This window comes from Microchirus variegatus (assembly GCF_963457635.1).
Source record: "Microchirus variegatus genome assembly, chromosome: 8".
Lineage (NCBI taxonomy): Eukaryota > Metazoa > Chordata > Actinopteri > Pleuronectiformes > Soleidae > Microchirus > Microchirus variegatus.
Genome location: NC_139809.1, coordinates 24,866,431 through 24,970,754, shown reverse-complemented (window position 1 = coordinate 24,970,754; position 104,324 = coordinate 24,866,431). Strand labels below are relative to the sequence as shown.

At 40.9% G+C, this 104,324-nt stretch overlaps 1 protein-coding gene across 1 annotated transcript; it reads left to right on the top strand.

The window, feature by feature from the left end:
• Positions 1-1,968: 1,968 nt before the first annotated feature.
• On the top strand, positions 1,969-103,683 carry LOC310930307 (neural-cadherin-like; the record flags this gene model as incomplete). Its single annotated transcript, XM_083893240.1, has 33 exons — positions 1,969-2,968; positions 33,743-33,940; positions 37,798-38,023; positions 40,438-40,642; positions 41,759-41,870; positions 43,818-44,067; positions 52,945-53,087; positions 54,646-54,818; positions 56,656-56,824; positions 57,294-57,464; positions 57,789-57,961; positions 61,236-61,403; positions 64,043-64,292; positions 64,484-64,611; positions 64,944-65,130; positions 67,062-67,205; positions 69,587-69,870; positions 70,347-71,955; positions 72,686-72,779; positions 74,602-74,786; positions 75,718-75,947; positions 76,362-76,639; positions 78,429-78,643; positions 81,650-81,777; positions 81,897-82,024; positions 85,586-85,709; positions 88,596-88,779; positions 89,005-89,171; positions 91,773-92,037; positions 92,661-92,844; positions 97,214-97,464; positions 102,372-102,526; positions 103,117-103,683. 33 exons carry the CDS (start codon positions 1,969-1,971, stop codon positions 103,681-103,683), a joined length of 8,745 nt encoding a protein of 2,914 aa, XP_083749366.1.
• Positions 103,684-104,324: the final 641 nt, after the last annotated feature.

Here is a 104,324-nt window from a genome sequence, read left to right as displayed (position 1 = left end):
ATATATGGCTTTGTTGTTCTTTTGTTGTGTTTTTTTTTTTTTTTTTTTTTTTTTGGTTGTTTCAACTCAGTAGATAACTGCAATCGTCAAGTAAACCGTCCCCCAAAGTCTTAGCCTTTGCTACTGCTATCTCCCATGCTGGCAGTCACTGTGAATTTCACCATGTGGGACAACATGATAAAAGACAGGGTTTGATTTGCATTCACGAGGCACTTAGGAAGTTCAAAGGGATGTTGAGTACACCATGCAGGGACAGTTTAGACACGGCCAATCTTAGATTTCACCTCAAAATGACAATAGCCAGTGATGTTACATGAGGTCATCTGCTCTCGCCAACTGGGTCTCTGTCATGTTTTGGTCCGGGGCTATTTCTGTGCACATATTATGAAATGCCTCTCCCTCCTCAGGTTGGGGATTGTAAAAACACCAGCGAGTGTGGGATGGCTCATGTGTCCTGGTAACAGCCCACAGCTTGTGCCCGCTGTAAAAGAATACATCGTTCCACCAATATGAGCTTTGTGCTCCAGCTGCAGGCAGGCAGGGATTCAAAATTGTCTGGGGGCTCACTGCCAGTTACCAGAGTTATTGCCTGAAAAGAACAGTTTACTGCAGAGAGTGGATTGGGCTAAAATTGCAGTGATGGATTGTGGTTTCACATTGATAAGGATCTCTCAGAGACAGCTTTGATGAATTTTCAGGCTGAATACAGATGTAGGCTACACTGTGTATGAGCAGTGGAACATCACATGGCAGCTGATTGCGTATCATCATACCCCCAGTGCATATGAATATTGATCCATGCACATCTAAAGTGAAGGCTGACATGACACGGGAGACAAACTTAGCTGAGTGAACAGCCATGCTCTGTAGCCCATTATTCCCTTATCTTTTTGACAATTCAGAGCCTCGCAGTCCGTGTAATAGTTACTCTCCTGACTTGTCACACACAGAGTGGAGTGAGTGGGGTCTGTGGGAATTAGCAGTAGCCACCCACAGATTAGGTTTAGAGTACTCTGTGTTTGGCAGACATGCAGAGTGGTAAGGGAAAGGAAGAGCAAAATCAGGGCGACAATGTTAATTTGATCTCTGGCGTGCAGAGAACAGAGACTGCTAAGACATTATGGGGCTCTGCTGAGTGTAGGCTGTCTTAAATAATCATGTTTGCACAGTTTAACAGCCCAGATCGCAGCATTTGCATTTATATTGATGCATTCAACGTTTTTTTTTTTGTTTCACGTCAGAATGACAAATGATTGGTTGAATCATAGAAATGCAGTGTATAATAGGAAGTGTAAAGTTCACAGTGCAGAGTTCAGCTCGTCTGGGCAGACAGGGAGAAAGTGAGTGCAGCGCATGAGTAATTCATCTGTACAGCAGCAACTGGGGAATTGTTCCTGCGTTGTAGGCAGCTCTAACTGCCTCACTGGAGCCAGTGTTGGGAGACGAGAGTGGTTGGTTTCCAGACTGAGCGTCGCTTAGGGGGGAAAAAACACACTGGACCTGCTGGACAGGAGCGAGAAGAGATTTTTGTTCCATCAACACTTCTTCACGCTGAGCGCGGATTTATCGCAGCTGGGGGAGAGCTCGCTCTGCGTGTGCGCACTCACGCTGGTTCACAGCCGGCGTGGAGCAGCTTTGAGGCGGAGACCTTCCTCCTCTTGACCAAAACACTACTGTCAGTCGGGGTGGGGTTCACCGTGGAGTTCCGTCCCCGCGCGCCGCCGCCACGCCCCCGCGCCTGGCGCTGTCCGGTGTTTTGGTGCTGAACGCTGGGCACGGATTCAGCTCCACACTGAACCATCCTGCAGCGCTGTGGAGAAGCAAAGAGGCGCATCACTCGGAATGAAAAAGCCTCAAGTTCTTCATGAAGAATGGTGTCGTGGATAACTATGAGGGGAAGGTTTTTCAAGTGTTTCTTTTTTCCTTTCTAAGGATTATTTTTTCCCAGGTACATAACTTGCCACCAGCATGATTTTGGGTGTCTTGTTATGCTGCCTTCTGATGGTGGCTCTTGGATATCAAACGCAGGAGAGACTGCCTTTCTTTCACGGGCATGTTTTTGAGAACTCGCCGGTGGCGTCTAAAGTGAACGGACTGAGCATCCCGGTGAGGCGCATCGACGCGCAAAAATGGTGCCCAGCCTCCGTTATGCGCTTCAAACTCTACGGAAACGGCAGCGAAGATTTCCGCGCCTTCACCCACCACAAGCGGGGGAACGTATTAATGAAAACTTCCAGGGTTTTGGACAGAGAGGCTCGGTCACAATACCTACTAACCGTGGCACTATGCTGCCACGGCTGCGCGTCAGAGTCTGTCATGTTCCAGGTCGCTTCGGTAAAAGTGGATGTTTTGGACACGAACGACCACGCGCCGACTTTTCGCAGTGCAGACAGCCTTCACATAACTTTAGACGACACCACCGCTCTCCGGAGTGTGGTGTGCAGGCTGGAGGCTGTTGACGCAGACAGCGGCAAGAACGCAGAGTTGACATACATTTCTGTGCCTAAAAACAGCAGTTTCTATGTTGTCCCCAAAACAGGCGAAGTTTTGCTGGTCGACTCCATCCTGGGGTTTCCCTCTCACGTCTCATTCAGTATTTATGCCAGAGACCACGGGTGGCCCCCTCTGACCAGTAAAGGTGTAGTGGTCACTGTCGCGCCACAGCGGTGGGCAACGCGTCCCAATCAAATACTGCGGTCAGAGAGAGCAGGTCGCTCCACGAGGGCTTTACTTGACCCCGACGCCGTGGTTTTCTTCAACGTGTCTGAAGACGCCAGCGTAGGCTCCACCATAACGAGCCTGAGTCCAACCAGGTTTCAGTCAGCTGCCTTTGAGCTGATTCACCCGGAGTCACAAAGCTCTCCTGTCACCGTGGGGCGCGACAGTGGAGACATCACGATCACCCGGAGGCTGGACAGGGAGACACAGCCTCTCGTGGAGCTTACTGTTAAGATTCAGGACAAACGAGGTGTGTAGATTTCCAATTTTAATTATTCTTTTTATAATAATCCGCACTTCCCTTCCTTTCCTTGTGAATTATTTGCATCGTGGTCTCATTTTAATGGGAAGCTGCACTTTATGTACACATGGTGGAACTGTTTTGCCATCTGGACACCTCAGCCTTCATCAGTGGAGTCTCCCTCCCCTGCTCACTCCCCCAACAGGCCTGACACATAACATACAGTGTAATAACATCATGCCACAGGTGTGCTTCATGATAATGTATCATCCACATAACTGAAATGTTTCTGATGAAGGGTTAGGCTTTGTGTGCTCTGATTTGTCCACTTTATGGACAATTATCGTTGATGAGTATAAAAGGAGCACATGAGTTTTTGACTTTAAGTTGAAGGCTCGTTGTGTCGTGCTTGAATTATGTCCTTGATTGACATAGTTTTCAACTGTGAAGTTGTTTTCAGAACTAATCCTTGCAGAGTGGCAATCCACTGTGACTCTACTCTCTTATCTACTGGCATTACCCCTCTAATCCTCTTCTCATTCACTCTTTAGTCCCAGGGATTTCAAGTATTGCACTGCCACATTCAGGCATCCTCCCAAATTCTTGGAGGAAAAGGTGAATCCCATCAGTTGTTGAAGTTTTGTTTTGCTCCACCGTATCTTAGATTTCAAGCTTGGGGAACAACAAAAACAAAAACAAGGAATCGGAATGATGTTCTGTGTAATTGAGCTACACGGCGTGCAGGAAACGGCGCGCACTGTTTTCATCTGAATTGCCTTGCTGCTGTTTCATTGCACAGCGTGTCCTAGATTGTAATTGCATGCCTGATTGGGACGCCATCACTGGAGGTTTTTTCATAAAGAGCAAAAATAATCAGAATTCTGATGCCATTTTCCTCCACAGATGCATAACAAAAATAAGCCACTCTAGCCTGACAGATATTCAGATACCATCCTCCATGTTTCCTTTCTCACCTGTAAAAGTCTTCTCTCCTGATCAAAGGCACGGTATGTTCCATATCCTGTGACTGTTTCCCAGACCAACCCTGACAAGAGTGTGGGAGGACAGGCCCTTCTTCCGTTTGTTTCATTCCCAAACCGTTTTTATTCAGGGTTGGGAATTTAATCTGTTATCTCTCATGCAAAGTTGCTGCCTGCCTTTTTTCTGTGGGTTCTCATCGGTATTGCAGTTCATTCGTGTCAAAGATAAGCTTGTTGACACATGAGAGAGAGCCTGATATGTTTTGTGCGTGTGCAGTTGTCCTTGTATGTGTTTGTTTGTATGCAAGTGGTCATACGGAAATTGACCCCAGGTGCCATAACAGCAGTGTTAATAAGGCCCCTTGCACTGCATCGTCTTAGCTTCATTTTTACCACAGTGAACTCAAAGTAGCACAGCGCTGTCCATGGTGCTGACAGTCACCTGCTGAATATCAAACAGAAAGCAGGCAACAGTTGAGCAGCAGTTCAAAGAATAGTCGTGTCAGTCACAGTCACAGTCACCGTTCACCTTAGAGGTATTAATTGCATACATGGATGAACAAAATAATTGGTTCATTCATTTCCTAACCTTTGTAATATCGCTAGTATCTCCATGACTGAGGAAAATCTAGGTTCCAATCTAGCTAGCTCGTTTTTTGTTTTGTTTTACAAAATCAATATGACCATACTATAGCACCTCTACTACAATGGCTATTCACAATAGAGCTGTGTAGCCATTTCCTCTTATTGTGTTAATGTTTAGATGTCAGTGATTGTTTTGTTTTTTTAAACTGCGTAATGTTTGCTCTTATGGACAATTGCAAGAATACACACTTTCATTACAGTGTAAGTGTAAAAGACGTACATTGTGTATTAACTGGTGAGTGCATATTTACTGAATGTGTAGTGAACGTGTTCAATTACTGGTTAATGTGGGCATAAAATGCTAATCACACTGGTGCAAGGCTTTCTTATGTAAATAAGTTTGCTGTGGGCAGAGTGTTATGATTAGCGCTGTTGTGTGCGTTCTTCAAATTGAGATTAAAACGTCTCGTTTGACACTTAGATATTGTAGATAAAGTATTCTGGCATGCTGCCGCCACTAAGACAGAGGTAGACGAGCAGTCCTGAATTACTCAGTGTGGGGGACGTTCTCATTGACATTCTTACCTAAAAAGAATTTGCTTTCCAAACACTCATCCTCTGCCCCCCCTCCCTCCCCTTGACTCTCATATATGGTATGTTTGAACACTGATATGTCTTTGCAGGCTGTTGTATTAATTCAAAACAATGCTTAAATGATTAGTTTGGAATTAATGTGGAATAATAAATCCATTACGATGAGAGCCAAGTATGTGCCATCAAACCACTCTCTTTTTATGACAGATTGGTGTGCCACTGTAGTTACTGAGGATGTGCAAAATTGTGTCCTCCATGCATAAATAGATGTAAGCCTACATAGACCACACTGCGGTCGCCTCTCATAATCATGAATATGATTAAAATAATTTACCTAAGCTCTCATATCAGATCATGCTGATATCCACATCTGACATAATCTTGCAGAGACAGACAGGGTGTGTTCAATCTCAAAAACAGTGTGCTCCATTTTGCTGCAGTTTCCAAACACAGAATAGTGAGTAATGATGCTAAACTGGTGTTGTTTCCCCCACATTTGGTGGGTGTTCCAGTGTCATCCAGTTAGTATTCACATTAACAGTATTTACTGGAAATCAGGGTTCAACGATTCGGATAAAATTGTGATTTTTCTGGCAGTCATCTTCTTTAAGTCAAGCTTCAGTTTAACTGTATAGATTTAAAACATGATATAGCGCTTTTCCACATGACACCATCCATCCATTTTCAACCACTTTATCAACAACCATTCTCTCTCACTGTCAATTTAGAGTGTCTTAATCCCAATATTGCATGTTTTCGGACTGTGAGAGGAAGCCAGAGACACACACGAGGAGAACATGCAAGAAAGACCGTTGCTCCAACATGGGCTCGAACCCGAGTCTTCTCGCTGCAAAGGCAAGAGTGCTAACCACTACACCAGGGTTTCTCACTCCTGGGGAGCCACTGTCCTGCATATTTTAGATGTTTCCCTGCTCAGACACACCTGATTCAAATGGTCAGCTCGTCAGTAAGCTTTGCTGAAGCCTGATAATGACCCATTTATTTGAATCAGGTGTGTTGGAGCAGGAAAACACCTAAAAACATGCACAGTGGCTCCCCAGGACCAGGCGTGAGAAACCCTGGTCTACACCAACCGTGTAGCCCCACATGACACCATCAACATCTTAAAGATGAGGTATGTAACTTTCACACAAAACAAATGAATCCTATCAACTCCACATGACTCTGTTGATGAGCCAAGGTGGGAAAGGAAGGTTTCTGAAATTAATGTTGAAAGATGTTTCAGAGACCTGGGGGTTAATTCTTAAATCTGAAGTTCTGAGTGAGGTAATGAGATAAAGCTGGACTCCACACTTTGAATGGGTCGATGTCAAGCGTTGCCAAACTACCTATGGGTCCATTGTTTCGTTTTGTTTACATTGCGTGCGGCAGACGATGAGTCATTTTCAACTTTCCAAGTATTTTCAGCCATTTAAAACACATTATGCAAATATACCAACAGCAAAGTGCTGGCTAATCAGATCCCATTTAACCTCAAGCCCTATATCACTCAAACAGAGCTCTTGGACATCACATTTTAGCCATAACAGACACGCCTCAGTGAAGTTGTGAATCTAGTGTGACGCATTGAAAAGACAACAATTAAATGGCAGCCTCTGTGATTTGCTAATTGTGTCGCGTGGAATTGTGTATTAAAAAGATTATCATAGCGGTATACATAATGTAACACAGTGTACAATGCAAAGCATAAATGTTTTGTTGGGGCTGAATGTGCCCCATATATAATAAGACTTCATTGCGAGTGACATTTTTCAGCATAAATTGATCCGTTAATGAATATAATCATGCAACATATTATATCACTTTTCTGCTCAGCCTGAACACTTGCATTGTTTGTGCTTATTCTATACTTTTGCTGATTCCCAGCACTCTAAAAAGAAATGTTTAGACTCAACAAAAAAAATCAACGCAACAGTTTCCATTAGTCTTTCTTAGTTGTGACAACTTAATTTGAAATTACATTGAACCAACAAACTATATTACTTTGGGCGAATTAGCTTTTCCTTTTCAGTCAAAGCTTATATTAACTACTGCTTACTTAATAACGGTTAGCCTAAAGACATGTTTTTAAGTTGATAACTCATAAAAATTAAGTTACTCCAACTGGCTTTACCATATTATTATAAAGTACTTTTATTTGTTGTCTAGGTAATTACAGTAATAATCCGCACAACTTTTTAAGTAGCAACAATATAAAAAAATCTGTTGGTCCAATTAGATTTTCTTCAGGTTTTTTTCTTCTTTTTTGTAGGTTTTTTTTTTTGTAATGTAGTAGCTTTCAAGAAAGACATTTCAACCACTGCTTTTGCAAGTAACTTATTTTTATTTTTTATTTTGAACAAGTAGGCCTAAAATTGTCACAAGTAAGCCCACATCATTAATTTCGAAAACACACAAAAACAGTCTTGGTGAATACATGGCAGACGTTCCCCACCGTGACCATGACGTAACCTGTAGTGCCGTAGCAACCCAGTTTGTGTGGAGGTTTCAAATTTACACAGTTTGCACTCAAAACCCATCTTTGACAACAATGGGAAATTTTACAAAATGTAAATCTGATTAGATTGTCCAAAGTCTTTTAAGATTATATCATTACAGTCACGTTTGCTTACCTCTTTGCTACACTTTGCCCTCAGTGGAAGAACACAGCTATACAACAAAAACAAAACAAAAAATTAATTCTGGTTCTGACAGTGGGGTAACATTAGAATGTAGCTGGTGGTTACACGGTTAAACCGCAATCACATGACTAAAATATCTTTCTCCATATTTTAAACAGGCAGACAAATTAAAAGAAATAGTTTGCTTACTTTCCACTCACAGAAACTTCAAACCACAATTTGGAACAACACAGCTATACATGTGAATGAACAATTTTTATTTATTTATTTTTTTTAAAATTGTGGCTGTGACCGTGGGTAACATTAGCATGTAGCTGGTGGCTGCATGCAATTAGCTAAATGTGAATAATCCTTTTCCCAACAGCTCTCTCTAGCTGGGCACACAGGCTATTATCGAATGAAAGTCACTGAAACAAATGTAAATACAATACTTCACTAGAACTATTATAATTAAATTTTACTCACCATGAAATGTTGCTTTTATGAAGGTTCAGCCTCCTAAGACACCGTCTCTTGAACGGTCAACTTGAATTTTGTTTTAAACCCACCAACAATGAAATGTGAGTATAAATTATATACAAAATTAATTTGATCTAATTGCCAACATTATTATTTGATCACAACTTAAAAAATAAAGTTTGCAACTTAAAAAAAAAAAGAAGGTTTATTTAAATTAACTAATTACAATTTTTAACTTGCGTCCATGTATTAAAGGGACAATGTGTAGTATTTATGGGTTTATATGACCCAAAATCCACTTTTTTTATACATATTATGTGCTCCTGCATTGTCTAGTCGCTGTATAATAGTTTTTGTTTCATTTTTCGTAGTGTTTCGAAAAGTCATGTAAAATAACATGGTCGTGGGCCGCGGTTGCATAGCCACTGTTAGCAGTGAGACGCCTCTACCGGAGCCTGTAAGGACAAACGCGAGAGAACAAATCAAGCGTCTCTTTACTTGTAGCGGAAGTCCCGCCTCCATTCTCTCCGCTTCGTCTGCTACGGCCGCGGTAGCTCGCCCTCTCCCATGCCTCACGAACCTCATCTGCTGACACGGAGAAAGACAACGAGGACGACATTTGACCAGCTGCAGATACCGTAGCGCTCAGGGAAGGGAGGGGTGTGCAGAGCAGCAGTTCTTTGTTGTAAATTTCAGCCTCTCCTCTAGGTGGCACTATAAACTACTTACTTCACCTTTAAATCAAGTGGTGTTAAAAGGCCCTCTGAGTTGCTTTTTAGAGTGAGGGTAATGTTCTTATATAACATCACCCTGCTGTGATCCATCACAACTCTTACTGTTTAATTACAGCCCCAACGTTAGGAAGCACTTCCTCGGATGCAAAGGAGACATTTCCCTTAATTTCTTTTCTTTTAATTATCCTTTACAGAAAATCTTCTTGAGCTTGACAAGAAAATTAGGTTGTGTAACTCATCATCTGAGCATATGTACAGTATAGAGCATTATTTTTAGATAGCTGTACTTATTCAGGGATAAAAAGGAGACTGTTTTGGGGGGTTGGGATTTAATTAGGTTCGTACTGGATGTACACAGAGAGGATTTTCAGAAAACTTGACAAGCTTTGACACTATTCCTCCCACTCTGATGCATCAGATTTAGTACACAGTCATTCCACCTTGTTTGTCTATGGAGTGTGTTTGTGCTCAGGGGGCCATAAGAAGCATTCCTCCTTTCTAGATCCCCTGCTAATGCTGGAGAAAATATTTACCTTCAAAACTAAACTCAGTTCACCAACAAAACATCCCCAGAGAAAACAATGAAGTGATATTTTTCTGACATAGCCTCTCTGTATCAAACCAGCAGTGTAAAAAAGGCGATAAGGAAGAAAAGCAATGGAACTAGGCCACGACTCCTGACTTAAACAGTTATGTGGTGTTGTTTTGAGTAGAGGGAGTGAGGGACCTCTACAGCTCTTCCTGTAAAGGATTCTTGCCGGCCCACAGAGACTGTCAGTTTAGATTTGTGTTGGTGGGGAATTTTTACTTTTGGTTGTCCTACCTGAAGAATCCCTTTCTTTGGACCTGAATAGAAATGAGTTAATGCTATTTGACGTGCTAGGAGCAGTATTGAACTAGTGGTGAAGCCCTTTGTGAGTTGCAGTGTGTACTTCGGAGCTTGTGGTTATCACCTCTTCTCAAACTGTTGTGTTGGGGAAACTTCTCTCTCTCCCTCTCTCTTTCTCTCTTTCTTTCCACCCTCAGCTCCCTCCCTCTCATAGTCAGCATCTCGCCCCATGCTGTCTTTAATCCAATTTTTCTTTTTCTTACTTGAATTTGCATATTCCCCTTGTGATGTGAAATGAATTGAGAAGAGACCTAATCTCATTTTTATTTGTAATTTGTGACTGTAGGGGATGTTTGTTTAAGTAGGAAAAAAGCTGTTTGCATTTATTCAGTGTTGTAAAAAAAAAAAATGCCCATGGTGATTATGTTTTTTGTGTGATTGCGTGTCTTTATGTGCATGTACACGAGGGTTGTGCACATTTTGCTTGTGTATCACTCTGTGCATGTGTTAAATGTTATGATTGTCCTTTCAGGATCCAGGCACTCTTGAGATTTGTCACTTGTGATGACATGCTGAGAAGCTGTAACGCGCCTGCAGCATGTGATTTCTGCTCTGTGGTCTCTCAGATATCAAGCAGATGTGTAAATGCAACACCCCTGCAGTCCTTTCTTCTCCCACTGCTTGCATGTATCTGATGCCATGTAGGAGCGAGCGGGTGTGCATTGTGAGTGCCACAGCCTTTTAAAGATGGGACTGAATGCTGAGAACAAGAGCAGGAAAATTAAGTAAAGTGGCTCTCCTCTGTACGTGTAGATATATTTAAAGTGGATAACAGGCACTACTATTGGGGTCAGAGAAAGGGCAGGACTAGATGTAGTGCTGGGGGCATGGTTAAAGAGCACAGATTTAAAATGAAGAAGGTTAAGCCAGTAAAAGGTGAAAACCTGAAGAGCAGGAAGGATAGATGTGTAAAACATGGCACCTCCTGAGATTGTTTTTCTTTTGAAAGGCAGCCTCATCCGTTCCAGCGAGATGTGTGCCACTGATGAGTGGTCAGCCTGATGAAATATAATTGAAAGTGGTTAAATGTTTAGAGGGCAGACGTGAGAAACTATTATGGTGGCAGGAAGGGAATGAGGTGTGCATGTACCCTAGCCTGTAGTGTCGAATGGATGACTACAGGGCAGAGGGTGGAAGAGAATATAGCACTGCAAAGCTGTGGAAAAAGGTCAGTGTGCACTAATATTTGTTGAAAGATTGTTGCAGGGCAAATAAAGGGACAACGGGGAGAATAAAAGTGTGACCTGCCCTTTTGAAGGGCGAAAACAAAAACACAGGTAAAGAGACAAAATGTAGTTAAAAACAAAATGTTTTGCAGATATTGACATAGCAGGCTGACTTTTCTCAAATTCTGATACCATATTCAGAGCATGTCCAATCTAGTATCGATCCTATACCCGAATTGCTTTGCGAATGCTTTGTTATGATTAAGGAAAGGCATGCTTTGTAATTAGGTTAAGGGATGTCTGTTGGCCTGTTTTAAACCATGATGTGGCTTTATGTAGGTTAGAAGAATCCGCCGCTCACTCTTCATAGCAGGAAATGCCAGCCGTCTGACTTTAAGTATGTCTGAGTTTGACATTTTGGCAACTTGTTCGCCAGCTTTACCTCCTCCCTCTGCACACTGTGACTCCTTAACAATGTCGTACTACTGCTGACTGACAAGGGTCATAATTACTGCAGCTGCTAGAAGTCGCTTTCACCATAAACATGTCATTGGTGGGACGCCTGCTGACGAGAATGATGCTGCACTCTCTGCGAACTGTTGTGGCTCTAATGACACATAATGAAGAGCAGAAACGCCAAAGTTCATAATGGCGTTGCAAAGACTGAACAGAAACCCTGTTTAATGTGCATCATTAATGTATGGCCTGTATCCGATCTGTTAAATAAGGTCAGCGTATACTCATACCATTCATACGATCAATAATGTGTCTTTGTGTGTGTACTCAATTTGTTGACTCTTTAAGACATTTCCTGGCATAAACACTGACCTTGTCAGGACCAGTAGTCCTCATTGAGACCAAAGACTGGTCCTAAAGAGGCAGAACCTTATTTCTGAGGAACTAATTAAGAATTATGGTTAGGTTAAAGTTCGGGCGAGGCATTAATGGGCTATGCTTCTCTTCTCTTCTAAACAACAGTCCCTTCTCGGAGAATATCTACTTTTCGTCCAAATGAATGAAAGTCAATGAGGGTCCTATGAACCTGCATGAGAGTGTTTGTGCAGAGTCGTCCCAATCCCCTGTGGCCCTAAAGGAGCCCCCACGAGCACTTGGCATCACCATGTAACCACACATGGGCAGTTAATCAGACAAAAGATGCAATATTATGCCGATAGCTTGAAATAAACAGCCATTTTGACACGTTTGAAGTTCGGCATGTGAACCAAAATGCATCCTGAAGCATTTTAAGTTAAATGGTACTCGGTCAGCATTAATTTGATCATTTACACCTGTGATTTTACTACTGTGACCTGTCAAAATGGCTGCTGTGCAAAGGGCCCATAGCCAAGTGTTGTTGTTGTTGTTGGTGGGAAGGAGAATCAAATCAAAATCTCTCCATGGAGGCTTGGACCAGCTCTCTCTCTCTCTCTCTCTCTCTCTGTGTGTGTGTGTGTGTGTGTGTGTGTGTGTGTGTGTGTGAAGAGGGAGTTGACTGAAGCTGCAGGGAAAACATCCTGTAATAATTTGGGCTAAAGATGTGGAATGATTAGGTTTTGATGTGTGGATCTGGTTAAGTGAGGAATGTATATCTCATTATGGCAGACACCTGACCACTCAACCCACATATTCCAAATGATGCGAGTTTGTTGTGAGAAGACTATTGGGAGCTATGTGTGGTGCATATGCTGCAGTGCTGTGGGGACAGGCAAGAGTGTCAGGGAGTTTTTATCTGGCCAAGGGTCTGCATTATTGATGCCCATTACCACAGACATTGTCAACTCCAGACATTGCGTGGAGGCAGCCACTGTCAGGTAAATGTCTTGCTGACCTCCAATGGCACAGATTCCCAGAAATGCCTCCATGCAGCTTAGAGTCTACCTGTGTGATAAATGAGCACGGCTCACGGATCGTACAAGGAGCTTATCACCAACAGAGATTGTTTTGCTTTATTGAATCTAATCCATGATGTGCTGACATCAGCAGAGTGGGAGACAAAAGTTTGAGTTGAGGTTTTTTTTTTTTTTTTGAATAAAATTAGATTTTCTGCTGTTGTGTGTTTGCTGCAATTGTCTAAATTAGGAATGATCTGTCGTGAATATATTAACAATTTATTTCACGCCCTCACTATTTTCCACACCTGACCATGTATCTAAAACTTTTGTTTCTTTGGCTCCACCTTTGCATGCTGGATAGCCTCTCAGTGGCACTTCCCCAGAGAGAGAGCTGAATTGATTTTGTGTTATTGATTAACCGGGAGCTGTTTTGCTCCCAGTCACAAAACATCACTTTAAACAACAATTTATATGTTGCTGAATAGACTGGGACAGACTGTTGCTGATATTTTGCAAACTCTCAGAGTGGTACGAGTGTGATTGAGTCGAAGGGCTGATAGATCTGTCCTAAGCACTCTAATGAAGCAGCCTTTCACACAAGTCCTCCTATAGGCAAGAATGGGCAAGGGAAAATTGGAGCTACTGCTTGGACATGCCTTGGGATTTCAGTGCGTGTGCTTATTTAATTATTTGGTCTTGAATTTCTCAACCTTTTGTACCCAAAGGTCCAATTAAATGAGCATAACAATGGTTGCAGCTCCACTTTTTGTGGCCAAGAGAGTCACTGATAAACACACAAGACACAGACAACTGTGAACAAGGAGATTTTTAATGTAGCAGAAAAGATCACATGGCCGGCCAAGTTGCCTAGTGAGAAGTTTTGACATGCCACGAACTTTGCTTCGGAGTAAAATGCATAAATTGCAGTAATCGCATGGCTATTGTTAAAAAGATGATGAACGCAGAGCAGAAGGAGAGGGTCGATTGAGGAAAAAAGGCTGCCGCTATTCTTTTTCCCCCTGACAAGTGATCAAAAAAGATGTGGAAGGAAGTTGAGAGATTTGTGGCTAATTTTTTAAAACGTGTCAGTAGGTGATGTCCATCTCATGCTTCACTTATTTAATCAAATCCGAGAAAGAGAAATGGAGTTCAATTCCATCCCAGGCTCTGTATGGCTGATTACAATAGCAGGTGTCTTTGATGCAGAGAAAATATCGTGTATCTCAAGGCTGATGAGCATCTAGCTATTATCTCGGACTTGTCTCGTGTGCTGGTGTGCGTGTGTCTGAACTACTGAAAATGTTAGTTTTTCTCTCTCTTTCTCTCTCTGCCTCGGAAGTGCAGGGTTTAATTCTCTGGACTAATCAGACCATATGGTCTCTACAGTCTTATGATGTGCTGAGAAGGATGGGATAGAGATGCTGCTGTTGCTGCTGTGTAGAAAGTAGCTCCAGCCTTACCACGAAAAACACAGTGACACACGCCACTGCTACACATTAGAGATTAGGACCTGGAACTGAGTGCACATAGAGCCATCACAGGCTCAATCATACCCGCTTTTTTACTCACAATGAAACAAAGAAAATTTAAGAAAGGAAATGAGACCGCATATCTGCTGTTCAGACTCAGTCCACAGATTTGCATGTCATATTTTTTTTTACAAGCTATCTACTTATAATTACTGCTGCCCTTTCCGCCCTGACACCACAGCTGCTATTTGATTGAGCAATTTCAATTATTAATCATGTGGTTGTGCATTCGCTTGGTTTTGATAGATATCTCTCGCTGACAAATGGGGGTGTCTGTCAAGTGCTAAATTGAAGATCTGTCGACAAATGTTGGGTTAGTCACACTCATGGTTGTAAATGAGTCATTCAGTTTGTCCCAATAGTCGGATTAAGTGCAAAACTCACTCTATATTTACACTAAGTCCTACTTATAGAGTATGGCCTTTGTGAAATATTAATATTTCTAAAATATCAACATTATCACAGACTTTAAAGTTGATAAATATTGCACTTTACCTCATATGTCATAATCACAGATTTATGTTGTTAATGTTAATGCACCAACAACAGATGTTGTGAAAAATCGCGACGGGGTGGGGGGAGTTTAACACTTGGTTTCTCCCGCACACAGTTGGTGATAAACATTGATCTTGTTTAATCTTGCCGGCCTGCTGCTAATGACGGGAGATGATGGGCCACACAGGACAGACTGCCCACTGGATTAGATATCTAAATGAGGATTTTATCCTCATCCTCTATTCCTCTTCCCTATTACCAGTAAGCCAGACCACAGTCACATGCTCAGTTACATTTTAATGACTGTAGGGTGTGACCTGATTTGCATGTTGTCAACAGACAGCCATTGTCCATGGGAATTTGGTCGGTGTGGATTCATGAAAGTGTGCAGCATTATCTGAGGATACTTGTTAGAGCTCGTACCGCTGTTCCATACTAATCTGCTGTATGACTACAGGATACATTTTCCAATGTACAGCTCATTTGTACCTCTGTGCAACAACAGACAGTGATTGGATGTTCCTAGAATGCCTCCATCTCTGGTGTGCTAAATAAACACGACCCGGGTTCTGGTTTCAGTGATAGATTATTGCTGTCTCACCCATACACTGTGGCTTGTTTTCCCATTAAACCTGTGTGGCTCCCTCTGTCTCTTCTGGCCCTTGTCTTGCAGTGTGTGTGTGTGTGTGTGTGTGTGTGTGTGTGTGTGTGTGTGTGTGTGTGTGCACGCGTCTTTGACGGTGCATGAGCACCGAGGTGTGTGTTTTTGTTTGTTGCCTGTATATGCGTTTCAATGGAAAGATATCGAAAGGGCTCTGAGGACAACCCCCATCAATCACCAACTCACAGGGAAATGGAGAGAGGGATGGAGGATGGAAAGAGAAATGGAGTTCACCACAGGAAGCAGAATCTGGAGAAAAAGAGAGGGGGAGAAGTGGATGAGTGAATGGAGCAGTCCGTGCTGGCTCTGATTGAACTGGGTAGTGTAGTTTATATCCTTTAGAGATAAGGCCAGAGAGCACTGCTCTGCAGCTTCCTCCCACTGTAGCTTGAACTGAGCATGATAATAAGAAAGCGTGAATGGGGCAAATTGAATTAATGCCGCAGCACACCATAAAAGCCCTAACTATAATGCATTTTAAAATCCTATAATGAGCAGAGAGCTAAAATAATTTCACACCCCAGTGAAGAAAATGGCCCTCTAACAGATTTTAGGCCTGTCAGACAGTGCCAGGGCTTTTGTCATTTAATGTGACTAGGTGCGGTGCTCTGTCAAAATGACACTTACTCTGACTTCCTGGGGTATAGTAGCACGAGGCAAACTTAGCAAACAAGCCATTGGAATACCCACAACACATACTGGGTTTAATTGGAGCAGGAGGTGTGTGTGCTTATGTATCACACGGGTCAGTTTTACTGTCTCAAAATAAAGCAGAGAGGTAGAGAGTGCACATCCGCCATGAGAATACTCTCTCATTACTCTCCATTAACAGCCCATTCAGTGAGGGGGGACAGCAGTAGGAGTTGGACTCCATCCTGCTTGTGCCCACACATACACACACATACGTTCACACAAATGTGTGTACACACAGAGGAACGGCACAGATGTGTGCTTCTGTGTACGCAGGCAGAGAGGGAGACACACAACGTGCGTTCATGGTGTCAGCTCTCATATCTTCATCATTCGAGCCGTACCATCATAACGCTGAAATTACCTCTCTATCATCAAACCTGATAGAGAAAGAGCTTGTGCTCTGAGAAACCACACCGCACAACAAACGAAGGAGCGAACAGAGGAGAGCATCAACATAACAACTTCTCTTCTCTTCCAAAACATCAGTCCCATCTCGGAGAATATAGTTATTTTTCGTATAATTGCATTATAGGCTCTTGGAACTCCACACTTTCCACTTAACCTGAGGCAAATGTGAGCTGAGGGGAGCATCTCACTATTCTGCTTTCTGCTGCACACCCACTGCTCCACAACAGCAAACACACACTTCACATCTAAAGTGCACCACGCTGACTTCACATCCATACATGCACATGGAATTTAACACACATGAAAGCCCCAAAACACACATGATTGCACAAACAAGACGCAGTTCGATAAAGCTTCAGTATTCTACATTGTCAAATAAAGAGATGCGGTATATCCAAGTTGTGGAAACAAACACACCCCATGTTGCTTCCTCCAAGCAGCTATAAAAGCCTGGTGTGTGGCACAAAGCAGCATGTCAGGACAAGGCCAAACACAGCTTTCTATACATCTGAATATACCTTACATTTTTGATTCCATGTTTGCTCTTGTGTATTCTGTTTTGGTGTCAGTTAGATTAACTGTCTTAGCCACCTCTGTAAATGACTCGTCTCTGCTGTGATCTGGACGACAGAGCATGCATATGTGCCACTGCGCGTCCGTGTGATTTGTAGTGTAGTGGGTTAGTGGGTGGAAGGATGGGTGAGTGCACCCATAGACTCCACTGTACGGGTGTTTGAGTGCTTATTATTTTTCAGTGTCTGTTTGGATAGCAGCGGCATTGTTACAGCACAATTTTGTGTCTAGAGAGCCTACTTCACATCCAGATCTAATTATGTACTATATCACACATAGTAGTGAAGATACAGTACTTGACTATTAATGTAGTACTTATGCAAATGTAGCCTAATACCTGTCTAGTGTTATTTCTCCCACATTTTCATTTGTGATGAAGCAGTGAATCCCACACACCATCAAAGATCCGGACCAGTCTAATGTCAATTTAGAAGTACAGTTCATCCGCCTGTCTTTCCTTCAACTGGCCACCGCTGAGAAGAACAAGCTGCTGAGGGCAGATGTTCATTTTCTACCTCTAATAGGTTTTGTGCATCCATCAATTTTCAGGCCTCAGAGTCTTGACATTGTCAAGAAATTGTCTACAGCCTCAGCTTTTACCTCACAATCTTCAGTAATCTCACAGAATACCTGCAGATAATTGATTTTTAACCAAGGCCTCAACACTTTAAAGGCAATTTGCCTTGTGATAAACAGCAACATTGGCTCTTTTAAGACAAACCTGAATTCCTAATCATGATGCATTCACTCAACCTTTCGCTTTGCAGAGGCTCAGTAACAGCTTTATGTCCAACCTGTTCAAGAGCAAACCATTTTATTTTTTGACAGTGGCTAAGTGTTTTGTTTGCTTTAAACCAGATTGGTCAATGACCCAGACTATTATGTAGAGGCAGAGTGAGATGTTTCTGTCTCTGAATGTCTACTATACAACAAACATCTCCAAAATGTCAGCAGCTAAAGAATCACCTATATCTCTCAGTTGCTATAAAACAAAATAGTATTAAGAGGACAATGTGTATGGCCATGTAACAAGAAACACTAGTGTGTCTAAAAGTTTCTTTCATTCCAAAAGCTGGAGTTGAATAGAATCGGATAGAAGTCACACAGTGAGGCAGTGGTTAGCATCAGGTCACTGGTTTTAATCCATGTAAGGAGTTTGCATGTTCTCCCCCATGTCATGGATTATGCCCAGCCCCCCTGTTTCCCTCATGTGGAGTTTTAAACTGTAGACAATGAGTGCAAAAACAAACATTACATTTGTTGTTTTTCCAGCAATGGAACAATCAAACAGGTATTAATAAAGAATACAAGTTAAAATGCATAACCAGGAAATCAACTCATACATGATGGCAAAGCAGTGTTCACATCTTTCTGCTTCACCGTGGCCATAAAATAAGCATATTTAACTCTTGACCTATATAAAGTGCCACCTGAGTATTACAACCCCCTGACTTTTTAAAGCTCTTTTATTCATTTAAACTTTCAGTTTTTTATTTTTACTTTGATCTTCCTGTGCTGGGGTTTTGCTTTATTCTTCAATTTTTTTCCCTGCATATTTTGTTTATTTCCTGTTTTATCCTCACATCCTTGTGCTTGTGTTTTATCTCAGTAACACTGGATTCATTATGTACGCTTCTCATATCACTTTGAATGGAGCAACTGCCCAGCTGCATTGTGGGTCCATTGCTTCAATTTGCTTTCATTGCGTGTATAAGAAGGTGAAAAACAATTTCCAAGCACCAACGCAATCATCGGCCGATCAAAACATGTCATTCAAATATACCAACACAGGTGCTAGCCAATCAAATCACGTTTGTGTATTTAGCGCAAATACTTTTCGGCTCAAATTGAACTCCTGGACAATGTCGTTGTGCCTGTTACCACCCAACATCATCATACCACCATGACTTCAACATTAGCAACTCTGGGTAGTGAGACAGACACTGCTCTGCAAACTGTTTATACTTCCAGCACCAAGTATTAAGGTGACACTTAAAGGTCCCATATTATGCAAAATCAACTTTTTAATTATTTAAATCCTTATATTTGGGAAACTGGAGGTCCTATCAGTCGCGAAAAAAGATGACTCACTCATGTTTTTGTAGTCCTCCTCAGTCTAAGTACAGGAGATAAAACATGCGATGTTGACTTCCGCTCTCACTGGGCCATCACAAGAAGCAAAATTCCTGGAATTGTTGTCTCGCGGAGCTCGCTTTGTCCAGGAGAGTGCTGCCGAGGGAAACGACATCCGAAAACCGTAAGGGTACTTTCACTTTCAGAAAAATGTTACAATGTAGCAAACAGACGTGGGTACGGTTTGCTTTCACATATGCATAGTTCTGAACAAACCAAAATACCGCGAAGACCATCTGCACCGGAACCGGGCTAACCCCCGATTTCCACTGGGCGCGTCACTGCCACGGAATGTAAGCGCCGTGGTCACTGGAGCTAATCGCTGCCACTCTAATCAATGTGACCATTTCCACCGGGCACGCCGGTGGAAGCCGTATTATGTGAATACGGCTGGCTCGCAAGGCTGCGCTGATGGCAGCGCTGAGCAGCCTTAACGCGCCCGCTGGGTATTGAAGTTGGGCAGAGAACGACACAAAACCACGCCACTGAGCCGCGTCCGGTGGAAATCCAGGGTTATCCCGTATCTCATACCCATAATGCATTAAAATAGACCGTTTCGTCCCATTTGGTTTGGATGCTTTCGAACCAGAGGAACCGTACCAAAGTAGGGCGGATAAAGTGGACCGAGATTACATTCACACCTACGCAAACGAACCGAACCACAGCATTGGTTCAATGCTGTAGGTGTGAAAGCACCGTAAGTCCGCAAAGTCCGCAAAAAGTTCTTGGCTCCACAGTGCAGCACAGAATTCTACACAAATTTCCAGCATCAGAGGATTTATCTGTCCAGTGGATACATGACGGCAATGTGCCTGCTAGAGCCTGCATATGATCACTTTTCCAAATGCTAACTGCTGTTAGCTCCCAGTAGCCTCTGTGGCTGATGTCATTTCCTGTCCCATAAGTTTCGTTTTGCTTTTTTTTTTTTATTTAAGAGATACAACTAAACAGAGTGTTCTGAACAGGGCTGTTTTGGCAGGGTGATTGAACTGCTGTGGTGCTTCATTCTTATGGTATTTTGACCAAAGCATGTCACAGACATGTTCATTAGGACTCCAGGGAACTAGTTTAACTTGGAGAAATAGGGTATAATATGGGACCTTTAAATAAGGATTTTGTTTGTCTATTACCATCACCTGAAACTTGTGTTCAATTAGTGTCACTGCTGGTCCCTCCTTCACTCCTGCCACCATGAGTGTATGCCAATTGTTTCCACCTGTTCTTTATCGTCTCCTCAGCTCACAGTAAGAAGTCTCACCTCATTCACTCTCTGCCAGACTGTCTTGTCAGCAACCTGCAAGCTTTCAGGCATTCTCCTTCATGTATCTCCTGTGTGTATGAGCGTTATTAGATTTTTGACTCTGCCTTTTAGCCTGCTGTTGTGGATACCTTTGCCTCTTGTGACTGCCTTACACAGACTGAACTCTTTTTCAGTAAATACACATTTTTACCTTTACCGTGCCTCTGTTTGGGTCCCATGACTTTGAAACGCGTTAGTGAGAGCTCGCTCCTGCATGTAACTGTGTGTCTGTTTGTTTGGTTTGCTCTTGTCGGAGTGCACACCATTGTTATGAGATAAATGTTTTTTATATGAACTAAAACAAGTCATGTTTTGCAAGGTTTTTCTTTCTTTCTGTTTGTTTTTACTCCTCTTTCCTCTCATGGCTACATTTGCCATTTAAGTATGTGCGTTTGTGTGTTTGTGTGTGTCAGGTCCAGGGGGGGTCCCACGGAAAACTGACACTGCATTATCATTGATATTGAGTCCCGGGTTTCCCTTCATTACATTCCTTTCTTCATTACAGTTTTGTGTGACTTTGCCTATGGGGGACAATTTGTACAAGTCATATATTGGAGGCATACAAAATGCATTTTTAGTGATTTGTCAAATAGACATTTGTAAAATTTATGCTGATGATTCAACTAGCATGATTGATTTGATTTCAGCATTAAATGGGGAGTGCTGAATGCTTGAAATAACTCTTAAAACTTGACTGCTCTATAACCTGGCAGAATGTAACAAGGTACATTTACTCAAGTTTAAAGTCCTCTTATGTAGTGGGACTGTACTGCAAACAATGCCACTATATGTTGCTCTGTGACTGACTCCATTACATCTATAATAATAATCACACGGACCATGCCATTGAAAGCAAACTACAGCTATGCTCCATTCTTGGCAGGAAAAAAAAAACTTCCTTTAGTCATTCACATATTCTGACTTAGACCACTCTGTTGTTCAATACTGCTGACACTTTTCCATTAACTTAAAAATGTAGGTTCTTGAGGGTGTGCTAAGTGCTTGCACAAATGGGTGACTTGTGATGGTATGAAATGCCACGGTTAAGTTGTCCCTTGTGTGACAGAGAGGAGTGCTGTACTAATACTGTAGGTCTGATCAACAGACCTTTGTTTGGCAGATAACATGACGCACTGAGGCAGTTGATTTTGAACAACTATTACTCCCATTGCAGGTACAACCAGGTCCTTTTTCATCAGCATCATATTGATTATTAGGAGTCAAGGCTCAATCCTTTTTTCCCCACAAAGGACACGGAGAGGGAGGGAAAGAAAATGTCTTTAACATAGTAATTCTACAGTTGTGTTTGAGGTCAAGTTGATGTACAGCTCGATGTGAAACCCTTTGCGGATATCTGACAATGAAAAACAAGAACACTTGTTGAACGTTGTCAACACAGAGAATATAGCCGTTCTGTATATTCTCAAGCACCGCTCCAAAGTAAACAAACATGGTAATTAAAAGCAGTTACACAATTAAAAACCAAACAGATCTTGTAGCTGTGTAGCTCTTTGGTGATGGCCTGCAGGCTGTTAAAACAGCTCCACTCAAAACAAGCAGACTTTGTGTAATAGTAACTTCATTAATACGTATGTAGACATCACACATTTCCATGCTATAAAATCCTTGCAGGTCAAGTAAAATGGTGACTCAACGAATCAAATTAATCCAGTATTATATTGTTTACACAAGGTTGCGTAAAGGTAAAGGTTACGTAAGGTTGAGAACAGTTTGGACCAAGCAGACCGTCCCCTCACAGTGGCAGAGAGCAGTGGCAGTTTTCATCCCGAAAGAGCAGAACTCCAAGACCATCGAGCAGTTCAGAAGCATAGCCTTACTGAATGTTGAGGGGAAGATCTTCTTCTCAGTAATGGCGAGAAGAATGACTTCCTACTTGATGGAGAATGGCTACATCGATACCAGCTGCCAGAAAGCCGGGATCCCAGGTTTCCCTGGGTGTGTGGAACATGCCTCCATGATCTGGGAGCAGATTCAGTCTGCCAAAAGGGAAAAGAAAGACCTGCACGTTGTGTGGCTGGATTTAGCAAACGCCTACGGGTCAGTGCCACACAGCCTCATTGCGTTCGCCTTGGACTTCTTTTATATCCCAGAAAGCATCAGGGCCATGGTGAAGAGCTATTTCCAGGACTTGCACATGTGCTTCACAGTGCCAAACTACACCACTGGCTGGCAGCAACTGGAAGTGGGGATCGCGATGGGATGTTCCATCTCCCCCATCCTCTTCATCACAGCCTTTGAAGTCATCCTGATTGGAGCAAGACAGGTGGTGGGAGGAGCCCGCCTACCCACAGGACGGAAACTCCCCCCACTAAGGAGTTACATGGATGACATCACATGCTTGCTCCAAACGGCCCCATGCACATCCAGACTCATGCGGAGGCTGGATGAGTTGATCGCTTGGGCTAGGATGAAGTTCAAAGCAAGGAAGTCAAGGAGCCTGTCCCTGCGGAAAGGGGTGCGGAACGACAGGGTCACTTTTACCATTGGCGGGGAAAACATTCCACTCATCGCAGATCAGCCCATTCGGAGTCTGGGGAGGCAATATACATCCAGCCTTTCAGACAAGGACATGGGAAAGACCATACTGCAGCAGCTTACAGCAGGCCTGGCTAAAATTGATTCAAGCCAGTTACCCGGAAAGTACAAGGTCTGGTGTTTCAACTTCACACTGTATCCAAGGGTGATGTGGCCGCTGAAGCTGTCCGAAGTGACTTCATCGGCTGTGAGCAAGCTGGAAGCAAAGGCCAACTCATTCATCCGCAACACATCCTTTCAGGATGCAAGACCGCGCTCTCTCAGGGCAGGTACAGATGGCGGCACGATCAGGTGTTGAGGAAAGTGGCAGAGGTGGTAGAGAGGAAAAGGCAAGAGGGGAGCAAGGGGAGCCAGCCGGGCATACAACAGTGGACCCAGTTTCTTAGGGAAGGGGTAGTGGGGGAAACTGCAAGTAGGAGACCAGCATCCATCCTCCTGTTGCCAGGCATGGTTTGGAAAATGGAGGTGGACTTGGGCAGGCAGCTCCACTTCCCAGGAGAGATCTGCAGCACAACACTAAGGCCCGATATGGTGCTGTGGACCAAGGCAGAGAGGTCTGCGCTACTGGTAGAGCTGACCGTGCCATGGGAGGAGGGGATGGAGGGAGCCCATGAGAGGAAGAGGGCGAAGTATACCGACCTAGTAGCAGAATGCAGGGAGAATGGTTGGAACACACGACTCTTCCCAGTGGAAGTGGGCACCAGGGGATTTGTGGGAAGCTCAACAACTCGCCTACTTAAAGAGCTAGGGCTGAGGGGCAAGGAGCTACACAAAGCCACCAAGGAGCTGGCTGAGGAGGCAGAGAAGGCAAGTTTCTGGCTTTGGCTAAGGAGGCGGGACAAGGCGTGGGGAGTGAGCAACTCCTGAGAAAGGCTAGCTGCGGGGGGTGACTGGGAGACGTCCCTGTTCACTGCCCCGCCACCAGGAGATGTTCCGGGTTAAGGGGCGAAACATTTGTGAATGGTGGTCCCCGGCTGATGACCCCGCAGCTAGCATAATGGGCACCGGTGGAGGTGCGGCAGGCCTAGAGCCAGCAGGTGACAACATCTACCTGTTCAAACCAAACACCTCAGTACAGGAGATTGTACTTGGACTTCATATAGCATTTCTGTTTTTATCACCACAAAGCCTTCATTCAGTCATTTGCTCAAGGTTACTGGGTAGCTCTAAAGCTACTTGACAAATGCAAGGTTGACTTAAATAAATAAGTCAACCTTGCATAAATAAATACTAATCAATTTTGCCTGTATTTGGTCATTTGTCGTCAGATTTTCAGCTGATACAATTTCATCATGTTGGATTACCACAGCAGCAAAAAAAAAAAAAAAATCCAACCAACTGATCAATCATCTAATCTAACACCTTGTCTAATCCCCCAGAAAGGCATTTCGTAAGGTAGAGACCTTTTTTCTCACATTGTGGGGTCAAAGCTGGGTTTATGCTTGTAATGCTCCTTGTCATATAAGCACTGATTAACTGTCATAAATAACACGGTTTTAACACAATTTTGCCCAAGATATTTTTGGTGTTGATCACTGGAATGATCCTGTTGCCGTGGCAGTTATAATGTATGACACGTAGGTCAAGGTGGATTAAGAGCGTGTCACAACACAACATCAGTAATGTCTTAGCAAATGTAATAGATACGAAGTGGGCTCCAAATCACCACCAACACATTTTGTGACTAGAAAAATCTACAAAAAAAAAACACTTTCAACATGAAAAGCCAACAATCAATTAATCAATATTTCAAACTCAAATTGCACGCAGGGCAGTGAAAGCCAACATGGCTGACACAGCTTGTACTTAATTTGGCACAAAAGAGAAAGAAAAGCATGCATGACAAATAATCTGTTGGATGAAGTAGTTATTTCCTGAAATAATAATTACTGAAAACAAATTATAAACCAACACTTCAACAACTTTTGAATTACATCTTTTTCTCACATGAATGATCCTCTGCTCATCAAAGAGACCATCCACCGCTTCCTCTTTTAAAATCACTTTTGCCAATCTTAGCAAAAAAAGAAAGATGAGCATGCATTGAAGTCTAACAAATGTGATGAGGTGCCAAAGGTAGGTGTGCTTGCAGTTATGCATGTTGATGTGGATGCTGCATAACATACATTGTAATGACCGCTGTATTTAATTCAGTCAGCCTGTGTGGTTCACTGGTAAAATGAGGTGTCAGTATGTTATTAATGTCTGAATGTTACTGTATTTAACACGAGGGTTGACCTACTGTTTATGGAAATTACAAACGTGTGAATGACAACTTCTCAGGAACAGGAAGTCGAATATGTTAACGGATAACACTACCAAAACTTAAGGTGCAACATCTAAACTCATCTGCACACTTGACAGATGTTGCTGTTGCACATGCTGGTGCTTCTATCACTCACAAAGAGAGACTCTTCCCACAGTAAAGCTGCTAAGTTTAACTGAGTCGCATTTACACATGTATGTAAGTGTTTGTTTACCTCCACTGACAGTAGGGGGACAGAGAGAAATGAGTAGAGGAGACAAGAAGGAACAGGAGAGGAAAGTTTGGATTGGACCCTGCAGGCGTCACATAGTGCAGAGTAAAATACATATTAAGATATTTAGCAGTCTCCTCAACCTCCCATGTTCACATTTCACCCGTGACAAACCTCTTGAACCACAGCAAATTTGGACGTTTATGGCCAAATGACACTCACATTATTGCAGTATCTTGCCTGTTATTGGGCTCAATCTAAACATTTTCAACACAGTGGAAGGAATAAGGACTGTTTTTCATGACATGACATGACATTTCTGACCTCATTGTGGCAATTGTGTATCCTCTTTGTTATGGCTTGCAGACTATGATGAGTCACTATTAAAGTGACTAACGTTTCCATCATGGATGTATTTATTTTTTTATTTTTTTTAAAATCTCTCTTCTGTCAGTTCAAATTCATATGATGTCTGGTCAACATGTAACAGCTTACAAGCTTTCTTTTACAAAAACACGAGGCAGAGGCACATTTTATTGCAGACAAAAATTACAGTCTTACAACAATAGACTTTTACAGCAGACATTTTGACTTGTCACAGCAGGGAAAGCACTCAGGGAATCAAAAATGCAACAAAAATTACAGCTCTCATTTACTGTGGTGCAGTTTCAGGATACTGGTGTTGTACTTATTTACTCATTGGTTTTGCTCTGGTACTTTTAGTGTAGAGCCATTAGAAATAGTATTATCCATGTGAAAATGTGAAAGGATTTGGAATTATCACAGCTGTGGTAAAAAAAACTCTGCTTATGCAATTCTGGCTTTTTCATCTTGTCTTGCACTCTGTTGCCATTGGCATTTTCAGTGGTGCACCGAAGTCATTAAATTACTAGCTGCAGGACCTTTCGAGTTCTGGAAGATGTTTTACCTCTCAATCAAGAGGCTTCTTCACTTGTGAAAGTTTGTGTGTCCAGTGCTTCGTAACTCCAGGTTACAGCCCAGGTTTAAGGTAACATTGGCTCTATCCAACACTAAGACACCCCATTCCAACCTCACCATCCAAGAAAATAAGACACTGATCAAGAATGAAGATATTAACATCCTTCCAGACATAGGATGATGCACATTGGTCCTAAACCCAGCTGACAGCCATTCGAAAGTCATTGCTCTACTCAGAAAGGCCAGCACGTATGAGCCTTCCAAGCCCCATAAGCCCTATTCGCATTGGATTAGTATTACCTGGGGATCTCTCGCAATATGTAATAATTGTGGAGGATATCCGTGATCTTAATCCCATGCGGTTCGCTCATGGCTGTAATTTGTAAGTAAAAATTTCACCGCAAATGACACCATTATTCTGTGATAATATTACTCGTGTGTGACGTCTGTGATATGAAAGGAACAGGTTTTTGTTCATTATTATTTTCAGTCTGCCTTGGAAGTTTTTGAAACTGTTTTGGGTGAAGGGTTAACTTGGTACTTGCCTACCAGCATAGAGACCAAGCTGAAATGAAGCTAATCAAAAGACCAAAACAAGGAAAATTATGAGACTCAGAAGCAGCCAACAGTTTTAATTTTTTTGTGGTACGAAGATATTTGGGAAGCAGCCGCGCCATCCCCGTGTCTGGGAGTGCATGGAGTGTGGCCATGCTGTGGTCACCATACCCCTATTAGGGTAGAGGTTGTGAGTGAGTGGGAAAGTCCGGGAGTGGACCCTCCACCATGAGTGCCCTGTCATCGAGTCAATCGTCCCTTGGAACCTCAAGCTTTGATATCATATATGGGGGTAAAGTCAGTAAAATCACAGGCTTCCCTTGCACCATGCCAGTGGTACAACTTAACACAGATGGGGAGAACATCACCAACCATGTTAAAAACTCTATGGACTGGGTTAGGGCTCAGTGGACTAAAACCAGAACTGGATTAAACCATTATATACAATGATGTGACCTTCCATTTCAAATGCGTCCCTATTATGGAAACAGTGGAAACTGAAGGACAAAAGCTGCTACATGACAAAGCCCTCTGCTATAGAACTAACCTGACATGACAGAACATGGACAACGAAATCACAGGAAGCCACTGGTAACACAGACCAGTATTTATAGCACCATCCTTTGGAACATGAGTTAGAGGTGATCAGAAATAGGTGGCACAGAGATGACAACATGTCCATTCATATCCAAGGTCAACAGGAGGAACACCAACACCTAAAACTGCTGAGATCCCAGCTTTTCACCCCATTGTGAAAAATGTCACCATGGCCAGGAGGAATAGCACCAATACAGTGGACGATAAAGAGAAAAAGGACACGCATAAGAACAAGTCAAGCCAAGTCCCCATATTTACAGTATACCTGTGGGAACATTGTTATTCCATGTGTGTCTGGAGTATCTGAAAGGAGGATTTCCACAAAGTATCACATTCCTGTGTTTTTCAAACCCAGCAACACCCTGAGACATGAATGGTTCATCCCCAAAGACTGCACGTATCACACCCAGAAGAGTAACTTGGTTTATGCATCCCACTGCAGTGAGGAATGGACTGACCTATATAGTGGAGAAACTAAACAACCCTTAAAACCTTACATGGGTCAACAGAGGAGAACCAACTCCCCAGAACAGGACTGAGCTGTCTGCATGCATCTGCAGGAAAAGGGAGACTCTTTCGAGGATACAAATGTGCACATTTTGGACAGAGAAGACTGATGATTTGAAACGGGAGTGAAGGAAGCCATCTATGTCAAAAATGAGTAACCATCAGGTCTGCGGCATAACCTAGCCCCCACTCACAGTGCTGCTCTTTCAACTTTTCCCAGGAGACAAAAACAACTTTCATTCAGCCTCATGTGACCTCAGATGAGTTACACTCAAATGACCATTGTTAACAACCTACAGCTTCGCAGTGACTGTTGTTGTGGTTCAAAAGCAGATTCTATCACTTAAGAATGATGAGACGATGGTGTTTTGATTCAGTGAGCCAGACCTTCAGAAAAAAAACACATTTGCACCATGGGAACACATTTAGGGACATGTTTCCTTTTGTTGCCACCAACACAGTGTCAATCCTTTTAGCATCAAAAGGTAAAGGTTACATTTTAATTACCTCTACTTTACAGGAAATGATAAGCCTCATAACAGCGTGATTACTTTGCTTCAAAGTTCATTATGTCTCTCTCTGAATATTCTTTTATGTGATTGAGTTGAAGTGAATAAGGTACATTTTTCTCATTTCGAAGCAAAAAAACAAAAGTGATTGAATGACTACTGTAGTTAGGAAGTACAATAAAAATGTATCCCACTGGAGAAGAAGTTATTGCTCTCTGAGGTCCAATATGAGAGAAGCAGCCGTCCATCCATCAGTGGTTTGACCTGACTCACACATGCATTTGAGTAAGCATAATAATGTATCACTAGAATGCAAACCTCTGCCAAAGCTACCTACATCCCCAGAAAATGTTATCACAAATCCATCCTTTACTTTTTGAGTTATGCTGCTAATAAAACAGACATATGCCGGCAAAAACATTATCTCTTTTGTGGAGGTAATAATAAAATGTTTAATGCTTACAGTAATAAACTGAGCATAGATATATTACCAGAATAATTGCTGCTCTGTGGATCTTTTTTCTGCTTGGCTCCATGTAGCTAATTGTAAGCTTTGCTTGCTAGACACATTTATCTACATGTAGTGTAGCTGTATTTTTCTGTCTTAATTGTATCTTGCTTGTGTAATTGTCCAATATATCTGGCAAGTGGTGTAAGCTGAGTGGGAGCGACTCCTTCATTTAGACTGAAGACAAAATGAATTACACAGTGAATATTTACATGCAACTTTCCTAATGTGACTTGGAGGCACATTAGGAAAGTTATGGGGTCATTTAAAAATATTGAAGCTTAAGTCATGACACAGAGACAAGGGGCGGAGTGAATGGTGAAATGTTATCTGATACTGAGGCTACAGATGCTACATCAGTATTGCACATATACTCTATGGTTTTATGTTTATTTCCACAATCATGTCAACATCAGTCACAGATTGTTTGCAGTCACGAGTGGTAATAGAAAAATAATGGGCTTTTCTGCAGATTCTGAGAGTAAAATACACCTACAGCTACCTCTTTTTAATTACTCTGGGATGAAAATGCCTGCATGTGTGTTCACATACTGACTGTGTCTGCCAGTCTGAGCCACGACAGAGTCCCTGTGCTTGTAGCATGTTGATCTCCTGCTGACCACTTCACATTCAGATTGAAGCGCAGAGATGGACAGGTGGTTGGCTTGGAATAGAACCTCCTTAACACCGTAAACATTTGGTTAATATACCTCATCACTTCCCCATTGAGCTGACTTTCACTTTCCATTCGCACGGCAATGAAAAAAGCACCCCTGAAATTCAATGTCTCGCACGGGTCATTGATATTTATGCTTGCAAACGCAATTTGTTTAATTACACACAGAAATATTTGTATCTTAATTTCTTTCCTCATTGGATGAAGGAGGAACAAGGGATCCATATGAAAAACCCGGTGTTATTAATTATGATGTATATTCTATCTTCATTTTCTCCTCCTGTGGCCTTTTCTCTGTGACTGTATGTTCTCTTTCCAAACATGGACGTACTCAGCAGCCGCTGTTGTTCGCCGTGCTTCCCTTGTGTTCTTTTGTGTTTCCTGTTAAGCATCACACAATACATTTGCCTCCACACTGCCTCTTCTTCCATGCTCTCTTTCTCTCGCTCTCTCTCTCTCACTCTGTGGATATATGTGTTTCTGTCTTTGTGCCTCTCTTCTTCACTTGGTTTCCTCTCATCTCCTTCCCACATACACTCAGTGTCCTTCTACTGTGGGCAGTGTATATGTGCACAGAAGCACTTGAGACCAACTTTTGATTTTTTCATACCAGCAAGCCACTTAGCAGCTTTATATAGCAACTACCCAAAGGAAAGGATTAACATCAGGAAACATCAACAGAATGGCTCACAGTGATACAACACATATGCTTACACGCAACTCACATGCACACACATGCAAACCCAGCAAGCTCCTTTTACTCAATGAGCCTTAGCCTACCACACTGCACTCCTGTCAGCCACCTTTATGATTCATTATTATGTTAGTATCCCAGCAGATGCTCCTATTCTTATGGGATTGTGGTGCAGAGTATAAACCAGCATTTCATCACACAGAGTGGAAAAAGCACATTAGACTTTTAAAAAAACAGTGCAGCCAGCAAGCTAACTGCTCAGTGATTTGATCGCATCCTTTGTCCCAGTCAGGTGAAGCTGATTGTGTCACTTTTGTGCTCATTGGGCATTCCTGTCAGCCACTCGCCACTTAACACCCCAGTTGTTGTACATGTTTGCAGCCTCAGCACATAGGCTACAGTGCATACTCTGACTTGCTCGTCCACAGGGTTGGCTTCTCACCTCACAAACACACTAATACACACACACACATTAAAACATTCTTCATTATCATTCCAGAGCTGATAGGCTCTAATTATCTGCCGTGCCTCTGATTAGTCTCTTTGTAACAAGCTAATTAGATGGAGCCTTGTAAAATCATCACTACCATTACCACAGAGACATGGCTGGGAAAGACACCAACAAGCAGGAGGCAAGGAATGTATCTGGCAAGGCTGCCCGCAAAGATTTGATAGTCAACTAAATGTTAAGTGCTGGAGCTCTGATTTCTTTTTGATTAAGTGCCTTTTAAACCCCTCTGCTTTGCAAAGGAACCTTTATCCTTTCTCATTATTCATCATCGAAGGAATCTTCCGTCTTGTGAGGCAGGATGATCTGGCTTAAATCGCCTAAACTGCCGCTGTTGACATATAAGGAGATAGCATCTAAACATTGATGAGTTTCTCTGGCCCTACGATACTGTGGCCATTTATCCAAAACCAACTATCGTTGGATGCAAGTCAGAACTTTTCTCTCAGCAGAGCAACTTTAAAGCTTAAGCAGAAGCCTAGATTAATTCTCTCCTCTCGCTTCTTCCACCCTCTGTTATTATCTCTCTAACAATCCTTTTAGAAGCTGTCACACACTTTATGGCTATTGTGTTTCAGCTGTGGACACTCCAGAACTAGTCACAGCACATTGTATTTTCCATCAAAATGCAACATACTGTAACTGTAAGCCAGTTAAAAAAGAAATTGGAATTGTGATCTCAGCAGCTGTTTTTCTAAGTTCCAACTCATTTGAGCGAACTCTTGGTACTGTGAAAGATTTATTACAGCAATTGCTACTGTTTTAAGACTTTATATCGTTTGCTGTTTGCTTGAACTGCTTGTTGACAACTCCAGGTTTTTGTCTATAATTGACTTTGAAGAGACACTAAATCTTAGTTCATTTGATCTGCCAGTTTTTAATGAAGATTATTAGCCCGATAGTCCACTCACTGACAGGTTTTACAAGTCACTGGTAATTGCCGCTAATTGGCTCCAGATCGTCAGTCGACAGGTGTCACATTTCCATCATGCAGGAAATTATATTCAAGTCTGCGATGACCAATCAGAGACCAGGATGGGTTGAATGGCTGATGAGAAATTGAAAAACGAGATATTGATCACAGGCAGCTTGATTGTTGATCTGTAGAAAATGAGTTAAATTAACCCTGGTTTCATACATTTTGACACAACAAGACACAAGTTGTTGACCTAAGTCGTTTTTTTTTTTCCACAGTAAAAGCACACCTGTTGACTCAGCCCTCAGTGAAATGATGCATCGCAAACCCCTGCTGCGTTTGTCTTAGATTTAAAAGTCCATTTATAGCCTGTGGTCAAACACAGGAGACCTTTTACATAATAGGATTTGAAATCCATAGTCACTTTTAGCCCTTGGGTAAATTACCTCTGTGCTTAAGTGTGTACTAGTGTGTGTGTAAGATAGAGAGAGTGTGTGAGTGTGTGTGTATGTAGGAGAGAGAGGGAGCAAGAGAGAGACATGTGATGAGACGCGTCAGCTCTCTCAAGTGTGCAAACATGTCTGGGTGTGGCAACACAACTTGCCTGTGTGTCAAATCCTTGTGCTTGTGTTTGAATCTGTGTGTGCATATGTCTGTGCGTTTGTCCTGGCAGCGGGGGTTTCCTCTCTGGGGCGAGGCAGATGGCCTCTGTGGATTGCAGCCTACTGAACTGGTTGGCAGCTCTTCTGACATTCCTTCATGCCACGTTGACACAAGATCACAGTCAATATTTGTGGAAATAGTGTCTAAGCCCACAATGCTCTACTTCTGCAGGAATAGATGCTACACAAAAAGTGCCCTACATCGAGCCTCTGACAGTGTAAGAAGTTTTTTATGCACAGTTTCCAGGTCGTGTCATGGTATTTAATGTGGATAACAATCTCCTCCTATCAGCACGCTGTGCTCTTGTCATATAGACTGCAATGCAGTTGTACACAGGTTCTCCCTCAGAGCTGCTGTGCACTCATGCTGTCTGCTCCAGCTCAGGGTGACTGAGTTGGTAATTGGATTCTTGGAATCTTCTTATTGCCTCCCCAATGAGGCAGTGTGCAGGTGACAAAATGCATGCAGCCACGAGGCATCATCCCTTGGCCCCCGTGGGAAGATCAAGGGAGTTTTGCACAGACTTGGTAGATGAGACTGCGGCTGAGGCTGTATCTCATGGGAACTTGGGTGTCTGGATGTCTCGGGAATGGGTGCATGACGTCATGTCCTACAACCTCTACCACAGGCCCAAATAGCTTTCCTTATATCCACTCACAGCAATCTCCCAAACCCAGCAGCTATGGTGAAGCACAAGGAAGCAGAAAGATAGCGGGTTTATAACTGCCATGATACGGATGGTTACAGTGGTGGTTGACTTTGACCAGAACTTTAAGCTCAAGTGGAACTGTACCAGCGTCAGTTCTGCATTGCAAATATAAGAAACGTGATTTGTTGTAAATCTTGCTGCAGGATATTTGGCTCACCTGTTCCCTCCGCTGACTCGCTGTTTTCTGCTGCTTTGGATTCCCCTGACTGCTTGTCTTGCCTCTACACACACAGTTACATGACAGCTGTCACTTTCAGTAACCACAACTCGCTCACTATCTCTGCAATATCCCCCAGGCCCAGATTGGTACCTGAACAAGGTGAAGCTGAAGATCATTGATGTCAATGACAACGTACCCGAGTGGAATATGAAGCCTTACCCTTACTTGGCTGTGGTGTCCCCCAAGGCCCCCATGGGAACGTTTGTCTACCAGCTCCAGGCTCATGATGGTGACGAGGGTAAAAGCGGACAGGTGGAATACTTCGTGTCGGATGGTAAGCATGCACACAGACACAAACATACACAAATGCACACAATAAAAGAAGGAGATGGTATGAAAATAGTTTGTGCTGTTGTTAAAATAGGTTGACAGGCTATAAAGCCTTCAAAATGAATCCAACTTGTCAGACACCAGCACAGTAGAACAGACCGACAGCCACAGGCGTTCACACATTCATTCATGCATCCATACACTCTTTAGGTATCCATTAGTTTTTGTGTTGTTCTGTCACCCTGTCTCTCTCCCTCTCTGCCTCTGTGTCTCACTCGATCTTGTACACATACACACACACACACACATACACAATCACAGACTCAGCCAGAGGCCAATCGCACATTTGTTTATGCACTTATCATGCACTGCCTTCTATCTGTCTGCTTCTCTCTGTTTCATAGACACGCATGATCAGGGAACACTCGCGCACACAAAGGCGTGCATGCACAGCAGGCCTTTGGAAGTCAGCCAGAGTAGTGTACCCCCTGGTGGTTGAGGGGATGGAGATTTGTTGGCATGTCAAAGATGGGGTTGTGCGCTAATCTTGCCAATGGGGCTTTACAAAACCCTGCTGACTTCCCCAGACTCGCATTAGTCCATCACACACTCCCTGATGTGAGTTAAGCTACAATTACAACAAGGTATGCGTGGTTTATATTTGACTATGCTAAGAACTCGTGTAAGTATGAGACTGGCTTACAAAGGCTTGAACAAGCTAACCCTTCAACTTAATCGGGACCCAATGTGAAGATTTCCCATGTATTAAACAACCCTCTTATCCTTGAGTGCAGACAGCCTGTCTCAACCAATTTTAGTATTTAACAGTACTGGAAAAGTTATTACTTTTTTGTATCACATTCAGCACATTTCTTTGCAAATAACTTTTAAACATATTTTTTTCAAAATCCTGCATTGTTTACATCCACATTTGGTTGTTGATTGATGCATCGCTACACAGCACTGCCAACAACTGTCAGTCAGAAGAACTATCAGTGTATCTCGTTTTAAATCCTGTTTTACACGCATCGTTGCACACAACCCCCCCCCCCCCACACACACACACACACACACACACACACACACTACAAACACAATGAAGACTCACCGTCTGTCTGTGGCTCAGTCTCAGTGTTTTAATATGAAGCCTCTTGTTGATCTGTACAAATGCGCTGTGATTCTCTGTCCTCTTCTCCTGATGCGGTGACGTCTACATATACATTTACACGCGTGTGTGAAAAGTAGTCCAAGCTGAGAGGTTACACTGGTCACACAGTTGAAGCAGATTTTCTCCAGTCTCCCTGCAGCATGTTTTAACTGTATCATGCTGGTTAGACCTTTCTAAAATGACGTCTGCAGCCTTCACAGTGCATGGAGTGGGAAAAAAGTAGTGGCAGTACCATATGAGGCATGTATGTGTGTTGGTATTACTGTTAGTATTACTAAATCATTAAACACTAAATTATGAACATATTCAGTAAACAAAAGATACCAGCAGATGTTAGTGATGTTCACAACATCTATTTATTTAGTTTAATTTTCAAAATTAATGTTCTGACTTATGTTAAACATTTTGCCACCTTTTATTTGGTGCCTTGTTATTATGTTGTCCTCCAGGACAAATAAATGTGGCAAGAAGCCTGTGAATATAACTAAACATTAGTTTTTAAAAAATGAAACACTTTTACTAAATAGTGTTCGTGTTCTCCTTCTACTTCAGGCTCTTCTCCCCTTAGTGGGCACCACAGTGGTTCTTCTGCCTGATAGATATTGTTCTTGTTCTAATACAAACAATGAAAATAAAAACTAGTCTAGACACTAAAAACAAACACTAGACTCTCAGTAGAATGGGTGAACGTCACGTAGTGCACCCTGAGATATTATTATTCTGGGCCATAATAATGAATTGGACAGATAACCTAAACAGAATACCGGCACTTTTATTTGCATAATGGAACTCAAAATAGTAAAACAAAGTTTTGGTACTTTAAGCACTGAGCCGCATGAAAACGATAGTTTGTTGTAAATGTGGTTAAAGTTAAGTACTGTAAACGTATTCTCAAAGAAGAATTTGACTTCATGCAGTCTTTTAATGAGGCATGTGGTTAGTAAATAGATAGAATAATATATCTGCTGGTTTCCACTGTTATGGGTAGCTCATGTGTCCTAATTCTAGTAACTAGTGAATACTACTGTTGCTGAAAGTGTTATAATGTTTGATGCTTCAAATATTATGTCATTGAAAATCCTGCAGTTTTTATCCATGTTTTTTTTTTTTTCTGCTGAATAATTTTCTCCTGCCTCTTGTATCATAAGTTATGTTCATTCTTAATTGTCATTCTCCTTTACAATAATTCACCACCTGTTTGCAATTACTTTGACAAAGATGTTAAAATACAATTTATGATGCAACAGCCACATAAGCATGTATGCCAAGTCCAACAACTTTGGGTTTTTAAACTTTTTGGGCTTCTCCTTTTTTTTCTGTCGCATGGGTTTCATTAAAAACTGGCAGTCAGTCACTTATCATTCAGTCAGGCAGATGGCAGAGAGCCATAGATGGTAAGGAAGAGAGCAGAATTGCTCATTAATTCACAAAGAGGAACTATAATGCAGTCTTTGCCTCGCCATTCACAGGAACACGACTTTGTTTAATTTAAGTTTAATGGCCCCAATGCACTGTTACACATCAATCGCAACCCTTTAAACACAGATAGAAAAAAATCCTAATGTTACTGCTCACACAGTATAACATCAAGTAAAAGTAAAAAATGCATAATAAAGGGTAAAATGCACAATTACAAGTAAAGCCCTGGTGCACAAAATGATCCACAATAGAGCACCACTTTTAATTTATCAAATGGACCATCACCTTGGAAATCGATATGTTCCCCACTCTACTTGTCTGTCACAGACGATATTTGAAAATAAGAAAATATTGACAAACTTAAAAAAAGACCCCCCCAAAAAAGACCAGGCACTCAGACATCGCAAATCTTGGGCCATAACCTATATCCACAGGAAATGCAATCAAAATCAGTTGTTTACTTTTTGAGTTATGCTGCTCAAAGTCAAACGTAACCTCCCTGACAGATGTAATTATTACTTTTCTGGGGATTTATTCTAAAATTATTTGAATGGAAAAATATGGTTATAATTCAAAATATATACGTGTTTGTTTGTTTGTTTGTCTCATGTTTGTGTATATTCATGGGGAAATGACAGATTAAATAGATGGTGTAAATACAAAAATGTGATTTGCTTTGAAAGGGATCTCTGTTGTAGTGATATGTTTAACCTGTCATTTTATGTTTTACCTATCTGTTTTTAGTGTACTACATTTCATTGTGCATATAATAATGTATTATTGGGGATGTTTCCACAAAGACTGTTAAGTGTACCAAATATGCACAATGCTCTGGAAAAAAGTACCTGCACAATGAATTCTTGTTCATTTAAATTGAGCTTAAAGTCAAGGCCAAATGTCTCATACTGCCTGAATATAAAACAGTAATTAAAGATTCATCTTAATAAAGCTGCTTTAAATATTTCAATCCATTGGGTGGCATTTCTTTGTAGACTATGCATATGTTAGAATGATAAGTGAACCAAATCAAGGCCTTTTGAGCAGAATTTCCATGGTACATGCTGGTACAAAACTGGCCATTTGAACATGAAAAACTATATATATAAAAAAGTGTGTGTAAGTGTGTTGTGAGCCTTAAATCGAGCAAAACTAGCAAGGGCAGACTCTTTCAAAATATCATTTTGGGTAACATTTCAGAGTTATTATTCAAGCCAGCAGCATTGGATTGGTTTGAATCCAATTCTAGCAAATAATCTTATTGCATTTGCCTGCAGGTGGTGACGGCTGCTTTGCAGTGGACAAGAACACAGGCCAGGTGGTGACCACAGGGCTGGCTCTTCAGAGGGACAGAGAGTACTTGTTGAGTGTGGTGGCCCTTGATGGCCTCGGCAGCCGCAGTGCCCCTGCTATGCTCTCTGTAATGGCAGGAGCCAGAGCACCACAATTTACCAATATTAGCTATGCCATCTCCATTCCAGAGAACACGCCTGAAGGACAGCCGTGAGTATAACAGCCTTTCACTCATACTAAACAGGGAGAAGTTTGGGCTGTGTGATACAAGTAACTACAGCCACACATTAAATTTTATGTAAGGCTTGGTATTGGAACTTCAATAATTTTGTGATATTGACTGGAATTTGGGCCGGGTATTGAACTTCAAAACCTTTGTGGTATTGAATATCAAAAACTATCTTGACATTGGCTGTCAAATTTTGGTACCTAAGGAGATGATATCATCAGCTTCTGTGAATCAATACAGCTGCAGCATGCTGTTTGACTTGGATCTAACAGTGCCTGTGATTGGCTGTCTCTTGGTATGCAGGACGTTGAACAACTCGACAGTGCAAGGAATAAAAAAAAAGAGAGCAGTAAGTTGCTCCGCATCTGGACTGGCTAAAACAAAAGACTTGTACTTTGTTGTGTAATGCAGTGTTTCTCAATCCTCAATCGTGGAGATCCACTGTCCTGTATGTTTTAGTTTCCTTGTTCCAACACACCTGATTCAAATAGTCAGCTCATCAACAAGCTCTGCAAAAGCCTGGTTACGATCCATTAAGTTGAATCAGAGGTGTTGTGTTGCAGCAGGGAAACCTCTAAAACAGGGGTCTCAAACTCAAATGACCTGGGGGCCAATGCGCATCTATTGTGGTAAAGAGGGGGCCGGCCTAGAGAACAAAAATTGGGAAAAAAACAACTGTTCACAATATTGCATCATGATATCACACGTATAATTAATAATACTATTTATGATGCAAGATGAATGTATTAATATCAAAAACAGACATTTATTTTAAATTACAATAATAATAGTGTGGACAACTGTCATTAAAATTCGTACCACGAGCCATTTCGGCCACTGCCATTCGTGGCTCGGGCCCTAACAAGTGTATTTATATAAATAATTCAATGTTGTATATGATATATTTAATAATGGGATAATTATGACCAAATGTCTTATTATTACTGTAACATTGCTAGCAAACATATATTATATTCTATCACCTCGCTGGCAGCTGTGCCTCAGCTGCACACTGTGTTTAAAAGACGGTGAGGTCGTGGGCCATGTTTTCATTATAACATGATATTAAATGGGGGGCCACATGTAATCGATTGGGGGGTTGCATGTGGCCCCCGGGCCGCCAGTTTGAGACCCCTGCTCTAAAACATGCAAGGCAGTGGATCCTCAGGAACAGGATTGAGAAACACTGTCGTAATGTAATGTTTTTCAAAGTCTGTATATATATATATATATATACACACACACATATATATATATATACATATATATAACAACATAAACAGACTGACTGACTGGAAAAAGACTCACATTTTTTTTGATTACGACATGCTGTCGCTGTGGCATCGATCACAATGTCATTGCTGTTCATTTCAATCCACAGTTGCAATTATTTTGTGTTGATGATGGAGTTGCACTGCTGTGTTAAGTCTTCTCCTGCACATCCCAAATATTCTCAGTGGGGCAGAGGTCTGGATTCTGTGGAGGCCAATCCATGTTGGAATATGCGTGGAAAAAAAATGATGACGTGATTATTCAGTATATTTTGGCAGTAGCCTGTCCTCATTTTTTGGACACATAACTTTGCTGAACCTAGACCTGACCAACTGAAGCAACTCCACAGTGGGAAGCGGGGACTGAAATTAGAAAGAAGCAAAATTCTGTTCAGCTGCTGTAGGTCAAGGTGCCGTTATTATTCATGTTGGCTCACATGGTCACTTTGTGCTGGGACATATTATCCGTGATTTATATCATCCGTGTTTTTCTGCTGTGCAAAAGACACATTGTCTGACTACAGGGTAAGAACACAGGTTCTGTAAAGTGTCAAACACTGGAAGTACATGTGTGAAAGCTATTATTTACTCGTTCATGTACAAGACGAGAGGTGTGCATCTACTACACAGTAAAGGAATTAAAACACATGCATGAACTGTATGCCTCAGCAGTATGAATTAAGATGCACACCTGTCTAAGGTGTGTCCGCACTCTTACTCTTGAGATCTACAGTATTCTGTGTGAATGATTATTAATGTGCTCTCACTCAGACATTTACTTATGTATATAATATATACATATATATATATATCATTTGATATATATCCACTCACATCATTCGAGAAAGCAAACTCTACTCTAGACCAGAAAACAAACATTGATACCTTCATAACAGCATCACACTTTTACACAGAACTGACAAGTATTGATGGACTGTGCTTATGACACGTAGTCAATGGGCCATATAGTAATTGATTTCATTATAGGGCAGTGCTGATGTAGGAAAGAGAGTTTCGATTTTAATTCAGAACGTGTGCAAGTGAAATTGAACGGCAAAAAGCTTTTCTTAAAAAAAAATAAAATAATAATAAATAAAAAAAATCTATTTCTCTTTGTTCCACAGCTTCCTTGTGGTGTTTGCCATTTCCTTCCAGCAGCAGCCAATCAGCTACAGTCTGCTCATCAATCCGAGTAGCCTTTTCAGCATCCGACAGGACACGGGTGAGATCAGCCTGACCAGAACGCTGGATTATGAGAGTGACCAGCGACGCTATCTGCTGATGGTGCGAGCCAGTGAGGAGCCCGGCAGCCTCAGCACTGCCACAGAGGTTAGTTTAGGAAGTGATACAGGCAGGCAGGCAGCAAGGAAAAAAAAAAAGTCACATAAGAGTTAATCTGCCACGCAAGCATTTTCTCCTATTGTGCTAAATTAAACTGAAATTAAAAAAAAAAAATGCTGTATTGCTGAGATTTGCTGTGCTGTGCTTCCCAATGGACTTTTGTAAAACTCTTAGTCAGAGCAGTTTTCAGCCTAAATGTTGTGTGGCTTATATCAGCAAACGGAGGGAGTAACAGCCGTGATCAGTGCTGACCTATTGACTAAACACTGCTTGGCGATAACCACAAGGGAAAGACAGCATATAGTTTGAAGCTGTGAGAAGGAACGGCATGGGCAAATTGTTTTGTAAGGTCAACAAGTGGACTGGGACGCTTAAATATTTTTTTCTTCTGCCCTTTCTTTCACCTTTTGTCCCTGTGTCTCACCAAGTTCTTTGTTGCTGAAGAGATCAACTGTGTAAAATACATGGGGAACGAAAATCCTAAATCTGAGAAATTCATTCACACAGACTCGTATTTGAAGATTAACTATTCATGAATTCAGTATCATTTAAATTATTTATTCAAATATATTTTACACTCAATTATCAAGTCATGCGCTCACTTTGCACCAAATATGTAGCAGGCAAGCTCTCCCTCTGCCCGCCTGGATGTTGTGGAGTGGGAGATGGAGACTGGGAAAACCTATCCCAGCTATTTCAGGACTATTACTCAGCTGTCACTTCACACTTTACACACTGTGGTGACAAGGAGCTGTAGTATGGAGGGCGGCTAAGGGCCAAAAACACACAGCGAGGCACAAGTATGCTCAGAACATTTCTATTTTTGACTCAAGATAATCATGGAGTGGAAGATAAAGGACTTATGAACTGGTAACTGAAGAAACTATTAATGCTATTTTGGGGGTCAGGTTCCTGTACAACGTAACTCACATTGTTGTCTCATGGATTTGTGGGTTATGAAGGAAAGCTAATTTTGTGTTTTTCTGATTTTCTCCTCTCCTGTGAATTTTTGAATCAAGGAATGTCAAAATTCAGTGTGATTATTGAGGATCAGTCAATACTCTTCTCCTCTTTTTTTTCTCCCATTACTCTGGCTCTAATCAGGTGCAGGTGTTGATAACGGATGAGAACGATTGTGTCCCAGAATTCCTCCAGTCCATCTACAGTGTGGATGGAGTCCCTGAGACTGTAACCACGGCAACATCCCTGCTGCAGGGTGAGACTCTTCTGATCCCATTTTTTTTTTTACATCCATCTGTTTCTTTTTGAACTGAGAGCGAAACTATTCAAATGTCACTTTTGCTGCAAGAGCACAACAGATGTATTTGGAGAGAAAAGCTGCTGCTCAGACCTTGAGTCACTGTTTTGGCTCATGCTGAAAGAATGTTTGCTGAAAGATACTAAAAGATCCTTCAGATTGACCACAACACTCGACTAAAGAGCTGCCACAGAGACACCAACATTTGTTATGATTAAACATGTACTTCATGTAAGGATAGATCACTTTTTCCACTATGACATGTGCCTTCCTTATAATTATCATGTCTAGTGCTGTGTTATGCTCACAAATTTGCAGAGGAAAGCTGTCGAGTCGTTTGTTCAATGTGTGATGACCTGCATTATGTTCCTAAAAAAGATCACTGACACTTACTTGCCTGCAAAAAAATTACACATATCATATCACACCTGTGTGCTTCATGTACCTTTGAGATCCAACTGCAACATATGGTATTAGGAACAGTTGTAGAGGAGCACCTCAGAAGGATTTGAGACTTTTTTCTAGCCTGTCACACTTTACTCAGGAAATAGCAGAGGCTCAAGGTAGAAATACCCTTGACAACCCAGGACGTGTACATTAAATACAAAAATGTCCCATTGTTTATGACTGTCCTTTTTACATTTTACCTTTTTCACTGTTGTAGTTGCTGTCAAATGTTCATGTGTCTGTGAGATTTCTGTCCCCCGTGGGCTACCATGGGTGATTTGTGGGAAATCTCTTGCTGGCTATGTTTCTAGTGCATTCTGAGGCTGAGGAAAAATGGAACACATTAAATGTGAAAACAATCAAATACTCAGCCTGGAGTGACAGAGACTGTTGCCGCGGCAGAGTCACTGGTAGAGAGAAAATGGCAGCCACTAAACTGGTGCTTCAACAAAACAGGTCATGGTCTGGATCAATCAGGGGGTGAAGGAGACTTTACTCTGTCAATTAGGAAGTTACAACCTTATGCAATGGACTGAGGCTGATGCACCATGCAAATGTATGACTTTATAGTTCAGTAGTTTCCTCACATAAATGCTCACAATCCCCAACGATCCAGGTGGAGGGGCAAAAAATCTGAATCAAGTGGTCTGTGCTGCACAAAATGTTTCGAGGCATAGAGGCAGTGAAATCCCCATTATCCGCTCATATCTGCTTCTATCAGCTAAAGACATACAGTAGATGACTACTTTACAATGAGGCTATCAATTTTACCTTTACTCTCCAAGGTGGATGGTTAAGAAATTATAAGCAGTGAAGCACGGGTGATCGGGAGTTACAGGGGAAATTAACTTCCCCAGTTCTTGATCATTGATGGAGTCATTCACATTGCACAGACTATGCAAAGATTGTATAGTTAATTGCCAGTCTTGAACTCTATCACAATTATATAGAGCTGGGAAGAAGAATGATGTGTATATGGAGATGCACAGGCTGATGCTCAACGCTGAGCAAATAAACACGTCAAAACAATATGCAAAATGCACGTCTAATGAGTTTGAGGCTAAGAGTGAGTAAAATTTACCAAACAGCTGACTCAGACTTCAAGAGATTTGCAAACAACATTTGGAGCCATAGGCTCACCACACATTAAAGACATATCTACAAATCTTTTTGCTTCAAAATAAAACCATTGTGAGAATTTAATTTGTTATCTTTTTCCTGTCTTTGAGCTCATCTTTGCAAATGATGGCGGTGATCATTCCGGAGGGGTACAGTGCAGTTTGTGTGCAAGTAATTGCAGCTGTCAGACCATATGATCTATTACATGTTTAGCAAGGCCATAAAGGGATAATGATCTACACGGATGTCAACATATTCATCAGATGATGCCGTCTCATCAGCTAATTTTGATTAACTGTGAATTGATGGTCCTTTGTGTAATTTCTTCTCTCTTGTCAGTGTTAGCCACAGACTGCGACTCGGGGTTAAACGCCGAGCTCACCTATTACACCATGAGCCCAGACTTCAGCATTTCACCCCATGGGACTGTTTTCCCTGCGGGCCGACTGGACTATGAGAGGCTGAACCATCTGTATGAATTTGTGGTGATGTCGGTGGACAACGGTGATGAGCCTCATTCTGGTACAACCACGGTCCGTGTGAGGATGGCAAATGTCAATGATGAGGCCCCGGAATTCTCCCAGCCTGTGTAAGCAGCTTAAAACTTTTGTATTATTATATTAATATTGATATTATTATATGTATTTATTTTAATTGTACTGTTCAATGTTTAAATATGAACAAATATCTGTTTGATTCAAACACTGTAAGTTGAGTTCGCACAATGTTGATAATGGACTGTCAGCTTCTCAGTATAGTGGTGTTTAGATCTTCCTTACAATCCTGACATTCATTCCCAGTCAGGTCTGGTAGTTTTGCTTGACAGAGCACATTTTCAGATAAAGAATACAGCATACAAATAATGTTACAAACAAACAACAACAAACAACAAAAATCATCAAAATGTGCAGCTTTGAGTTTCAATTCTTATCTTATCTTCTGTTTTTTTAACCTCCTCCATACAACAATATATGTTTTTAATATTATATAATTAGAACTTTTTTGTGACTATTTATGAAGTTATATATAAAAGAGGACTCCAGACATACTGTATGTTGAATTTAAAAGTTCAAAGCCAAGTGGATTAATAAGCATTGGCAAAAGATGTAGTCACAACAATACAATAATACTCTAATAAGTTGCAAAATGCTAATTTGGACTTGTTCTGTTATAGTTATTGTTACTGTAGCGCATATCACAGAAGCCAAACTGTGGGTGTTAATCATGACCTGATTTCAGCTGCAAAGCAAACTTGTCATCTTTGGCACAAGATGACAAGTTTAGATCATATTCATCTTGTTGGCACTGCTTGATCTCTGCTCATCACACTTCATTATATTGGTGCCTTGCCATCTGACCCCTATGAGGACAGTACATCACGCTCTTCCTCTCGTCAGACTATCAATTGCAATAATATTAGATGTTGGAAGTCCTGCCAAACTTGTGTCAACACTGCATTAGTAAAATCACGACCAAACTCACTGTATAGTGGAAACTCTGGCTTGTGATAACATCAGTCTGGGCCACACTGCTCACAGTAAGCACACAATTAGACTTTGTCTCTGTCATGCAAATCACCACAGAGCCGACATAATTATTACTTGATTATAAAGTAATGAAAGGGAAAGTGTAACTGTTTTTGGATAAATTCCATCCAAGCTCTCTGTCACAGTCTGAAGCAATTTCAGTGTGTGAGTAACAGAGCTCACGGCCCATAGATACACTGTGTTTGAATCCAAAATACAATGGTAACAATATAAAGTAACTCACAGAAAAATAGAAAAGGAAAATAACTTGTGCTCGTTTATGTACAAGTAATTGCTTGGTGCACAAGGCCAGAGAGACAAGTGCACAATTGAATATACATTCCATGCAGCACACACACACATATACACACATTCATTCAAAATCCATAACGTGGTTGGTAACTGCCATCATGTTTACTTTACTATAAGCAGCTTCCACTGTATTTTATTTAGTGTGTTATCACAGTCATCTGGTAGCAAAACAATCTCCTTGTGCCTTAAACACAAATAATGTGTGACATTGTTACCTTTGAAGCTTGTTTGTCGCTCGTTGTACAGTGCTGTAATAAAACCAAGGCTGCACACGGCTACACACAGAGTTTATTTTTGGCCTTCTCTTAAGGTACAGTATGTTATATCCTGACATACAGATCTATAGTGTCCCCAATCACTTTTAAACATATTTCTTTTTGCTACAGCTGTGTGAGTAGGTGGACAGCAACTGTCACAGTAATTCTGCTGCATTTATTCCTCCAAACAAACAAGCTGCTTGTCCTGTCAGTCATGTTTTCAGTGACCTTCACAGAGGACCGTTGCAGACCTCTTGTTACCCACTCTTGTTGCATTGTCAGGTGTCAGTCTCAGTGGGTGGTCAGACAAAGAGCCAAACAAACAGGTGGGCACAGAGGTGGAGATGTAGACAAAAAAATATAACACTGAAAAACAACAAGTGAGGCTTAGTTCCAGGGCAACCGAACAGAGAATACCAAACATTTGTGGTGGGTAGATGGGAGACAGCCGGTCAGATGCTGTATTCAGATAAACAGAGAAGCCTGTCAACAGTCAGACAAATTCTCTTGCTGGACCAGCAGACAGATAGTTGGAAATGCAGGCATTTTTCCAGGCAGGGCGTGTTGGCTGCTTCATCATACCGCGGCTCACTGAGATGTAGATAAAGGCTTCGAGAGCAGAGGAGGACAGCATCCAAAAACACAAAGACAGATGTCGAGGTAGACCGATGCACATTGTGTCAGACTAATGTCAGACTAAATGAGATACTTGGACAGATTATTATTGCCCGGCATGTCCTCTCATCGCATCTGAATGAGCTGCAGAGATGCTCAAAGTGATTGAAGAGAGGGGCCGACAGGCAGAGAACCTATGGAAATGCAAATAGAGAAGAAGAGCAGGACAGGGGACTCATTTATAAAAGAGTAAAAGCATAAATGTGCATGGATGTATGCGCAAAAGCTGAAAGGGACAAAAAATGATCAGATTTATTAAAATGTGCATACAATGCTCCCTTCACAATCTACTCTAAATGTATGCACTGCATGTGGAAGAGCCTTAAATCCCACCCTTAACATCCTCAAACAATGCAATGCAAAGCAGCTGCTGAATGCAGAATGAATTCCGGCTGATTAGTGTTTTTACACGACACCGAGAAGAAGAAGCACTGTGAATGAGGCGAATGAAAGCACACAGAGTGACAGCGTGTTATTGCTGTGGTTAAGAGACGGAGTGTGACAGAAAGGACAGTGACTGAAATTTTAAAAAGTGAGCCAATGTAAAGGTCGAGGGGAAAAATAAGTTTTAGAGTTGGACTGCTGCTGCTGCTGGTGCAGGAGTGGACACACACTGAGCCACCACTGCTGGACACAAGGACTGTCTCTATACTCAGAGAAAACACTGTGTGACACTGTCATCTTATCACAATCTGTGGAAGGGAAAATTCTGGGGCCGATACACAAGCAGTCTCTGTGGACAAATATGAATTTTTCTTTAAAAAAAATAATTGAGCCAACAACTGTACAGATGAATCTGTAATAGTCACTAATTACCATATCTAAACAGGGAATAACAATCCAAGGATTCTGCGACTGTGATATCCCTGACCTGTAGAAATAACAGGAATGTTTTATTCTTAAAGCTGAGCTCATTAAGCCTTTCAGTTCCACACAGCTCTCTTTGCTCCTCAGGATAGCTTCTTCTTTTTTCCCTTTTTCCCCATTTTTGAGTCTGTATTGGCAGACAGAGTGAGGCATTTTACATCTTGACAGCTTCATACAGCAGTACTATGGCTGGAAACATCAAGAGGCATGCATGAAAAGTTAAAAATGAACTTTGTTGTTCAGCAGAACAATTGTTTATTTTAGCATGATTTCGATTTTAATTTCTCATCAATGTTCAGTCTTCCCGTAAAACAACTACCTTGCTTCATCTGCCAATCTAAAGTCAGGAAAAACAACGCTACGACATAAGATAGAAAAACAACACAGAACTTACCCATAACCTTTGGTAATAACTCAAGAAGTCCACAGGGGGTGCTAGAGGTTCTGCACTGGAGCTTTAAAGCTCCCTTAGAGTGGTCCTATCGCATATATATGTGAGTTATGGAGATCTACTTACATACATTAACTTGTTTTTATGGTCAAAAACCTCCTAGTTCGACTATCTCCTCGCTGAAGCTCTCGTCAGCCGTGCTGTTTCAGACTGAAATCTCACACCCAAAAGACAGACTGTGTTGTGATTGGCCAGCCAACGAGAGCTTTCTCAACTGTAGCTATGTCCCAAATGCGAGACCGCAGCCGAGGAAGGGTGGATTCGTCGACCGGATGTTGTCACATTACGTCACAGCGCAGCGCCGTAGGCTGTCCCGAATGAACCGGTCCACCTCGACTGCTCTGTATGCGGCCGAGATATGTGGCCGACGTTAGCTTGTTTTTGAAGGATAGGTCTGGGGTATCCTTCGCCGCCGACCATATCCCACAATTCTTTGCGCGCCAGCAGCAAAACTTTTTCAATCCAACATGGCGGATGTGTTGTGGGAGAAACAAGTTCGTTTTCATACGTAAGTATTACAAATCAGAATGAAATAAACAAAACAACGTTTAACAAATTAAACGTTTCTTCTGTTTTAAATGTTCCGCTATTTATGTAATTAATAAGCACAAGTCACAAGACTGACCGCAGCATTTGCTGTTCGCTGTTGTACTTTCAAACTTTTGTTTTAACTTAAACTTTAATGAACATATATGTGGTGGTTTTATATCATTTATATCATATATCATAACATACACCACACACTGATTGTAGTTGGTGGCAAGTAAGAAACATACGTTAATCATTTTATTTTCTAATAAAATGATGCTCGATGTATTCTCCTCAGAGGTGAGCTCACCTCTTCACTCTGGCAAAGACATAAATGTTGTTGTTGTCTTTCCTAAAAGAGAAGCGTAATGTTATTATGCCTATAATGATCATTTTAACTGTGAGTGGGGGCAGCAACATGTCATTTAAACCCCCGTGCTAAAACTACATCTTCCCTTGTTGTCTTTTGTCTCTGAATAGTACTGTTTTGCAAAGAATGGACCTGCAGGAAATGTAACTCCCTTGCAGGCCAAAAAAACAACTTAAAAAGACAACTTAAAATAAATATTAAGTAAGGATACGGTATGTAGTATGTATATATATTAGTTTGATGTCTGTTCGGTGTTTTACATTACATTTGGTTTATCTTGGGCATTAATAATATACTTTTGAAATGTACTTTCATTGTTGTTTTTGTTGACTTGATGAATCCCCTGTTTCAGGATTGCAAGTGTCAGAATGGGGAAGCCCACTGCTGCAACTTTGTCCTGCGATGTCCTCAGGGATGGAGTGCTTCTGTCCCAGCACCTCATCCATGAGGACAGACAGACCAGGGCAAAGTTGCAGCAGTGGGTGAAGAGGAGGACGATTGGGTGGAGGAGGAGGAGGATGATGATGATGATGATGTGGAGGACCCAAACAGACCAGAACCTCAGAGGAGGAAGAGGGACAGAGACGGTGAACTTATTGACCTCCTCAGGGAAGAGAGGAGAGAAATGAGAGGAGGATGGAGAGACTCCTCCCTATCCTTCAAAGATGTGTCCTCATATTTATTATATTTTTGTTTATATTTTTTGATAATAAATACACTGTTAAATAGTATCTTGGATTTTATTATTTTAACATAAAAAGCTATATATGTATGTGTGTGTACGTGTATATATATATACATATATATATATATATATATATGTATATATATATATATGTGTGTGTGTGTAAATTAACAACATTTACATTAAATAGAATATAAATGTCTTGGTTGAGAAGATCCAGAAGCACAACCAGGGCTTCTCTGCTCAGCCTGAAGTCTGCCCATGTGTCGTCCTGCCTGAAGAATCTTTCCAGCATGAGAACAAACATGTTGATCCTACAATAGTGAAGACAAACTACTTACTACTTTACTTTAACAGCTTAATCATTTCTTAGATTTTTAGATAAAGTTTTTCAGCTGATGACTTAAACTATATATGTGTGTATACACATGTGTATGTATATATAGATATATACACAAGATTATGTTTACTTTCTGTTTCTGTGAAGTAGGTACTACATGACAAGCTCTACAAGGGAAAATGACTCCTGATACAGTGACATTGTATTATATCTGATGAGCTTGGATTAAGATTACTGTTTAATTTACTGCTGTAAATTTTAGTTTGGGCTCAGATTTAAGTACTTAATATACATATGGCTGGTTTAATTTACAGTGACATATCAGATTATACTGTATACAATTATGATAGGATTGTATGGCTGCAAAGTGACATTTATTATGCGTCTATAGGATTTCTATAGGAGTTCACAGCATAACCATGTTTATATTACCTGTTCATGTTTGTCTTTCAACCTGAGACACATCACACGCCGGCATCTGTGGTAAAGGTTCTTCATATGTAATATTAATATTGTTATTATTATTATAATAATCTAAAGGCTCCATCCAAACTAAACTAAATTAAAATGAATGGTAAACGTACCTAAAACAGACTAAACACTATACTACTATAACTAATTTACAACTAAATAATGATTGTAATGATAGAATAATGAATTATTTTGAAATAATGAATCGTTCTTTAAGATAGTTAGCGCAGATTAAGTAGACTATTTTACGAACACTAATACTAATAAAGTAGCTCTAGCTTCGGGAATCGGGAAGAATTAGTGACGGCTTGCCGCTTAGCGACGGCATGCTAACCAGTTAGCGTCGTCTACCGCCTGCCGTAAAGAAGAAGTAGAAGAAGAAGAGGTAGGCTAGACCGTCTCATTTCGCAGCGTTTGACTTCCGAGTCCTCCGGCGGCTGCGGTCCACGGCGACTGCGGTCCACATCGGCCGCGACCGACGTCGACCGCGGTCTCCTATTTGGGACATAGCCTGTATTTTTGCCAGGTACCTGGAAGTGATGTAATCAGCACGTCAGCTCTCAGAAGTGCAGCTCCCCCTCTGGGACGGTGGATGCACTGCTACTCATTATCAAAACATTGCTTTAACAATGTTTAAAAATTGCATTGTCACGACTGCCCGCCGTAAGTCTTTTTATGCCTTTGATCCAGAGTCTGAAGACACTGTCGCAAGTGCAACACCTCCACAACGGACGGTTTTCTTCTTCTGCGATTCAATGTACGCAACCGGACAAGTGCCTGGAGCAGGAGGATCTGCTGTTCAGGAGAAGTGATCCTTACTTGATTCCAGGCTTTTTCAGAGCGCTTGCAGAGCCTAATACAATCAATCCCAGCGTTCTCAGCAGTGGCTGAACTGTTTGTTTTGAAACTTTAGGGCTTCATAAACGAGGTGATGGCGCAGATACACACCACAAAAACAGCGTTAATTGGAACTTCCAGTCTATGGGAGCGTTAAAAAGGCGCTTAAAGCAGAAAGGTGAACATTTTATGCCAGTGGTGAATTGTGGTTGGTTTTGTCAATCAAATATTATAGTCTTCTAATGGTGCCTAGTTTTAGACGATTTGAGAAAAAAAACGTTTTCTCCCCCAAAGAATCGTGATATTTCTAGCTGATAAACAGAAACAACTAAAAGTTGCAGTTGGCAATTTAGCTTAAAATGTTTCAGAAGTGTCAGTGTTATCTGCAATCCAGGTTTTTGAAAAAGGTATTTTTCAGTTTCATTTGTTTATTAAGGCTCACATTTGTGCCTTGTCCTGTTTTGAGAGGCTCTAATTATTTTGGCCAAGCACTTTATTTTCTTACAGTGAACACTGAGGCGAAGCTAAAAAAAAAAATAAAAAAGTTTCTTCTCCACTTTTATTGTTAGCAGGGGCAGCTAAATACAACCAATCCATACAATCAAATCATAATACTTGGAGAATCACAAATTGAATTGGCAATGCAATTATTGTGATACAATTGATTCATGACAAAAGCATTTTGTCCCAGTCGAGTAGTTGTGTTTCCAGCATTACGACTAATTACTTCACACCGCGACTAATTAAATGCGACATTCAGCAGCGCCACATATTGTGTGGAAATACAAGTTTGTCAGGTGAAAACAGTTTATTTTGAGTGCACATGACAGCATCATGTTCTCACCATGCAGCAATTTTACACACAAACCTTAGGAAAACTAACCCGATGGTCAGTGCGTGAGATGATCATTAAATTAACGTCATTTGCTTCCACACATTTTACAGTTGAACACAAATAAAACAACTTGTTTCAGCATCATATGATTCACTAGATCTATAATCTGGTTTCCCCTGTCTAAATAATGTTTGTATGCATTGATCAGAGTTGACACAGGTGCACACAGTTCCAGTTTATCCTTGTTAATGCCAACTTTTGAGAAGTGGTGTATGCACTTTTCAGGCTCCATTTTGTGCATATAAGCAATGGTTATAAATGAGGCTCCCGGAAGAGAGACAGACAGTTAGACAAGCAGGACGACTAACTCTGAGTCTAACTTCACAGTTCAGTGAGAAGCACGGAGATGCTTCAGGAAGAAAAGCAGAGGGAGTGTATACCATATGAGCTGCGGAGAGGTGGCCTCAGAACCCGGTGACAGATTGCAGGTCACTCATGTTGCCACAGAGACTGCTGCGGCTGGCGGAGATGAATCACCCATCAGCGTTCTTCTGTAAACCATCAATCACCTCTGACTTCACACTGCAGACACTGATCCTTAACCCCACCCTTCCCTCACTCCCCCATCCCACAGATAACGCATACTTACACATGCACGCATGTTAGCAGGCGATACAGCAGTAAAAACTCACCGGGGATGAGTTCTGCTGACGAATCAACTTAAACTCTTTAACAACACAACCTCCCTCTTATATTTAGCTGCACTCTCTCCAACTCCCACATAATCACCTAACCTGTCACTTCGGTGACAGTCTTTCTTCTTGTCACCTGCTTCTTCTTTTGCTCCCCTTTTCACTTTGTTCTTCATTTTTCTTCATCTCCACATCTTTCAAATCCTGTAGTTCATCTCCGCCCAGTTGTGCTCTGCACCACCGTGGTAAATCAGTCTCCTGTGTCTCGATGGGCATCCTGCTGCCCATGGCACAGAGCGAGCAAATCACTGTTGACATTTTAAAAGGCACTGGATCAAATGGCCCACAGTGGGCTGGATGTGTGGATGCACCATTTGTTACATGACTCCAACATCCCAGTAGACATTATCATTTGTCTCTGGTCTTGCCAGCTAAGAGGACAGGTTAAATCATAGTGACACGCCAAAGCAACAACCATAAGCCTTCTGATGCTTTAGACTGTGTAAATGATGCATGTCTCCTGTCTCTGTGTGTGTGTGTTGTTTCTGCCATAGACGCGTGACGCCCATGTGTGTGCACTCAATCTCGTTGACTTGTTAAACCTGAGCTCTTCTTTACAGATATCGAACTTTTGTTTCTGAGGATGCCGGCCCCAACACCCTCGTTGCCACTGTGTTGGCCAAAGACCCAGATGGTGATGGTATAATCTACTCCATAACAGCAGGCAACGAGGACGGAAACTTCATCATTGACAGCCAGAAAGGTGATATGTCTTCATTTTCCAGCCAGGCTTTGCATTTGCAGCATTGGCTCTAATTGACAGGCTTTCCGTCAAATTACACATTCAATTTTCTCTAATACATTCCGAGTACAGTGGTGTGCAATAAACGCCGGCTACTTTCCGAGCCAATATGAAAAGATATTGAGAGCTGATATTAAAATCTGTAATTTCAATGCGTGTGATGCTTTTTTCTATTATTGGGGTCATAAATATAAACAATGGTATTCTTTTGGAGAATTCCACCCTTCGGTTCTTGGTTCTGTGGATACAGAGATGAATGTTCCTCACGTTACTGTGCTTTTCCACAATTTAGGACTGCACAGTTTATCTTTTTTATTCACCCTTTGATCCGAAACCAGTGGCAATTGCTGTGACATTTGTCACCCAGCCCTTTCAATTCAATTTCACAACAACTGCTCTATCATAGCTCACAATCTCCAGGCTGCATTCCGCCTCCCTTTCTTTTGTGTCGTCTTTTTATTTTCCTTTCTACCAATTTCTAGTGTTTCCTTGCTGCAAGAAAATGCAAAGGCTGACATCCTGTGGGTGCAGGAAAACCAATATACAGCTTCCCACTTACTGACTGTCCAAAGAGTGCTGGCTCATTGAATAGCTGCTGGAGCTCATGTTGTATTTGTAAACAAGGCTGACATTTTAGCTGGGAGAATTACCATGTACATCCCACAGTTCACTTATTTTAATGTAGTGATGCAGTTTTGTCAGTGTCACGCGTTGTCATTAGGAGCGAAGACCCTTCTTCTGTGGGCAGCCAGGCTCACAAGTAAATTGGGAGAGGGAAGTCAGGCGCTCACATCTGTGTGTATCAGCATGCTGTGTTTTCTTTAATCAAGAGCATTGGAGGAGATGAATAGAAACACAGTGAGAGAATGAAAAAAAAACCTCCCCATGCTCTCACTTCAATGAGTTTCCCCCCACATCACAGGCTGCCTGCTCGTCCTGCAACCTCTGATGTTTTTTTTTTTGTATTACTGTTGACGAGAAAGATGTTGACTCAGATGCTGCATCTTTTTATCCGACGTTTTATCTCGACTGTTACATGAAAGCAGACAAAGGGGGGAGAGAGGAACAGCTAATAGGCATCTGCTGAGCCATGTTAACTTCTAACCTGAGTCACTTACTAGTTTATGTTTTTGTTCAAGTGCTCGAGTTGGATGAGCATCTTTAGGGGAGAGCGTGCAATTATTAGATTAGAAATGTGACAGAGTCACCACTGTGAAATTGGTTTTTGGATTTTGTCTGTATATGAGATTTTTTTTTTTTTTTACCATTCGGTGGCCTTTGAGGTGAATTTCCACCACTTGCTATCTCTTTACCGATTTCAAAAACAACAGCAATTCCAAGAACAACAAGCAGTGTACACTAACTGGTGTTTTTATTGATAGCACAGCCCTTTCCATTCAAGGCCACAGTGGCAACAGCGTCCTGTGTAATGACTAATGGAATGGTTGTACTCGCTCTGTTATGACTGACAATGTTTTATAATGTGTAATTTAATGGATTTAATGGTGTTCTTTTGTAGGGCTGATTCGTCTCCGCTCCACTCCTCTACCCATGCTTCAAGGGCTGGAATATGTTCTGAATGTAACGGCCACAGATGACAATGTTTCGGGTGGGCCGCACCCTCTCTCATCCACCGCTCGGGTAATTGTCGGGGTCGATGATGTCAACAACAACAAACCTGTATTTGAAGAGGTGAGGATCTTTTTTTCAGGGAAAAGTGGTTCTATAGTTAGCTCGCATCTTACGGCGTATCCCTTGGATGACTCCCAGTTTTTTTGTCTCCATCTGGGCAATTGAAAAATTGAAGTCACTTAACAACTAAGGGTGTCCTCATATTATATAACATGTTATTCCTTTGAAGATTTTTAGATATCCCTCCTGCTTGCACACACGCAAACATAACATTATTTATTACACTTACTATTAGTCATGTGAGGTTGAACCTTGGGTGGAGCTAACAGCTAACTTGGTAAGTCTGCAGAAATGTTTGTTACTTTGGGTGGAACCTGAAATATCATTACATGCCACTCTTGCTTTTGTTCAATGATTGTCCACTCAGGAGGACAGTTTATCTTGCTCGTGTCATTGCTGCAAAATATCATCCCCGTCTTATTTTTATAAGTCCAAGCTGTGTGTCACAGCGCCCTCTGTTGGACCACGCAATCACTACAGATGGTCTGCGCACCTCAGGGGCTGTATTTCTAAGAACTTGAACATGTTTTGAGTTCAAACTTTAGCATTAAAGTTCAAACATTTATCGAAAAGCCGTGACACATAGTTCCACATGGCGAACTATTTTCAGAATGAGGCACAGATTGGAAAAAAAAAAAAGTTTTAATTCAAATTCAAGGAATTAGTTTTTTTTTTTTAATACAATCGTTTGCCTTCTTGCAAAGAGTTACATCACGAGATTGATACCCTGTTATGTCAGTCAGTCTAGCTGAAGGACTATGAGCACCACTGACAGCTGGGCCTTCCTTTGTTCAAACTAACAAAATATGCACTATATTGTCGCAAGGACAAGTTGCCACACCAGAGAATCTGAAAAAAGCGGCTGACAGGTTTTGTTACCTTTGCATAGAGCCAGTGTAGCTGTGTCCCTATGTTTTCAAATCAAAGAATGCCTGTCTCCTGCTCCAAGAGCATTTCAGCTATTCCTCCCTCTTCCCTCTTCCAACTCCTCAGCCTCGGCATTCTCATTTTCCTGGCCTGTGTTTCTCTCCACTCTGTTTTCCCATGAGTTCTGATTAGCCTGCACACCCACTCTATCTTTAGGCGCTCTATTGGGATTTCAATTAATTTATGAAAAAAAAAAAAAAAATTGCAACATCATCACAATATACCATACCTGTTTAATTAACTTCCTACTTAATGAGGATTGACTTGAACTTCAGCAGAAGACAAGTTCCTGAGGTTTTTCGTCTGGACTGAAAATGTTGGCAACTTGATGTGTTTTAATAATAAATTATGCCTCAGAACCATTCCAGGCAAATATAATATTTACTCAAAGAGCTACAAACGTCATACTGTTTGTGGCTTTACATCCCATGAACCGTCAAATTATTTTTTTTCTTTCGCTCATCCTTTGATCTATTTTTTTTTCCGCATCACTCTCACCCCTCCTTGGCTATTGTTTGCCTTTTTTTTTTCATGGTCATTCAGTTGAAAGAGTATCTTGCATTTATATCTGATTTAAAAAAAAAGCAAGGACTCCAGAGAGCAGCTCTTTATCTGGGGCATATTTTCATTAGGGGGAATGGATTGAATTCTGGGCTAAGCTGTTCGTTGCTGCCTTTAAAAAAAAATAAAAAATCAGCTCAGGTCTTTTATTACCTTAGATGTACTCTGTAGCTACAAGGTCTTAACTGTGTTTAATGCACACGTGTGTACTGACCTCAAGGCCTTTATTGTCTTTTTTACCCGATATTTTCAATAACAGAACATATTCTGACACTATATCCCCATATATGAAAAATGTCCTTTATGTTTGTGTCTTTCCTTTCTCTTCTCCTCCTGCTCTCTATCTCAGTGCCAGCAATATCGCGAGCAGGCTTCAGTGCTGGAGAACCAGCCGACGGGGACTTTTGTGTTGCAAGTGCATGCTGTGGATGCAGATGAGGGAGCAAATGGAAAAGTCAAATATGGCTTAATGCACAGAGACAGCGCCATGCCTGCCTTCAGAATTCATCCAGACACAGGTAGCGTGGCCACAGATTGTCTGAGTTAAAATAGGTCTCAATTAGACATAGAGCGCAGAGTCTATAGAGAGAGACAGTTCTGCATTCTCGCTGTAAATGACATTTCTAATGGTCATTGCAGTTGAACCGTGATGCAGGAGGAGCAGAGACGTTAACATAATTCACATTTCTATCTTTAAGAATGCGAGTCAAAGGCAACAAACTCTCTTGATCCTCATTTCGTTTAATCTGGCCAAGCTTTGTGTGGCTCGTATTCTGCATGAATTAAATGGCAAATACAGATGTGGGAATGACTTGATGTGTAGATAGAAGAATGGTTGGTTATGCAGATTGGTGGATGAACGGATGCACACATGGGTGATGGGTGAAAAGAAAATTTGCTGAATGGATGAACGAGTGTATATGTATTTATGCGTTTGTGTTTTGCTGGGGATCTGGGACGGGACTGATTATTGTTCTGCATTTACAGGAACGATTGTGACAGCCAGACAGTTCGACAGGGAGCGGCAGAGAGAGTATGCAATTACAGTAACGGCCACTGATTGGGCAGAGGAGCCGCTCATCGGCATCTGTCAGCTCACCATCCAAATACTGGATCAGAATGATAACAGCCCCAAGTTTGAGAATTTGCGCTATGAGTGTAAGTGTTGCTGGTTTCCAAATGAAATATAAATATCAGTGAATCGCTGAAGCAGACCATAACAAATCGCCTTAAAAGTGCTGAAGCAAATAGGGTGAGATGAAGATGTGGATGGCTATATGCTATTAAAAAAATAAATAAAAAATATATAAAAACATCCATTGCCCTACTTTATAAAATTGCATAAATACCTTGGTGTCCCTGGCGATGAAAACCTAAATCACTTATGCATTATAGAAAATGTCTATAATATCCATCATACTCCATCGCTCTTCAAAAAATATCACTCTTTGAGCCCATATAACTTATTTCCACCCACTGTAGATTTTCTGAGAGAAGACACTTTGGTCGGCACCAGTTTCCTCCGTGTTGCAGCTCATGATGATGACTTTGGCACCAATGCAGCCATCACTTACTCCATGTCCCTGGACCAGCCTGAGTACCTGGAAGTCAACCCGGTCACTGGATGGGTCTACGTTAACCAGCCCATATCACAGGTCAGTGGAGCAGTTATTAGTTGGCTTTACACACAAACACACATGGGAGTGTGTGGGCTTGTGGCAACAAATTAATGAATGAGCCATGCACCTCAGAGTGCTCCCACTCTGGGGTATAATGTAGAGGAAGAAGAGGAAGAAGATGGAGAGACACTTCAGAATAAACAAAATATTAGACAAGTGCAGTGTGTAACTTGGGTTAGGGGTTAAATATTAACACATACAATAGAATACAAGTGTCCAATGAATCAGCTCTGCATGACTGTGTGTTCTCAGTATAGTGGTGTTTAGATTTCGTGTTGTCCAGCAAAAGACAGTGATTAATTTTAAGTCAAGGCGGACAGAGACAACAGCAACATTGTGTTGGTAAAAATAAAAATAAAAAGACAGTTTGCAAACAGGTCGGACGATGACTGAGAACACAGTCATAGTCAAGTTTTCAGTGATTAAGTTATTTCTCGTGCGCAAACTGGTCATTTAGCAATTTAACTAGATGGGGTTGTGACAGACATTATATTTTTAACAGTTTCTAGCAATTGTTTTTTCAGACAATGCCACACAGGTTATTTACAAATGTAAGGGGAGTAAGTAACTTCACAGTCAACCATTTCAAAAGACACCTTCTTCACCTGTGGGATATACATGCTATTGGCAGTTGCAAAGCAATTCTCACACACATTACTGCTTCCGACAGGATTGGAGTTGATAGATAAGACAGGAAAAAAATTATTTAAGATAAAATGCTCCGGATCTCGTCACATTCTGATCTTGTGAGATCTCGTGGCACGAGACCAAACAGAGGCAGAATATTAACATCAACAACAAATAAATCATCTGCTCTCTGGCACTCCTCCTGTTATTTAACATTTCAAAATGAAGTAAAAAGCTTTGCAGAATGAATCCAAGTTAATGGTACAGGTTTGTAAAGAATATAATTAACACAAAGCAAAGACTCTGTCTGTCCTAAAATACGCTTTGATATGTCAAAATCTTGGGGCCTGAGGATTATGCTTGTGATTAGGCTCACAAAGCATGGCTGCCTTGAAGCTGAGAGATTCTCAAAAAAAAAAAAAAAGAAACCAAGAAGCCATGCTGAAACTGCTAGACATCATTTCCATCAAGTTAATAAGCAGTTCTTTTTTAAAGGCGTTTGTTATCAATATAAGTACATTCATAACACCGTCACTTCACTAGATGTTTTTCAACTAACTGACAGAAGTGAATTACCTTGTCCGTGTCAGCGATGTTACATCCCCTCCCCCCTTTTTTTCCCCTCATTTTGAATGTTGTATATTTTCACTCAGGCTATTTGCATCTTTCCATTTTTCCACCTATTCACAAATAAGAGTGGCGAGAAGCCTGACACAGTGCTACAGAGCTCTCTATTATTTAGCACACTTTTTACCACTGGTGTTAGAAGTCAGCGATAGCTTTGCCATGGACCTCATGCAAAATGGAAAGCTGAAAACCTTGCAGAACAAAGCCGCTGAACAAAGCCCTCATCTAAATTACCCCAAAATGAGTGTGCTTAAGCCAAGATTATAAAAAGCACTTTATAAATTATGACATAAAAAATTATAAATGTCTCAGCCGGTCAGAGACATTGTCCCATTTTTTGATTTTGTCATCACAATTAAGTTGTGATTGAAGTGACCAAGAACTGAGGAGGAATGTTCCCGCCACATTTGACAGTAAAATGTGCAACACATTTCACAATTAATTAGCATTTCATTGGAATATGAAGGCCAATAAGCAACAGTGAATATTCATATGCCTTACAGCAACAGCACATAGAGCTGAACTGATGCAGCCAAACACCCTCAACAGTACAGCTCCACGTAGAACAACACAAAGAGATAGAGAGGGTTTTGTGTCTATAGTCATAATATTATTTTGGACTTTTTCTGGTTCAGAGCTGATACTTTTATGCCGTGGTTGGGTGTCACCTCAAATTCAGTCAGCCAATAATTTATTGTAAAAGCAGCAGCTGCCTGGTCCACATTTGACATCACAGATTATGATCTTTGTGCTATGGTTTCGAGATTTAGAATGGAATTGTACAAATACTAATTGGATTGTACCAGGAATAGAAAACGTAATTAAAAGTTAAGGGAGACTTCCTTTTTCTTTAATGTGGCTACTGTAGCACAACTACAGAGTTGTTAGGTCGTGATTTGCATTGGTTGAATAATACAGTTTATGGGTGAAATGTTATGTTCTACCAACGGGATACTTATGTGAGCTTCTTCTTTTATTATTAAGGGCGCAGTGTCACTATAACTAGAGTTATCTTATGGAAGCGGGTACAGAGAAATACAATTATCCAATATGAGTAAAAAGGCCCTTTAGCGGATTCAAGAAGGCTTTAGTCTTCATACTGATGTGAGTATAACATTGATGTTACACATTATCTCATTAAGATAAACAAAATTAAATGCTATAATCACCTCTTAAAGACATTTCTAGTGTCCCCCTACAGTGTACATGTTCATGAAATATAGTTCCTTGGTCAGTTTTAAGCCTTTATTTCCTACTGGTTTAATTATAACAAAAGTAGAGGAGCTTTCGTAAAACATGATTTATATCCTAATACATTTGTGTGAGACACACACTGCCGCTGTTGTTTTTGGCTAAATTAAATGTATTTCACAGTGGTGTTCATAAAACAGCTTCAGTCTCAGGGCATGTTGTCAAGGCGGTATTATACATGCATGTGTGTTATCTTATAAATGTAAAGTTTGGTGTCACCTATACATTTATTTTTGTGTGTTTTCCATTAAAAGTCACACTTTTATTCATCAAAAGAGTTGCAAAATGAATTGAAAATATAGTCAAGACATTGACAAGATTAGAAATAATGATTTGTATTCAAAATAATAATTTTGCCCTTCAAACTTTGCTTTTGTCAAAGAACCAGCAATACTGTTTTCAAGGGTTTTCTAATCATCCAATAGCCTTCTAACGCCATTAGCAAATACAATGTACCATAACACTAGAACGCTGGAGAGATGGTTGCTGGAAATGGGCCTCTATACACCTATGTACATATTCCATTAAAAAACAGACGTTTGAAGCTGGAATAGTCACATTAACAATGTAAAGAGTGTATTTCTGATTAATTTATATTAATTGGAAAAAAAGTGTTTTTCCTTCAAAAATAAGGACATTTCTAAGTGACCCCAAACTTTTGAACGGTAGTGTATATGTATGTTAAATTTGTGTGTGATGAAGGTGTGGAAACGCTGATAATCTGAACTCTTCCTCTTGACCACAGAGGACTTACATTACACGGGACATCGTAGCAACTGACGGGGGAGGCCGGAACACCTCTGTGGAGCTGGCAGTCACCATCACCAATGTCAAGAACCAGCCTCCACAGTGGGAAGAGGAGAGCTACAGCGTTGTCATTCCAGAGAACACTGCCAGAGACACACCAATAGTGGTATGTATGCATGTCAGATAGCAGGTATTAGCGGATTAATTGTTTTTGCCAATTAATAAGCTCTGACATGACGTTTTTCAAACAGTGGACACTGGTGCAGACAGTCTCTGCCTGTCATGTAGAGACACAGATAACTGTTCTGAATTGAGGCTCCACAGCCATTGTTGCCACTGGCTATTAGCAAGCCCAGAATAAATTATGGGTCATTGCTATATTTGGTAATTTAAAGGCCATTTTTGCTGAAAATGTGTGTATACGCAGTTTTTCCTCCAGATTATTCATAAGCAAATCAACTGTTTAAGGCACTCCAAGCAAACAAGCAAAAACAACCTTCAGAGCATGAGCGCCATTGTACTAGTACTGATGGGTCCACAGTGTTTTGAGTTTACAAGTGCGGCTATGAGGTGAATTCAGTGACCCTCAGAAATAGCAATGCTTTTGCACAGACATTCAGTTCACTCAACAGCAAATGACTGCTACTGCTGCCACCCTGTGGGTGAAGATGCACTCCTAACCAGGTATTAGATCATTGACGATGTACACAAATACACTTCATTTTTTATAATCATATAATCATTGATAAAACACAGCTCAGCTCTATGTCTATTTAATTTCGGGTAGGACTGTTGGCTGACTAATCAGTTATTGTCTTGTCCTTTCTTTCTTTCTTCAAACTATCGTTATTCTATCAGCCTTTAAAAATCCACTATCTGTCAGCCGCTAGCAGGTTCCCAGTTTATAACAGGACATACTGCATGCTGTTGTGCATTTTTCTTGATCTTGAGTTGCTGTAATTGAATTAGCTGATGGTTTGTTTGCTTGCACACAGTCTGAGCATTATTTAGACACCATGTTCTCTTTGGATGCACTGCTGAAATCATCATCAGTGCTCTAAAAATTCAACTCCTTTTATTTATTCATTTTGAAATGTTTGCACTGAAACAAATGATTTTCACTGCTGCCTACTTAAATTCATCTTAAATATTTCACATGATGCTCAACCTGGCCAGCACATGTGTTTTTCCCCTCAATGTCTTTACAAGGTGATTCACCTTGAGGAAATCTGATATTATGTCAGAAAATCAATAATCACAATAATTAAAATTTAACACAATATAAGCTGCTTTTAGACCACAAACAACAAATACATTATATTTGACAATCCGATCTTGATGTAAAGTAAGCGTTGATAGAGCTGAGATAAGAAATAGCTTGACTGCAAATTCATGAGCAGCTCCACGTCTCAGTGAGTAGCATGTTGTGTACCCATTTTTCTTTCACCAAATTAACCATATCCATGTTGTTTCTAAACATAAGCTCATTGCCTCTTAGCTCAAGCTCATAATCTAATTCTGCAAGAAGGCAAAAGAGCACATTTCCCAATTTAAAAAAAAAAAAAAACTGTTCCTTTAAGCCCAGACTAATAACATTCTTTTGGTGGGTAAACAGCTCACAGCAGTTGAGAATAAACTATGAAGCAGGAGTAAAAAGGTTATTCGCATTGCAACCATGTACAAAAATAAAAAATATTGGTTGACTATATATTTTCACAAACTTGTTGTGCACACTTGAGTACACCCCAACTCGTTTAGGTGCAAATATCTAATCATCTAATCACATGGCAGCAACTCACTGCATTTAGACATGAAGACGACCTGCTGAAGGTCAAACCAAGCATCAGAATAACGGTGAGGGAAACCAATTTGAGTGACTTTAAACATTGGTTAGTTGCAGGAGCCAGACAAGCTGGTCTGAGTATTTCAGAAACTGCTGATCTACTGGGATTTCCACGCAGAACTATCTCTAGGGTTCATGGAGGACGGCTAGAAATAGAGAAATGTGAGTGACAGTTCTCTGGGCAAAAATGCCCTGTTGATGCCAGAGTGGTTTGAGATGATAGAAAAGCAACACTTACTCTCACATTTAACACAAACTACTGCAATAAGTGAAAATATGTGCTTTGGTATTTCAGGATTTTGCCATTTTAATTGCTAGGAATTTAGAAGAAAAAGAAAACCTCTTGCATGACCTGGTCAGCGTCATGATCATAACGCCAGGCATGTTTAAAACAACACATTGATCAATCAAGTTCAATTCACGTGCGTGGTTATATTGGATCACATAATAATAAGTGGACCAAAACACAACACCTGTATGATGTATGAGCATATATGTTTGTTGTGTATATAAAAAAAAAGAAATTAAATTTTCATTGAAATTTGTGTCAGGACCCTAGTTTGACAGCAGACGTGCCAGACTGTCTGATTTTGCTCTCTGCTTGCAGCGTCTCTAAAGTGCTCAGATGAGGATATTTCTTTATTGTAAATAATAAATTGTGGTTTGACAGGGTGGTATGTACTGTAAGTCCTTAGCTGCTGTATGCATTGACCTTGTCTCTTTACCACAAGCAACTAGTAGTGCTTTGTAGAGAGTCTCCATAGGAGGTGAACACACTTTGTATGCAGTCAGGCGAGTTGATTCCGCAGCCCTGCTTCCAGTCTTTATGCTGAGCCTATATCTCCTGGCTCTGGTCAACAGCTATTGTTCTTCTCATTTTAAATAGATGACAAACAGACACTGCTCAGTTCGCTTTCTTGTTTTATGATTTTACATGACCTGAGTCTACTCATCCTGTACAGACAATCAAGGCAACTTCACAGCTGGGTGACCCGAGGGTGACCTACAACCTGGAGGAAGGGATGGTCCCTGAAACCAACATGCCAGTGCGTTTCTACCTCTCCCCAAACCGTGAAGACGGCTCTGCGTCAATTCTGGTGTCCGAGCCGTTGGATTACGAAACCACACCTTTTTTCTCTCTCCGGGTCCGAGCGCAGAACGTGGCTGCGGTACCTCTTGCAGCTTTCTGCACAGTTTATGTCAATATTACAGGTATAACAATTACTTTTTTCTTTGCGAGGTGATTTCATTTGCAAATGTTATCAATTGTTATCAGATTTAATTGTATCTCTGATTGTATATATAAATGGCATTTAGTGAGTGATAATTAACTGAGGGAAATAATTCTCAACATATTATAATGCAATCTTTAATTACATTTTAAATATCTCTTCTTTCTGAAGATGTCAACGACAACGTGCCGTTCTTCACCTCCTCCATCTATGAGGCCTCAGTAACAGAAGGAGCCCAGATCGGGACTTTGGTTCTCCAAGTGTCTGCACACGATAAAGACCTGGGCCTGAATGGAGTGGTTTGTTGTTAACTTATTATGTTCAAATTCTACAGGTACCAGAAAATACCTTTAAAGAGGAGAGGAATTATTAAATCTGATGACTGTTTTTTGTTTGCCACAAAATTCTCTTGTGTGTGGAAGCTATTGCTTCAGAGTTGTCACGGCGTTGTCAAGGTGGCACTGTGCAGTTGCAGCCATGCGACTGACTGTGACAATATCACTGTATCGATCAGGTGTTGCCTTTTATGAGATGACAGACTCTGGGAATATAATAGGCCTCATAACATTTCAGCAGGTTATTGCTTGAAAAGTAATTGTCATCTGATTTTCAAAATCCCTGTGCTTCGCAGATCACTTACTCTCTTTTGAGTGACAGCAGTGGTGACCACAGTCTCTTCCGCATTGATCCAAAACTTGGGGTCATCTATACGGAGGCTGTGTTCGATCGCGAGGCCCGCAGCTCCTATTTGTTGGGAGTTCAGTCAGAAGATGGCCAGGAGTCGGCGCGACCTGGCAAGAACAAACAGCCAAACACAGGTCAGACATTTTTAGAATTGAATAATGACATCAAACCTTCTAATTTAGATTTAAACTCCTCTGGCATTTGTAAAATTAAATATTCAAGATTTTGGAGGCATCTTTGTTTCATTGCTGTCAGTTCAATGAGTTGATTGATCACAGTCTGTATGAAAACTAAGATAAAATGTTTGTTTGTTTATTGTTTGCACTTTAATAGAACATTACATAACAATACAATAGACAATAGATAATATATGATAAAGTACAATGAGTCAGTGCTGGAGAGGTTACAAACCCTGGAAGGGTTTATCGAGAACCTCACCATTAAATAAATAAGTCATTGTTTAGATAAAACTTTCATCTTATCAAAATAAGATGACAAATGAATTAATGCGAGAGAAAAAAAAAAAAAAAGAATTTAAACAAAATAATAAAAAATAAATAATTAAACAATGAGTCAAAAGATAAAAAAATATATATATATAATAATAATTATTATTATAAATGTCATCCTATAGTAAGCCAACCAGCTCTCAGTTTGCTGTCATGACATGAAAGTGTTAACCATCTTCCCATCTAACGCTCTGTGATTAATTTCCCAAGCCTTTATTGTGGTAAACACAAACACCATTCACAGATATATTGTTGCAAGTTATTGCTAGATGTTTCAGATTTAATGTATTTCTGTTTTTTGTTTTTTTTAGTTGTTGTTTTTCACTGTCGTTACATTCACAAAGCTATAAAAGTGAAAGTTGGGAGAAATAACTTTGAAGTGGCCTCTGCCCTGGTGAAATGTTCTGTCCATTAAAAAAGTAGCATTGTCCTTTCCCTGTAGACCCACAGGGCAAACTTCAGTATTAGCAGTGCGTCCTCTGTGTGATGCTGGAGTGAGACATCATTGGCATTACACTGCATTCATTTACACCTTAGGATTGACTTTGAAATGTAAATCTTAATTTGATTCATTCCACACTATGACCAGACAGCCTCTCTCTCTTCCATGTATATCCAGCTCAGAGATTTCTTGGCACGCATACTTTTTGTTCCAGCTCCTTGTTTTCAATTTCCATTGTTCAGTGTTTAACTATTAGATCATGTTTGGTTACCATGCTCTCTTTGTGACATTTCGTCAGTTATAAAACCTTAGTCTCTATGTGGAATGATGTGGGATGACATTTGTAATCAGAAGTGGGTCTTCTGCCAACGTGTGTGAAGGCGGAATTAGGGGTAAAGGGTGATGTTTTGGAGCAGAGTTGCAGAGCTGCTTAGCATTTGCAATGAGCCTTAGCTGTGTCTTGTGCTGCGTATCTCCCATATCCAGAAGGGCTCATTTCCTCTACAAACATTACCTGTCTCTTTGCGTTACCCCTGGGAGGTGGTAAATGTAAAAACAGTCTAAGGAAATAGGGCCACCTTCCCCCACCACCATCTCTTACTGCAACAACTCCAAATTAACATGTCACCCATGTGTTTTGTGAGCTGATAATTTACTCTTTCTAACTAAAGAAATAAACAGCATAATGAGCAGTGCACTGATAAGACACAAACACTTGTCATCTTATAAATATTTAACCTTCCCAGTGGAGAGGTTCTTTATCTATTCTGCAAAAAAAGCAGCTTGTTGAAGAGTTTAGCCCCATTAATGTTATTCTTTCTGCAGAAAACAGTTAGCCCAGTTAAAACAATAAAATGTTGACAATATGAATTATTTATGTAATTTACAGCACATCTTTCTGAATAATATTTTGTCTGATTTCCATGTCAATGAGGCACATGACATCAGGTTAAGTGACTCTTCCCCAATAAACAGTGACAATTAATTGTAAAAATCAATAAACAGATGGTGGGGAAATACTCACATTCAGACATCTGCTAACCGTGTGCGTTTGTGTGTGTGTTTGTTTGTTTGCTGTGTCATTTAATCATCTGCCATTCTGTCATTCTTGCAGACACAGCGTATGTGAGGGTTTTCATCAGTGACGTCAACGACAACAAACCCCTCTTTGCTCAGCGTCTGTATGAAGTCGGAGTCGATGAGAATGCTGATGTGGGCCTGACTGTTGTCACTGTTAGTGCTAATGACGAAGATGAAGGTATGCTTCATTACACAGCACACTGAGGAGGGCCCATGAAGATTCTACTGAAGTTTTGTTATAGAAATAAAGTTTAAAGACTCCAAACAACCAAAAACCAATTTAAGTATATGCAGTGCCGTGAAAATTTATTTTTCCCCATTTCTGATTTCTTCTTTTTTTGCATCTTTCTCACAAGTTTCAGATCATCATACACATTTTAATATTAGACGAAGATAACGCAAATAAATATAAAAATGTTGTTTTCAAATGATGATTTAATTTATTAAAGGAAATAAACTATCCAATCCTACCTGGCCCAATGTGAAAAAGTTATTACCCTTTGTTAAATCATCAATTAACTGTTTTTTTGGATAGCTGAGTTCAATTTCACGCAGGCCTGATTACTGCCAAAACAGTTGAATGAAATTTGAGCCATTATCCACAAATGGAGAAAACGAACCCAGTAGTTGCTGGTCTACCAAAATTACACCAAGAATGCAAGAATGACTCATCCATAAAAGAACCCAGAACAACATCACTTTCCTCAGTTTAGGTGGTCATGTGTTCATGACTCAACGATAAGAAATACACAGGGCAAATTTGGCATCCATGAGATCCAAGACCAAAACCATTGTGTCCCGTTACATCTGGAGTAGAACTAACACAACACAGCATACGACGTATGACAGTCAAACATGGTGGTGGTAGTGTGATGGTCTGTGGCTGCTTTGCTGCTTCAGTACCTGGACCACTGTAATTGACAAAACCTTACATTCTGCTCTCTACCAGAAAATCCTGAAGTGCACTTGGGTGATGCTGGAGGACATTGATCCGAAACGCACCAGCAAGTCTAAAAAAGAAAAAAGAAAATAAAGGTTTTGGAGTGCCCTATCAAAGTCCGGATTTTAATCTGATTGAGATGCTGTGGCATGACCTTAAACAGGCCGTCGGATTTCTGTATTTACTCAGGTTATCTTCGTCTGATATAAAAATGTGTTTGATGATCTTGTTATCACATGTTAGTGTGAGGAAAAAGCCAAAACAGAAGACATTTGTAAGGGCCAAAAACTTTTTCACAGCACCATATATTATATATTTCTGTCAGCCGCTCACCCCCAGCCCTAACTTAACAGGTTTCTGCAATGCACTTTATTTTTGCACCAGTCTCTTTTTTGAAATCACAGAATTACTTTGGCAGGGAACTACATGCCAAGTAGGCAATCTTTTTTCCATTTTTGGGGATAGGGTGGGGGTGGAATTTTCCCGGCATTTGTTGAAGCGCATATCAAGTGACCTTGTGACCAGTTTTTTTCCCCCTCAATTTGTCCTAAGCGCTGCTGAAATCATGCAGCTAAAATCATGCTGTGGACTAGATACAGCAGCAGTCATCTGAGTGCTTGGTAACACACTGCCGCACATATGTTCCAAAAAAGAGTGACATGCTCCCACACAGTGGGTGGGCGGGATTTAAGCAATAAAGCAATTGCTCATCCTCTGTACAGCACTAGGATCCTTTTTTTTTATCAGGCATGTTTAGGTCTGTTAATCAAGTATTTATGGAGAGTGGGGGTGCAGATTAGACCGGGCTGCAGCACTAATGATGAATAGCTGTAGAATAATACCAACCCCCAACATTAAAGTTACAATACTGTTGTACTTGATTTCGAGAGCCTATCCTCAATCTGTCTTGTTTAAAAACTCCACCTTGGTCTTGACTTCTGTAAGCCTTCCCGATCCCTGTGGGAGGCAAGGGACACTTTGTCAGCTGGGGTTGTGTTAATAGTACAGATTAGTGTATTTACATCGGATCGTAGCTACGTTACCCCAACAGGATGATTGAAAATGAAGCATGTGCATTCCGGGAGATTATCGTATCTATTCCAGTGTTAAACCCATATATTGGATGGTCTCCATGGAGACAGTAGATAAGTTGAGATATGCACTTCCCTATTTCAAGACTACATCCCTCCACCCTCTCCTGGGCCTCAAAATCATTCCCCCGAGGGCACTGTCACAGTGCATTATGCTGCTTTTCACTCTTATGCTCCCTTTTACTTTTTCAGCACCCGTTTTTAATTAGTATCTGATTAAAGCTGAGGAGATGAGATACAAAGTTTCTATTTAATTAAGTAATCAAAACAAGAAAGGGATACATGGAAATCTACTAATTCTTAGCTCTCAGAGGAAATGAGGTGTAATACCCTTGTGGCTATACCCTTCTTTTGTTGCCAAAATTGTAGTAATTCCATTAAAATTAAGAAAAAGGGGCAACATTGATGTACCCAGCATTTTGTTTCACCTCTGTGTATTTTTGCTTTACTGTTAAAGTTTATTTACCTTATTCTATTTTGGGAAGGAGTGTTATTTCAGAGTCATGCACTTTATAAATCTTGCCGCAGGGGCCAATGCAAAGCTGCGCTACCAGATAACATCCGGTAACAAAGGGGGTGTTTTTGACATCGAGCCAGAAGTGGGGACAATCTTTATTGCACAACCACTGGACTATGAGCAGCAGAAGAGATACAAGCTCCTGGTCCTCGCCTCAGACGGGAAGTGGGAAGACTATGCTGCCGTGGTAGTTACTGTGGTCAATAAGAATGATGAAGCACCGGTCTTCTCCATGAACGAGTATTATGGATCCGTCACAGAGGAGCTTGATGGGTCACCTGTGTTTGTACTACAGGTGAGGCTGATATGATTTCTGCTCAAAGATTTTATAGGGCAGATAGGCATATTAATCCTCACTATAATTCTTTAGAATTTTTAGAAAGCTCACTTTAATTCAATAGCTTAGAGTATTTGAAGAGGTAAAATAAAATGTAATTTCACTGAACCAGTTCTGACTGTTTAAGCAATCATAGTTTGAAAGATGTGTAGAATTATCATACTGGTAAGATATAGCAACATGAATCTTGAGGAGGTAGCTGAACTGTCAGACACACTCTAAGGGCAAATGGAAGTAACAGGCCCAATAAAAGCTCATTGCTTTAAAATAGGTGGCCAGAAAAAAAGTAGTTCAAACACTTGAATAGGCTGTCTAAAAACTCAAGAGCAAAAAAGGACCCAGGTGACAGAAAATAAATAAAAGGAGGTTGTAATTTAGGTTTGTCTGGATGAATTAATATCCATTTTCTGAATAAGTTGTCCTTATCTCTGCAGGTGACAGCCACTGACCCTGACAAAGATGCAGACCAGGGCGCCATACGATATTCCATTCATGGCCAAGGGGCAGAGTCACACTTTATGATCAATGACATTACCGGGGAGATGTATGCCCAGCGCACCCTGGACCGAGAAGAGCGTGCTGTCTGGCGTTTTGTTGTCATGGCAACGGATGAAGAGGGCGAGGGACTTACTGGTTTTACAGATGTTATTATTAACGTGTGGGACATCAATGATAATGCCCCTACCTTTTCCTGTGCTCCTGATAATTGCCACAGTTGCGTGGCAGAGAACTCCCCCCCTGGAACATTTGTTGTGGAAATGACTGCAGTAGACCTCGATGATGCTGCTGTAGGCCAGAACGCTATCCTCACCTACCGGATTATGGAGAATTCACGAAACGCGAACAATGTAGACCTCTTCATCATTGATTCCAGCACTGGAACCGTATCTGTGGCAGCGGAGGGTCTGGACCGAGAGTTTGCTGACAATCACCAGCTGATAGTGGAGGCACGGGACGGTGGGGGCATGACGGGTACAGCTACTGCTACTATAGTTGTGACAGACATCAATGACCACGTCCCAAAGTTTCGAGTGGACTGGTGTGGTGCTCGTGTCCCAGAGAGCACTGATGAAGATGCTCCTATTCTGGACTTGAGCGCTCTGGACCTTGATGCTGGCATGTATGGACAGCTGACCTTCAGTGTGGTGGCTGGAGACCCAGATCAGCAATTTTACATGGTCAGCCACAGACTAGACCAGAGGGGCACTCTAAGACTGAAGCAGAAGCTGGACTTTGAGAAGATAGGGAATCGTCAGTTTAACCTTACCATTAAAGTGGAGGACTCTGACTTCTCTAGCCTGATCCACTGTCTGGTACAAGTGGAGGATGAGAATGATAATGCCCCTGTATTCGTCCCAAGTTCTCATCTGCTTGCTCCTCTGGCTGAGGACATTACTGTAGGAACCAGTGTCATTCAGGTCATGGCCACTGACTCTGACTCAGGTCGGAATGGGGACATATTGTATAGCATTCTCCCCCAGTCTGACTCATTTGGACATTTTACAGTCAGTCAAGCTGGCGTGGTCACAGTTATCAGCTCTTTGGACAGGGAGACAGTGGCAGGTTATGAACTCGTTGTCATGGCGACAGACCAGGGATCCCCGGCATTGACTGGCAGTGTTAGGGTCTACCTGACGCTGCTAGACAGGAATGACAATGGACCAGAGTTGGAAGCTGCCTATACACCTCTGGTGTGGGAGAACAGTCCAGCATCTCAAGTGGTGTGGCTCAACATGAGCTCAACTCTGCTTCATGTTGTGGACAGGGACTCCCCAGAGCAGGGGCCTCCTTTTTTTCTGTCCCTACCCTCAATTTACTCTGATGACTTCCACCTACAAGATCATGGGAATGGCTCGGCAACACTCACTGCCCTGCGGAGATTTGACAGGGAACGGCAGAGTGAGTTCCACTTGCCATTGATTATGATTGACAGCGGCACTCCACCAATGACAGCCACAAACACACTCACAATCACCATTGGTGACCAGAATGATAACGCCCATCAGGCTGGAGAGAAAGATGTCTACGTGCATTGCCGTAAGGGTGAGTTGCTTAGGTCTACTCATTTCATTTTCTTTGCCCATTGTTTACGCTATAGAGCTCTGCTCTGCAGGCAGAGCATCATTGAAGAGGAGAAAATGAGGCTACAAAAGTTTTCAATCCCATACCTGCTCTAGTGTAGTCTGGAATTCATAATTATGTTCTTCCTTTTACATTCTAACAGCATTGTGTTATGGTAATAAGGTTGTCAAATCCGCTCTCAAGCCCTCAGCACGTCCTTCCCCTGTCCTCCCTTTGCCTACAGCTCACATGAACGTCACATTATGGATCACAATTAATCTATTTTGTAGTGTTTTTAACCTCCAGGGTAAGTTGTTTACGCCTGTCGGCTAGTTAGTGTTTTGATGGCACAATCACCGACTTGGCAGTTTTGGTAATTGTAGAAAGCAGGAGCACTGTGACTCATTCAGACTGCCATTGTTTACCCAGCTGCAGCACTCTGGCACTGCAGGTCAATAATAACATAATCCATACTGAGATAGCCCCGCTTCCTTAAGCTCCACGCGCTCTGAAGTGGAGCACTGAGAGTCTATTCATTCCAGCAGTGGGGCTCCACAGTTATGAGGATAATAAGTAGAACAGAACACAAGAATGCAAGATAAGGAGAAGAGAGGGATGTAAAGATAAGTGTCGGCATCAGCAGATTCTGTCCTGACGAAATCAACGTGTGTGTGTGTGTGCATGCGTGCGTGTGTGTGTTTACCTTGAACAGGAAGGATGGAAAATGCAGTCCTGGGGAAGGTGTATGCCCCAGATCCTGATGACTGGGACAACAAGACCTACACTCTGGAGACAAGTGCAGCCAAGTAAGCTCTCCCTGTAAAAATCAAATATTTTTTTCTGAAAACATGCTGATCTCCAAATGTGCAGCACAAGTACAAGTGCTAAAGCAATGATGTACCAGAAGAACTGCCAACAGTGTAGAATTTAAAAAATGAAAAGGATGTGGACTTAGCGTTAAGGCTGTATTTCTCCAAGACCTCTTTCGAGTGATATCACTCAGCCTAAAACATGCCTAGCAGGTACTTCTCCTAATCTCAGATCCAATTCCCTGACCTCTCATACAAGCTGCACTTTCAAAACGGACTTTAATCGTGGCCTTCAAGAGTCGTTGCCATCTCAGTAAATCAAATCAGATTCCAACAAACAAGCAATCTCTACCAGTAGCTGTGTTCCTAAGCTGAAACAGCTTGTAGAACCATGGTCAGGGACCTTGTGCAGCTTTTAGGTATTCACACCCTCAGGTCAGATTTGAAATACCAATTGCATATTTGTTTTATTCATATGATAAAGTTTGACAGTTACCGTGATGACTGTGAAGCTCTTTTTTTTTTGTTTTTCTCGTCATGTTTTTTTCCACTCTGACTTTCAGGAAACACAGATAAAGCTGATCAAGTCATTAACTTCTTACTGTTACTATATGTAGTATGTCTCTGAACAAAAAGCTCGGAAACAACAGCAGTCAAACTACAACACGTAACATGTCTGCATTGAAATATCTAAAACAAAATAATGAGACAGTTATGTATAGAGTATGTAATTGAGAAGTGTACTTACCAAAATTTCCAGCATTTTTATATCCATAGAAATCCGTACCATTTTATTACATCTGTACGGTGGCCCTGAGGTGCAAACCACATCACAAATCAAAAACACAAATGCAAATCAAAAACACAAACGCAAATCAAAAAACACAAACGCAAATCAAAACACAAAAACATTAACTCAAAACGGAATCGAATCCCGCCCCAAGCAGAAAACACAAACACCACAGCGTTTAACACAACAACATTATCTCACAACGCCAACCAAATCAAAAAACGCAAACAAAAAAGCCACAACACAATGGAAATGCATCTCAAAACGGAAATGCAATTCAAAAAACAACAACGCGCGTTGTTTTTCCTACGGAGCCCTGCTAGGGTCAGGTGTGGAAAAAATAAAAATCCATTGTAAACTGTTCCCTCAGTTTCCCTTAAGTTATGACTATTTTACCCCTTATTCATCATCAGCGATAGTCCAGTGGATAACAAGATGGACTTATACCGGCAAGGTCGTAGAATCGAATCCTGACAGTGTATTATTTACCTTTTTATTGTATAAAGCATTATGAGTATTAAGCATTCTTAAAACATAAAGCATGTTGTTTAAAGCATTAATTCAAAAATTGGTGTTTGTGTTGTCAGTTAATGTTTTCGTGTTTTCTGCTTTTGTGTTCGCGTTGTGAGTTAATGTTTTCGTGTTTTCTGCTTTTGTGTTTGTGTTGTGTGATTTGTGTTTCCGTTAAACACCAGCATGTGGAGGGAAATATTCGGTATTACTAGTTGTAACAATGTGCTGTCTTTATTTTCTTCTTTTTATAATGGGTATTTCTCACTGATGGATCATGATTACTCACCGCTGTTTGCTGCACATTCTGCTGCCAAAGCGCTCCCTGTAAAGTGCAAACGTACAGAGACATCAAATGAGACAACAAGACAACAATTCTCATGATACTCATGATCTCATGATTTCATAATCTATGCTGCTTTCCCGCATCATCAAACTAGGCCTTTTTGTTTTAAACGAGAGACCCCTGGTGGCAGAAATGACATACTTTGCGTTTAATGGCTTGTTTGCTTTTCTCAGATACTTCAGGCTGAACCAGACCACAGGAATATTGACCCTGCGACGAAACACTCCAGCAGGCAGCTACTGGTTGAGGGTCTGGGTGTCTGATGGTGTGTGGCCCAATGTGATGTCAGGGGTCAGAGTTCATGTCAGGGAGCTGGAAGAAAAGGCCATCCTTTCTTCTGCTTCTCTGCATCTGACTGGTAATATTAAAAAAAGAAAACACACGGTTACATATACCATACAACCGAGTCACTCACCTGATGGATCTATTGTACACGTTTGCTTCACTGGGCGACTGGAACATAGATGGGTGCTGCTGTGATTCAGTACCTGTTATGCCTCTGCATGACCCTTGTCCTCCACAAAATTGAAAGCTTGCTCTTTGTTGCCACTGCTGTTGTTCTGTTCCCTTTTGAAGCTGATGCTGAAAGACAGAGGCTACAGGCATGAATAAATTGGTACTTTTCATTGAATGATTATCAGGTTGTCAATGCAGTTAACGCTGAAATAATAGGCTGTCACAATGAATCTTTATACTTGTTCTGTTTAGCATTTCTAAGCATTGCGAAGCAACCATTCACAGGGCTTGCTGGGAACTGTCTTTTTCTTCATCTTTGTATGTTGGAGTCTGAAGTTTATGTTCATTTTTCTGTCAATCTCTCAGAGCAAATTGGAGTTATAAAGGTCAATTTGGCAGTGTCAGGTAAAGTCCTTGACATTTTAAAAGCCATTCGGCAAGAGACGAGGACTATTATGGATGCCTCTGAATCTAAGTCATTATCATTTTTGGAGATTAAAGATGACTGTCCACATTCTCTAGATATTATTGGAAGGTGGCACCACAAATATGATTGATTTTCTGGCCATGCATTTTTTTTTGTACATGGCAATTCTTCAAGACCTTTAACTTTATCTCAGTGGAGGAATAATTGATCTTTTTTTGACTGCATCACAAATCATTCACCTTATTGATGATTCACTGAGGAAATGGATCAATAGTGGGATATGTCAGGCTACCTCTTGAGCTAATGGAAGCAGGAACTTAGTAGACTTTGCTAAAACTCTGTAGTGGTCATTGATGAGTCAGTTTTTCTTATTGCATGAACCCTCTCATCCTTTGTCTCCCTGAAGGCATCACAGCGAAAGATTTTATCAGCTCCCGTGTCCAGGGGAAGAGCCGGCTTGAGACATTCTGGGTCTTCCTGTCTGAAACCCTCTCCGTCAGGTCGGGTAGCATCAACATTTTCAGCATAGCAGACAAAAAGGAGAAAACGGTGGACATTCATTTCTATGTGCTAACGGAGAATGGCTACGTGCTCCCAGAGAAACTGCATGCTGTCCTTGCTGCACATAAAAAGAAGGTATATATACCATCATGTCTGATAGATAGAGATCAATGCTCATATATCAGGTTGTACACCTGGGAGCTTGAGGGGAAGAGATAGTGGGGCTTTTATCTGCCCTTTTATTTTCACACCAACTTTCTGTCTGTTTACTACTTGGCCCTGTCATGTCTCTTTGTCTCATCCATTCATCTGTTGTCTTTGTCTCTCATGACATGCTTTCTTTTGCCCATGTTATATCATCGTGATATTTCTCCCCTCTTTAAGCTCAAATTAAAATATTTTAGTAGAGTAGGAATTACCTTCCCATTTTGCATTGCATGGAAAGACATTTAATTTTTAAAAAAAACAGTTGAAATATGAACTCCCATCACTGACAATCACAGTAATTGTAATATTTTTTTCTCGTTTGTCTCCTCTGATTCTCCACAGTTGCAGTCAATGTTGCATGTGAATGTGAGCCAGGTGCAGGTAGATGAGTGTGTGTGCACGGACTGCAAGACATCTAGCGGCTGCTCCACACAGTTGAGCATCAGTGACTCGCCCACCCTGTTAGACTCAGGCGCCTTTGCCCTGGTCTCGGTGAATGTGACATCCTCTGCTGTGTGTGGCTGTGCTGCCAGAGAATTGACCCACCAACCCTGCTCCTCCTACCCCACTAACCCCTGCCTTAATGGAGGGACCTGCATCGACATGCATAATGGATACAGGTGAGAGGCATATCTGAAGTTGTTCAAGAGGATTTTAGTTCAAAATAGTTCTTAAAGAGAGAGAAAAAATCGGTTTCCTGGTGTGGCATCATGAGAAATTGAGACCAGAATTATTGAATCTCTCATGAGAAATCTAATTTAACTTCACCTGACTTACGTGAGCTACTCTGCTGAATTTAGACGACAAGGATTTTCAAAAGGCTGTAGCCTGGGAAGCAATGTGCATGTATGTGCATGCACATCTTGCCGACATATTTATATATAGGTCTGTAGATTTGAAATCTTACATGTTTATATTATATCAGAACTGATGTGTACATATTGAACATAGCCTTTGTAGTCTGGTGACTCACCAGCGCTGTAACTGTTGATAATTGTCTGCACCCTGTAGGCCTTCACCTTGTAGTGAAAATGTAACTGCGGTGGTCTATCACAGAAGAAACAGCATGGAGTTCATTTTGTTCTCACACTAATGCCCAGATTAGATAAATATAGGGCAAAGGGATTAGTCCAACTCTGGCCCCCTCTTTGCTTACAACTTTTCTAAATCTCATTTAATGCCATTTGCATGAACACGCAAGTTTGTTAAAAGATTGGTCTTCAAAGAGAAAATGTACAGAACTTGTTTACGCTTTTATCTCTCAAGTGTTGACTTAAGCCTGTGCACCGTGCACGTGTGGTGAGAGAAGACCTTGAGAAGAATATCTTCCCTTATATGCCATATGTGCTATTCTATAAATGTATAATAACCATAAAGAAACCAATTTTTGGATATATATTCTGTCAGAAGAGCTTAATAGGCAACCCCAGACAGCAACTGATCAGATATTGTCAATCAAAGAAAGAAAAATATTCCCCCGTACTTCTTGATGAGGTCTGGCATTGCTCGCATGAATAACATGAAAGAGCTACGAAAGAGTGAGGTGCTGTGCTTGACGTGCATATTTATGCATGGAGACACTCATCCTACGACATCGCTTTTGCCGCATGCATTCAGTATTCTTCACATGTGTTCCCCCCTCTGCAGAATAAACAGTAATGTGGAGAAACAGCCCCTAACAGCCTCAGTACACACAGCCTTACTCAGACGCCGCATGAAAATAGATGGCTTTGACATTATCAGCAAAGCCAGCTTGTCTCACATGCCTGCATTGAAGGGGACAGGATGAGATCAACCAGTCCCTTCCATCTTCACCATTGCAGTGATTGAATGGGCTGCTTTTCATCGCTGCATGTAACTCTTCTTATTGTGATTTTTGTATTATTAATTAATGACAGTTACCATGTTGTAGAGAGAGGGGGGAAAAAATAATCTACGGATTTTGCACAAGGAATTATCTGTTACACAATATAACACCAAGAAGCAGGGTTTTCACTCCTGCATAGCATGTATTTAGTATGTTAGGAATGAAAAGAGTGCATGGGCATGAATGAAATAAGTGCAGGAAATTAGTGGCGGTGCAGCACATAGAAAAGTGAAAGAAATATAATTAATTATCCCCTAACAAAGAAGATGTGATGTGCAGAGCAGGAATAGTCTCCAGAGGGTTCAGCTTCAGCAGCTTTGATAGATAGAGAATAGAACAGAGTAATGTTTTGTTCACGGTTAATTGATTTAATGTGGAACTAAATATTTACGGATTCCTGTCTGATGCAAACAGTTGATTGAGAAAAGCATTTTCTTAGCTGTCAGTTGACATTGTGGAGATTTCTCACCGCACAGATTGTTTCTTTCCATGTGTTTTGCCTTGATTTTCTCTCTTATTTTTTTCCTTTTTTGGTGCTTCAGGTGTCACTGTCCCCCACAGCTTGAGGGGCCAGACTGTCAGCAGACAAGGCTCAGTTTCCTTGGTGACGGCTATGCCTGGTTTCCCCCCATAAGGCCGTGCTTTGATAGCCATATTTCACTAGAGTTTATGACAGAGGAAGACGATGGACTTCTCCTGTATGCCGGCCCGGTAGCCACTCTCATGCCTGGGGATGCTGAAGACTATATGGCTTTAGGTAAAGAATGAGTATGAATAATTAGATGTGCAGGCCTCTGAGCTGTTATTGTACCAAAACGTGGAACTTAATTCTGTACATTTTATTACTGGGTGATAGCTAATCAGATATATGAGGCAAATTTTGTTTGTTAGTGCACTGCTGAGGGAAAAGGGCACTCACTCTCCTGAGTAATACACTAAGCATTAAACATGATGTTACACAGGCAGCCCAGTTGTACAGTTTAATGTGTATACGTATATAACCCCAGGCTGTGGTAGGAAAACCGTCAGTGTCTTACTCAGCAGGGTTTATTGTCACTGACCCAAAGGCTTGAACAGTCCTGAAGGTGAAGGATGGTATTTAAAGATTTATCTCAATTAATATCTATATGAATATCTGTAGAATATATAAGTACAATACCTTATAGCTACCATACACAGTATTTATGAATGCTTTAACCCTTTAACACCTCATCCTCAAAATGTCCGTCTGGACTTTTTTTATTGCTTATTTTAAAAACTAGTGCACTGCCCATGGGAAGTATGTATTCCTATAGTGGGAGCTGCAGAAGGTTTTTCAGTTATGGTAATGCATGATAAGGAACATAAAAGCTAACATAATACAAACACTGCAATTTATTTATTTTTTTCTATTTTTTGTATTATGTTAGCCCTACGCTAATACTAATCGTAGCCTCGCTAGCTTACCTTTGGAAACAGGTTCGCCAAGTTAGCCCAGCCTCTTCACTCCCACCTCCCTGCTCCAGATAGCGCAGCTGCTGCTGTTGAGTCGCTGCCTGCCTGGTCACAACAGCTACGCTAATGCTAATTGAAAATTTAAAAAATTGTGTTGTGCCTAATGAGATTGCACAGTGTTTGTAATATGTTAGCCCTACGCTAATGCTAATCGTAGCCTCGCTAGCTTACCTTTGGAAACAGGTTTGACGATTTAGCCGCAAAGTAATAGCATGCTAATGCAAAATAAATATGTGCTTGCGTATTGGTGAATGGACACTGACTTCGTCGTTTCAGTATAACACCATGTTCTGCGGTGAACCGTGTGAAAATGTCTCACCCACCATGAGGACAGCCTCTTCACTCCCACCTCTCTGCTCCAGACCGTGCAGCTTCTGCTGATGAGTCGCTGCCTGCCTGGTGAAACGTGATAAATCAGTGAAAATTAAAATTCCTCCAAAAAACTTGAAAATCAAGGATGCACACATCGGGCCATGCTCAACCCATATCCAAAGTCTTAGGGCGATCTGACTGACGGTCAGCGAGAAATGCCTGTCACAGACAGACAGACAGACACACACAGACACAACTTGCTTTATAGATAAAAAGGCCTGAAAATGTCCTGTAACTAAGTGCTTTTGCCCATTTTTCCAGAATATATAATAACTTTCATTATTTGATTTACAATTTACTGCATGTTAAAATAGTGTATTAACTAATTAAAATGAAGAAAAACAAAAAGTTTTATTTAATTACAAAAAACACTGTAGTTGCACATGAACACCAGATTGTGCATGTTAAAACAGTATACAACAGACCTGAAAATGGAAACTGTACAGGCGTTGTTCCAACCCTTGCCTCTGTGGTGACAAAGACGCAGATTTGCCAGTTTCCTGCAATAGCGTGAGTGAAATTACCTTAATAACCTTAATAACAATGCAACTAACTGCCGCATAATTACGATGTAAATTGCGCTTGCGCAAACGTGTCTTCTGTGTCACAGCTGGCTCTAGGCCATGACAAACAAATGGAGACGCACCGTTAAAGGAATAACAAATCATATTTATTTAGATCAATAATAAAGATAAATCAGGAAATACAATAACGTGAAGTGTGAGAGTCAGTCATATCAGTCATGTAAGGTGTGCATGCATGGTAAATATGGTGTGTGTGGATGTTACATGATGCATAAAAGAAATCAAAAGAACTAAGGATTAAGGCTGCCGCGTCACCCGGGGAGACAGGCGTCTGTCTGCAAGGGGAAAAAGAGAGAGACACCGTGAATGAGAACCTGCTTATATGGCAAACCCGAATACGGCCCAGGTGTCCCCAGTTATCAAATTGCCAAACTGGCCCAGCCCCCTGCCATCCAGCAACCTACTCCCAACTACTGTCAGACACCAGCAGGAGTCGCCACATCTGCAATACGCTCTGTGTTTAAGAATTAATTTTAGTGCATCAAAACCAAACATGAGCATTGTAATGAAGTGTTATACATTAATCTCTTTTTAAATATTCATGTTTTTGTCGGTTAAAGAAGGAAATTGTTTGACTAAACATGAGGATGATGATGGTACTGAAATGCCAGTAATATGTAATATAAACCATTGTAGTGTATTTTTTGACAGAGCCTGTAGCTACACTATAGCTATAGACACACACACACACCCGCATACAAATTACATTTATTATATTCTTTACCCAAATGACACTTATCATACTTTATAATTTGCCATCAGTCATATCTTGCCATGAAGATAGTTTTATTTTAAAACGTGTGCCTCTGAGATTTCTACCTCCACCCCATTATGTAAAAGGTGAATTTCATTTCATTTATGGGTCTCTGAACACTTAAAAATGTGGAGGGAAGAGAAAAAAAAACTGCTGGGATCATGTCCTTCCAGAAACAGTTACCATGACTTGGATCATCCATAGCTCAGTCATTTTGGTTAAACCGATCTTAATTTATTTTTTAATCTCCTGTTTCGTAGCCATTTTTCCGTCCCCTCGTTCCAATCTCAAAGTTTTATATTGTCATTGTCTATTCATATGTCTCCTGCGATTTCCCCATGCCTCATGCATCTTACTTCTTTTTTATGCATTTCATCACACAGTGCTTTTTTCTTTTTTTTTGGCTTTGGCTTGTCTGTGCAAGTAAATTGAGTCATCTTTCTACTCTACAGACCTGTTGTTGTGTTTTGGGCATTTTGAATATTTCAATCACGTCTAGCGAGGATGTTTATTTAGTTTAGAGTTGTTCGTGTAAACTCGCACCTCTCTTTTTCCTCAGAGCTGATCAGTGGGACACCCAGTCTAAAAATTAATCATGGTTCTGGGACATTGGTCCTCCAGTTAACAAATAACGCTGGGGTTTCAGACAGACGATGGCATCGTCTTGATGTGAGGAGTAACAGTAAGGTAAGAGAAGTACATTCATGCCATTACATGTTGCTAAAAGTTAGTATCTGGCTACTGTACACTCATAAATCCACACACGCAGCCGTGATGACCTCTTTTCACCTTTCCCCAATTTAAAGGAAGTGCGCTTCACTCTCGATCGATGTTCAAGTGCCATCGTCATGGAGACGGAAGGTGTGGACTCATGGGCAATGACTGAGGACCGCTCGTCTTGTGAAATCCGCGGGGTCACACCCAACAGGGACAAGTGAGATCAATAATTAAATAGAACAACTGCTACCAACACATAATATAAAATCCAAGCTTTTTGAATCCCACAACAAGCCAGTAAAAGCTGCAGGGCCTCCAGTGTTAAATTGTGACATAAAAAAAATACACTTTTACATAAAAATAAATTAAGGAAAATAAACGTTTTTCAAGAACCCAGGAATTTATGGTTGAAGTAACCAACAATAACATTTTAGTAACTCCCCAGTGATCCTTCTGGGGTTTTCTTGTGGTTGCAACTACAAATCTACTAAGGTTTCCTGTTTATTCTTTAAAAAAAAAAAAAAAAAAAAAAAACTAAAATCACAAAAGGCCCACAGGGACAGTGTCTAAATGTCCCCATAATGGTACAGTTATCTGCAGAGCAGAGCATTAACCTTTACAGTAGGAGTTATTAAGTTATTAATTTTATATTATAGCTAAGTCAACACCGTATACTTCAACATGGTAAATAAAATGATCTTTTTGCAAGCATACTATATTAGCATATAAAGTATAAGGACCCACATCCACTTATGATTTTGAGGCAGAAGAAGCTTATTCTCACCTTATCTTTAGACACCAAACACTATAGCTTCAATCCCTTAAGGATTTGAGGACATGTTTGTTGTGCTCTCATAAAATTATATAAATTTGAAGCTGGATATTGATTTTATTTATTTATTTATCATTACTTGCTTGCATTGCAGTTCTTGGATTACTATTTGCATAACCTAAAGTTAGCTGTTGTCCATAACTGTGTGAACCCATTTGACTGTGGTTTGAATTTAACATACGTTTGGTTTAAAAGTTACTCACTTAAATACTGCCTCATAGTGGAGATGATATAATTAATTTTAAAGGTGCTATATGTAAGAATGTGGCCAAAAGCAGTTACTACATTAAAAATACCGAGGTCTTTTAGGTTTCGTTTTCTGACGTAACTGGCAACCCGTGGTAGCTCGGCAGCTGAGACTCTACTGACTGCAATGATTGGTAGACGGCGGTAGGTGGCGCCACATGCCAAAACATGATTTCAAAACATAAACATGATTTGCAGTATGCAAAATATTTTTTTTAATTAAATATTTTGGCTGTACTGTTGTTGTTGTGGTGAGTTCAGTTTGTTATATGAATATTATTCCTGAGTCTCTGTGACATATTAGGAGGATTTTATGGTCCGTTGCTTTAGATTTATTACATAATGCACCTTTAACACTTATATTCCAATTTTTACAAAAAAGCTGTTCTTAGCAAAACACATTCCTTAATTTCATAATGGAAATGGCAAGGTCAAAAATTCAAAAATGTTTAATTGGAAACAATAAAAATACAATAAGCTAAATGTCACCAAATAAAATGAGTGAAAACACTGTAATGGAAACCAGAGATAATAGAAAAATAAAAGGGGAACAATTAAAATCATTAAAAAGAATAAATGAATAAAGACAACCTCATCTGGTATTAAAAGCTGAAGCAAATAAATAGGTCTTTAGCAAGGAGTTAAAATTCTCGTGGGTCTCGGCAGCCCGAATATAGTTAGGCTGACTGTTCCACAGTTAAGGACCTGCTACAGAAAAGGCTCTGTCCCTGGAGTTTTAAGCCTGGAGCTAGGGATGTCCAGGAACTGCTGAGTTGCTGACCTCAGTATTATGACTGGAACATGAAGGTGCTCAGTCAGACAAGGTGGTCCATTATTTTGCAGGGAAAATCATGCAATAAAATATTGAACAGGAAGCCAGTGTAGTGGCATCAGAACAGGGGTGTGGTTATCACATTGTCTCTTCACCATCAGCATACGTGCTGCTGCTTTTTCAACCAGCTAAAGACAGCGAAGAGACAACTGATCTGTACCCCAAAGTGCGAGGCATTGCAGTGATCCAAGGTGATAATCCTCAAAATATATGTAATTAAAGCGGCGAGCAGCATTGTGCAGGCCTTCACAGCACCCCCTGATACCAGCAGGGGGTGCTATGCCCTTGACTTAGTTTTCATGTGCCGATGTTTTCTTGCCTCATGTATGAAGTTCCGAGCAGATCGGGCAATTTATGGAAATGTTACAGGGAGCCTCCTGTTTCGGGGCAAATGGTCGAAATTCGCCAAAATTACGATAGTTGCTGTGGCCACGCCCCTTTTGAATATGTGAGCCTCTTGCTAACTTTTCCTTTTGTATGTGTTCAGTACACACTGATGATTGATTGATTGATTGATCTATGATTTTTTTTTTTATGTTGATACAATGATGGTACTGAAACGAGTTTGTTCATTTTGAAAAGTGCAAATCACCAAGACAGATACCAAATTCAAAATGGTCGACTTCCTCTTGAGTTGAGGTCATGGTCTCAATAAACTTTTTTGTTCATCTTGAGCCGTGACATGTTCCTACCAAGTTTAGTGAAATTAAGTGCAACTTAGGTACAGCTTTGTCCTGCCGAGTTTCACCGTACTAAGCCATATTTTACCACTTTTACATATAAGCCTTATTTTATAAATGTTTTCACCAGTTCTGATTTGCCTGCCAATTTTCGTCCAGTTTCACCAACGTTTAGTACCTTGCAATTTTTCCTGGAATTCTAATTGGTCTTCGCACCCCTGTGTGAGTAGTCGGGCCCCAACAAATAATTTGTACCAAGCTTATTCAGTATTCTGCCAGCATAAAAAAAAAATCATCTCTCCCTCTCTCTTGTTCTCTCTCTCTTTATCTCCCTTTTATATCAAAAATAGAAAACAGAAATTGAGTGCTTAAAATGGTGTTGGTGTGCAGCTGCATCATTTATCAGAATCAAATCAGACTGTAGAATCACAGTTCAATTTTTCTGTGTGCCACAAAGTCCTCTCTCTGGAGGCAAGAAAGTGCTGATGAAATCCTTAAGTATAATCCTTAAATGCCACCTAACCTTTTTTTTTTTTTGGCTATGTTTCTGCAAAAAAGCACGTTTTTTCTTCTGCTACAGCTGAGTCTGTTTATCCCCATCGAGAGCTCGGCCTGCCACTGAGCTCTTTGTTTTGTTGTGTAAATAACTTTATGAATTTTCAAAAATGTGCATAAGGACTTTACCTTTAAATAAAAAAAAAAAAAAAACCTTCAGGAACTTTTTATGCATCTGTGTCTGCATCCTCCCCTCATCTCATTAGGCAGCACAGTTCGTTACTGTATTAAATGGACAATGTGCTAGATAACAAGCTAAACTTAAATTGTTTAATATCCTCTGTGTGGACAGTTTCAGTTTCAAAGGTGTCACAGGTTTGTGCTGAATCATTTTATATGTTGACAGTTTAAGGCAAATGCACATATTTTTAAAATAAGGGGAGAGAAAAAGAATAGAGTCATATAGCACGTTGTCAGAAAGCAACACCAGCGATGATAGGGCCTCGCAGCAAAAGAATGAAACCTTGGATTGTAACTTAAACAGCTTATATGATGTGGGTGTATGTTCTTTTCATGCTTTCATTCTGTTACTTTATATTGTGGGTTGTGATTTGAATTGTAACCACAAGATCTCACATTGTGGCTGTTTCATTTCTTTCTTGTGTGCTCAGCTTTGCCCTTTTTCTTTCCCAGGTATCTGAATGGAAGTTATGTATTGCAGCTGGGAGGAATCAGTGAGAACATATCATATGAATATCCACAGCTGCAGCACAAACACTTCACTGGATGTATAAGGAACCTGCACGTGGACAGCAAGGTAAAATAAAGTATTTATTAAAGGTGCATTATGTAATAAATCTAACCCAACTGGCCATAAAATCCTCCTAATGTGTCATAGAGACTCAGGAAAAATGTTCATATAACAAACTGAACTCACCAACAACAACAGTACAGCCAAAATATTTGCACTAAAAAAACATTTTGCGGACCGCAAATCGTGTTTATGTTTTGAAATCATGTCTTGGCATGTGGCGCCACCTACCGCCGTCTACCAATCATTGCAGTCAGTAGAGTCTCACCTGCGATCCATCCCTAGTAGCTAACGTTACCATAAATTATAATACATCTCGATCTTTACTGAGAGAATAGAATTGTGTGTCTTAGAGCCACTCATTTATATTAAAAAAGCTCGCCATAGGCGCTCCTCGCTTGTTGCTGATGGAGGATACGCCAACTGCTCTGGCAACCTCGAGTCTAGAGGGGAGGGGGAGGGGTGTATTTAAATTTGAGTGTAGTAACCGTTTTTGGCCACATTCTTACATATGGCGCCTTTAATCATACACACATTACCCTGATGCCTGTTAATGAGGCTGATTATAAATAAGAATAGAATAGATTACATTCTTTGTTTCCCTTTTATTCTTCACCTGCTCGGATGACCAAGGGGCCACACCGGCGCTGAAGTGCATCGAGTACCTTGGCCTCAAGACAGCACCACAAACCTGATAATTGCTAAAGTCACTTGCATTTCGCTCGCGCTCCTGGTTAAATTCCCTCTTCCTGTTTCTGTGGCTTTGTAGACAACACACAAGCTACAGGGAGTTTGCCAAGTGTATTTATTCAATCCATTGTGTCTTTACATTCAATATTGCAGATGCACAGAGTGTAAACCTGAGTCCTGTTGTTTAGTAACACCCAGGATTGTACTTTTAGTTGCCCTGTGGATATCTCTCCATATTTCTTGCAAACAAGCTGCCATTTAGTATATTCATTGTTTCTCAGCATATCCACGAGGCCTGACTTTGTCAGACAGTGCCAGGACATTTCCTTTCACAAAAAACATTAGTCGAACAGACATTGTTTGCGTGTTGCATCCAATTACTACTCTCCAGTTTGTTGGTGTATGGCTTTGTTTCTTGGTCCATTAGTGTCATGCTGAATTAACAGCATCATGTAAAGCCACTGGCAGGAATGTGTATCATGTGTTTTTCATTATATTTAATGCAGTTCTATACCTCAATATTGTGCATTTACAGTACATGCATGTACATGCAGTGTTGGGGAGTAACGAATTACATGTAACGACATTACGTAATTTAATTACAAAATGTACGTAATTGTAATCAGTTACATTACTGGGAGAAAATATGTAATTAAATTACAGTTGCTTTTGGAAATTTCAATGATTACAACTTAAGTTACATTTGAAAAATCGCCACAAAAGCTCGGAGTTTTTTCCTCCCCATGGATTCATGTTTGTTTTTACTTTTTTTTTTTACTTTTTTCTCCTTCCAAAACTGACGCTTGTGATCGGCTCTCTCTGGTCATGTGCCATTCGACTCAACTGACAAACCGTGCGGCTGCAGTCAGACTCAGCAGCGATAATGTCGACAGCGCACAAGATGTTCCTGGGCTGGAAATACAAAAAACACTTCATACAGACAGACCAGAACCGGGTCCCGACCAGTTTAATCATAACATCGGCTATAAAAGTGCCGCCGTTTCACTATTTAACTCATTTACAGCTGGCGTCACCAAAGTCCAGTGGAGCTGGATCAAAACGGAGCATTTGTACAGAGGGAGAGATCGCGCTGATCCGCTGTTGTTTACTTTCTCTCTGAGCGTGTCCGCCTACAGATGTTCAGCTGCTCAGCGTCAGGAGGTCATTTATTAGGCTATAGCCTGTTTACCTTTATATACAGTCACCACTGAAAGAAGTTAATTTAAATTTAATTTAACTTAATGTGGCCATGAATAAATTAATTGTTTCGCCTGTTATGTGTTGCCAAAACGCAAATCTTGAGTAGGTCTACTCTGTTTTCTCACATTAAAAAAGGTCTTTGTACAGAGACAACATGAGATTTGCTTGTAGCTACAGCACGTAAAAAAACGCACGTTACCTATTTTCATACGCACACCCAGCCTCGCTTTGAATAAAACACACACTGGCATTTTATAATTGTGATCAGTGAAACAATGAAAACAATATAAAACACAGTTTACTCTCGTTTTGCTAGAGTTTGCTCTAAAGGTTCATATTTAAAAGAAGCTCAATGTAGATCTGTCAGAAATTAAAATCAGCCTCTTGTCATATTTGCAGCAACACTGTTGCTTCAGGCTGTGATCAGGCTTTTTTGTATCGCTCATACTCTCTCCATTAAAACAACCTGCTCCTCTTGGCTGAAATCAGCCCATTGTCGCTTCATTTAGTGAGGAAGTGAGCCTCCTTCACAGTACAGGCCTAAAGTCAGACTCATAACATATGGTTAAAAAAAAACATATTATGTTGTTTTATATAGTCTTAAGTACTGCTGAAAGGTTTATCACACTATAGGTCTTAAAATGTGAAAATGGTTAACAGTTAAGAGATTTCATTCAAAATTAAGAAAAGTAATCAAATGTAATCAAATGTAATTAGTTACATTACTTTTATAAAGTAATTGAAATAATGACACTACTATTACATTTTCAACAGGGTAACTTGTAATTGTAACCAATTACATTTCCAAAGTAATCTTCCCAACACTGTGTACATGTTCTGCACACTCACACTCACAGTATGTCTTCAAAAAATAAATGATAAGATTAGTTATCCATTTGCAAAATAATTTACTCATTACTCATCTACATTCATTGCAGTACAGGACAACCCTCCTTTTTTCTTTACGATGAATTATTCTCCTCTTCTTCTTTATCGCTTCAGTTATATGACCTTGGTTCTCCAGCCGAATCCTCCAATACTGTGCCTGGCTGCTTTTTTATTGATAAACAATGCACCAGCACAGAGCAACTTCCTTCCTGTGGGAAGCTGGGTCACTGCCACAGCGAGTGGGGCTCCTTTGACTGCCTTTGTGAGCTGGGGTTTACAGGGCCACAGTGTGATCAAGGTAAACATAATGCATTGTTTTTCAAATGACTGAGATTTACATGGAAAGTACAGTGAGATTTTAAGTTTTAGATGGAATAAACAATGTGGTTAGTTGCTGTGGGAAGATAACCCTCCCTTAGTGCTTTTCTAGAACAGCACGCCCTCACTGTGATATCCTTTTGTATTTTCTAGCAGCTGAATTAAGTGTACAACAACTGTGTCTTGTGTGTTTCTGATTGACAAGTGGCTCCGGAGTTCTCCTTTGACAGCCGAAGCCACATCCAGCTCCAGCTCTTGTGGTCTCTTCCTGCGCGACAGACGAGAGTCCAGGTTGGTGTTCGGACACGTGCTGCCGCCGGTGTCATCCTCAGTCTTCTCTCCCGGGAGCAGAACGAATACCTACGTTTAGAGGTGAGTCATGACTGCTCGCACTCCTTCACCTTGACAGCTTCGATCGTTTGTGAGTCTTAAAGTAATGATCAGGGCCTGCACAATTATTGTCACAAATGCTTGTCAAGCTGAGAGTGACTAATATCAGGGTTGGAGACATATGGGTGGATACTAACGAGGCTGGTGATTGACGTGTGTATGTTCTCAACAAGGACTTATCTGCGGAATGCTGCCGTTAAGCGTCTGCTATTTAAAAAAAATAAAAAAAAGTGGCATGCTTTATTCAAGGTTATTTCTGTCTGTAGCCAGTGTTTCAAACTCAATTCAGCAAGACAGCAAAAGAGTGCACTGTTATTTAAGGGCAGAGTCTTCTTGAGTCAAGGTCAGATCCCCTGCTCTGTACTTCAAGGGTTTTGACACAGCGTGCTTCAAGTGGTGAGCTCAAAGTCACGTTGCACATTTTGCCACAACTGGGTTGGAGTGGTGCTCATGCACTGTGTTTCTCTAGGATTCAAGTCTACTTCACTTTGTGAAACCTTCATGTGAGCACGCCTCTCCTCATTCCTGAAAGGAGGTGAAGCCAGTGTTTCTTGTCAAAGCCTTTAGTCCGACTGGCCGAATAAGGCCTAATGTAAGCTGCACCTGGAAGTAAATAACTCAAACTGTTCCTCTTGAGGTTGGGTGTTTGCTGTGAACTGGTCTTGGTTGTGTTGTGCTCTAAACCTCTCCTGGTCTGTCTTTGAGATCATGTCTTTGTGCTGGTGATCATTATTTCGAGTTCTTGTGCATTTTCGGGTCTTTACACAACACAAAGAAAAACAATATTGTCCTCTTCCCTGGTCAATGCCTCACAGTGACAGGAAAAGGAAAAGGCTTTAGCCTTAACTGTATGTGGGCTATCGAGCCACTCTCTGTGAAAACCTCTGTGTAGCTGAATTTGAGGGCTGTATAAAACATCTGATGTCTGTCTGTGACAACACGCTGAAGCATTTCTTTAGCTTGGTGTGTCTCAAAGCTCTTAAAAACTCTTGAGCACAATCCTGGTGCGTTTGTGGACAACAAGCCCTCATTTAAAGGGCTGTCTCTTGTTCCCCTTTTTTATTATTACTCTATTGGGTAGAGTGCACCCTGAATAAATAACCACACTTTCACTCAAAGGTTACCAGGGGCCAGCTGTGTATAAACACAATTCAGTTCTCCAAGGACTATGTTGTATCTGTAAAGAAAACATTTATCGAATGCAGTCTGTGAAGGACTTTTTGGAGCACAACTTACATGCACTACTTTTTTTCAGTGACCCGTAAGAAGAGTAAAACTCTGAAATATAAATTTCGGTTTTTCAGTATAATGCACTGAGCAGTAAAGAATATCACACTTCAGATATTCACCTCAACATTTTGTGCTTGTTGGCGAAAATCTTCTTTTTTTCTCTCTCTCTCAAAACATTGATTGAGTCCTTTGTCTTTTGCCCGTTGTGTTGCCATCTTGAGGGCAGGGTGAGGTCTCGCCAGTTGGGAAAGCAGCGTCAGCTTTCTGTGTGTGTGTGTACGCGCGCATGTGTGTGTGCGTCCGTCTACTGTCCAGTGGGAGAGATGCATTTAAGATGCCCATGCTGAGGGAGCAATAGTTAATGTAGACTGGGCTGAAAGTGAATTATCTTGCCCTACTGTTTCCAATTAAGTGTTGGACATGTACAAGCTGCAGTTATGGGAGCCTCTCATTGGTTGAGTCCATTGTGTTCGCTCATCCTTAACTGTTGAAGATAATTGTTGTTTCTTGTATACTTCCCTTCGGGATGACTCTGGCCTCCGCCATGCAGTGATGTGTACACCAGTGAAGCATCATCGCTGTAAAATTACTGTATTAATCTTTACCACTAACATTTTCAAGCCGTTTCTCTGGCAGGTTCACCACAGAGGGGCTTTTTCTTTGGAGCTAAATTTCACAATACTTGTCAGGCCCTTGACCTTCACCCTTTCTTCACCATGGGATCGTATCTATTCCTAAGATTTCCTTTTGCTCATCAATACAGAACACACTGTGGCAGGAGTCCAGATGTGTCAGTTTAGAATTGTGTCAGCCAAAGTAACAATTCTATTCAGGTCACTAAAGTGAGCCTTGAAATCCACACTAACATGGCTAATAGAGCTTTGACACATCGGATATCACACACACACATCTAAAAGATTACAATACTTTCTTTATTTGTGGTAACACTATACACAAATTCACAGAAGGGTGATAATAGTTACCGGATTACAAATTAATCATTTATGCCTCTTCACACGTTTTTGTATTCACTTTCCTCAGAGAGCTCCACACACATTCACATTCACCTGACGTTCTATTCATAATATGAATGAAATAAGTGCTCATGTAGGAGGCCCCTTTTGCAGATGCAGAAAGTATGAATCAGTCTTGAGTAAATCATTTGGTTCATTAATCAAATGCCAACTCAAAATTATTACCTAATGTTAGCTACTCAATAGTTATTGGTTATTCAGTTTATTTATATTCAGTTCAGTATTCATTATGTAATCATTACCTAATGATTATTGAATACTTTCTTGCACTGTGGATCTCTAAATCATTGAAACATGTCTCTGAACACGTTTATATCAGGTTGTTCAGGGTCTCCTGGCTGTTTTCTACAACCTTGGTGATGGCGACTACAATGTCACTCTGCCCTATTATCGCCTCAATGATGGGCAGTGGCATGAGGTGGAGCTAGACCGGTACGGCAGAGAGTTCACCCTGTACCTGGATGGAGGAGGAGGACGGCGAGAGGTGACGGCTTCGCCTGGTCAGAGTCAGGAAATCATTATTGACCCTTCAGTGGTGATGATTGGAAACTCTTTTCCGTCAGGACACAACCGGAGCTTCGTTGGTGGGTATCTATTTTAACTTATTTGGATAAGATGAGACAGATAATGTTTATAGGATAAATGGATGAATTATTAGAAGAGTAGAAAATGAATTTAACCTACAAACTTTTAAATTGATGAGTCAGCAAACACAAACGTACTTGGATACCTGTAGAAAGTAAGGTTTTATCTTTACCTCTCACTGTTACTTCTACATTTCACTGCCTGCCCCAAAGGTATATTCATCCCTTAGTTTCAAGCAGATGCGATAAAGTGAGTCAGCGACTCTGATCTGTATTTAAATCATGTGTCAGGCCCCTTGCTCCCCATGGAGATAGCAAACTAACCAGCAGAGAAAATATCCTGAAAAAAAAAGCATCCCATGCTGACAGCTTAGCCTCAGGCTGTTTGTGTGTGTTTGTGCATGAGAGTGTGCATTGGTCTTCAGGTGTGTCAGCAAGTCAATTTACGTGTCAGTGTGTATGTGTCTGTGTATCTGAGTTAACACTCCAACTGTGGTGTAAATGAGAGTTCATAAAAGATGTTGCCTGAGGACTAGTGTTTAATAGTGTCTTTTGGCTTTGTACACTCTCTGAACTTCTTTTTTTTTTTTTCTCTTATCCTCCTTTTACTCTGTCTTTGTCAGGTTGTTTGCGAGATGTAAGGTTTAACAGCCACTCTGTATCCCTGGATACAGAGCAGCTTTCAGACGAGCTTCAGGTGGTCACTTTGCAGGGAGTCTCTGTTGGCTGCTCTTCAGAATCCTGCCGGAAACATCACTGCTCCCCTCCCTTGGTCTGCGTGGACCTCTGGAGGCACCATGAATGCAGGTGCTGTAAATATATGGAATAAATAACAGGATGATGGCGTATTGTGCACATATTTGCACACATACACATGGATAATGGCATAGCACAGCCTTGCTTATAATAAACTTAGTAACATCCGCTGTCAAATTGCTAATTATATGAACAAATGATGTTAAAAACCACACACTCCTGCACTGTGTGGATTTATTACAGAGGGTAGGCTGAATCTACTACAAGGTAGGTCACATTAGGTTCAATGCTATATGCATTATCATTTGTCAGCTATGAACAAGGTTTAGCAATCAGTATGAAGATAAAGTTTTCAAAGCAGCACGAGACAAAAAAAGATACAAAGAAGACAAACCATCTTAAACCAAACTGCAGGTTAAGTATCTAAAAATATCATGACATGAGGTCGAGCTTAAAATAGTATTAGTAATGATAAAGATTTAGAATAATACTTTATTCTTCAGGTTGGACTTTAATGGATTTTATACCATACTTACACTCCTGTGTTAGAGTTCACATTGCTGAGCAACTGATTTATTAGGGTTTTTATTGTTTAAAGTGCTACAATTTACATTTTCCTATTGCAAGGTAATGTTTAAGTGAATTGTTTGATTAACCTTTATAGAAGTATGACCTGGATTTTCTACTTTCCTCCATTGTAGCAAGCTTTATATTGAGCTTTAGGTCACTGTTTTATTGTGCAGCTGCACCCATCCTTCTTTCTTACCATTGTTTTGGTCCACTTTAGTCAATTAGCTCTAAAAGTCCTCCTGATACTGCCTGCTCAGCAATGAACTACAGACAAACAGTTGATTAGCTGGTAAATATAGTGGCGCATTTAGCAGCAAACGCACCAGATATTTCCCTCAGGAGAAACCAAAAACTGAGCTTTTTACATTCACCAGGTGACAAGGAACACAATTACAAGTGAACAGCTGCTCTTTAAATGATGAATGTGTAAATAAGCTGTTTGCCAAGTCATTAGCTAAGCTTGCCATGAAACGAGACGATATGTTAGTTACATGTTCTCAAGTTGTTTCCATTGTCTCTTTATATAAAGTCTGGTACCACTTGCTAATAAAGACTCTGTACTTGGGGAGGTGGATGCTGAACAATGGTAGAGCAGGTCAAGTGAGCAACTGGGTATGACAGATATGTGATAGATAGGCTGTTATAGGCAGAACTGTAGTGTAAAGCGCTTTTAGTGGTCTTCAAGTCTAGAAAAACTCTATTTATATGTTTTTCTTTATTTTAACTGTAAATTACAGCAAGAAATGGGACACAAATCAGATCACAAAAGATATTTGCAAATTACACCACAATGCATTTTATCAGTCTCAAGGTAGGAGCTGCCATTGCTCTCCGATGTGGCCCTTCACCAATAATGCAATAGTGTGAAATATCGACTGACTGAGCATTCAAAAATCAAAGTCAAAATCAAAAAGCAACCTTTTAGTTCCAAGGTAATCACTTTTTGGCCCATGGGCCACATGCTGCCCACCCAATCAATTTCATGTGGCCTGCCAGTTATTATCAAGATATAATGAAGACTTCTTCTTCCCCAAACAGATAGTGTTTGGGAGGCACAACTGTCAGTGATGAGTACAGAAGAGAGATGAGTGACAGACAAGCTGTGTCTCAATCCAGGGACTGGGTACTCCCAAGTGTGGATAATCGTTGGCTAATTTGAATGCGGCAGACAAATGCAGCCGACGTTTGCCTGTTTGCGAAGGAAACATCTGTGCATAATTATGACATAATGAGATTTAAATGTAAAGCTTTTTTATAGTTCAACTCATTTATATTATTTCAACAGGGTTTAGGACTGAAGAACTTACATTTGTAAATGTAAATGTACTTTATTTATACAGCCCTTACAACAATCCTTTCGGTGATCCAAAGTGCTTTACGACAATTAAATAAATAAAGAGGAAACAAATAAAAGTAATTAAAAACAGTAAAAACAATAAAATAGTGCAAAATAAAATAAGATAAAAGATAAAAAAAAAGACAAGAAGATAAAAGATGAAAAAGTGTCACCATACTACTCGGTATTAAAAGCCATCCTAAATAAATAGGTTTTTAGCCTTGATTTGAAGATTTGTGGATTCAAATTTTGCAAGAAGAAGATTAACCAGGTTTATTTGACCTGGTCTAAACTGTGTTTGTCGTACTTCTAATTCTCTGTTGTAAATAATTAATGATTATATATTTAACTTGAATTGTTGACTACTAAAAAAAGTATGGAATTTAATTTGAGTAATTTTCAGGTCTGAATAAGTATGGAAAAGGGGAAAAAAGTATGGAAAAATGTTTGTGTTATTTCCTGACTATTTATCTCACTTTCTAAAATTAAATACAAATCAAAACAAGTTACTAATGCAACATAGCCTTCCTGTAGATGATATGAAACTAATCAAGCTGGCTCTAGAATGATGTCGGGTTACCATGGTTATTGTTATTGACTTTTCGTTTATTTATTATTTTCCATATGTGTCATCGAGCCAGTCACCTATTGTCGGCCACGACAGTGTCATGGGTCGAAGCATGTTGTCCGAGGGTTGGCTTCATGAAAAATTAGTGAAGGGTTTTAAAACCATTTATATACATAATAAGCATCTAACAATTGGTATTCAGATGTTTAATATTGACTGAAAAATCCTCAGAGAAGTCTGGAAATTTGAGTCTGTAAAAATAGGGCATTTTGAAATCTCTATTTGCTTCAGTATGACATAAAATATTTATAAAATAATACAACTGGAAGGTCTATCAAAATAAGAAATACAAACAAAACAAGACAACCACTTGCTAAAATGAAATATGTTTACATGTATGTATTTTATATCAGATATGTTTAAATATATCTGATATTCAGGATATTTTGGGTGATTGGGGGTTAAATCAGCAGTCAGGCTTCAAGGGGCAGGAAGAACTGTGATTCAGGACTTCAAACTGTGGAGGGCTGCACTTAACCACTTGGTGTACTTTTACCTAGAAATGATGGGAAATATTGTCATCCATCCATCCATTTTCTACCACTTTATCTTTCACATGAGGGTCGAGGGGGATTCTGTGCCAAGCTCAGTTGACATAGGGTGATAGGCAGGGTACACTCTGGACAGATCATCACCAGGCCACACATAGAGACAAACAACCATTCTCTCTCACACCTACAGTCAATTCAAAGTGTTTGTCTAATCCCCAAATCTGCAAGTCTTTGGACTGTGGGAGGAAACCAGAGAACCTGGAGTAAACCCACACACACACGGGCAGAACATGCAAAATCCACGCAGAAAGGCTCTTGTTCCCAACCTCGTCGCAAATCTATATCTACTTGCTGCAAAGGCAGGAGTGCTAACCACTACACCAACCATGCTTCCCCTAAATGTTGTCATTATATCATAATTGCGATATCATGATGTAATATTGTGATATACTTTTAAGATCATATTACCCACAGTGGTTTTTCCCAAACATATGGAATTGTTTATCACTTGAATGGCCCCCACCAGACTATGCAAGTTAGACAGTTTTTTTTGCTGTTTTGGTAACAATCGTCTGAAAAGTGAAAAGTGCAAGTTTATAATCTATGTGGAATGCAAACAGTGCAGCATATTAGGCAGGTGTAACAAAGTGCTCACTAGATGGGCCGCAGAGTTTCTCAATCCTAAGGAACCACCGTCCTGCATGATGTTTCCCTGCTCCAACACACCTGATTCAAATGGCTTGTTATCAGGCTTCTGCTGAGCTTGCTGATGAGCTGACAATTTGAATCAGGTGTGTTGGAGCAGGGCAACATCTAAAACATGCAGGGCAGTGAGTCCCCAGGATTAGGATTGAGAACCCTGAGCAAGGCTGATTTCAGCCAAGTTACCGACCAAACAGTGTTCAGTGGTTTACCAGCCTTAAAGGATAGTGTCTAACAGCAATGACTGACAGACTCTTAGCTGCCCCTTTAAAAACTGCACGACCATAAAGTCTCCTGGCTGTGAATTCAAGTCTCTGAACCAGTGTGGGACTTCTCACTGCGGCTGATCCATATTCTGTGACTGTAGTGCAGCCTCAGGATACAACACACTGAGAGAAGTAGTAGTGAATGATAGTCAGGGGATATTTTGTCCAAATATAGTGTGCAAAGCCAATCTTAGCTTCTCAGTTTCGTTTTGTTTAGTTTTTTTCCCCCCACTCTACAGTTGAAAGTCTGTAACCTTCAAAGAGCATAGCTTTAAATCTGATATAAGAGTTGTAACTCCTGAGGGATTTATTTTTACACTGACAGCATAGGTTTCACAGCTCTGCAGAATTCAATCTTTCTTTTTATCTGAAAACTTCCCAAGTGTCTCTCGTCTTTGATTTACACTTCTGTCTCCTGTCTGCACAGGTGCCCTCCAGGCCACCTGACCAAAGAGAGCTCCTTGGGCAAAGTGTGCGTCTACACGCTTTGTGCCAGCCGACCATGTCGCCACGGCACCTGTGTGGCTCACTCTCCGTCCCGCTACACGTGCCAGTGCAGCGAGGGCTACAGGGGGCGACACTGCGCGGTGACACTTGCCATGTTCCACAACGAGGATGGCAACAGCCTCAGCCTGAGCTCCATGTTTGCTATCAGCATCTGTGTCATGGCCTTCCTAGGTAGTTATGTTGACTATGTCCTCTTCTACTTGTGGTAACACACTGTTTTCATATTTCCTCATGCTTTCTGGCTTTGTTTTCCTTTTTAAACATTCATTTTCATTTTGTTGTATTTTTCATTTGCTATCATCACGGTGTAATTCGTACATTATGTTTGCTTTGATCTGTAACATCCACTGTTTTCCCACAGCCGTTTGTGTCAGTGTAATGTATTCATACACATATCTTGTAAATGTATTGATCTCTTGAGTTGTGCCAGGGTGTGATTTCTCCATGGGAGTTTGGTGGAAACATGAAACAAATATTTGCACTGGAAAAGAGGCAGGCAGGGAAAACATTGTACATCATAATTTGTGATTCACGGGAAAGTCCCTGCAGAATCGGGCGGTTTCTTTATGCGTTTTTCCGTGTTTCATCACTTCTTTGTATGTGATACTCTCTCATTTCAGAAGCCAATTTCACTCTCAGCCTTACTTTTTATCTGCCCAACTTGTTTTATATCCCCCAATCCACTCATTGTACTCTCTTCATGTCTTTCTGTGCCTTTTCCTTCACATCTCACACAGGCTTTTTTTTTTTCCCCTCCCAAGTCAACCTACATATAATTTAATATTTAATGTACGATGTGTTAAATTATGGACCAAACATGAAGGCCAAAATTGTCTCTTAAGTTAAGAGAGATATAATAAATTCAATTGAAATACAGGGAGAAAGGATCATATATCTGGCAGAAAAATACAAAAAAAAAGAAAAACAACTTATAACATGTCAACCACTTATAACAGCACAGTTGAGCAACATTTCTTTCTTTATGTATTATAAGATAAGAGAAAAGGTGTTTGCTCGAAACCAAAATAAAAGCAACACATCTTTAGAAGATTCAAAATCTAGGTCACAGGTTTCTTTGTTAATCAGGAGCTATTAGGTGCACCTGTGTTATTCTGCCACAGCTGAAGGTAATCAGGAGGCCGGCTATAAAAGCAGCCTGAAGTTCCTCTGCTCCTTTGTTTTGGGTCTTCAGAGAGTTAACAACTTCAGTTAACTTTCTTTGTTTGCTTTGTGTGTGTGTGTAGAACTCTGAGATTTGGTTCTGTGTTTCTTCCTTTGACCCTTCATTTTTCCTCTGTCCATTGATTCACCTTTTGGTTTTGTGTCCAGAGCTTAAGTTCTAATATTGTGATAGCATAAGTGGAAGACTGTGGAGCATTTTATTTCCACAGATACCTTTCAGAAATCCAAAAGGCCCATTTGTTGCTCTGACCCTCTTGTATCCTGGCAGTGTTTGCATCCAATCATTCATTCATCTTCTACCGCTTTATCCTCCACATGAGGGTCGCGGCGGAGCAGTCTTTGCTTCCAGCTTTTATTTCTGGAAACCTAACCGTGAGGGTTATAATCATCTTAAATGGCTAGAATGAATCCTAAAATGAAAGGGGAAAAAAATAAATATTAACCTCAATATAAATGTATTTATTTTAATGAATACATAACAGTTTGTTCACATTAAATGTATCTCCTACCTATCAACCTTCAAGAGTAAAGGGATTTTACTTTTACTTTTTTTTTTTTTTTTTAAATAAATTTAATTATAATTTATAACCATAGTCTCAATACAGTTACAGCTACTCTGTACTTGAGGTGTCTAGGTTGTAACAGAATCTTACACTCAACCCTTCATACTTCAAGGAAAGAATTATACAAATAGGCAAAAATAATAATAATAATAACACATTATCTTTGGTACACAAATCCTCACATTTGTTGAGTGAAAATGGTTAATTGGTGATCAGAATAGCTGCTGATTCATTTTCCGTTGACTGACTAATCGTCTTAGCGTCTGGACTTGAACCTGTAATGTGACGATGACTCCAGGCCCGTTTGTTTATACTCTAATAAAATTGCAGCATTGATGCCATTCTAAGTGATGTTAAGGTCTAACAGGATTCAATCAAGATTCAGTATAAACTCGGCATCAGCTGCCAGGAGTGCCTTTTTAAATGTGTATGCATTGATATTGCTCCACTGTACAAAACACCCCACCTGTGTCAAAAAAAGATGAGCTATGCTTTTAATGAATTGCTAAGGCTCGGGAAAGAGATAAATTAATTATGTTCGGGGCTATAGCTAAAGATTTTTCTCATTCTTACAATAATAAAGGGACATACAGTAAGTCTGTGTGCTTGTGCATGAGTGGCCCGTATGTTGTTGCACTCTCTACCCTCTTTAGGGCCACATCACTGTTTATGAGTCTTCCTGTCAGAGACAGGCTTATAAAACGCTTGGGCGATTCAATACACTGTCCCTGCCTTTATGACTAACTCAACATTCCCTCCAGGGCATGTGGCTAGTATTGGGACATCAATTATGTTGACACTTGAGAGTGAAACGTATAAAGTGGTCTTCAATATTAAATAATAAATTCAAAGATGATAAAGTGTGGCCTTGGCCTAATTCATGAAAATCCACGCGTGTAGCCCATTTGAAGTATAGTGGTTTGACTAACATCGATGATGAGGCAGTTGGATTCAAGGAAGATTTATGTGTGTTCTTTATTGAGCGCACGTTTTCACACCTTTTTTTATTTGAATTAACAAGGTTTTATGATCAGCGTGTTAACAAAATGAATCCAGTATTGGTTCAGTAACCAGCTGGTTATCCAACACTTGTGCGGCGGTGACAATCATCACCACAGGAACCACCGCCATAAACACACACTCGCACTCGCTGCTCTCAGTAAGAGTGCTGGCTCGGTGTTAAATTAAAAGGGGACTCCTTCCCTGCCTCAACATGCATTAAAAGTTAAAACGATCCATCCATTATTGAGTTTTACACAAGCCATCACAGACCGAGTAGAATGTGAGTTGAGCGTGAGCCGCTGACTGAGACAGATGAGCTGGTGTCTGACCAAGCTTTATTAATCCAGCCTCAAATCTGACAATCTGCTTGTAAAGAATAGAAAAAAATTCACGCCCATATGGGTCTCTGAATGCTTAGCGATCGTGTAAAGTGCCTGTTTTTTTGATCTCATGAGAGATTTATAAATAAATTATTTTCTCCAACTCTCCTCCATCTCTCACCTGTGTCATTTCCTTCTGCTCCTCCATCACTTTTCTTTTCTCCCTAAACCATGCCTTGATGTTTCATCTGCCTCATTTTTCTTTCTCTCACTGAGCTCAGTCTGGTACCAGAATGAAAGAGTCAAGTGTTTTTGATCATGCAACTGTATGTTGCAGTTGTTTACCTGACACTCATTCATAATGCACCGTCCAGTCAAGGCTAACATCATAATACTCTGTTGGTTAGAGAGGAGAAGCAGCAGCATTATGGATTGATGAATGACTGCGAGGTCTGTTCTCCACCCTGGGTGATATTGATCTCACTGGCATGTAGCCGCACACACCCTCTCTCTCTCTCTCTCTCTCTCACTCACTCACTCACACTCACACTCACACTCACACTCACACACACATATGGCAGAGTGTGAATTAACCCGTGCCTAATTGTGTATGTTTTTGCGGAGAGGGTGTGCTTCAGTCCCTGTGGGTTTGGGAATTGAAATGCTCTCTTATAGATATGTGTGTTTAATAGCAGCTCCGGTGATGTTGAGGGTTAAGGTGAGTGCAGGCCTGTAGGCTGCACCTCTGAGCAGGTAATTCTGGAGGTGATGAAAGGGGGCTGAAGGGCCTCATTGAGATTCTGGTATTTTCTGTGAGGGCACTCTGGACGCAGCACTGAAGGAGCTGGGTCAGCTGATCGATACCGTCTTCCCCTCCACGGTAGATGTGGAACACGCGGGGAGCTTACAAGCTCATTTCTAACAATATTTGAGCAGCATGGAAATAAAAGGCAGAGGCGGTAAAAGATGATGCAGGCAGCAAAAAATAGAATGTGATGGTTTTTAATTGAGATACCTTTTTTTTAGATTATTATTTCTCTGTTTATACCTGCCTGTCAGAGTGACCCACGCAGCCTTAGGTGCATTATTTTCGTTTGAAGCAATTGTTTTTAAAAACCCAGACTAATGTAATTACCATGCGTTTCTCAAAACGAGTGCCAATTAAATTGATACTTAGCCGTCACCTTAACATAAAACTGCTCTCCTTGAAACGGATCCCATCTCGTGTGAGAGATAAAGCAGCGAGGCCAGCGAAGGACTGAAGAAAGGAACATTGAGGGGCTTAATGAGAAAGACGGAAAGAATGACACGGAAAGTTCGAATACAGAGAGACCAGGAAACGCAGAGATTAAAAAAAGCAGTCTGGACTTGTAAAAACAGATAGCAAGGAAGAGAGAAAGAGAAAGGAGGATGGCAGATGGGAGAAAAATAGTGGTGAGATTAATGGACTTTAAAGGTCAGTCCAGCATGTTGTATAATTCAGCACACAATAGCTGTGATTGATGTGTATGCTTTAGGACCTTTCTTGCTCAGTTCCTGCAGCATTTCGCTCCATGTTCAGCCGAGCCACTGAGCCTTTGTGTCTAAGCTGGGAGGAGTACAAATTCAGTTAATAGGTTACCAAGGAACTGCGGCCTTTGATAAGACCGAAAGCATCAAAGGGAATCAGTGGGAAGGTGGTGCCTCTGTTTCCAGCACAGTCAGGAGATTTTACAGGACAAATCATTCTGAGGTGGAATCCATTTACAGTCAAATATTAGTCTGCATTACCTATTTATTTCGAGGGCTGTTGGCTGTTTTATTAGATTTGATGAAGAATTCATTCACATTGCACCCCCGGAGTAGTATTTACAACTATCTCAGTCTTGTAGCATCACTTTCCATCTTCACTTTCTTCTCACAATGTCAACATCATTTTACACACACAGATGTGTTTGTCTGCTTAGAATCTCAATTGTAACCGTGTGAGCATTTCTCCTGTTGTGTTAACCTGCTCTCTGGCTCCCCTCAGTGTTGATGCTGGGCCTGTTTCTCTATTCCTGCTGGCGGAGACACAAGGGCCTGAAGGAGGGTGTGTACCATGTGTCTGCGCACCACGGCGAGTGGGAGGACATACGAGAAAACGTGCTCAACTATGATGAGGAAGGTGGAGGGGAACAGGACCAGGTAAGCCTTTTGTGTGCACCTGCACATTCTGGTGTTTAGACAGACAAGGAGAACAAACATAATCCTTAAGTTTTCATTTCCACAGTTTTAAATGTCATCTTGTTTTATATCAGTACTTCTGTAGGGCAGACAAAACAAGCAAACATTAACATTTAAAGAGCGCTGTGTTGGTGCCTTGAAATGAACACCAAATATCAGTTCCCTCGAGATCCACGAATGTGAGTCAATTAGCTGAAATTAAGCAAGGAGACCCAAATAGCTGTTAATGCCTCTGTTTTAATAGTGTTAGTAATAACATCACCTCCACCCACCCCCTTTCTTTGCAATCAGATAATTAATTACTTGGCTAATCAATGGGGCTGTTGTTGCCAACATCTCATCCTACAGAGTGGATCTTCATCTTAGTCTGGGGAACAGGATCATTTACTAGAAGAGGCATTAGCTCAGCTACACTGCTCTGACCACAGCTTGGTGGCATGTGGCAATGCTTTTGTTTCATTATCTCTTAAACAGATTACAAAGATTACATGGGGGGAAAAAAACGGTTATTTTCTTCTCTTCTGACCTTTTTTCTTCTCATTGCCTCTCAGAATGCCTTTAATATGGTGGAGCTGCAGCGCTCCCTCCAGCCCAGCCCAGCTCATTCACTCCGCTACAGCTACCCACACAGTATCATCTCCTATCCTCAAACTAAGCTTCCCCAGGACAGCAACAAGAAGGAAGTGTCCACTGCAAATGGCAGTGCAGCTATCGCCTTGCGTCTGGCCATCCCTCCCTCAGAGACAGAAACTCTGCCATCTCCTCTGACCTTCCGCCGCTCCCAGAAACCCCTCTCCTTCTCTAGCCAGGACTTAGCCCGCTACCTGTGTGAGGTCATCAGGGACATGGAGCATCCCGGGGAGCTCGGCACCATGACCACACCACGGCGTCCCTCTAAAAAGGAGCGCGGCGTGGTGGCAGTGCGCTCCCTCAGTTCCCTCAGTGCATCTCAGGGTTCAGAGGTCAAGCTTCAGGGAGGCCAGAGCATCCGCCTGGACAGGTTCAAAACCCTCCGAGCTATGGTCTGTGATTTGAGAGGAGAGTCCAAGACACCAGAGGGTCAAAGAGACAAACTGAAGGAGAGCAGGGGGCAACTGAACTGTGAGAAGAGTGGGTGAGGCGGCCCCCATGCAGGAAGTGAACTGAAGGTTGCAGGAAAGCAACTTATGAAAAAGGGATGGTGGAAGTCCAAAGGGCGATATTTAGATGTGAAATACTCAGACTCTGGGAGGTTGCTCAGTGTGTAATGTGAAGTCTACTTTAAATGTACTCTATTGATGAAACTCTGAACACTTAAGTTCTTTGATATAAACGATGTTTACCACTGAATGATCAGATGTGATGTATTGTTTACTTGGCATTGCACTGTACAGTATATAATCCACAAGAAAGCACTTTTGGAGGCGCCGTGTGTCAAAACTACTCATGTCATAAAACTCATAAAAGCAATGTCTGCAAGTGAGATGGCAAATGAGTTTCCCGTGCGAGGACTTGATTCTTTTTGTTGTTAATGACTCATGAAATCATTTGTGGGGGGGGGGGGATGATTTTGTTTCATTTGTATTATGTATTTCCTTTTAAATAAATGAATATCTTTGATAATATTTAGAGCTTGATCTTGTTCAAACACCCCATAAAATTAATTAATGTCAAATCTTCCTCTTTTTTTTTTTTTTTTGAGGTTCAAGTCAACTTTTATCATCAAATGTTAAGGCAGATTTTTTTTTATCCCTTATCAGAGAAAAAGTAAAGTTAGATG